Source organism: Lepidochelys kempii, chromosome 9, assembly GCF_965140285.1.
Source record: "Lepidochelys kempii isolate rLepKem1 chromosome 9, rLepKem1.hap1, whole genome shotgun sequence".
NCBI classification, from domain to species: Eukaryota; Metazoa; Chordata; order Testudines; family Cheloniidae; genus Lepidochelys; species Lepidochelys kempii.
The window spans coordinates 7914759-8023879 of NC_136388.1; the positions used below are offsets into that span (position 1 = coordinate 7914759).

The window sequence follows — 109121 nt, forward strand, 5'->3', positions numbered from 1 at the left end:
GGACACCTCTCTCCCAGCGCTCCTACGCGACCACACTCACACTTCAAAGCGCTGCGGCGGGAGCGTTCCCGTGACAGTGTTTTGGCATTTCCAGTGTAGCCATGCCCTTAAGTAAGCAGCCTACAAGCATTTAATAAAGTCTGAACACTAAACACATTCTTAAATCTTTTTTTAACCATGGTAACACACAGACGAGCCAGACTGGTTTCCAGCTATGCATTTGTCAATGTTCAGTGGGGCCCAGGGCCTGTGCAAGGATATTTTGCGCCCTAGATGAAACTTCCATGTTTAGAATCATAGAATCTCAGGGTTGGAAGGGACCTCAGGAGGTCATCTAGTCCTACCCCCTGCTCAAAGCAGGACCAATCCCTGATTTTTGCCCCAGATCCCTAAATAGCCCCCTCAAGGACTGAACTCACAACCCTGGGTTTAGCAGGCCAATGCTCAAACCACTGAGCTATCCCTCCAGAATATCCAATTATTGTTAATAATACAAATTATAAAATTAGAATGACAGGTTTCAGAGTAGCAGCCGTGTTAGTCTGTATTTGCAAAAAGAAAAGGAGTACGAGTGGCACCTTAGAGACTAACAAATTTATTTGAGCATAAGCTCACAAAAGCTTCTGCTCAAATAAATTTGTTAGTCTCTAAGGTGCCACTCGTACTCCTTTTCTTTTTGAAAATTAGAATGGCGGATACGCCGTCATACAACAACTGACAATATCAGTATGACAAATTTCAACAACCTACACACGTATATTCGCACATGATAAACATATACACTCAAATACTTAACATACGCACACACCTGACGCAGAGTTTTAGCGAAATGATGCAGCAGCGAGTGCCAGAGACTGAGATCTGAAACAACTCAACAAAAATAATTAGCCTCTGTCGACAATCTCCGAAACCTAGTCAACTTAGCACTATAACCGGCCTGTCAGGACGGGTGACGGCCACGCGCGATGAAAAGGACGACACCTTGGCCGCTTTGTACCGTCGTGAAGCAGCACGCTTGTGCCCGCCACGCAGAGCTGGCGTAGGCTATAGCTGTAACGTGCGAGAGAACAACCTCTCTCTTTTCTTTATTCATTCGTTTTCCATCAATAGTGTAAAAAAAAAATTGGGGGGCACCGCTTTTTGGCACCCCCAAATCTCAGCACCCTAGGCGGCCGCCTAGTTCACCTAGAGGTTACACCAGCCCGGCTAGCACCTGGTCTGCCAGCATCACAGGGGAGCTGGTGGGTGTAGACGGAGGCTGTAGGGCAGCTAGGGCTGGGGGAAGCTGTGTATATTCAGGTAGGGGCTGTGCTGGACCCTTGTGGCGGGGGGTGGGGGGGAAGCTGGTGGGTGTAGGAGGGGGCTGTAGGGAAGCTGGAGCTGTATGTTCAAGGGAGCTCTGTGTGTTGGGGGGCTGTAGGGATGTGGGGGACTCTGTGCTGCAGGACTGCAAGGAAGCTGGGTCTGGGGGGCTCTGTTCTGGGGGGAAGTAGGGAAGCTGGAGGCTCTGCATGCTGCAGGGAAGCCAGGACTGGGGGCGGGGGGCTCTGTGTGCTGCGGGGCTGTAGGGAAGCTGGGATGGGGGGCGCTCTGTGTGCTCAGGGGGCTGTAAGGAAGTAGGGCTGGAGGGCTATGTATTGTGGGGCTGTAGGGAAGCAGGGGGGACTCTGTACTCAGGGAGGGTTGTAAGGAAGTGGGGCTGGGGGCTGTGTGTTGGGGGACTGTAGGGAAATGGGCTGGGGGGGCCTCTGAATATTGGGGGGCTGTAGGGAAGTGGGGTTGGGGACTCTGTATATTGGGAGGCTGGGGGATCTATGTGCTTGGGGGCTATAGGGAAGCGGGGGGCTCTATGCACTCAGGGGGCTGTAGGGAAGCAGGGGGAGCTCTATGTGATGGGGGGACTGTGTGCTCGGGGGCTGTAGGGAGGTTGGGGAACTCTGTGAGCTCAGGGGGCTGTAGAGAAGTGGGGGTGAACTCTGTGATGTGGGGGCTCTGTGTGCTCGGGGCTGTAAGGAGGTTTGGGGGACTCTGTGCACTCGGAGGGCTGTAGGAAAGGGGGGGCTCTGTGTGGTGGGGGCTGTAGGGAGGTTGGGGGGCTCCATGCCCTCAGGGGCCTATAGGGAAGCTGGGGGAGCTCTGTGTGCTCGGGAGACTGAAGGGAAGCTGGGGGGGGCTCAGTGCACTCACAGGGCTGTAGGGAAGTGGGGGGGCTCTGTGGTTTCAGGGGGCTGCAGGGATGTGGGGGGGCTGTGCTCTCAGGGAGCTGTAGGGAAGCGGGGTGGGGGCTCTGTGCTCTGGGGGGCTGCAGGGAAGCGGGAGGGCTGTAGGGATGCGGGGCTCTGTGCTCTCAGGGGGCTGTAGGGAAGCGGGGTGGGGGGCTCTGTGCTCTTGGGGGGGCTGCAGGGAAGCAGGGGCTCTGATTTTGGGGGGCTGTAGGGAAGCGGGGGGGCTGTGGTTGCGGGGTGGGGCGCTCTGTGGTTTCAGGGGGCTGTAGGGAAGCGGGGTGGGGGGCTCTGTTGTTTCGGGGGGCTGTAGGGAAGCAGGGGCTCTGTGGTTTCAGGGGCTGTAGGGATGCGGGGGGGCTGTGGTTGCGGGGTGGGGCGCTCTGTGGTTTCGGGGGGCTGTAGGGAAGCGGGGCAGGGGGCTCTGTGGTTTTGGGGTGCTGTAGGGAAGCAGGGTGGGGGGCTCTGTGGTTTCAGGGGGCTGTAGGGAAGCAGGGGCGCTGTAGGGAAGCGGGGGCGCTGTGGTTTCAGGGGGCTGTAGGGAAGCGGGGGGGCTGTGGTTGCGGGGTGGGGCGCTCTGTGGTTTCGGGGGGCTGTAGGGAAGCGGGGTGGGGGGCTCTGTTGTTTCGGGGGGCTGTAGGGAAGCAGGGGCTCTGTGGTTTCAGGGGCTGTAGGGATGCGGGGGCTTTGTGCTCTCGGGTGACTGTAGGGAAGCGGGGCAGGGGGCTCTGTGGTTTTGGGGTGCTGTAGGGAAGCAGGGTGGGGGGCTCTGTGGTTTCAGGGCGCTGTAGGGAAGCAGGGGCGCTGTAGGGAAGCAGGGGCGCTGTGGTTTCAGGGGGCTGTAGGGAAACAAGGTGGGGGGCTCTGGTATCGGGGGGCTGTAGGGAAGCAGGGTGGGGGGCTCTGTGGTTTCGGGGAGATGTAGGGAAGCGGGGTGGGGGGCTCTGTGGTTTCAGGGGGCTGTAGAGAAGCAGGGGCTCTGTGGTTTTGGGGGGCTGTAGGGAAGCGGGGTGGGGGGCTCTGTGGTTTTGGGGGGCTGTAGGGAAGCAGGGGGGCTGTGGTTTTGGGGGGCTGTAGGGAAGTGGGGGCTCTGGTTTTGGGGGGCTCTAGGGAAGCGGGGGGCTCTGTGGTTTTGGGGGGCTGTAGGGAAGCAGGGGGCTCTGTGGTTTTGGGGGGCTGTAGGGAAGCGGGGGGCTGTGGTTTCGGGGGGCTGTAGGGAAGCAGGGGCTCTGGTTTCGGGGGGCTGTAGGGAAGCAGGGGCTCTGTGGTTTTGGGGGGCTGTAGGGAAGCGGGGGGCTCTGTGGTTTTGGGGGGCTGTAGGGAAGCGGGGTGGGGGCTCTGTGGTTTCAGGGGGCTGTAGGGAAGCAGGGGGGCTGTAGGGAAGCAGGGGGCTCTGTGGTTTCAGGGGGCTGTAGGGAAGCGGGGGGCTCTGTGGTTTCGGGGGCCTGTAGGGAAGCGGGGTGGGGGGCTCTGTGGTTTCGGGGGGGCTGTAGGGAAGCAGGGGCTCTGTGGTTTTGGGGGGCTGTAGGGAAGCAGGGGGGCTGTAGGGAAGCAGGGGGCTCTGTGGTTTCGGGGGCTGTAGGGAAGCAGGGGCTCTGTGGTTTCGGGGGGCTGTAGGGAAGCGGGGTGGGGGGCTCTATTGTTTCTGGGGGCTGTAGGGAAGCGGGGGGCTCTGGTTTTGGGGGGCTGTAGGGAAACGGGGGGCTCTGTGGTTTCAGGGGGGCTGTAGGGAAGCGGGGGCTCTGTGGTTTCGGGGGGGCTGTAGGGAAGCAGGAGCTCTGTGGTTTTAGGGGGCTGTAGGGAAGCGGGGGGCTCTGTGGTTTCAGGGGGGCTGTAGGGAAGTGGGGGGCTCTGTGGTTTTGGGGGGCTGTAGGGAAGCGGGGGGCTCCGTGGTTTGGGGGGGCTGTAGGGAAGCGGGGTGGCTGGCTCTGTGGTTTCGGGGTGCTGTAGGGAAGCGGGGGGCTCTGTGGTTTCAGGGGGCTGTAGGGAAGCGGGGTGGGGGGCTCTGTGGTTTCGGGGGGCTGTAGGGAAGCAGGGGCTCTGTGGTTTCAGGGGGCTGTAGGGAAGCAGGGGGCTCTGTGGTTTCGGGGGGGCTGTAGGGAAGCGGGGTGGGGGGCTCTGTGGTTTCAGGGGGCTGTAGGGAAGCGGGGTGGGGGGCTCTGTGGTTTCAGGGGGCTGTAGGGAAGCGGGGGGCTCAGTGGTTTTGGGGGGGCTGTAGGGAAGCAGGGGCTCTGTGGTTTCAGGGGGGGCTGTAGGGAAGCGGGGGGCTCTGTGGTTTCGGGGGGGCTGTAGGGAAGCGGGGGCTCTGTGGTTTCGGGGGGCTGTAGGGAAGCGGGGGGCTCTGTGGTTTCGGGGGGCTGTAGGGAAGCGGGGGGCTCTGTGGTTTCGGGGGGCTGTAGGGAAGCAGGGGCTCTGTGGTTTCAGGGGGGGGGCTGTAGGGAAGCGGGGGGCTCTGTGGTTTCAGGGGGCTGTAGGGAAGCGGGGTGGGGGGCTCTGTGGTTTCGGGGGGGCTGTAGGGAAGCGGGGTGGGGGGCTCTGTGGTTTCAGGGGGGCTGTAGGGAAGCGGGGGGCTCTGTGGTTTCAGGGGGCTGTAGGGAAGCGGGGTGGGGGGCTCTGTGGTTTCGGGGGGGGCTGTAGGGAAGCGGGGGGCTCTGTGGTTTCGGGGGGGCTGTAGGGAAGCGGGGTGGGGGGCTCTGTGGTTTCGGGGGGGGCTGTAGGGAAGCGGGGGGCTCTGTGGTTTCGGGGGGCTGTAGGGAAGCAGGGGCTCTGTGGTTTCGGGGGGCTGTAGGGAAGCGGGGTGGGGGGCTCTGTGGTTTCAGGGGGCTCTGTGGTTTCGGGGGGGGCTGTAGGGAAGCGGGGGGGCTGTAGGGAAGCGGGGGGCTCTGTGGTTTCGGGGGGGCTGTAGGGAAGCGGGGTGGGGGGCTCTGTGGTTTCAGGGGGGGCTGTAGGGAAGCGGGGTGGGGGGCTCTGTGGTTTCGGGGGGGGCTGTAGGGAAGCGGGGTGGGGGGCTCTGTGGTTTCGGGGGGGCTGTAGGGAAGCGGGGTGGGGGCTCTGTGGTTTCAGGGGGGCTGTAGGGAAGCGGGGTGGGGGGCTCTGTGGTTTCGGGGGGGGCTGTAGGGAAGCGGGGGGCTCTGTGGTTTCGGGGGGGGCTGTAGGGAAACGGGGGGCTCTGTGGTTTCGGGGGGGCTGTAGGGAAGCGGGGTGGGGGGCTCTGTGGTTTCGGGGGGGGCTGTAGGGAAGCGGGGGGCTCTGTGGTTTCGGGGGGCTGTAGGGAAGCGGGGGGCTCTGTGGTTTCGGGGGGCTGTAGGGAAGCGGGGTGGGGGGCTCTGTGGTTTCGGGGGGGGCTGTAGGGAAGCGGGGGGCTCTGTGGTTTCGGGGGGCTGTAGGGAAGCGGGGTGGGGGGCTCTGTGGTTTCGGGGGGGCTGTAGGGAAGCGGGGGGCTCTGTGGTTTCGGGGGGCTGTAGGGAAGCGGGGTGGGGGGCTCTGTGGTTTCGGGGGGCTGTAGGGAAGCGGGGTGGGGGGCTCTGTGGTTTCGGGGGGGGCTGTAGGGAAGCGGGGGGCTCTGTGGTTTCGGGGGGCTGTAGGGAAGCGGGGTGGGGGGCTCTGTGGTTTTGGGGGGGCTGTAGGGAAGCGGGGGGCTCTGTGGTTTCGGGGGGCTGTAGGGAAGCGGGGTGGGGGGCTCTGTGGTTTCGGGGGGGGCTGTAGGGAAGCGGGGGGCTCTGTGGTTTCGGGGGGGCTGTAGGGAAGCGGGGTGGGGGGCTCTGTGGTTTCGGGGGGGGCTGTAGGGAAGCGGGGGGCTCTGTGGTTTCGGGGGGCTGTAGGGAAGCGGGGCGGGGGGCTCTGTGGTTTCGGGGGGCTGTAGGGAAGCGGGGGGCTCTGTGGTTTCGGGGGGCTGTAGGGAAGCGGGGTGGGGGGCTCTGTGGTTTCGGGGGGGCTGTAGGGAAGCGGGGGGCTCTGTGGTTTCGGGGGGCTGTAGGGAAGCGGGGTGGGGGGCTCTGTGGTTTCGGGGGGCTGTAGGGAAGCGGGGGGCTCTGTGGTTTCGGGGGGCTGTAGGGAAGCGGGGTGGGGGACTCTGTGGTTTCGGGGGGGGCTGTAGGGAAGCGGGGGGCTCTGTGGTTTCGGGGGGCTGTAGGGAAGCGGGGTGGGGGGCTCTGTGGTTTCGGGGGGGCTGTAGGGAAGCGGGGGGCTCTGTGGTTTCGGGGGGCTGTAGGGAAGCGGGGTGGGGGGCTCTGTGGTTTCGGGGGGGGCTGTAGGGAAACGGGGCGGGGGGCTCTGTGGTTTCGGGGGGGGCTGTAGGGAAGCGGGGCGGGGGGCTCTGTGGTTTCGGGGGGGGCTGTAGGGAAACGGGGGGCTCTGTGGTTTCGGGGGGGCTGTAGGGAAGCGGGGGGCTCTGTGGTTTCGGGGGGGCTGTAGGGAAGCGGGGTGGGGGGCTCTGTGGTTTCGGGGGGGCTGTAGGGAAGCGGGGTGGGGGGCTCTGTGGTTTCGGGGGGCTGTAGGGAAGCGGGGTGGGGGGCTCTGTGGTTTCGGGGGGGGCTGTAGGGAAGCGGGGGCTCTGTGCGGTCAGGGAGGCTGGGAGCGGGGCTCGTTGCTGAGGGGAAGCCGCCGCGCGCGGGGCCGGGCGGGCCGCCCGGGGAGCGGGAGCGGGGCGAGGCCGGGCCGCGCTCTCGCTGCCCAGTGAAGCCCCTGGGACTGGGGGCCGCGGGGGCGGAGCCGGAGCCGGAGCCGCCGGAGTTTGCGCTGTAGCCGGGCGGCGCTGGGACCCGGAGAACAAGGGCGAGGGGGACCCACCCCGCGAGAGGCCGGGCCGGGCCGGGACGCTGTGCTCGGGGGGCTCCGCGCCGGGGCCGAGGGGCGCCGGGCCGGGGGGCGCTCGGGGCCCGGGGGGCTGCGGGCCTGGTCGGGGCCCGGGCGGGGGGCGCCATGGCGGCCGCCGAGACGAAGATCATCTACCACCTGGACGAGCAGGAGACGCCCTACCTGGTGAAGCTGCCGATCCCGGCCGAGCGGGTCACCCTGGGCGACTTCAAGGGCCTCCTCAACCGGCCCAACTACAAGTTCTACTTCAAGTCTATGGACGATGACTTCGGGTGAGTGGTGGGGGGGGCACCCCCGGACTGTGCTGGGGGGCACCCCCCAATCCTGGCCCCGGGCTGTGCTGGGGGGCTCTCTGGGGGGCACCCCCCAATCCTGGCCCCGGGCTGTGCTGGGGGGCTCTCTGGGGGGCACCCCCCAATTCTGGCTCCCGGGGTGTGCTGGGGGGGCACCCCTCCATCCCAGGGCTCCTAGCACCCTCAAATGTCCATGGCTGGGTTAGAAGGTTGGGGGATTTGTACCTTCTTCCCCAAATCCTCTCTCATTTTGGGGCTCCGTAATCTAGTTTTTCTGACACCCCCCCCACAAAAATCTGCATCTCTTCAAGGAGCCACCAACCATGCAGGCACACGCTTAATTTTCCTGTGGAGCCCCTGATCCTTTCCTCTCCCTGGGATATTCACATCCCTTCACCCCATTCTGTCATCTACCTGCGTCCCACTCTTTTCCAGTCTCTGGTGAAGATCCCATTTCTGGCTGAGGAGCTCTGCTCCTCCTCTCTTGCAGAGCACCTGCTTGGGAAGGGGTTGCAGAGCCCGTCTTGCTTGGTTTTTCCCCCCCTCACAGGATTCACAGTTTACACTAGAACTTGTGAGGGGGCGACTGGGGGTTGCAAGTGGCCTATAGTTTCACACTCCTCCTAGCTCCTTTCTACTACAGCCAAAGACTGCCTCAGGCTGTGACCTTGTTCAGTCTCATAAATTAAACAGGGCTGGGCCTGGTTACTGCTTGGATGAGAGTCTTTCAGATAATTCTGAGTGCTGCAGAAAGCTGTGTGTGGGAGTCATTAGGGGGTACTTTCTCTGCTGAGTCCGTTTTGACCCAAATGCCCCAGTCTGGTGTTAGGTCTGGAGATGACCGCTTTTCGTTTAGACTTAGAACCAATGTTGAGCCTATTCATGGTCCTGAAATGAGTTGGTATTACCTTTTGTCCAAATTCCAGTTGAGTTAAGTACATCTTCCTGCCCTACCTTCTCTCTGGAATTTCAGTTGTTTGCACTACATATTCTGTGCCTAAATTGTTGTATCCCGTTGTTGGGTACTGCCAAACTGCTGCTGCCTTCCCTTCAGAGGAGGCTGCATTTCAGTGGTGGGTGAAATGAATTCTCTATGCATATTGAAAAGGAGTACTTGTGGCACCTTAGAGACTAACCAATTTATTTGAGCATAAGCTTTCGTGAGCTACAGCTCACTTCGCTGTAGCTCACGAAAGCTTATGCTCAAATACATTGGTTAGTCTCTAAGGTGCCACAAGTACTCCTTTTCTTTTTGCGAATACAGACTAACACGGCTGTTACTCTGAAACCTGTCTCTATGCATATTGTTTGTAAATAAATGCTTTGGGATCCTTTGAAATATTGATCTCAAAATGAATTGGAACTCTTGACTGCACCACTGCCATAGAGGTGGAAAAGTGTCTGTCTGCATTTGTCAACCAAGAGTAGTAATACATCGCAATGTCTCAAGTTGTGGCCAGGGGGTCTGGTGGAAGCTGCAGGGACCTGTGTTAGGCCTGGTCTTATTTCATAGCTTCACTAATGATCCAGAAGAGGAGGCGTATGGCAGATCAGTGAAATTTGCAGATGAACCAAAACAGGGAGGAGCTGCAGATACCAGTGAGGACAGAGAAATGATACAGAGAGACCCAGTGAGACTAGAAATGGGCTGCAAATAATAAAACAAGGATCATCTTGGACAAATGCAGCTCATTCAATGGGGGAAGGGAATAACCCTAAACCTGGATCCTCTTTGGGTGGAAGAAATCTGCAGTGTGGGAGTGGATGAGAGAGACTGAGGGGGTGGGCAGCAAATCAGACAGGAGTCTGCAGTGTGATATGGGATAAAACGCTGGTCAGTGTGGTTTTGTTTTGGTGCCACGTACTTCTATGCTGCTGAATAAATCATCTAATTGAGGCTGCAGACACAGAGGCCTCAAGTTCTGGAGCAGGGAGGGGAGAGTCTCTCTCTGCCTGACTCTGGGGAGAACCCATCTGGAATGCTGCGTTTAGTTCTGGGTACCTGCTCGTTCAGGGAAGTGTAAGGAGAACGATCTGAGGGTTGGAGGGAGACAGTAAGACTGATCCAGCTGTGGAATTGTTCCCAAGGAAGGGGCGGGGACCCTGTCACATGAGATGTTTTGGTAACTTCTAAATAGTATACAGGAGGGAATAACTTTCAACTGGCCCACGGGGAGGTGGGCTGGCAGGTACCTACTCGGGTCTTGTATCTCCATCTTAGTAAGATGCATGGGGAGGAGAGATCGTAATGATTTGTAGAAGGGCATGGACACTTGCAGTGCCATGTGAATGACTGAAAAGAATTGCTGTGTGATTGAGATAGAAAGGGGTGGTATTCATGTGCACTTATTACTCTTTGCCAGACAATCTGCCCCTTTTCCCCAGGTTGCCCCTTCCCCCAGCACCTGCAAGAAGGAACATGGCTTGTGTGGAGTGAGTCTCCTAAGCCAGCCTGGTTCTGACAGTGGGAGAACTTCTAGAAACTACTTCTTTATGAGGCAGAGGGAATGTTGGAGCCTGAAGGTTCAGTGGCAGCTGGTAAAACAGAAAGGAGAAGCCTCCAGCTGGGATGGGCCTTGGCCCTGGTTCTAAGGAGACAAAACTCCTAGGGAATGAGGGTGAGTTCTCTGCAAGCTGTCTGCCAGGGATGGATGCATTTCACTCTCCCCAGAGTTAGCCAGATTTACCTGCTAATACAGGCCTAACAATTTCCCCTTTCCTCCTCTGCCCTTAGCCCAGGCCTGGTCAATTCCGTCTTTTCCACCTTTCTCCAGGCAGGACAGCTCTGGCATGGCGTTCCCTTGGGAGCTCCGTTCAGCTCTCCACATCCCAAAGCAGCAGTGCAGCCACTGGCTTAGGCCATGTCTTCTCTGTGAGCACTAGGGCAGCACAGCTATGGCACTTTAGTGTGTTAGGGTAGACACTTGCTACGGCGCTGAAGGCGCTTTTCCGTCACTGTAGATAATCCACCTTTCTGAGCAACAGTAGGTGGGTTGATAGAAGAATTCTTCCATTGATCTGGTCATGTCTACCCTGCGGGTTAGGTCAGCACAGCTACAGTGCTCCAGGGTGTGAACTTTTAGCTATGCCAGCCTAACATTTAACTGTAGACCATGCCTTAGCGTGTGGGATTTTCCTTTCTTTTATTTATCTTGGTAACATCTGTTTGCTCTGAGTATCAGGATTGCAGGGAGGCTGATTCAGAGTTTTCATCTCCTTGGAAATGTGAACCAAGATTCTCCTTACTGAGTGCGGAGTTGCAGGGCTGATCAGCAGTTAATGCTAGCCAAAGTGCAGGGTACCCAGCCTTGGAATAAGCGAATCCCAGAACGGTATCTTCTGTGGGAAAAGAAAGAAAGAAACCCAAGAATAATTAATCTTGCAAATTTGGAAGAGGGGAGGGTTAAACAGAGAGGTTGCAAGGTTTCCTGAGCTAGTCCTCATGGGGAAATGTGTTTATTACCCACCCACGAAGCAGGAGTCTGTTGCTGGACTGAGATGCGACAGCTACAAATGGCAGTAAAGTCCCCTTGGGTAAGTCACTTAATCTTTCCGTGCCTCAGTTCCTCATCTGTAAACCAGCCATTATAATACTGCCTCCCATCCTTTGTTTGTCTTGTCTCTTGAGATTGTAAGATCCTCAGGGCAGGGACTCTTACGTGTGTGTGTTTGTGTGTGTGTGTGCAGTGCTTCACCCAACGGGCCCCGATCTCAGTTGATACAGTAATTTAAAAAAAAAAACCCTCTAAAAAATCAGGGTACCCGTGCAAGGACATCACAAACACCACACCTCCTGAAGCCCCATTGTAGCTTGCATGGTTATTCAGTAAGGGTATGGATCTCAGTAATGTGTGAAAAGGCTCCCCCAAGTTGTCATAGTGAAATGGTGTCTTGCTTTGTGCATCACAAATGCAGGTTTCAGAGTAACAGCCGTGTTAGTCTGTATTCGCAAAAAGAAAAGGAGTACTTGTGGCACCTTAGAGACTAACCAATTTATTTGAGCATGAGCTTTCGTGAGCTACAGCTCACTTCATCGGATGCAGGTCTTCTCTGCAGTCTGTGCTATGATACAGTTGCAAGGGTTAAACTAAAGGTGTGATTTTTAAGCCAGTTTAAATTAACCTGGTGCAACTCTGCTTGTGGCTGTTCTCTCAAATCAATTTAAACCAGGTTTTTATTGGTTTAGATTTTACCTGTAACCAATATAACCAGTTTTAAACCAATAGAAGCATGTCCATGTAGTCCTTGCTCTGGTTTAATTTAAGTGGTCTTTTAAACTCATGCAATTTCTGTGTGTGGGTAAACTGTTAGCAACTGGCTCAAGGGTTTCCCTCTTCTCTCCTCTCCCTAAATCCTTAGCTGCCTGAAAGTTTTAATTTTCCCCCTTAGTCTGCTTCTTTTTCTCATAACTCCTCTTGTGCTTAAGGAAGTGGTTGGTCTGAGCGATTGGTTGTTTTGCTTGTCTCCATTGTGCCTTGCCAACTCTTCTGTTCCATTCCATTGCAGTCTCTGGACCTCTGTGATCTCCCCTTTTTTGGCAGTGATAAGACAAACTAGCCCCCATGCCCTTTTGTGCTGCATCAGTGAAGGGACACAAGTGATTTGGAGTGGGATGATGGGGTGCTTCTGCTGCTTCTCCCATTGATTTTTGCTTCTCCCACTTGTATTCAGGAGTTGATTCCAACTTTAACCTTTGAACAGTACCGAGTGATTTCCAGGTCTCAGCTGGCAAGCGAAAATTGGTATCCAACTAATCACCAGCCTGATAACTAATCCAGGCCTGTTTAATTATCACTCTGCTTTCCAAAGATGGGTTCAAGGCTGAGATTAGGAGAACTTTCTGGAGACCGAACAAAGCAGGCCCTGCTGGAATTCCCAGCTTGTGGGTCGGACGCTGTTGGTATTTGGCGACCTCATCTCGCGCACATGTGCATGGGGAAATGTGTTGATGTTTGCTGAGAGGCTGGCTGATTTATTTTTATTGTGGGATCTTTCTGAAGTCAGTGCCAGGAGCCTCTGTCTTCCTGGTTGAGAGTGTTTGGAGACAAGGAATGGATCCTAAACTTAATAAGCAGTGTCAATCCCTAAGAAGTGGTGAGCTGCCTCACAGTGTGCCAGCACTTTGGAGCCTGAGATGATATTTTCTTGTATGCGTAACTTTCTTGTTTGCAGAAGGCTCTTGGCTTTGCCCTGTTCCTGGTGTTAGGTGCTGCTGTCACTCAGACTGGATTGCATGCAGGGAGAGGGTGAGAGAGAATCTGTTGACAATGTAAGTGAGCTTACAAGGCTTGGAAACCTTGTGTGATTTGTTTGCTTACTTATTTCCCTTGTGGTAAGTGGCAATGCCTGTCCTGCACTTCTCCTCCTCCTCCAGCTAGTGACCCACTAACTGTGTCCTTACTCATACTGAGGGGTAGGGTGTATGCTGTCCCTATGGTGTTCAGGGGCTGAGCACAAATCCGTTGCTGAGTCTTTCCTAAGCAGTTAAATTCTAATTGAGGAGAAGAGTTGCTTGTTCCCTGGATGTCCCCCAATCCGCTGCTGCAAAGACAGGAAGGGCTGAGGGGACAAGACAAACGGTTTGGTTGAATTGTAGACGCCTGCAGTGTTGGGTGCTCTGTGTAGCTCTGTTTAGGACAATTCGTCTGACTCAACCTAGAAATCCTTGTGAAAAAGCACCTGGCTCCTAGGACAGAATTGATGTGGTTGGCCGATGCCTAGCATATTGACTGGCCCTCCCCCAACCAGGTTATTCCTTCTCAAGCTGACCAGAAAGCTTGAGGTCCTTGGAGGGCAGTGTTCAGCTCTGAGACATGTTCACAGTACGCTCGTCTATTGCAGTCTCTCCTACTTAGCTGTGAGGGTACAGAGGTCTCCCTGCTGATCAGGTGGGATGGAGTTGCCTGAGTCGGGGCGAATGGTTATTTGCAATGTTTCTTGGGTGTCTGAATGCTGGGCTCTGCACCCACTGACCGGCTGCACTTCCTGCCTTGTAGGCTGCTGAGCACATGGCTAGGGACTGCCAGCCTCTCCCTGCTCTTCTGGCAAGTTTCCACACCATTCTCCCCAGTGTGGTGTGGCACATAGACACTGGAGTTGATCCTAGTCGTGGCTATTGCAGGAGCCTGTTCCTAAGTTGTGGGGAGGAGGCAGAGCAAGAGCACCAGGGCTGGGGTGTCACAGATATGTGTGGGGAGGGTTAGCTGCTCTACTCACTCCAGGATGGCATTGCATGTGCCTACATTGCTGCACCTTCCTGCTCAAACCCAGCTATTAGACTCTGTCGGTGTCCAGCCCTGTCTGTGTTGTGGTTGGCACCATCTTACCGTCCACCATGTTTGATGGCACTCGTACCCGGGCTTCTTTGCCATGGAGAGGTGTTCTGTAAGACAAGCTAGCCAAATTGGGCCCTGTCTACAGTACACAAATAACAAACCTTCACAACCCTTACTGAACTTGGTTGCAGCTAACAATGAATTGAAAAGCTGAACACGGACTTCTTGACACAATTCTGATTTTTGAAAAAGTCTGGAAGGTTTTGTTTTTGTTCTGGTGTGGAACGTAAACCAGTTTTGGGACTTCAAAATTTGTCGTGAAACGGAATTGCTGTCCTCTAGCCATCTCTAGGTGCCTCTGAGCTGAGTTCCAGCATGTTTGATCTGGCATTTTGTCTGTGATCATGGCCAAACATAGCCTTGTTCTCTGCCTGAGCTGCCTGCTCTTGGTTGTTAATGTCACGGTTTCAAGCATGGTTCTCAGCCCATCTGCTGAAATGTATTCCACTGGATTTAACCCTTGTATAAACATGGCCCTTCATCCTTGTTTCCCTGAGTTGCTGTATGCTGTCCATCACAAGGTCCTATTTGGTTATGATGTGGCGAAATGGGAATTTTCTGTAAATTTTTGTGAAACCTATGTGTGCCTCAGTTTCTCCTGTATTTCACATGCCTACCCAGTAGTGGAGGAAAAAGGACTGTTTTCTCTCAGACAGGCTGAGAGAGAGACATGGGTATGAAACGTCTTCTGTATTTTCCACAGTATGCATCCGATGAAGTGAGCTGTAGCTCACGAAAGCTTATGCTTAAATAAATTGGTTAGTCTCTAAGGTGCCACAAGTCCTCCTTTTCTTTTTGTGAATACAGACTAACATGGCTGTTACTCTGAAATGGGTATGAATGTCATTTGTCTGAGCCTGAATGGGTCCTTAAAAGGACTGACTGAGGCTGACCCCATCTGAGTGGAAAATCTGAGAAGACCATGGCAAATCCATTCACCAGGACATTGACACCTGGCAACTGATGCCCAGAGGGAGAGGGGTTTCCCCACCGCTCAGCAGGGAAACTGAGCAAAATCCCCCAGCTCGAGAACAAAGAACTGAGAAGGAGTGAGGTGGAGGGATCGGAGTTGGCTGTTGGAAAGAGTCGGGCCTCTCACCTGGGAACTGCTCCTGGAGGTCAGAGTGAGTGAGAGAGAGAGAGAGAGACAGAGCCTGAACATGGAGTTCATTACAGCTTGGCTGGGCTCTGGGCTAACCAGAATGGGCTTGGACTATGCTTTTACCTTCAGTTCTCTGAGCTCATCTAAGGACTTCCCAGGCTGCGACCAACTGACTGATAAACCTGACGGTTTTTGACACTGAGCGTCACTGCAAATACTAGTGCGTTAATCCCTACAGGGTGGACAAGTCTCTACCAGGGTCTGTCTCAGCTGGACTCTCTGGACGGAGCTCACAGTGTGAAGCAGGAGGGCTGGAGCCCCAGACGTTCAGTCTAGGAGGTGGTGAGGCCTCATGGCCCACCCTGAAGGAAGAGAGATACCCCTTGGGAGTCTGGCACATCGAAGGGATTCCTCCCAGAGACTGTTCCAAAGCTGAGGGCATAGCACCAATCCTATGGATCTGTGACATATGGTTCTGCCAGAAAGGGTGTTTTTTTGTACTCAGTATTAAATTGGCTTCAGTCGCTGACTCTCTTTTCTGAGCTCAGTGGTCTGCCACTGGCTTTCAGTGACAGCAGGCTCTAGTGCTTTGAGTGAAGGAAAGAGGCCTCATGCACATAGCAGCCTGCCAGGGAACATGTGAGACTTTGGTCGGGGGGTATCTCTGGCTTCTGTGGTCAGGACAGTGAGTGCCCTCCCCCAGTGCTCACTGGAAGAATATGATACTGTTGGTTTTCTGGTTTACTTTTGCCTCTTGTCCTATTAGTGAGCTAATGATGACAGTATGGCAGCCATTGTTCGGTCTCCTGGTTTCCATTTAAAATAAATGTTTGAGAGTCTTGTTCTGAACTTGGCAGAGCTCCATTCCGCACAGGGCCCTTCGCTCCCTTTGTAGCCTGGCTGCCTTTCAGCCATGTGTCTGGGTGGTGCTGCTTGGGGGCAATGTTAGTGTCCCCTTTGCCGGGAGCAGTAAGGGGGTGGGATTGCCAGGGAATTAGTGTTGTTGGCTGGCTTGGAGTTGGTGATGCAGATGGTGGTAGCTCGTGCCCCTTGTGCTCATGGCTCAGGATGCTGAGCCCCTGCCAGTCGCTCTCCTCAAGCTTAGCTCCCATGTACATGACTTGTTTGCCCTTGGATTCCCCACCTACTCTCATCTCATTGGGCAGCTCTGTGATTCGTCTCCATTGCAGTGTCCAGTCCAGTGACTGTTGTCGTATATTGTTGTAATAGCTGTATTGTTGTCCTGTTGCAGTCCACTGCCCAGAGGACTGGCTAATCTCTGTCTCCGATGAGGGCTTCTCCTGAACTAGGCAATCGCTGAACTGGTGCCATGCGCTCCCTCGGCAGAGACTCGGGCATGGCTGTGCAAACACTAAGAAACAAGCTTCTGCTCAGTCTTGTGGATCCCCAGGAGGCTGACAGGACCAAATGTGTTTGAGCTGCAGCATTCTGGCCCAGAGACCTCTTGAGCTATGGAAGCTGATGTGCAGAGCTTGGCTTGATATTGCTCAGCCAGGAGGGAAGGGGAGTGCGAAAAGGAATCTCGGTGTGGGTCCCTCAGCAGCTCTTTCTTCACAGTCGTGCTTGGTTTCCATCTTCCTCACAGAAACCAGCCCCTTTTTCTAGGCAGTCAGGCCATACGCCTTTCTCTTTAGCTATGCAGAGCACATTGTTAAAGTTCCTTGTGTCCTTTCTGAGGCTTCTATGATGTAGGTTAGCGGAAGCCACCTGTGTAGCTGTTGGGGGCGGTGTAGGGTGACCAGATGTCCCGATTTTATAGGGACAGTCCCGATTTTTGGGTCTTTTTCTTTATATAGGCTCCTGTTACCCCACACCCCCATCCCAATTTTTCACACTTTCTGTCTGGTGTGGTGGGAAAAGGCTATGCAGACTTCCCACTGCAGCTGATGGGATGTTTCAGTTTATGCAGCTCCTGGAATGAGAGAATCGGTTTGATTCTGCTGATCCGTCACCTCCCCTGCCCGTGAGCTAGCCTTGGCTGCGTCCCATATAAACATCCCAGAGAACACAGCAGTGTCCTGGGCCAGGGCATTGCTTTTACCTGACTCTTTGTGAAAGCCCCTGCAGGGCAGCTGGGCGTGGGTGAGTTTGGTTTGTAGAATGCTGTGCAATCTGCTGATGTGGACATTGCCTGTGTGTTACCCAGTCCTCTGTGCATGCTGGATGCTGTTTGGGTTGCGTGGAGGCTTATCAGATAGGGTGACAGCCAGAACCCTGTTTGGTGTTTCCGATTGATTCCCTCCTCTTTCCCCTCCCACCCTCTTGTTTGTTAGCTGGAGGCTGCTGCCATGACCTTTGCTACCTGGCTGGTGGTTTTCTGGAGTGTTTGTAGTGGGGTGGTTCTGTCTGCAACATCATGTGATCCCAGCCCTCATGGCTGCTTGTTCAGATGGAGCATGTGAACCCCATCATTTCATTCGGGAGTGGGAGGTGTTAGACAAGACTTTGTTGGAAGCTACTGTCCGTAGTACAGTTTTCAGATCAATTCTCCCCGACACATTTTTGAGGCACTTGGAGCAGATCTGATTTTTGGGAGGTTGGGTCAATCTCTCAGCTATTTTGGCTCCATAGCAAAACCTTCCACTCCCTCTGACCACGTCTACAAGAGAGGTCCCAGTCATTATTCTTGTTTATAGAGTGCGCCAGGGTGCTCTGTACTGTGTGCGCCATCCCTGCCTCAAAGGACTCTCAGGCTAAGCAGACGAGCTTTTGTGACTCGCAGATGAGACATATTGGCATCTTCCTGAGCTTCCTTTCTGCTGCTCTGAGGCTCTTGGTCTGGCTTTTCTCTCTCTCCAGCCTTGTGCTGTTGGGACTGTGATAATTACAATGGGCCAGCACAGTTAAGAGCTAAGTTGCTCTGGTAGCTTTGGCAGGCACAGAGTTGGAGCCGGGCTCTTCTCCCCTGGGCTCACAGTTGTACAGGCAGTATTGTTTGGAGTTGGAACAATTATGATTTTATATCAGTTACTTTCTAGATTGGGGGGAAAAAATTCCCTAGAACTGCCCCATCGTGGCTCAAGTCTCCAGGGCAGTGGGAGCAGCATTCAGTCAGTGTGTCATACCGGCTGGGCTTTGAGTTGGTTGTCCCCACTCTGCTCTGCCTGCCTTGCTGGCCAAGATGTAAGTAAAACTACAATGAATTCCCGTAATAATGACTGAACTGGCAGGAAAGAATCAGGCTTGTTGGCCTTGGCATTACAGGCTCCGAACTGCACTTAAGCTTTAAATCCCTGGGAGGGAACAGGCTTCCTCATGCCCCCCAGGGTAGGGACATAGGCTTCCCCATAGAGAGCAGCTGCTAGGAGAGAACTAGCAGCAGCCCTGTCTGGGAAAGTCTTTCCTCTCAGCTGACTTCTGGATCTGCCCTTGCAGTGCTGAGAAGAGCATCTGCTGAATGACCTCCCTCTTTGTTGCCAGCTGTCTCAGTGACTCATGCGGAGTGCTGGGTGTGAATGAGACAGGCTGTGTTTGGGTTTCTCTGTTCTCTGATGCCCAGCAGCTGCTGCCATACACACTAGTCTACCTCAGAGATGAGTCTAAGGGCCAGTCAAACAGGATTGCATTCTGGGAGCTGTGTCACAGGCTTGGATTACAATGGAGAGGACGTTTGTGCTGAAAGTGTAGGCCTAAGAGTCAGGTGCCCTGGATTTTGTTCTTAGCATTGCCACCAATTTACTGACTTTGGCCAAGACACTTCCCTTTTGTGTGCCTTAGAGTCCCCCTCTGTATCATTGGGGTAATACTGACCTACTTTATTGGGCTAGAGATTAGTGTTTGGAACGTGCTTTAAGATCCTTGGCTGGGATGTGCTGAGAAAGGGCCAGGTCTTATTCTAGCCTCATGGGGTGAATTCCAGAGGGATTTATTGTACAGACAGGGTTCCTCCTGAGTTGTTAGTAATGTGGGTGTCCTAAGAACTTTGCTAGGATTTCTGATGGAATTCTTTCCTAAACTGGCCCCTTGTGATGTGTCAGCTGTAAATCCAACCCTTTCCGGCTCTGTAGTGAGTACCAGGGTCTGAAGAGAGAGCACAGAGGCTAGCAGTGAAAAAGGCCTGTGGATGTGTGCTCATCTAGGCCTTGTCTTCTCTAGGGGAAAAAATGTTTTATTTTTACCATTAGTGTTTATCTCTGCCTGTTAACGTGTGTTAAAAGTACAACTGCCTTATCCATAACTTTACCACGTTAATTACCATCAGTGCTTAATTTGTAATGAAAGAGGTGCCGGGTCTCAAGCAGTATTTTTACTTTCATAACTAATGTGGCAAGCATCGGTGCCGGGGCTATGAACTGCCAAACCTAGAGGTGCCTCAGCCCCGGCACAAATTAAGCACTGGTTACTATCTGTTGGCAAAACAAACTTTTTTCTTAGTTTGGATGCACCCCCAGTCTGGCTTGCAGATACTGGGGCAGTTTTATTCTCTAATGCACTTTTTCTAGTGTTTTGCCCCAGTTTAGTTTTAAATGTCTGAAGCAGTTGGATTCCCACCTCTTTTCTAGGAAAATGATTTCCCTGGCAGGTTTCTCTCCTGGCAGAGTTCTCGCTGATAGCTTATGTTATTCCTTTTCTTAATAATATTCTCTTTCTCCTACCTACACTCCACTGTCTTCCCCTGAATAGCTTTTCATTTCTAGGTTTCAGAGGAACAGCCGTGTTAGTCTGTATTCGCAAAAAGAAAAGGAGTACTTGTGGCACCTTAGAGACTAACCAATTTATTTGAGCATGAGCTTTCGTGAGCTACAGCTCACTTCATCAGATGTTTACCGTGGAAACTGCAGCAGACTTTATATACACACAGAAATCATGTATTGTTTCATGATTTCTGTGTGTATATAAAGTCTGCTGCAGTTTCCACGGTAAACATCTGATGAAGTGAGCTGTAGCTCACGAAAGCTCATGCTCAAATAAATTGGTTAGTCTCTAAGGTGCCACAAGTACTCCTTTTCTTTTTTCATTTCTAGGAGGCTAGTAGCAAGTCACTGTACCTGTGACTCAAGAGTCCTGTGGGTAATCTATACGTGGGCAAACCAAACTGTTCACTGTTGGAGATTTTTATGCTGTTTGGGAGGAGAGCATCATGTACCTAATGTACAATGAACCCTGCAGGGCAGCTTCTGGTCTACCCTTTTGTGTTCATTGCAGTGTCTGAGTCATTAAATAGCTGGGGGTAATGTGCAAAATATTGCACTAAGTGTGACTTTGGTACTTGATGTGATCACCAGTTTGTTGGCAAAGCTTTGAGAGTGCAGAGAAGTTCATTAGGGTGCTAGTCATTGTGGTAGCTGACTCATCCGTGTGTTACTTAGACCTTCCTAATGCAACCTCTCTATTCCCACAAGTGAAATCAGACTAGGCCAGGAGATGCCTTCATTGTAGTATGGTAGAGGGACTTGCATTATAGATACATTTTCAGAAACGTACAACTTTCTCCCCAAAGGGCCCTCTTGGATAAGATTTCTCATGTTAACTGGAGCCAAAAGGTGGATTATTTTGGTATGCTGATAGGATTTTGTTTGTCTGGACCTTCTCTCCCACCTCCCCCTCCCCCAAGAATCATGGTGTGTTTGTCACCCAATTCAGCTGCCTTTTTATGCACGTATATCTTTAATCTGGGCCCTTTTGAATCTTCTAGTCCCCCCAGCTGACACAACCCTCCATGTGGCCAATGCCTTGGGCTGTGCTAAGTATGGGGAAATTGCCTGCTGCTTGTGTGCTCTTCCTGAGATGTGGAGTTCATATGCACCTGAGTTGAGATGTGCACAGTAGTCACATGCCTGTGTTTCTATGTGATCCTGTCTGGATCTCCCAGTCTTTCAAATGCGTTGTCATAAAGCGCTCCCCGTGACTTAACTGCGGGGCAAGGAGAGACATTCCATGCAAATGCTGTATTATTGCTTCAATACGGCTAAGAGTGAGGGAAGTGGAAGTCCTGGGTCACATAACAACTCTGCCCATCCTGCAAATACACTGGGGCAGGAAGTGGATCTGTTGCTGAGCATAATTATCAGCAATGGGCCACTCTGAAGTGGTGGTGGAAAAGGTTTAACTAACTGCTAGTGTAACCACTTTTCAACACTGCAACAGAACTCAGTATTCTGTTGTTTATTCACATAATAGCTGCAGCTTGGGCAGAAGCAAGGCAAGTCCTACCACCTTTCACTGTGTCTTTTCCCTGCTCTGGAGAGACCGCTACAGGATTGGGGCCTGGCAACCTAGATTTGCTGAGACCGCCAAGAAGAGGACCAATTTGTGCCAGTTGTGACAGTGATCCAAGAGAAGCAAGGGAGCCAAAGCAGAATGACTTTAATTTTGAGGGGTTTCAGAGTAACAGCTGTGTTAGTCTGTATTCGCAAAAAGAAAAGGAGTACTTGTGGCACCTTAGAGACTAACCAATTTATTTGAGCATGAGCTTTCGTGAGCTACAGCTAGCTCACGAAAGCTCATGCTCAAATAAATTGGTTAGTCTCTAAGGTGCCACAAGTACTCCTTTTCTTTTTAATTTTGAGAACAGCCTGGGAAGGGCTGGGGCTGCTGGGACTTTCCCTGTCCTGCACATTTGGCTAAGCTGCTGCTTGGAGCAGTATGCCATTCCTTGAGGGAGTGCTTGACTTGACTGGTCAGTGTTAGTTTTGTTCTGTAACTTGCTCGCTCCCTGGGTCTCTGTTCAGTCCCAGCACATCCTCTTTCTTACTAGGTGGAATCAGAGCATCTATCTTTCTTTTCTTGTTCTTCCAGTTGCCAAAACCAGTGTCCCCTTCCCTTCTGTTTCGCTTCCCTGGACCCCCAGGTCTGGTGTTTGCATGGCGCTGGGGGTAGTGCAGAAGGCAGGACTAAACCAAGAGACTTTGGCCTGGTTTACACTAAGGGGTTAGGTTGAATTTAGCCACGTTAGGTTGATTTAAAAATGACTAGGTCCATGCAACCAACCCCGTTCCGTCGACCTAAAGGGCTATTAAAATCAACTTCTGCACTCCTCCCAACGAGGGGAGTAGTGCTAAAATCGATCTTGCTGTGTCGAATTTGGGATAGTGTGGACACAAATCGATGGTATTGGCCTCCGAGAGCTATCCCAGAGTGCTCCATTGTGACTGCTCTGGACAGCACTTTGAACTCCGATGCATTAGCCAGGTACACAGGAAAAGCCCCGGGAACTTTTGAATTTCATTTCCTGTTTGGAAGTCGTGGCGAACTCAGCAGCACAGGTGACCATATAGTCCCCCCAGAATCGTAGAGCGTAGAATGTTCCTACGCTCCCCGTATCATCTCCGTCCCTGAGGTTACCATAGATTAGAAGGCAAAAAAAACGCACTCGCGATGACATGTTTTCCGAGATCATGCAGTCCTCCCGCACTGATAGGGCACAGCTTAATGTATGGAGGCATTCAGTGGCAGAGACCAGGAAAGAATTAAGTGAGCACGAAGAGCAGAGGCAGAACGTGATGCTGAGGCTAATGGGGGAGCAAACGGACATGATGAAGTGTCTGTTGGAGCTGCAGGAAAGTCAACAAGACCACAGACCCCCTCTGCATTCACTGTATAACCGCCTGCCCTCCTCCCCGTGTTCCATAGCCTCCTCACCCAGATGCCCAAGAATGCGGGTAGGGGGAGGCTCCGGGCACCCAGCCACTCCACTCCAGAGGATGGCCAAAGCAACAGAAGGCTGACATTCAAACAGTTTGCTTATTGTAGCCACACTAAAAATCAATGTGGCTTTGTCCTTCCTCCTCCCCTTCCCCACCCGGGCTACCTTGTCCGTTATCTTATTTTTGTTTTTAATTAATAAAGAAAGAATGCATGGTTTCAAAACAATAATTACTTTATTTTGAAGCGGGGAGGATGGTTGGCTTACAGGGAATTAAAATCAATAAAGGGGGGTGGGTTTGCATCAAGGAGAAACATACACAACTGTCACACCGAAGCCTGGCCAGTCATGAAACTGGTTTTCAAAGCCCCTCTGATGCGCAGCACACCTTGCTGTGCTCCTCTAATCGCCTGGTGTCTGGCTGCTCAAAATTGGACTCCAGGCGATTTGCCTCAATCTCCCACCTTGCCATAAACGTCTCCCCATTACTCTTACAGATATTATGGAGCACACAGCAAGCAGCAATAACAATAGGAATCTTGGTTGCGCTGAGCTCTGACCTAGTCAGCAGACAGCGCCAGCGAGCTTTTAAACGTCCAAAGGCACATTCTACCACCATTCTGCACTTGCTCAGCCTATAGTTGAACTGCTCCTTACTATTGTCCAGGCTTCATGAGCCATGGGAGCAAGGGGTAGGCTGGGGTGGGTGCGACCTCATGGTGCTGCCAGCTGGGAGAGCAGCCTGAGGCAGAAGCCTCCAGCTCGCATGATATTCCAGGCAGGACTGAATCTCCGTGAGACGAAACTTAAAGAAGAGACTAACTTGGAGTCTCTGGGTCCCATTTGGTGCTCCAAGAGGAGGATAGCCATGTCTGTCCAGGCGCCCCTGATCAACCTCACCAAGGTCTGCCAGGAGCACCCAGGAGACGCATGATGGCTATCAGTCCTACTTCACCATCTGCTGCGAAGGCAAGGAGCTGCTGCCATGTAGCAATGCAGTACTGCGTCTGCCAGCAGCACCCAGGAGACATACAGTGACGGTGAGCTGAGCAATCTCCATGCTTGCTGTGGTGTGGCGTCTGCATGGGTAACCCAGGAAAAAAGGCACGAAATGATTGTCTGCCGTTGCTTTCACGGAGGGAGGGGGGGCCTGACTACATGTACCCCAAATCACCCACGACAATGTTTTTGCCCCATCAGGCATTGGGAACTTAACCCAGAATTCCAGTGGGCAGCGGGGACTGTGGGATAGCTACCCACGGTGCACAGCTCTGTAAGTCGATGCTAGCCACGGTAGTGAGGACACACTCTGCCGACTTAATATGCTTGCTGTGGACATACGCAATCGACTGTATAAAATCGGTTTCTAAAAATCGACTTTTATAAATCGACCTAATTTTGTAGTGTAGACATACCCTTTGATTTGCCTGGAAAATAATCTTTGTTATGGTGGCCCTGCTGAGAGTCCATGCTTGTCCTACAGTAGGTGCATTGCTCTAGTGCTGGGTCCTGCCTCTGGGGAAGAGCCTGAGAAATGGCTGGATTTAGTATAAAATGCTCTTAAGATCTGTCCCATTCAGAATTCATTCTGTGAATTTCTTTCAACTTCCTCTGAAATGACTGTACTGGCCACTGTTGGAGTCAGGAGACTAGGCTAGCTGGTCCAGTGGTCTGGTCTGGTCTGGTCTGGTCTGGTCTGGTCTGGTCTGTCGGTTCCTATTGTCCATGCCTCCTCCTCCCCCAGTAGACAGGTGTATTTCTGTAACTGTCTCCTTGCAGGCTGATCATTCCAGCCACATTGTTTTTGGTGCTTTTCTTTGAATTCTTCCCAGTTTGCTGACATTTGTCTGGTGGGCACTCTATACAGTACTATGTGTGTGATTTCTTCCTTCCCTGCTTGGCTGTGGTGCAGAGGAGTTGTCCAGTGATTGCTCCTGCTGTGGTTGGAAATAGTTCTCAAGCTGGCTCTCGCTCTCCTCCCCTGCATCTGGGAGGAGAGCGAGAGCCAGCAGGGGAATTGGTGCAACTGCTCGCCCTCCCTTCCACCAAAAGATATGCTGGGATGTAGAGTCCCGGATCCGTGACTATCCAGTTGTTTCTTAAGCCATCATCCGCAGCTGCCCTGGCCCGACTTTTGGAAAGGGGCATATCCACTTTTTTGTGGTTCCGTCTGTCATTGTCTGGGGCTGTTGCTTTGTCATACTATAAAAGGAGGTGATTTGGTGCTTGTTATTTCTCCCCTGTTGGCTTTGTAGAGGCTGTCTGTGTAGGCACAGAGTGCCCTGGTCAGGAGAGAAGTTGCTGTTGATAGTCCCACAGGCCATCTGGAGACTTTGTGAGCCTGTGGAGAAAAGGACTCAGGATTCTGCCGCTCCCCACAGCTGCCCCTCTCTGTCCTTACAGGGCATTTCATTGTAAATGGGAGCAGGGTGTAGAAGGAACATAGTTGCTTATCTGAAGTCATGTGTTTGGGAAAGAGCCTGTGTGAAATTTACGTTTGCTAGGGCTGAGAAACATGACTTTGTCCTTTAGATGCTGCTTCAAAGGAAATAGCCATCAAGGCCCAAGAATGGAGCTTTGTAGTTGCTCCCACATAAGGAAGCAGCACTGGCTTCTGCTCACTGTGGGAAGCGGAGGTGCCCCATCAGTGGGTGCACTGCCTGCCATTGTCCAGCCCAGCATCCCATATGGAGTCATCCTCATGCTGGCCTCAGAGGTGTATGAGTAGAACTCTCAACCTCACCCACTGCCCTTGCTTTACAAGCCCCTCTGGGCAGCTGCACTGTGGGAGGCCGTAGGTGCTGAGACTACTGGAACCTTCTGGCCTAGAGTCTGATTAGCAAGGTTGTGCCTTCTCCTTCATCCCGAATGTCTCATGTTTGGGCTTCCCCCTCCCCGCCCTTCCCAGTACTCTTGCACTGTTGGATGGGGCAGTGTGAGGGTAGTATGTGATGGTTGGCGACAGTTTTCCCTCTAATTTTTCCCACACATATGCGGAAAGAATTTTGTTATGTGCACTGATATGGAGATGATGTGTCACACATCACCTCCGTATTGGTGCACATACGCAAAATTCATGTGGCAGGGGTGGGGCCGAGGGGTTCAGAATGTGGGAGAGGGCTCAGGGTTGGGGCAGAGGGTTGGGGTATGGAGGGTGAGGGCTCTGGCTACGGGTGCCAGCTCTGGGGAGGGGCTGGGGATGGGAGGCTTTGGGTGCAGGCTGCCCCGGGGCTACAGCAGGGTGACACCTCTCCCTGGGCTGGACTGGGTTGGGGCCGGGGGAGGGGTGCCTGTCCCCTTGCCGTGGCGGGTCCGGGGCTGGGTTGGGGCTGGGAGAGGGGTGCCTCTCCTAGGCCCAGCCCAGCCCCGGATCTGCCGTAGTTGGGGAAGAGGCGCCCCTCCCCCTCCTCTGGCCACAACCTAGCCCCGGCCCAGACCTGCTGTGGCCAGGGGAGAGGTGCTTATCCCGGGGCCCCAGCCCCGGAGCTGCCATGGTGGAGAGAGGCGCTTCTCCCTGCTGCAGCCCTGAGCGCCTGTGCGGTGCTTAATAGGCTGCCGCGCAGCTGTGAAGCTTAGGTGGAACTTTGGTCGGTGACATGAGGCCAGGGTGCACTCAGAGGCCATTTTGTTGCCTCCTCCCCCTCCCTGGGCAGATCTGTTGTTAAACACATACCGATTGTTCACGGGGTGGGGGGGAATAAATCCAGTGAATAGTCACTGTCCTCCCAACAAATGTGTGCCCAGGACTCATACGTGATTTGGAGGTGTCTGCCTGGTTTTGTGCCTGACCAGTTCTGCTCTGCAAGGAGGCTGCACTGCTGACTGGTCCAGGAATATGGTCTGAGAACAAAGGGGCTGTGCTGGGATGGGCCTGTTGTGCGGAGAGGCCAGGAGGAGGGGCTGCTGGTGAGCGAATTGTTTTGTGGTGACTCCCTTGTTCCCCAGGTGTGGAGGTTGAGTTGCTCAGATCCCCTCTTCTCCCTTTTTGCCTCTCTTTGCTCTCCCGCTGAGTTGATGCTTTTCCAGGAATGAGCTGTTCTGCTAACCCAGCACATTCCACAACATCAGCATTTTTTTGGCAGGAGCTTTGCCTGCTGTTAAGAAAGAGCTGGAGCTGGCTGGGCTTCTCTCCTCCAAAGGCCAAGGAAGGAGGGCCTCCTCCTGCCTGCTACATTGCACACACAGGGGCTCATTGATCTTCTCATCCCTGCCTGCCACACTACATGTACTGGCAGTGGTGTGGGTCAACTCCTTTGTTGCAGTATTCCTCCATATCCCTGGAGAGCTCTTTGCACCTCCTTGCTTTGATGTTTCCCTTGCTTCTCGCTTTAACCCCTGTAAGGTCCCAGCCCCTGCAGGTAAAACAGAGAGCGTGTTACGTTCTCAGGCAGCCTGGAAAACAGTAACATATTGCAAAAAGAAAAGGAGGACTTGTGGCACCTTAGAGACTAACCAATTTATTTGAGCATAAGCTTTCGTGCAGCTCAGATAAATTGGTTAGTCTCTGAGATGCCACAAGTACTCCTTTTCTTTTTGCGAATACAGACTAACATGGCTGTTACTCTGAAGTAAGATATTGGAAGAACTGCAGAGATTCCATAGAGAGCTCATTAACGAGCTACTAAATAAGAATGTGAAGTACACCGGATTTGTTGTAAGCACTGGGTTAGCTACTGCCATTGGCCCCGTAGATCTTTCCTTCCATCTAACTGGCTAGTCCCTGCTTTTTCCTCAGCATTCCAATGGGAGCTGAGCTCTGTTCTGCTTGACATCATCAAGCTGGCAATTCCTGTTGGATAGTTAGTTGGTACGTTGGTGAGTTTCTTCTCTCTTCTGTCAGCAAGCGTTGCAAGGGGAGTTGACATCCAGGTACTACAGTGATGGGTGCTGTATCGTGTGCTTAATCCCTATGTTCGTATCTTTGACATTGCTGTGGCGTCTCCCAGCTGCTTGGATCCAACTGGAGCTGAGCAGCACGGTAGGCTAGGCTCTGTTGTTTTTGTTGGCCACCCCTCACCATTCAGATGAACCTTAAAAGCCACCTTCGGATTGTGTTTAGCCCACCCTAATATATATCCATCTTCTTTCAGTTGCAGCTTCTCTGAGCCAGTTTTCCCTCAGCAGGAGCCCAGCTTTCAGTCCTGGGTATGTTGTTATGTCTGCTGGCTTGTCCAAGGTTTCCTGAATTTGTCTGTAGGGAGTTTTTTACCCAGAGGCCCTTCATTCATTCCCCCAGTGTGGTCCCTTTAGGCTTATCTGCTACCTTTGTGGTTGACCTTGTAGACTAGCTCATTCTGCCCCAATGAGTTGAAGCTGCTTGGATTACAGGAGTGGGGAGATGGGCTTATTTTTAGTTGGGGTGTTTCCTTTTGCCCTAGCCAGAGGTCATGAAAGTGGCTTTGAACCTTCAGAGACCTGGAGAATGGCTCCTTTGATGGCTTCTTTAAACATTGTTGTGGGGGTGGATGCCAGAGGTGTCTGCTGGGCAGGGCAAAATTAATTAATGTGGAAATGCCTCTGTGTCTCCTGCAGTTTTTCCCCCAGCTTCCTGTGTCTGTCCAGACTGACAGGTCTGTGGAGCTTGTGCAGGGTGGGTCCTACAGCCAGATGGTTACTCTGCAGCTCGCAGAGATCCAGGTGGGAGAGGCCACTGTGGGTCTTTGGCTTAATTTGATTTCTGGGCCTCGTGCGTAGTTTAGTTAAATCTTGGTGCTAGACAGGCCTCTGAGGTCAGTTTGCTTATTTCCAAATCCTGTTCCTTCTGCATCTCTGGGCTGGATCAACACTCAGTCCTGGGTGGGGTGGCATGGAAGGGGGTGCCCTCTTCACTGAGCACAAATCCAGCAGGAGCTGAGTGTGTCTGCCACCTCCAGCTCTGGGACATAGGGCCTGAGCTGGTTTCTTTTCCAATCATTGAAAGGGCTATTCTAATGCTTGAGTGTCTGTCTAGGGCAGAGAAATCATAACAGGAACCATCTTCTTATTGTGTGTACGGTGCCTAGTTCGGTGGGGCCCCGATCCCTAACTGGGACCTGTACACTATATTGTAGTATAATAATAGGTGCCTTGACAAGGCCTCATGACTGCAGTGATGTGAAGCAGGCCAAAGGAGCTCTTTAGGAGCTGGGAACTATAAAGAACTTGCCCAACAGTGACAAAGGAACAGTGAGTGACCAAGGTTTCATTGAAGTCAGAGTGCTCAGCCCTTGGGCTGGGGAGAATTTCACGCCCCCTTTGCCTGTTCTCAGTTTGAAGGAGTCATGGCCCTGAGTAGCCCTGCTGAAAAAAATCCTGCATGACTGATTCCTTAGATTCCAAGGTCACAAGGGACCATTGTGACCATCTAGTGTTATCACCTGTATAAAACAGGTCATAGAAGTTCCCCACAGTAATTCCTTTTTAATACAGTATATCTGAGGGAGCGTGGGAGGGAAGTTGTTACAGTTGGGTATGCGCATGTTCAGTCTTTTGCTCCTTCACTGGCTCCATTACTTCCCTTAGCAATAGGAGCACCAGGGGGTAAGACTGGTTTTGAGAGACTGTTGAGTTGGCAGGCCAAAAATGGCAGAGCTTGGTGATGTGCTTTAGTTCCTGGGTGTGGCTTTCCCTGCTGCCTCTGTGAGCAAGCAGTGAAACAAAACTTGAAGACTCCTTGTAAAGTTCATTTTATGACTTATGCAGGAGAACAGATGACAGGTGCTTGCTATGGCACTGTGTTATTGTAGGGTCCCAGTTTCGCAGATCAGTTGCTTTACAATCCCTGCTTCCCAAAAACCTTAAACGAAGGCAACTGTGTGATGAAGTTCTCAGCAGCACATTGGGACCAGATGATGGAGACACTTGAGGACAGTTGGGGTACAGTATATTGCCTTCTGAGAGGGAAGGCTCAAGGGAGCTGGTGTGCAGTTGAGTCTGTAAGCTCCTTGTGCTACGAAATTGGAATGCCGAGGAAGGTATTGCTCGTGGGGGCTTGGGAAAGGAGTTTGAAGGGACGCGACAGTCTCATCTTGTGCTCCTAGAGCCCTTCTCACCCCAGCATGCCTTACAGACTTCGTGCATGTGCATCTCCCAGCCATAAAACGTAGTTCAGTTGGAGGTTGCCTCAGTTACTTCAGTGGAAGTGTAATGTAAGGTTGCGCTCAACATTGAGTTCTAGCCTTTCTGAGAAAATGCCACTGTTCTGTGATGGGTTTTTCCTTAAAATAAATTAAGCTTTTTGCTTATGAATTTCCTTAAATTGAAAAAAAACCCTCTGTTCTGAAGTTTTTCCTGATCTTCAGCCTGCAACTGCCATTGCTGAATTGAATCTCCTAGCTCACTGCTTTACTCTGAGGCATTCCTTTCCATCCTTGGTATAATACATGCCTCAGATGCTTTGTGATCACATTATTGCCCCCTCTTCCATTCTCAACCTCTTCCCCACCCCTCAAACTATGCGGATTTGGGTTTTCTGATCTCTTCTCCATAAGTAAGTTCCCGGGTGCTCTTGATAATTTCAGTGGCTTTTCTCTGTACTTCCTTCCGTTTGTCATTATCTTTCTGTTAATGAGGCTTCAGAAGTGAACACGATTCTGGATGCGGTCATCCCAAAGATGCTCTGGAGGGAGTCTATCCCCTTTGTGCCCAAGAATATCGCTGCATACGCAGCTCAAAACTGCATATCCAGAGATAGCTACTCTCACCCCCAGGCTTCTCGAATGTTTCCATGTTTCTACTTCTGGGTTTCTCCTTCCCACTGAATCTCTCTCTCTCTCTTTTGCCAGATGCATTAGCTTTCCTGCGCATCCCTGGTAGCCAGTGGGCCCTGTCTAGGAGAGCCCTGGGCTGGAGTGATTCCCATAGCTCCCCCATAGCCAGCACTGCTGTGTCAGCAGGAGGCACTGCAGGGAAATGGGAGAGGCTAAGACTCCAGCAGCTGCATTTGAGGCTACCTGGTAGTGGCTCTGGAGCCCAGGGGCTCCATCGGGGACACAGGCCAGCAGTCTCCAAGTACTTGTTTGATTTCAGCTGCCTCCTCTCCCCCTGCCCCATTCCTGTTACCTTCCCCTCACCCCCATCCATCCTGCTGTAATATATGAAATCCCCTGTGCTTGTGAGCCTGGGATTGGGTCTCTCCGGAGGACACTCTGCACTCCTCTCATCCATGTGGAGTGATGGGACCAAGATGAATCCCAGCCTCCCTGCCCCAAAGCTACTAGCCTGCAGGAAATTCCCTGCTTGGTCACCTCTGCCGGTGGAGGGGCTGGCAGCCTGGAGGGTGGTGTTGGGGAGGAGCAGTTGGCTCTGCTGGAGGGAGAAGGCTGCAGGAGGGTAGGGGTCTGATGAGGGCCTGAGCTGGCTTCCTCGCCTCCCTCTCTATTCACAGGCTGCCTCTGCCCCTCCCCCACCGGCATGGGAGCAGATGTGCTGCTTGTGTCAGCGTCTCAGCAGACAACTGTTTCACGGATACCCAGCAAGCCCAACCCTAGCTCCTGCGGCCCTCCCCCAGCCTGGCTCCGTGTACAATCCGCCTCCATGTCACTGGGGGATGGAGCCTGAATCATCCGCCCACTCACCCTGCCTCCCCCAGACCCATCCTCCTTCCCGCAGGTCCCTTTGTTGGAAAATGCCCCACAGAGGAGTGGGGCAGTGTGAGGAACGCTGCCCAGGGGCCAGGCCCTGTGTGCTGTTTGCGTGTGGCGTGCTGCTCTGCCCACGGCTGCTGCGCGCCGAGTGCCATGGGTCGGGCTGAGGCAATGTGTGCAGTTTGTGCGTGGCAGATTGCTGCAGAAGGCAATGCAATGTGCTGTCGTATATACGGCCCATGGAAGGCCACATGCAGTCAGGGGAGGGGCATCTTTATTGAGGCCCAGGGTATCTTCAGTCCTCTCACACCTGGGGCTGTGCTGCCATGTACTGACCACATACCACGTAGGTCGCTCTTCGGGGATGATATGAAGGGATGATGGGCTGTGAAGAATACAGATCCTGTCTGGAGCAGTTTCCCAGCCCTGTTGACTGCTGGGCTCGGTAATCTCTGTGGGTCGCAGAGCCATTGCAGTCTGCTCTGTGGCATGTGGCCTGTGCCACGCTCGATTGGGCAGGGTTAGGGCTGCCCACTAATAGCTAGGAGTTCTCATTGGATGGGAGAGGATATCGTTTCTCAGCATGCACCAGAGCTACCCAAACCTAGTGGGTCTGTTAAACCCTTGTAGTGTGAGGCCAGCCTGCCTTGTGCACAGCAAACCAGGGGTAGTTCTCCTGGGATCAGCCTTGGCCTGGCAGCCTGCTGGGCTCCACAGGGCTGCCATGGCTGCCATTAGGTAGAAGGGTCCTTAGAGAGCCAAGAGTGAAAAACCCCTTTCAGTCTCATCCGGTGCTTTGGGAACCCTGGGGTATGACCCCCCCAGCTGAGGCTTCTTCCCCAGGAGGTATGTGGCCCTGTTCTTCTCCATGGCTTCCTCCAGGGTTGTCCTGTGCAACCTATTGAGAACAGATGTGGCATTACGCACAGCTATCATGGGAGGCTGCCCAGCTCAGGTGTGACTGACCTGGGGTAGAGTGAGGTGTAGCAGGGAGGAGGACCTTAGCTCAGGATTGGGAGGCATCAGCAGATCTATAGAGTGGAGAGCCTAGGACTAGAATAGCATGGAGAGCTGTGCAGACAGGATTGACAGGCGTCGACAGAACTGGGCTGGGGCCGGGGAGGGAGGGAGATGGTCTTGTTCAGTTTCTGACGAGCTCATTGCTATCAAGCTTTCCTCTGGGGATTCTAAATATGTATTTCATTGCACGCTGGAATCCTGGTGGTAAATACATGATAAATAATGCAATGTGCATGCTAGGAGCAGGTTATGGAGGAAAGTTAGAGGGGTAGATTGGGAGGAGCTTGTCCATGTACTATGGGGAAGAAATCTGCTCCCAGCACCAGTGTGAATCCTGAAAGGCCTGTTCCCTTCCAGGAGCAACTGTGTTCCTTCTGTTTCTCTGTGGGGACATGGGGAGCAGATCCCTGGTGGGACAAGCCATTTGAAATTGTGGGGTCTCCCCTATCACCACTCCCTGCCCCCCAAAGCCAGCACACTTTGTGGGGCTATTCAGTCCCTTCCTGGCTGTTGGTCACTTTGTCCCTGCCGTGGGTAGCACTGCCCCCTTTCTTGCACTTGGGGCTCTGTGCTGCTAAGGAAGCTGCAGACAGTACTGGAAACTGGCTCTGCCTGGAGCTCTCTCTAGGAACTGGATGGAGTCCAGGCTGCCTATGTCAGTCTGAGTGGATGTTAGTGCTGCCAGGCAAGGAGGGAGTGTTGGGGGAGCCTTCCAGCAAGTGAGACGGACTGGCTTGGGTGGTGAAAGAGACTGGTGTCTCCTCAGCAATGTGCCAGCATTTGACACTTGCTCTATGGAGCAGAGCCACGCTGATAGCGTCAGTGGAAGACTTCACAGACTACAGGAAGGAACATTAGACTGGCAGAGTTTTAATCCTGGATTTGCTGCTGCCTTGCTGTGACCTTGGGCTGGCTACACCTTAGAGGAGGAAGGATTAATCTGCTCTAAATTGATAAGTGTTCTTGCTCTCCTGGTCTGTGGATGTATCTTTCCTTGTACCCAAGGGATATTGCCTTCTGGGCAGTTGTGGGATTGAGATGCTGCATCTCTTCTCTTCCTCCCACCCCACCCCACCCTCGTCCCAGTCCCTTAGGAACCACTGTTTCTCTGCCTTGGGAAGAGTTCATAACAATTGTGTGTTGACAGCCAGTGGTGATCTTGAAATCCATTTGGTTTCATTTGGTGACTCCCTTAATGGGAGCGTGTGGCACTGAATGGAGCAGCTCATATTGCTGCCAGGGTGGGGCAAAGCCTGTTCCCCGGATTTTGGCACATAGCATTGTCCATTTGCCTTTGATGCTTTAAGCGTGTAAATGCAGTTTGCTGCCCTAATTTCAGCAGCTATCTGAGCACCTATGCTCCCATGTCCCAGCGTGCTCTGCCTTGATCTAAGTGGCCAGGTTGCATTGCATGCTGGGCTGATGGGTCACAGTCCAGGGAAGACAGCTGCATCCAGTTTTATTTTCTGTAAGTTAGGGGGAAGCCCTTAGATATCTAGGATTGGGCTTATGTGGCCCTTGTTTTGTGCCTTCCTGCTTCGCTGTAATAGTTTACTTCCAGAGTGGAGTGATTTAAATCACCAATCTGAGCCATGATGTAAATAACCAAGCTGGAAACCCTGACTCACATTTAATCCTGTTTTGCATTTGCACTTTTTAGTTCTTTTACTAAAGAAAGGTTCTTTCTCATTGGTTGGTAGCTATTAAAACATGTTGCTTTGCAATGAAATATACCCTTTTAACTAAATTATATAGATGTATAATATCTACGCACACGTGCCCACATGCATTTATTTAAGCAATTATATAACTTAATATTCAGAATCTAAATTTTTATATTTTTTCTGATGTTAGAAAATGGTAAATGATACATTTCTTATTTACTAGATTAACTTTTTGTATGTGATTTTGTGTCAAGCTACATTTGGATGGAGATTGGAATGCAATTAAAAATGCTCAAAACCAGCATTTTAAAATTGTTTTTATTAGCTGAATAAAATCACCTTAAATGTGCTGGATATATAAAGAAAAAAAGTAAGGTTGTCAAAACGTGTTTTGCATTTAAAACTGATTTGTTAAATGAAGGCAATATTAACTGTAGTTAACAAAGTGGCAGATGGTTTCTGGTCACTGTAAGCCACACTTTCAAAGGTGTTTGCAGATAGGTGCTGTTTTATTTAATCTAAATTAATATATGGGCCAGAGGTGTTGTCATAACCAGTCACTGTCCAACAATAAACAGTGTTAACCAAGGTCTGGGGTTTGATATACAGAGACCTCAGCCTCAGAGACGATGGCGAACACACCAGTACAGCTTCTTTTAACCTTTTATTAAAGAAATGGAAAAGAAGGGAAAGCAGTTAAAGCATCTGAAATGTAAAGTATTAAGTAAGGCTTTCATTGTAATAACATTTCCTGCTCCCTTTCCCTTCAGTGGGATTTTGAAATCAATGAGAGTTGAATCACTGGGAATTAGGCACCTACCCTGCTTAGGTGCTTTTGAAAATCCACCTAGGTACCCCTCTGCATATTTAGGTCACAAATTACCTTTGTAACTCTGCCCTCGTGTCCCTCAGGATTTTAGTCATAGAGTGGAAGAGGAAAACAAGCTTTCCTGCTTTTTCAACTCCTAATCAGTTTGTCAACTTTGATGAAGCAAATATGCCCCACACCCGCTAGCTAAACTGAAATGAACAATAATGGCATTTCTGCACAACAGAAGTGGGAAGTACTTACATTTGGAAAAATGAAGATAGCCGCATCGGCTCCATTGCAAATACTGTAAATGATACAGATACTTAATGCATGGCATGTACATGGCGTGTACATTGTGACGTCTTTAAAAAGCTTGATTGGACCTCAGAAGATAAAGATGTTTTCCTCTGAGTCTGTATCTAATTCAAAACCCAGCACCCTTTACCTCTTTAGAAATTGAGGAGGGCTTCTTGCAGCATATTATATTTTAATGATTTCCATTGATCCTGGTGGTGTTAGGCCTTCACATAGCTGATCATAATTTCAAATTTAATTTTAAAAAGGTTTTTTTTTAAGTGCATTTAATTTAAATGTTAAAAAAATCCAATTTTCATATGATTTTACGTAGCGATTTTTATGCGCCCTGGTTACTTCCCTCCATTGGTTTCTCTCCAGGCATCCCCCTACTTGGCTTCTCTGGGCTCGGTTGAGATAGCTGAGCAGCGTAGGGTACTGAGCAGCTGGAGTCCATACTGCCGCCAGTGCTTTCCTCACCCCATCAACCCTGCGACTGGCCATTTCTCTGAACTTGCAGTGGGGCCTTCTGCTGCCAGCGCCAAGGGGATCAGAAACGACACTGCAGCCCAGCGTGGGTGCCTCTGTGAACAGCAGGAGTTCCTTGTCCCTTCTCATCTCCTCCTGCCCCATGACCAAACTGATGTCTGATCTGATGGCTCAACCCAGAGGTTGCCTTCTGTGACCCTTAGCCATAGGATTTGAGCCTTATTGCTAACCTGTCCCATCTCTTTTGTCTACAGGGTCGTGAAGGAAGAAATCTCGGATGATAATGCCAAGCTTCCCTGTTTCAATGGCCGGGTGGTATCCTGGGTAAGCAGGCCTCTTGGCCGGATGTCTGTCTGTCTCTACATCAGACTACGCAACCAGCTGTGAAAATCACCATTCCCATGGTACATTGCCAGGTAGAGCAGTGGGACAGCTGTGCTTTGTACTGAAGAGGGACTAACTGTAGTAGGAGCTGAAGCCATGCTGAGCTCCTGAGTGTCTGGGCTGAGGGTACCACTTCCCATCCTAGTCCTGAACCCTAGAGCAAGTCTGTCCTGGGTCCCCCACACCCGCTAGGAAACAGTCCTGGAGATATAATAGTTAAGAACGTGTATCAAGACTTTTTGTAACTGCTTCCTAGTGTAGCTGCTGCTTGGAGTGCTGCTCTTGGCCTGCCTAGGGTAACCAGTGTGCCCTGACAGCGTGGTCAGCTTTCCAAGTTCAGATGACTGTAGCAAAGGGTTTTAAGTGCTGGAGAAGAAGACTGGATTTGACTGTTGTGAAGCCTGAAGGTACTGTCTGGGCAGCCACAGGCAAGCTTCTCCCTCCATCCCACACCAGGCACATGCTCTCCCCCTTGCCCTGGAGGGGACCCCATTTTGGGACACGAAGGCAGTTCAGTCTCCATGGCCCACTGAGCCCTTGCCCTCTCTGCTGAGGCTACAGATGATGCTAGTTGGGATGTGGGCATCTGCCTACTAGGAACTAAACTGAAATCCAACAGCTCATTTCCCAGGGGCCACTGAACGGTCCCCAAATGGAAGCCACCATCAGGCACTGGCGACCTAGGCCGGATGAGAGCCGATGCCTCCCAGTGCAGATAAATTACACACAGTCCCTGCCTCAAGGAGCTTACCATCTACTGTCAGACAAGGGGTAACAAAACGGCAGTGGTGATGGTAGGACAGTTGGGGAAGAAGGATGGGGAGCAGTAAGGTTTGGGAAATATGAGACCAGCCGGCTGGGTGTCCAGGGCATGCTACACGCATTATCCCTGCTATGAGTGTGTCTGAAAAAGGCACCCATGTCACTGGGGTTGAATCCTTTGTTTGTGAGTGCAGGGAATGGGGGCCTCTCTGCCGGCTCAGACACAAACAGTTGGCCTTTTTTTAGTTGTTGCCGAACAGTTTGCAATTCTCCCTCTAGTGGCTTGCTGGGCGCCTGCACTGCGCAGAGCGTGTCCAATTCCCATCCCTCTCCAGTATTTATTGCAGCTGCATCTATCTGCTCTGCTCTTCCCCTTCCCAGTTGCCTTTGTTCTTATGTGCTCGGTCAGTGGAGCCCGCAGGCTACGAGCCCTCTGCTCCCCAACTCCGTTTCTTTGCCATACTTCTAAATGCGGTTTGTATGCATGCACAGCAGCTGGCTTCCCCTCTTGCATCCTGATGGATTCAGGGCCTGTGGCTGAGCAGAGTCATGTCATATGGGTATAACACAGTTTGGTCCGATCTACCTATACAGAACCAGTCTGTGTTCTTGGTACCCCAGGCAGGTTAGCAACTGATACTGCTATAGATGGGGCCTGAGTTAATTGGACTCCGTGTGGGGCTGTCAGACATCTGGAGTTAGCAGTGGCTTTCAGCCCTTGTGCGTCCTGGGCAGTAGCACTTGGCTCCCTCTGGGCGCAGCTGACATTCCGACTTCCTCCTTCCCCCCCAAGATTCCCCATCGGTTGGTGGCTTTGGAAGCTGTGTGGTCTGTTCTGCTGCTGCCAGACAGGCTGGAGTGAGGCTATTTCAGGAATCTAGTGCTAATTTTAGCAGGGGGGATTGAGTCTGAAGCCTTCACAGCAGCTAAAGAGGCAGGGAAACTGCATGAGTGTTACTAAGCAGTGACAGACCCTTGCCCAACAGGGGAGGGGGAGTTCCAGCCTGGTGCTGTTAGATTACTGCCTGGATCCAGCCCCCTGTCTATCTGTAGTTATTTCTCTGTCCCCATTCCCACAGTGTCTAAATGGAGAGGGCCATGGGTGCACTTTTCAGAACCTGTCCTCTGACGCTTCTCTTGTGCTGGCAATTTAATCCTGAGCTCACCACACAACATAATCAATCCCGCTTTCCTGGGCCTCCCAGCCTCTCACCCCACCTTCTTTTGCAACAAGGTTTCTGCTTGCCTGGGGGCTCATTGGAGCCAGGACTTTGTTCACTTCTCTGAATATCTGCAGTGCCCTCTGCTGACAGAAAGCAGAGCTGCAGTTGGATTTTCCCAGCTGCATCAGGGAAGAGAGGTTATGATGCTATTGGAGACAGCAAAGTCCAGTTAGTGGCCAGCCAAGTCCCTCCTCTTCCACCCCTGGTGATCTTTCCAGCACTGCAGTGGACTATTCCCTGTTTGTCCTATGATCAGGCCCTGTCCCCTCCCATGGCTAGTGATAGGTAGAAGAACTGGGGCCCAGGTGGTCCAAGCAAGTAAGATCAGGGGCTGCCCTTGCTAGGCCTAGTACCTCTCGCCTCCAGCTCTCTTGTCGTTCTTGCTCAACCTGTCTCCAGACTCGCACCAGCTCCTGTTCTAAGACCGGTTTCAGAGTAACAGCCGCGTTAGTCTGTATTCGCAAAAAGAAAAGGAGTACTTGTGGCACCTTAGAGACTAACCAATTTATTTGAGCATGAGCTTTCGTGAGCTACAGCTCACTTCATCGGATGCATACTGTGGAAACTGCAGAAGACATTATATACACAGAGACCATGAAACAATGCCTCCTCCCACCCCACTCTCCTGCTGGTAATAGCTTATCTAAAGTGATCATCAAGTTGGGCCATTTCCAGCACAAATCCAGGTTTTCTCACCCCCCGCCCCCCCCCCAACTCACTCTCCTGCTGGTAATAGCCCATCCAAAGTGACCACTCTCTTTAAAATGTGTATGATAATCAAGGTGGGCCATTTCCAGCACAAATCCAGGTTTTCTCACCCCCCCCCCAAAAAAAACCAAAAAAAAAACCACACACACAAACTCACTGTCCTGCTGGTAATAGCTTATCCAAAGTGACCACTCTCCTCACAATGTGTATGATAATCAAGGTGAGCCATTTCCAGCACAAATACGGGTTTTCTCACCCCTCCACCCCCTTTTTTCAAAAAAACACACACACAAAAACTCACTCTCCTGCTGGTAATAGCTTATCCAAAGCGACCATTCTCCCTACAATGTGCATGATAATCAAGGTGGGCCATTTCCAGCACAAATCCAGGTTTTTTCACACCCCCCTCCACACACACACACAAACTTACTCTCCTGCTGGCAATAGCTCATCCAAACTGACCACTCTCCTTACAATGTGCATGATAATCAAGGTGGGCCATTTCCAGCATAAATCCAAGTTTAACCAGAACGTCCGGGGTAGGGGGGGACGGGACCAGCACTGCACTGGGCCAAGACCAAGGGACAGTGTCCGAATCCCCTCCTTGGGCCTGGAAAGAACTCGCTGCCGATCTCCTTGCTCTCCAGTGCAGGGAACATGCCATGTAGGAAACATATTTGGGTCAGCCAAGCCCAGCAATGAAAGGGGAAACAATGGAAAGGTATTTATTTATTGTTTGTATTACTGTAGTGCCTAGGATCCTTGGTCATGGACCAGGGTGCTAGGTGCTGTACAAACACAGAACAGACAGTCCCTCCCCTGAAGATCGTGCAGTCTAAACAGAGCAGACAGAGGAAGGGGTAGAACACACAATCAGAGTGAACAGTATGATGGCAGCAAACGGCATGTTAGTTCTATGATTTGATTTTTCTTTTCTTGGTTGGTTTAGTTTGGGGGGATCAGTTAAAGGGAAGAGAGAGGGGACGTTGAAGGGATGGAGAAGGAGAGAGACAGAGAAGGGGACAAGAGGGTAGGAGGAGTGATGCTGAGGTGAAGACTGAGGAAGGGGGAAGGTTGGAGGAAATAGCCAGTCAGCACAGGGCAGAGAAAGTCCAGTGAAAACTGTAGACAGTTCTCCAAGGAACCAATGGTCCCTGCTTTGGCTGCTTGTGCGGTCCCTGCTTTGGCTGCTTGTGTCCCTCCCGTCTGGCTCCTCTTTGTAGCTTTATCCCTAGCGCACGTGGCCTTGGTTTCTCTGTCTCAAAGGCTATTGATCAGCCCTCATAGGAAAGTGACTTCTGATCACCACTGTCCTAGGCTGCATTTGATTGGGTGACCTAGGTCCCCACCTCTCCTACAGACAAAGTTTGGGAATCATGCTTAAATGTAGTGCCAGCTAAACCACTTTCAAACACAGCTTGGCAGCAGTGTGGAGGGATATATCCAGTTAGAAACTGCCTCAGCTGGAGCCATCTTCAAACAGCTCCATAAAGTGTCTGGAGCATTCTGTCCTTTTCCCAACCCTCCTGAGTCAGCCAGTTCTCCCTGCCTGGGGATAAGCTGGCATTGGTGCCATGGTGGTGATAGGCACTGTACCCCATTCTTTGAGCCCGGGCTCAGGCGGTGGGTGGTTGTTTAAAACAGTACCCAGAGGTCCCAGTTCAGATTAGGGCCTCACGGTGCTTGGTGCTGTCCCAAACCATATACAGTCTAGGTTACTTCATGACCAGAATAACACAGTGTTTTGCAGCGCACAAAACCCTGATGCTTAGTTTCTGCTCTGAGCAAGGCACTGAGCCCCTCACAAGGCAGCATACAGGCCGTGCTCACGCCCTCTGGTGTGACTGAGGTTGTGGGTTTGCAGAGAACTTGGAACGGTCAGGATGGAAAGCACATTGGGGTCTGCCCCAGGGTTGGGCACAGCCCAGACCGCCTCCTCCACCAGCTCCTAGGGGCTGGAGATATGGAAGCCCCAGTTGGTCCTAGGGCCAGTGCGGTTGTAAATGTACCTCATGCTGAGGCTCCCACTCTGTTCCTGAGCCGCTTCGTTCCCTTTCTCTCCTCTCTTCAGCTGGTGTCTGCAGAGGGGTCGCACTCAGATGGGGGGTCTGTCTGTGCCGATAACCAGCCGGAGCTGCCGCCCTCAATGGAGCGTACTGGGGGCATTGGGGACTCCAGGCCTCCCTCCTTCCAGTAAGTCACGTGGAGACTCATCTCAGTGGGCTTCCCGAGGACAGGCTGTCAAGTGAGCTCTGAGCTGGGAGTGGCCACGTGATCCCATTGGTCACAAACCAAGATGGGGAGAGTGATGGAAGGGCAGGGGCTAACCAGCATGGTAGGGATGCAAGCTGGCAAAAGTGGGGCTGGGAATGGAGTGCTAGGACAGGGTTCCTTGGGTGGTGAGCTGGGAATGGAGTAACGAGCACTGGGACTGGAGTTCTTTGATTGTTTGACAAGCAGGGCATGCTGCAAGCAGCAAGAGGACCCACACCACCTGCTGCTGTTGCTTTGGTCTCCCGTTGCGCATCACACATGACAGGTTTCCATCTCCCTTTTCTTTTAAAAATGGTACCAGCATATTTCACTGAGGGCTTGGCAGGGAGTGGCGAAACTGCTCCCTGAACCGCTTTGCCTCCCAGCTCCATCCCAGTGTGGGTCTCAGATTGCACCCCCACTCCCCAGTCCTGTGCTGGGGCTGTGTGCACCCCAAGCCCCACATGTCCCAATCCCGCACTAGAAAGAGGGGGGTGGAAGCTGTCATCCAGTGGCTCCAGTATGCCCCTCAAAAGTGAGGGGTAACAGGAAATACGACTTGAGAAGTGCAACGTAACTGGCGTATGTCAGAGCAGGGAATGCCAGGAGGAGAGGGGGGGTCCCTTCATGTCTTTGGGGAACCACTGAGTTCTCTGTTGGACGTGTCACCCCTCTGCAGCCCCAACACCGGGGGGAGTCGGGAGAACCTGGATAACGAGACGGAGACCGATTCAGTGGTTTCATCGCAGCGGGAGAGACCTCGCCGGAAAGACGGGCCTGAGCATGGTAAGCCCCGATGACCTGACTGGAGCCTCTGAGGGGCATAGCTGGGGCGCAGGGAGGGTGCTGCTCTAGGCACGAAGAGCTGTGTCCACAGTGCCCTGCGGAGCTTGTGCGCTGACTCCTGCTGGGCAATCAGGCAGCAGTGCGGGTAAATCCCCCAGCATGAGCAGGAGGATCCCAAGGGTGCGATAGCCTCGTACCACTACCTCGTAGCTGGCTCCCGGATCCTAGTGTACCCATGTGTCACCTCAAAGTGTTGGACATGAGTCTCTGGGGGGCAGGAGGGGCAGAACACCCATTGCCTCTAGATACCAAGGGGGCCGGGACTGTGTCCCACTGGGCAAGGCACCTCTCCGCTGTTTCCCAGCACCTACAGGCAGGACGTGTGTCTACAGGGGACAGCGCTGCAGAAGGTCCAGGGCCCAAAGGCATCCGGGTTGGGCTCTAACCCCTCCCAGTGAAAGGCTGAGATGGAGGAGAGAATGGTTCCCAGCCTGGGCTGGCATGGCACTGCACTCTCACTGCCCGCGATCTGGCACTTCTCACCCAGAGGGACCATCTCCAAGTAACCTTCCCTACTCTGTAGGGATCGTTGTGGCTTCTACCCTTGCTCCCAGTGGCTCACCTTCCCCTTCTCCATTATCTAAAGAAGCAGGGAAGTTGTAACCCTGAAGGGGAATGGTCAAAGTGTGGAGGGCAGCACAGTGCCCCCTCATGCCAAGATGGGATGTTTGATGGGCAGATTCCTCCTCTCGGAATTCCTTTTGAGCCCCAAGATTCCCCCCTGTGAAGTGCTGAGCCCATTGGGTGCTCCTGCAGGAGGCCGGGACGCGGCTCTGCTGCAGCGGGATCTCCCAGCAGTGCTGACCCCACTCTCTCCCCAGCACCCAGAGTGAATGGGACGGCAAAAGGAGACCGGCGCCGAGACCTAGGTGGGTACGAGAGCTCTTCCACTCTCATGAGCAGCGAATTGGAGACCACCAGCTTCTTCGACTCAGATGAGGATGACTCCACTAGCAGGTAGGAGAGCGTGAGGCCTGGGAGAACAGGGGCACCTCTTTCACTCTTAGTGCCAAGGAGATGCCAAATCAGGACACCTCAGCCCCATCCTTCAGGGCTCTTCCCTCAGCTAGTGGCCTCAATCCCGACCAGCAGCCCCCTCTGCTATTACAGTCTTCTGCTCCCCTCACTGCTTTGTTGCTGCCCCCAATCCTGGCCCGCAGCGTTCTCTCACCCTGCTCCTCCTTTGTGGCCGTCTTGCTGGCAGACCTGTCTTCTCTTGCCCCCTGCGGGCAGTGGAGCTGACTGTCTCCTTTGCCGGCAGGTTTAGCAGCTCGACAGAGCAGAGCAGCGCCTCCCGCCTGATGAGAAGGCACAAGCGACGCCGGCGGAAACAGAAGGCCCCACGCATAGAGCGGGTACATCTCTTGGGAGGGCAATTGCAAAGCTGGGGCTGGACTTTCTGGTGCCTGTGGCATACCCCTCCCCACTCCCATGTGGGGGCTAGGCTTCACCCTGGCCCCCAGGAACTCAGCTGGTGGAATCTCCAGTCCCTACAAACTGCGCCCAGGTGCTGAGAATCTGCTGGTGAAAGTACCACAAACCCTTCTGGGTCAGTGCTGCTGTTAGGACCAAAGGCCTTTCTTGTCCCAGTCACAGTGGGAATGTGTGGGGTGCAGCCACCAGTCCCGTTTGTGGAGCTTCCTGCATTGATCGGGGTGGGGTCAGAGGTGGGAGCATGGGGACAGCACTACGGGGAATAGAAGGGGCAGTGGGGAGCATAGAAACAGTATACGGAGGGCAGTGGAGAGCAGCGAGAACTGGCAGGGGCTGTGCTTGGACCAGGGAGCAGGGGGACATCTCATTGCGCCTCATTGTGTTGCAGTCATCGTCCTTCAGCAGCATCACGGACTCAACTATGTCTCTGAACATCATCACAGTCACTCTAAACATGGGTGAGTGAGAGACTCTGTCTTTCTGTTTGGGCCCGAGGTCCTCCCGAGCTCCAGGAGTGAGATCAGGAGGTGCAGTGGGGAAGCAGGGAGATGGAGGAGTGGGGAGGTAATGAAGGGAGAGGGTCCCTTGGGGAAACTGACTGGTCCTGAAGCATTAATCCCCTTAAAGATTTCCAGTTTGCAAGAATGTGGTTGGGATCAGGGTGGTGGGGGGAGTGGTTTTTGGTCCTGGGATTTGGTCCAGGATGAGTGTCAGCCTCTTCTCTACCCAACCTGAGCTCAGCTCCGTCTGTGTCCCATGTGCGAGGTTACCCCACTGTTGCTTCCCAGCTGCTTCCTGTCTGGGAGCCTCAGAGGCCAAGATGCACATGGGGAGGGCAAGGGGAGAACAAAAAACTCTCTGTGGAGCCCAAAATGTGTCTGTGTCAAGGTGGGCAGTGTCTTTCCAGTGCTTGGCACACAGGGCCAGGTGCAGGAGGATGCAAGGCAGGAGCACGGCAGGGTAGCGGTTAACTCTGCTGTCATCCCCATGCTCCAGTTCTCAGGGGGAAGGAAGTGGGGAGCAGGCAGAGCATTGGGAGGCTGAGGAGATCAAGGCTGAGCTGGGTAGAGTTGGGAAGGGAGGAAGGAGCCAGGAAGCCACTTGATGGGGTGGGGGAGGGTGGTTGTGTGGCTGGGACTACTGGAGGGGGATTGCCCAGGTGTGGGGCTCTAGGGCCAGTGCAGTGAGGCTTTGCTGTCCCATCCTGCTCTCACTGTGCTCGTTCTCCACCCATCCCTGCAGAGAAGTACAACTTCTTGGGCATCTCCATCGTGGGACAGAGCAACGAGCGCGGGGACGGTGGCATCTATATCGGCTCCATCATGAAGGGGGGTGCAGTAGCAGCCGATGGCAGGATCGAGCCGGGAGACATGCTCTTGCAGGTACTGCACGCCTCGCAGCCAGGGCTGGGGCGGTGAGGGGCGAGGGGCAGACTGGAGCCCCTGCTCACCAACTGATGGGCCAAGTCACAGAAGCTCCTCTCAGAAGGAGCCCAGCCTACAGCCGTTTCTCTGGAATTCAGCCTCTCTTTGTCTTGTTTGCAGGTGAACGATATCAATTTTGAGAACATGAGCAACGATGATGCTGTGCGCGTGCTGAGGGAGATCGTGCACAAGCCGGGGTAGGTGCTTTCCCCCACGTCACCCACCAACTCTCCCGTTTGGGGCAGGTTGCCCCCAAACCTGCATCTCCTGCTAGGCTATAGTCCCCTTTGCTCTGGCTCATCAGGCACTGGTGATGCAGCCAGCCCTTGTGTCTAAGAGCAGCAACCCCTGCTGTTCTCAGCAGCCAGACCCCCACCCCTCTTATGCTGGGTCTGGGGAGGCGGCCCAAGGCCCTCAAACGCTCTCTCCTTATTAATATCGCTCTGATTCCTGGGTGTCATATGAATGACCTTGAAAGAGCCCAAAGCAAGAATTGGAGCTGGGAATGTCTCCATGGTCAGGTCATGAACCAAGTGTCCCAGCACTGGTCCCCTGCCCCGAGCCCCTCCTTTCTACCTAGGCTGGGTTTGCTGAATGCCCCTGCAGTTCCCACTGGCCTCCTTGTTACCGGCTGTGCCACCTGGGTGGGGGTGATCCCCAGCTGAGGGATCTGTGCTGGCAGTGTGCCAGCAGGCCTGGACCTAAACTGCCTCCAAGAGAGCAGGTCGTAGCCACTGAGGGCCAGCACCTTGATGAGAGCAGCCTGGTTGTGTTGCATGCTGGCCTGTCCGCAGGTTGCAAAAACGGTTGTGTTTCTGCTGCAGGCCAATCACCCTGACTGTGGCCAAGTGCTGGGACCCCAGCCCCAGGGGCTGCTTCTCGCTACCCCGGAGTAAGTGGATTGCTGACTCGCCCTTAACGCTGGTGCCCAGCCCCTGTGAGAGCCTCGTTGCCAGCACCTGCTTGTTTGCTTTAGTTCCTGTCTGTTTGCTGTGAAACTGAGTGTGGAGTCATTGAGGGTTGCACCCCCTCTCCCTCTGCTGTGGCCTCAGGTGCCCGGTGCAGTGCAGACCTTTGAGGACTGCAGTCTCCCTCTCCTTGTGTCACACAGCTAGGAGAGCTGAAGTCCCCCAGTGCCCACCCTCCTCCCCCACATCATGCCTGGGACATACCCACCTAACCAGGGTGGGGAGGTCACCTGCTTGGAGCTCCAGAGGAAGGAGAAACACCCCCAAGATTGCAGCCACTGAGCCATAGGGGGACTCTCTCCCTCTGTGCCCCTCTTGCTGACCCTCCCTCTCTTCTTTCTCTCCCAGTTGCTCCCCAGCGGATCTGGGCTGGGCCAGACTCTCCATGCTCCGATCCGGGTGAGTCCCGGCTGATGCTGGGGAAGGAAGGGGCTGCCCTGGGCGCCCCCTAGAGGTGGGTTTCATGAGGGAATGATTCTCAGACAGCATCTGACCCTCTCTGCGTTCACTCTAGGTGAGCCCATCCGACCAATCGACCCGGCAGCCTGGGTTTCCCACACGGCAGCGATGACTGGCACCTACCCGGCGTACGGTATGAGCCCATCCATGAGCACAATCACTTCCACCAGCTCTTCCATCACCAGCTCCATCCCAGAGACCGAACGTAAGTCCCTGTGCCTGTGTGCTCCCCCCATTGCACGGCTTCCAGTCACCTGTGCTGTGCCTGCCGGCACCCAAGCCTGATGGGAGCAATACATCTGCATGGGCAGAAACCAGAGGTCTGGGGTGGGGCTAGGGAAGGGGGATCCAGGGACCATGGGGAACTCCCTACCAGCAGGAGTGGGGACTGGAGGAACAGGCTCTCCCTCCAGGCAAAGACTAAGAGAGCCTGGCTGGGGTGGGAAGAATTCTGCAGGCAGGCACCTGGGGTGGTGCTGGGGAAGGCTAAGAAAAGTCCTTTTGTCCAAAAGCCCAAGACAAGTACAAGCTTTGGGTAGGCAAATTCACATCATTTTTCCTGCTCTCCAGACAAGGACAACAGGAGAGGCTGAGTGACATAGAAACACAGGGTTGGAAGGAACTTTGAGGGGTCATTCCCCCCACACTGAGGCAGGACCAAGTAAACCTAGACCGTCCCTGACGGGTGGTTGTCCAGCCTAGTCTTAAAAATCTCCAATGACAGGGATTCCAAAACCTCCCTTGGCAGCTTGTTCTAGTGCGTAACTGTTCAGATAGTTAGAAAGGCGATGGGAGGAGGCAGGAGGAAACTATGCTAGTGGGAAGGGAGGTGATGTCAGTCACGCAAGGAATGCCTAGGGGAAAGTGAGCGGGGCCAGGAAGAAATGCCCTGCTGGGCGTCCCTGAGGCTGCACCTCTGCTTGAATTAGTGCACTGATCAGAGGCCTGTGGTGGCTGGGAGGGAGAGAGCTTGGGCTGGGCCTTTCAGCTATGGGCAGGTAATTCAAAGGTAGCTGTAACAGGGAGGTCTGCCCTGTAAGGGCTGGGGGCCTGGAACCAGCCAACCCTGTTCTGAGGTGGAGCCCCATTAGGCCTTATCCTGTTCTGGGTAGTTTGAAACGGGTAAGGTGATTGCCTGATGGGCACCTGATTCCTATAAAGGCTGAAAGAGCTGAATTGAGAGAGGGGAGCTATAGGAAGCAGGCTGGCTCCTGTGGTAGGCCCTGGAGCAGATGCTCAGGCAGATGGCCTCCAGGAGGGCTAGAGGAGAGCTGCCAGGAGCAGAGGCCCTGGCAAGGAAACCGCTCAGTTAGGGGAATTGTTTAGTTGTATTTTGGGGGGTGGCTGAAGATTGTTGGTGCCAGTGGTAAACGGTGCTGTGAGGACAGAGCCGGGGCATGGCACTGGTTCTTTCCTGAGCTAGTGAGACTGGCCTTTCTGGCAAAGCTGGAAGGTACCAGTTTAATTTCCCAGCTGAACCAGCACCTGGCACAAAGCAGCTTTTAGAGCCTTGCAAACTTAGCAGCAGGTGCTGCTGGCTGGAGGCAGTTTTTAGTTGGGTTTTGCAAGGAAAGAAAGCCGAGAAGACCCACAGGTGCTGCAGTGTGTTGGCCAGTTGCTCGGTGTTATGGGGTGTGCCTGCGATGTACTGTTCCCTGGCCCATCCCCTTGTGTGTGACACCTCCATGTGGCTCCGTGGCCTCTTCCGTCCCCTCTCATCTCTGCCTTCCTTCCCTTCGTCTGCCTCGCAGGCCTCGATGACTTTCACCTGTCCATCCACAGCGACATGGCCACCATCGTCAAAGCCATGGCCTCCCCTGAGTCAGGTCTGGAGGTGCGCGACCGCATGTGGCTGAAGATCACTATCCCCAATGCCTTCATTGGTAAGAGGCAGCCACTTCCTCCTCTGGGACTCGGGGAGGGGTAGACGCATGGGTAGACAGGCGCCTTCCCTGTGTGAGGGGATCCTGTTTGGGGACCTATGCCAAGGGAACATCCTTCACCATTATGTCCTATTGGCTCGTCCTGTTGGTTGTGCTAGGAAAACAAATAGAAATCTTGGCCTTGTGCTGCCCCTGGGAGTGTCTCTGCACCTCTCTCACCCGTGGACCACTCCCATCCCTCACCCCTGGAACAAATTCAGGCCCCTCTTGTCTGCCCCCAGAGCCAGTCCTTCCGGTCCTTGCTGCGTTTAACCGTGCTCTGTGGTTAATCTCATGGCAGGTTCAGATGTGGTAGATTGGCTTTATCACCACGTGGAAGGTTTTACAGACCGGCGAGAATCCCGCAAGTATGCCAGCAACCTGCTGAAGGCCGGCTACATCCGACACACTGTGAACAAGATCACCTTCTCAGAACAGTGCTACTATATCTTCGGAGACCTCTGCGGCAGTACGGCCCCCTGCTCTAGTGCTGTTGAGGAAGTGGGGGGTGGTGAGGGTGCTGAAAGAAGACGCTCTGCTCTGCCCTGACAACTCTCTGAGGACAGTCTTGAAGTGGTTTGCCACCTCTAGACTGCCAGCCTGACCCCTTCTGTGCTGCTCTCCGGTTCTCAGTGTATTACTGTGCAGCTGATGTCACCATCTTCTGCTGCACGATCCTTTCTCCTGGCTGGACAGGGAGCAGTAAAACGGCACCTTTCTTTGATCCTGGGCTAAACCTAAACCCCTGGGTGGGGCTGGCTTCCCTCTGTGCTATCAGAGTCTGCATTGTCCTTAAAGGAGTGGGCAGGGAGCTGAGACCTAAGGACACCTGGCTCACCTGAGAGGGATGAGAAGGGAAGGGAGACAGACAGACAGACCTAAGGGTGTCTGGCCAGCTCTGATGTTGTCCTCTCTCTTCTGAGCTGGTTAATGACTATTTAGCAGATCATTGATCCTCTTTGACCAAGTGGGGAACAGTAACCCCCAACATAGCCTGGGCTGGTGTCTGGCAAGGAGGTGTCCATAGCTGCCCATGAAATCTTCTGCCCCTCTTGCAGGCACCCCATGATTACCTGTCAGCAGGGATGGGGGTGAGGTTGTCCCACTGTACATGGCTGTTTTTATTCCGGGACTAACCTGGATTTTCTATTTGCTTCTCTCCAGACATGGCTAACCTGTCCCTGCATGATCATGACGGATCCAGCGGAGCCTCAGATCAGGATACGTTGGCTCCGCTCCCCCACCCAGGAGCTGCGCCGTGGCCCATGGCTTTCCCATATCAATACCCACCACCTCATCCATACAACCCGCACCCAGGATTCCCTGATCCAGTCTACAGCTATGGTGGGGGCAGTGCAGGCAGCCAGCACAGTGAAGGTAAATGAATGAAAGGAACTGAAATGTGCCATCAGGGTACTTTCCTTAACACCTTTGGAGAGCAAGACAAGATCTGGGTCATCTCCTGGAATGAGGAATATGTCTCCCTCTCTGTCTCTCTCATGCACACACACAGCACAGTTGGGCAGGTGCACTGCAGAGCTGCTTTGAAGCATCAGGTATGGGCCATTGCCACGGGCTAGATCCTGGGCGTGATGGAACCAGTGTATGATACCTCCTGTCACAGAGCTGCTGTTGGGTTAGAGGGCAGAGTTTGAAAGGAGGCCAGATTTGCTGCGGTGGTGCCCTGTCCTGGGGCTGAGAGCTATCATTGGTCAGGTTTATTATGGTAGTGCCTGAGGCCTACCCAAGACTGGGGCTAGGCCTGTCCAAATACAGAGTAGCAGAGAATCCTGGCCCTGACGATCTTACAATCGAAATAGACCAGACAGACACAAGGTGGAGGAAGGGGTGGAACACACAAGCAGAGTGAACAGTGTGATGGCAGCAAATGGCATGTTACTTCTGTGATTCTTTAAATTTTTAGTCTTTATTTGGTGCAGGGGGTTAGTTCAGAGGGTATCAGCAACATGGAAAGAAAACAGAAGGGAGAGGGGGCATGGAAGAGAAGAGGGGCTGGGGGACAGCAAGGGGAGAAGAGGGTGAGGGGGCATATGTGGACCGAAGCTGAGGGGGAGAGACTGGGAGGGAGAGAGTTGGAGCGAACCCGTCAATCAGCACAGGGCAGGGAAAGTCCAGTCCAAACTGTAGACAGATCTCGCGATGACCAAAGATCCCTACTTTGACTGCTTCTGCCCTTCCTGGCTGGGGTCTGGCTGGTTCCTCTCTGCAGTTTTTCCCAAGGCCATGTATTGTGGCCTTGGCTTAGGGGAGGCTCCTTTTATTCCGGTCTCTCCCTTCCCCTGCTGTGCTGGCTGGGGTTGCGTGTTGGGGGTGCGCTGTCGGGGCCATTCCCTAACCTTGCCTTGGGCTTCTTGCAGGGAGTCGGAGCAGCGGTTCAAACCGCAGTGGCAGCGAGAGGAGAAAGGAGAGAGACCCGAAGGCCGGCGAGTCCAAGTCGGGTGGCAGTGGCAGTGAGTCGGACCACACCACGCGGAGCAGTCTGCGGCGGGAGCGGGCAGCCAGCGAGCGCTCGGTGCCAGCCAGCCAGCGCAGCCAGCACTCCCTGACTCACAGCGTCCGCAGCCACCACAGCCAGCCGTCTTATGGGCCGCCCGGCCTGCCGCCCCTCTACAGCCCGCCCATGCTGCTGATGCCTCCGCCGCCTTCGGCCATGGGGCCCCCAGGGGCCCCGCCGGGCCGCGACCTGGCCTCTGTGCCCCCTGAACTGACGGCCAGTAGACAGTCGTTCCGAATGGCAATGGGCAATCCCAGTGAGTTCTTTGTGGATGTAATGTGAAGCACCTGTCCCCCTGTTTGTCTGCTGCCCTCATCGGTTTGTCTTCTAGGAAAAGCCCTGGCTTCACTTTGTTTGTTTTTTTTTTTTTTTTGTCTTGATAACTAAAAAAGGGAAAAATAAACTGAACTAAACCTTGAGTTTAATCCCTAGTCCCGTGGCATGGAGGCGGGGGCCAGCAGGCCTTGCTGAGCCCTGCCAGCCCCGCCCGGCCCGGCCCAGCCCACCTCCGGACTCATGTGTGCAGAGGCAAGTTGCTGCTGCTTGTGCAAGCCCCTAACCCCCCATCTCTAACCCCATTAACCTGCATCCGTCCTGGAGCCTGTGCTGCTCGCCCGTGTGTAGCTGCCGCTGCCCCCTTACTCCTTCCGCCCTAAATGTCTCCTCTTTCTTTTCATCCTTTTGTGTTTCTTCTGTCAAGCAGCAAAGAATTACGGGGTGTTTGACTTCCTCTGAGCTTGCCGCCCGCAGGGGTGAGAGCTGGAGCATGGCATAGCAGCTTGGCCCAACAGAGGAGGACATGAAGCCCCAAGGGTGCTGGGCACGTACGGTGCTGAAGATGGCTTCTTTCCCACTAGCTGAAGACGCCCCCCCCCCCGTCCTCTCCACAGCCCTGAGAGGGGAGCAGGGCCCAGCTCCAGCCTTTTGTGTGTTCAGATCAATAAATGTAGCCACTGAATGTGCCAGGGCTTCAATGCCTCTGGGGAGTGGAGAAGATGAGGCCCCATCTGGGAGGGTACCATTCCCTGTTCCCCCATCCCACCACATGCTCAGGCTTGGGCCAGGGTCTGTTACTCTCTGTACAGTATTAAAGCCAGTGTACCCCTGTGGCAAGGCCCCACTTGGGTTCGGAGGCAGTACACTAATGAGGCTCTATTCCTGACTGAGTGCTGTTGGGTCAGTAACTCCCATAGGAGGTACAGGCCAGCGTCAGGAGGCCGAAATACCGGTCATCCATTACTCAATGCTTGTGGCCATGAGCTGCGTGGTGTGGATTTGGCTGAATGTGAGGGTTCCGTTTGCGCCCGCTGCGCTGCAAGGGTGGATGTCTGGCTCTGAAAATGTGCCTTTAGTCTAGGCAGCCTCTCCCACCCCCTGCATGACAATGGGCCTGACTCCCCATTCCTTGGCCACAGAGCATGCTCCGTCCAGGCCTGCTGTGTGTAGGTGGGGGCTTCAGCTACTGGCTGTACTCTCCTACACTGGTGCTTAGCAGCAGGCTCCGGGTGCGGAAGCTATTAGGCCTAATCAGAGCAAGAGGAGGGGGTAAGAAGCTGAGAAAGGGGCAGCTGTGGGGTTCTCCTGCATTTGCTGCCTCCCTCTGTTGTCCTAGAGGGGTGCGTTGTGCTGCCTTTTTGTCCTCATCCTCTCCATGGACAGGGGAGGGGTGGGGCAGGACCAGGCTCTAAGGAGACTGGAGAGTGACAGCCTTGGGCCTGCTGTGGCAGTCCCTGCTTGAGATGCTGCCCCCTTCTGTGTCGTGGCACTGCAGCCCTTGCCTGTGGCATGTATGCAGGGCCTGGGCCCTGTCCCTCTGGAGGACTGCAGTCAGTTTAGCTATTAGAGAAAAGTTCCCTTTTTCTCCCTCGGCCTCCTGGAGCCACTCGGAGCCCTACTCCTTCTGCCTGATGCTGGTGTGACAGAGAGGTTATCTTGGGTAACTGGCTAGTGCACGAGACAGTACATGGTACGCTAAGCTCCACTGCAGCCAAGGGTGGGCTTTGCCACAGTCTTTCCCTTTCCTCCCTGGGTCCTCTCGCTTCCGTTCAACAGCTTCCTCTGCAACAGTGTAAACTCCTTGGAGTTGTGGTTTTTATTATTCTTAGCAGGTGAAATATATCGTACGCCTGGCACCAGCTCATCTACTGCCCCCTATTCTGCCCTGTCTGCCATCCCAGCACCAGCTATCCTGCCCTATGTGCCATTCTCCTGCCCCTCTAGCGCAGCACCAGCTGTTCTACAGTCCTCTATTCTCCTAGCTCCCTACCATGCGACCAGTGCATCTACTGTGCATAATCCTTCATATCTACCCTGGTGCCAGCCTAATATCCACTATCCTGCCCCGTGTGCCATCCTGCCAGCTCATGCTGCCACCTACCATCCTCCCTGCCTTCCAGCCAACTCATCATCCTGGCATTGGCCTGGCTTCGCCCCCTGGCTGCTGGGTTTTATAAAAACAAAACCAATCTCCTTGTTTTTATTTATAAACATAGTTTTATTGGAATCCTGGCTCCTGTTGTTTTTATTCCTCTTCTGTCCTTCTGCGTCTTGGGCTGATGCGGCTGGCTGGCCCACAGCAGGCTTCCCTCGCTGCTGAGGCCTAGAATGCTTGATCCTATTCATTTCCCGATGAGCTCTTCCCAGATGTTTCCGGCTCTGGCACGTGAACAGTCAGTGTCTGTCCTATGTGGCTGCTCCTCCAACAGAAAGAGACTCTCATACTCTCTGAGGCCCAACCTGCAGGGGTGCGGTATATTTTCAAATGTGTGTCCTGATGAAGGTCATTAGGGAAAAGAAGCCATGACATCGCTCTGAACTAAAACCTAAACTGGAGTGCTTGATCTATTCTTTTTTTTCTTATGCCTGTCTTAAATAGAGGGAAGCTAATGCAACTCTGGTAGAATTGAATGGGATGGGTGAATAAGCCTGCCCCCACCCCCACCCCACTATGCTGTGTATGCATGGGAATAAATGGGTTTCAGTAGCAACCCCCACCTCTCAAAATATGTACGCGGGTCAGTATACAGCAGGCTCTACATTACAAGCTTCTGCTGGCATAGCTGTTGGGCCGGCAGGGTGAGGGGCGTGCAAAAAGCTCCTAGTTCAGATGCGGTTCTACCGGCCAAACTCTGCTTTTGGGGGGATGGCTTATTTGGCTCAGAGTGGGGACAAAATAAGCTATCCTGCCAAAAGTGCAGTTTTGCTAGTATAAACTGTGCCTGTTTCTATGCTAGGAGCACCTTGATGATGATATTATAGGTATAGCTGTACCTGTAAAGCCTTCCAAGTGCAGACTGGGCCTCTTAACACCTCCCACCTCTCTCTTCCACGTGACTGCAGTTCTGCTGGCTCCAGCTAAACTTGGTTTCCTGCCTTTGATACCGCTGTCTTCTATGTGTCCTGTGGCAAATACAGCAGGCGGGAGCTGAACTGGTCCCTTTGGACATTTTAGGGCTTTTTCCAAGCTCTGGATTGGACAAATGAGGCAGAAGGGTGACAAAGAAGTGAGGAGAGTTGCAAACTCTTGCAATAGCTGGTGGTTAAACTTGAAGCCCCAGCTTCTGGAGACAAGTGACCACGGGAGAATCTTAGCTTTATTTTTTTAAAGCCCTTGGGGGTGTGAACCAAACCCTAAAAGTGGGCCCAGGACATTAAAGTCTCAAAAGCCAGAAGGCAATTAAAAAGAACCTCTTTAACCTCACAATTTTTAAGATAAGCTCACTATTTGATTAGTGAATGGGGGAGGGGTTGAGGTGATGGGGAAGGTGAATTATGGGGTGAATCATTTTGCCAATCTGTGCCTTAGTTTCCTAATGTGAAGAAAGAATGCTGGTGTGGCTCCCAGCCGTCAGGCAAGTGCCAGCAGGGCTTTGGCTGGGAGGGATTCTATGAGCTTGGGAGTGGCATTAAAGTGTCTGAGCCGATGGGGTTCCCCACCCCAACCCTTGGAGACAGTCACAGATGCCATGTGGCCCCTGTTGCCCCATCCCACCGCTCACTGGGGGCTGGAGCTGCTTGGTGCCATGTTCACTGTGGCCCGCAGGCTCTGACATGGGCTCTGGGAATAAGGGGGTGCTTCCTATCCCGCCCTGACAGAGCCTCGTGGCTGCAGCCCCACCCTCACCATCTGGATTTGAGGGACATTTCTTTTCCCTAACCGCGGGCTCGAACTCATTCCGCTGGCGCTGTCCATGTTCAGGGACTACAAGCCCCAGCATGCAACGCCCCCTCCTGGAGGTCCACGGTCTCCATCGCAGCAGTCTGGCCGGAGAGACTACAAATCCCAGTATGCAGTGCGAGTGGCCTCTGACGCTGTTCGGATCAAGGTGTCGCGGTGCATTCTGGGACATGAAGTTTTCGCCTCCCCGATCTGCACGCTTCTCCCTTCCCGCCCCCGCGCCCTCCTGGAGGCGCATGCGTAGAGGCTGCTGGGCGGGGGTTGGGCATGCGCAGAGGCGGCGGCTCTGCAGTAATGGGGGGGGCGCTTTAGGGCGGGGGAGTAGCCGCCATTTTGGGGACTGGGCGGAGGGAGGGCGCGAGAGCGAGCTGAGGCAGCACTGGCAGGTGAGGCCGGGCAGCGGCTGCTGGGGCGCGGCGGGGCCCTCCCTTGCCCCGGGCTGCCCTGGGCGGGTGTCTCATCTAAGGGGCCCTGTGGGCTGGGACAGGGGGCGATCTCCCGTCCCGTCCCGTCCGGGCGGGGTGGGCTCCCCTCTCCGGAGCCCTCGGGGCGTGGGTCACAGCCTGCCCTGCCTGGAAGCGAGGTGCTGCCCTGGGGGCCGGCTCAGCGAGCTCCCCCCTTCTCGGGTGTCCTGTGGCGGGCGCCGGCTTGGCATGGGCTGGGCTCGGTCCCTACAGCTCCCCCCCCGATAACTGGGAGGGGGGCACCATGGGGGGAGAGAGTGGGGGGAATAGACCCCGTTCCTATCTGGGGTGGAGGGAATACCCTGTATTTTTCCGGGGGACGACGACATAGACCCTATGCCTGGGAGGGTGGGTACGAGGGAGGACTTGTATTCTGGTCGGGGGGAATAGACCCTGTATCTCCGCAGGCGTGTGCAAGGCGATGTATGGGCGGGGGGAAATAGACTCGGTATTTGGGAAGGGGGTGTGAGGGAGAGACCCTGTATCTGGGTTTCTTGTTTCATCATTTTTCCTAACCCACTGCTTTAGAGCAGGAAGTCTGATGGCTCCTTGCTTGGCTCACCCCTGACCTGGGAGAAGCTGTGAGGAAAAGAATCTTTCAATCCTTGGCTTGGGGCGGGTGGGAGTTTGGCTTGTAGCTACAAATGCCTTGTGCTTGGACTAACAAATGTTGCGCTAACCAGTACTTGGTGGGAGACTCAAACAAGTACTGCAGGAACTGGTGTGGGTGGCTCTTCTCCTATGTCAGCGTACAACCCATTGCTCTGCTCTGATACTGAGTATGGTAAGAGGCATTATGCTCAAGGGAAGGCTACAACCAAGGTCCTGTGGTTACTGTAATCTTCTGACCCTTTGCTGTGCTTTGCAGGCCACTTTTCCTTTTGTAATTGGGCTATTATCTTGTGCATCCTGTGTAAATTCTAGTCTGGCTCCCTAAAAATCTCCTGCAGTTCCTGTTGGATAGAATTGTTTCTTTCTTGTGTAGGGAGAGTTGCTGGGCAGCTGTTAAACAGCTGTGGTGCTCCCCCTCAGAACTGCATAGTGGTGAGTCAAAGATATTGAGAGCTAAATGCTAATATCTGTAGTCTGTTCTCCAGAATGCACATAGACTCTGCTCTCACCTAGTGATGAGGATATTTGACACCCCTCTTCAAATGCTAAAGCACTGTTTCTGTGGGTTTCAGAAAAAGAAAAGGAGTACTTGTGGCACCTTAGAGACTAACCAATTTATTTGAGCATGAGCTTTCGTGAGCTACAGCTCACTTCATCGGATGCATGCCGTGGAAACTGCAGCAACTGTGGGGTACCAGTTGGCTGTTGGTGATCCATTGGAAACACCTGTCATGGCAAGAAAACTGTTATGAGTCATCTTGGCATCAGTTATGCAGCTGAAGGTCCTTGAGTGAAATGGGAATTAAATCAGGATATGTAGAGCTTTCTTGAAGGTGGTGTGGTGTAATCTAACATGACTGGTTAAAGTGAGCAAAGGCCTCATAGGCGGATCAGGAGTATCCCTTCTCCAAAATTATCTGCATTATTGGTGTAAGCATGAATTAGTTGGCTCATGGATTGCAGCTTCTTTCTGTAAAGCCTACTGGGCTGAGGCATTATGTAGCTCTGGTAACTGTAAAGTGTTGTTCTGAGGTTGAAAATGGGGCCCTTTTCACACAGCTCGTCCACTGCATTCCCATTTCCTTTCTCTGGGCTTTTGAATTCTGTACAATTGCAGGAAACCCAGTGTCTGTTTATCAGGCAAGGTAGTTGGCTTCTCTCCCCACTTGGAAGCTAATCTTCTCTGATCTCTTTCCTATTTTAAGCTGTAGGCTTTTTGATCACCGCTCTTATCTCCTCTGCACCATAGACTGCTGTCAAACTTTACCCTTCGGCTGCCCAAAATCAGAACTTGGAACCTTTCCAAGTAGGGAAACCTGAATGCTTTGTGCATTCCAAAAGCCTGGGATATTAGGGGCCCTTCTTATTGAGTGCACATTCTGTGTAGTTACAGGCTGTGTTTACACTGAAGACTCTGTTGGCATAGCTATGCTGGCATAGGCCCCTAATGTAGCCCCCACCAGTAGAAGTTTTTTTTGCTTGTGTAGGAATGCCACCTCCCCAAATGACATTAGCTATGCCATCAGAAAGAAGCACTCTTCTGTTAGCCTAGATGCATCTACTCTGGGGGGTTTGTTGGCATAGCTGTATTGATGGGGTGGGTGGATTTTGCACACTCTTGACTGATATAACTGTGCCGATATAAGTTTAAAATGTAGACTAAGCCACGGCCTCTTGTTAGAGAAGGTTTACTTGGGCTCCTTAAGAAGTAGAGCTGATGCCATTCTGATCAATTAGCAGGAGCAACATTACTTGTCCCTGCAAGCTTTGTTAGCAGTCTGGTCTCTCATCTGGTGTGATGCTACCAAACTGCCCTTTCTCTAATTTTTTGTGTATGTTGCTTTGGTAGAAGGCAGCATTGCTTCTCTTGTGTTGTAAGGGTTCCATCACTGGTAACTAGTACCTCAGTGTTGTCATTTTTTGGAGCCACAGTTTGTCAAAGTTTCCTTTCAGGGTGGTTGGGGAGATCTCCGTTGAAAAAGATCAGGAAACCTCTCTGCCCAGGGATGCCCAGAATGGCACATTTAGAATTTCTCTGTTATAAAAGATAATGGACCCCTGGGGTTATGGATGGCTTGCAGCATGAGTTGTTGAGAAGTAAATGACTGGAAATGTGGTGAGTTGGTGTTGGAATGAAAAAACATCTCTTCTCTCTTAGACTAAGGATGAACAAAGAATAGTTCAGGGTGCTAAATGCATCAGAAAGACTTGTACTGTACAGCCTGCAGCTTCCTTTCTCTTTAATACAGACAGGTGAGCAACAGAGACTATAGGTCCCAGCAAGCAGCATTTCATCTTGATCCCAGCAGGAGAGCAATTAATCTAAACGCATGCTGGGACCCAGGACTCAAAATATGCTTGTTCACTTAGCAATAGGACACTTTCCCTGGTGAGTCGGGGGGCCAAAACCATCAGTTTTCTGAAGTCTAAGCTTTCACTTAAACCCTAAAACTAATTTTCTAGCTTTTAATCTTCCAAGGGGGATGGAATCTAACTCATTTTCATGAGATGTTAGTACCTCTTTCTGCTTCTCAGAGCTTTGTCAAGCAACAGCAGTGAGAAATGAAAGACTTGACTGTTACTGAGAACCCTAAAAGCAGCAGTGAAACTCAACTGTTCACTTAACACTGGTGGTTGGAAAACTTATGAGCAGCAGTGGAGGGAGAAAACATCAAAATTGGAGGCTAAAGAGGGGTAGGATATTGAGAATCTATTTTCCCACATCTCCAGGCAGCAGTCTAGAACAGAGAGAAGCAGAAAGCTCTTTATCCCTGGAAATAGTGCTTCAAATGGACATCCTCTGTCCACAGGCTGATTATATGAAACATGGCACCCTCAAGTGAGAGAGAAATCCCAGTACTCTTTCCCTCCTGCCTGCTCTGAGGACTTATTGGGCTGGACTTAAAACCAGGGTATTGTCCCTGAAACTCCAGTGGTGGTCACCTTTGACCTGAAACTGTTGTCAGTAGCTACTGGTGTGGTGCTCTGCTCTTGTTTGATAAGCTGCGTGCGTGTTCCCTCTGTGTGCTGCCCCAGCTCTGTGCAGACAGCTAACACAGCAGACCCCAAGAGAACCCGCAAAAACCACAGACTCTAGTAAGGTATGAAGGAACCCGAGCCAGGTTTATTGTCGAACGAAGCACAGTAATAGTTTTCCCTGTAGACTCTACAGGGCATACTACGAATTTGTGCTCCCTGGCAATGGACACAGCTCAGTCAGTGGTGGGACACTCCACTGCCCCCTAGACTGGACAAAGATGTGCGCTCCCGGACCTACTTTTATACAGTTGCAGGACAGATTACTCATCGTAGTTCAAACGAATCTATCCATGTTGTCCTTTTGACCCTGTCTTTAAGATGCACCTGCCTGTTTCTTGTTATGTCTGTGGAGTGTTCTGATGCTGTCTTGGCCCAAGTTCCTCTCATTAGCACTTGTGTGTGTGCATGTGCTTCTAACAACCTTTTCTTGCCAACTTCTGTGAGTGGGACCTGCCTCTGGCTCACAGCCCAGCTTTGCATAACACTGCCTGGAAGTACTTTGGTTCAGGCTTCAGGCCTCAGACTGGGCCTCTGATACAAGAGTTTGTTTCAGGGCCTCTTCTTACTACAGAAACTATCTCTTGCTGGGTTTAGGCATCCGTATTTGTAAGGGCAGCTGCTGTCTGTTCCCTCACCATAAACCAAGTGCAGCTCATGAACTGCTTAGAGGGCCACATTAGGTACTTGCCAGGAAAGTTTGGGGGCTCGAGTATTAGTTTGTCAGCTGCTTTATGGCCTGTAGGGTGGCATTGTCTGATCTGATAATACCAACTCTAACCAGAAAGTAATTGGCTTACTAAGCAACCTCATTTTGCTTAACTCAAATCTGTGAATTAATCCTCTTCCTCTTTCAGCCACTGTCACACTTGTACTGGGCTTCAAGAGCAATCTGCTTTACCATGTAATGCTTTATGCGATTCTGAATTCCTGCATCAGTGGCAGTTGGGGGTTGCTTGTGACTCATTCCTGTAGATATATTGCTACTCAGAGGGAACGTTTTTCCTGGATTCTTCCTAGCGCTGTCCTCCTCTAGATGTTGCTGGGTCTTGGTCTGCTTAGTCAGATAAAGCTTATTAATATTCAGGAACCTCACTCATTACTTGAAAATCACAGCTCAAACCAATTTAGTAGGCTACTAAATATACACAAAATGGTTTGGGCAGTGAACAGCAGACCAGATTAGGTGATGGCTGGTGAAAAGCAGTGCTGTGTAAGTATCATGCATACCGAGGAAATAGTTACTCTTCATCTTTCATGCATTTTCATCCATGTGCAGTTTGTGCTGGGGAAGGGTACTGGCTTGGGAGCCATGGAGACTGAGCTCCTCTTAGCTGGAGTAGGTACAGCCAGGGTAAGGGCAGTGCAAGCTTTTCCAATACCATGGGCTCCCATCAGAGTGCCGCATTCCTCATCCAGCCAAACTTCTTATTGGCTACTAGGAACTGGACTGAAACTACCAACTTGTTTTACAAAGGGGCTATTGCACATCACTGGAGTGACTTGGTGGGTATTGCATTCATCTACCAAGTCTTGACCTTTTCCTTTCTGGCAGCTGTTGGGTAAGGCAGCCGGATAAACTATGCTTCAAATGCTGCTCTGATCACCTACAACAGTGGTTTTCAAACTTCTAGCATATCCCTTTCCAAATAATGTAATTTACTGCAAACCCCTATCTGAGATACGGTCATAATATACCTATGATTAGATTTCCAAGTCTTACTCAATAAAATGTGGTATTTGCCATTGCAGGATTTTTCTCTCATACCACCGATGTAGAGCTCATGTACCCCTACAGGTACGCACACCCTCGTTTGAAAAGCGCTGACCTACATCAGACAAGAGCCCATTTGCTTTGACAAACTGCTGCTACCTGCTATCCTTCTCCTTTGGTGGAGGGACATCTTAATAGTAAGGACTAGCACGTGTGTCCATGGCTGGAAGCCCATAATGTCTTCCTTAAAGATAGGTGGTAGCATGACTGGAAATATGCAAAGACTTCAACCTTTCTCTGCTAATGCTGCGCTAATAGCAGTACTTTGGGGTTTCTGGTTATGCTGGGTGGTGATAGCTGTATCTTTGTTATGGTGATGAGAACCATATAGGATCTGAATAGAATAGAATTCCTGTCCTGCTTACAGACTTGCTTTAAGACTACAATTTCAAAGGTGTAGTGAGGGTGCAGCACAGAGAAGCTTGGCTATCCTGTACGTCAGTTTTTCATGGCAGGAGGCTAGGCTCAGAATTTTAGCAGAGATGTTTTACACAGCTTCCCTGAGGAGAGGAGCTCTCTGAAGTCAGCCAGTGAGAATACAAGTTAGCCCATTAGCTTTATGACAGAAATGTGTATTGGCATGTGCTTGCTTTAGGAAAGTCCATGGTAGTTTCCATAATACTAGGATATGATAACAGCCTTAATGACACCTGTGTGTTTTTTTTTCTCCTAGAAAGAGGAGAAACACATCTTCTGGCAAGTTTTGAACTTGTAGCTTCTGCAGATATGTTTCCTCTTACTCAGGTGATGGCAAGAAACTGCTGAGATTAGGGTTTAGAGGGGTGGTTCCCAACCTATGTACCATTGTGGGCTGCATATGCAGCTATCTGGGTTAGGCTGCATCCACACAATACTATCTGTATGGCCCTGAGGATGTCTAATGGGTTGCAGCTGTGTGCTGATTAGGCTGCCAAGCAGCCTGTGGGTTGAGAACCACTGGTTTAGAGCCTGGAATTGAGTGTGAGTTGAAAGCTGCTAGTTTCTTCCTAGAGAAATGGAGGGAATTAGTGTAATGAATGGTGGTGTCTTCATTTTCAGTCTGCTATAAGAGGGGTGAGTGTGTGGTGGGGTGCCCTCAGGATGGGGAAGTTGGGGGGGAGGAGTAGGGTATGAAGCCGCAAGTGGGTTGCAGGGAGTTAGGAGTGCCTGTCAGCACCACATTTTCCCTCCCTGATCCCTTTGGCCTGGCCTGGCTGGCTGGTGGTGTGGAAAGGACACTCTCAGACCTGTCTCAGGCTGCTGATTGTGGGCTAGAGGGGGATGTGTTTCACGGTGGGTGGGTGGGGGTGGAGGGGAATAGGACAAATGGTGATCTGTAGCCTTGGGAAGGGTAGGGACCCCCATGTGAGTTGGAAATCTGGCGGTCTTAGCCCTTCTCCTTCCTCCATGTGTTAGCTGGGGTACTAATGCCTCAGTGAGGGGACGTGAACACCTACTGAGACAAGTAAAGCAGTTCACACCTCTGAGCTATTGTTGGTCTGTAGTCTTCTCCATTGGGTGTTGTGGTCAGACATCTCAATGAAGTGAAGGGGATCATTTCACACCTCTCTGATCCACCTTTGCTGCAGATGTTTGTGTAGAGCCTTTCCCCAATATATTAGGCTCAGATCTGGGGAAGAAGCAGGCTGTGCTGGGAAAGTAGAGATGGATGATAAGATTGTGAAGGGGCTAAAACACACCAGTACTGTCTTTGGCAGGGGTAATGGGCAAGAAGGAGCCAGGAGAAGTGGGAGGAGGCAGGGGAGCATAGGATATACTGAGATCACTTTTCAAAAACAAGGACATTTAAACGCAGAGTTAAGTTTGCCCAGTGGGGCCTTGTGCCCTTCCAGACCATGGAAGGTGGCTAAACTGAAAAGCTAAAACAGTAATACAAAGCTGAGGTACACCCCCTCCCTCCCCCACTGGAGCTGGCAATGATCACTAGGAAAATTTCAGTAAGAGTGTTGCAATAGTTAATAAATCACCAAAGTAAGTGGTGGATTTTCCCCCCTCCTGATGGCATCAAATCTAGAATGAATGCTTTACTGGAAGTTAATTTGAGACTGACTAAAGCATTAGGCTTAATACAGATTAATTTCCTGTTTAACACAGACAAGAGAATTTAAATCTAGTCTAATGGGCCTTTCTGGACTTAACAATCTATAAGTAGATATGATGGACTAAACATTCCATTGTGTTCCCCACCTTTGAATTCCAGCACTTTTCTGGATCCATTCAGCTGTGTTCACTGTTGGGTGTAGTTGTATTGGATTGTAGAGGGATTAGTTGGAGTATCTCTGCCAAGTAACTTGCTGTTAACTGTAAGGGATGGTAAGTCTCTAGCCATGTGTTGGGTCTGAAGATTTGAGAAGGATCTAGTTCCTGTTGAGCACTGCTATACAGAAACTGACATGTGACTGACCCTCAAAACTCATGTGATTTAACAGAGTAAGGCTATATTTACGCTGTGAACGCTATTGTGGCAGTGATGCAGTTATGCTGTTACAGTGCTCATAGCATAAGTGCTTCCCACATCAACAGAAGCAGTTCTTCTGTTGATGTAGGTAATCCACCTCTCTGAGCATCGGTGGATAGGTTGATGGAAGAATTCTTCTATCATCCTAGCCATGTCTAAATCGGGGGTCAGATAGGCTTGACTATGGGGCTTGAGTGAGTGTGTGTGTGAGTGAATTTTTTCACGCCTCTGAGTGACCTAGCTAGGTCAATCTAAATTTCAGGTATAGACCCAGGCTTAAGTATTCCTTCAGACCGAGCCTATTGTCACAGTACCTGTTGGAGACTAGAATAAACACATCTGTACTGTAGCGGGGCGGTGGGGGGAGGCGAGGATTGTAACATCTTTACAGAACATGCAGCTCTAGGTTCAGGCTTGTCACACACAACAGTGGTAACTGCATTCACAGTAGCAGACTGGAACTGCTTTTTCACAGCTCTTTTTCTTCAGGTTCAAGATCTCCTTAATCTGCTTCTGATGGAGCATAAAGCCTAGCTAGCCTTTGCTTCAAGTTTCTTCAGGATAAATAACTTGTATTGTAGGTTGTTAAAGCTCAAGAGCTGAGCCATTAATCTTGTACCTCTCTTGGGTGCTAAATCTGAGGAAGTATAGGGCCTGCATAGGCCAAGCTACCTTGAAAAGCCTGAAAGTGTAAAGAGAAGAACAGAACATTAGTTGCTCAAGGCTGATTGTTTCCCAGTAACAGGATTGCTCATTCTGACTGAGTCATTCTGCTTTGTGCATAGCAGCTTGCTTTAACTCCATTTTGGATTTTTATTATGGGGGCCTCCTGATTCCAACAGCTATGAGTCACAAAATATAGCAATGTTTCAGTTATCTAAACTGTTGCCTGTGTTTTTTAACCACTACATGCTGTTTGTGCTTTACAGCCCACTTATTTACTTATGACAAAAGGCATGAAAGCTTTTAAGCTCTTTTGTGCAGACACATCCCATGGTTCTAAGCAGGATTGTCCAGTAGTTAAGGCACTGACCTTTGACACAGGAGATCTGGGTTCATTTCCCTGCTATGCCACAGACTTCCTGAACTTGAGCAAGCCACAGTAGTCTTTCTTGGTTCCTCTTCTGTAATATGGAAATAATGCTTCCCTACCTTGCAGGGATGTTGTGAGGTTAAATACACTAAAGATTGCATGGCACTCTGACCTAGTAGTAATGGGGCTATATAGGGATCATAGATAGGAAAACTAAGATCTATAATCCACCAAACAGCTTTGTGTGGTGTTTGGATAACATGGTGGCAGAACTGCCTAAATACTGTCTGTGCTACAGCCTTCACCATTTCTGCCACCAGTAGAGCTGCACTGGTGTTGGATTATGGGTCCTAGTTTCTCTAGTGTAGTGAAGGCTGTTGACGTTTTGACTAAGATGACAAGCTAATAAGTATCTAGGTTTCTTACTAACCAAATGGAGTGTTTCACTGTACAAAGACAAGTGAGAACCTAAGGCCATCAATGTGAATATTTCAGACAAATGAAGGTGTTGGTCAGAAAACTACATGAATGGCTGTTGGTTAGACTTCAGCAGTCTTCTGGGAGGGTGTGATTTGCGTTTCATATCAAGAACCCTTGTATTGTGTGATGTTTGTTATGTTTAACACCCTACTGAATTCAAGGCCTTGAAAAACACGTCATGGACTGTGGAATCTGGTCCTTTGTGTGCTTCTACCCTAACCCTATACTATACAGATTTCACATGGGAGACCAGTGTTTCTCAAACTTTGGGTCCTGACCCAAAAGGGGATTGCGGGGTGGGTGAGTGGTCATAAGTTTTTTTGGGAGGGGGGGATCACAGTATTGCCACCCTTACTTCTGCTTTGCCTTCAGAGCTGGGTGGCCGAAGGGCTGCAGCTGCTGACCGAGGGCCCAGCTCTGAAGGAGCAGCACAGAAGTAAGGATGGCAAAACCATGCCATCCTTCCTTCTGCGCCGCTGCTGGCAGCGGCTCTGCCTTCAGAACTGAGCTCCCAGCTGCCACTCTCTGGCTGCCCAGCTCTGAAGACAGCACCGCTGCCAGCAGCAGTGCAGAAGTAAGGGTTGCAGTACCACAACCTCCCTACAATAACCTTGAGACCTCCCCACAACTCCTTTTTTGAGTCAGGACCCCTACAATTACAACACCGTGAAATTTCAGATTTAAATATCTGAAATCATTAAATTTACAATTTTTAAAATCCAGTGAGCATGAGATTGACCAAAGTGGACCCTGAATTTGGTAGGGCCCTAGCTACATTGTGTCTGGTCCTGATGCTCATCAAAACAGGTGTTTTTCCTTTGGCAAGCTAAAAATCGTCTAATCTTAAATCATATTGAATTCCTGAAAGGGAGATTATTTTTAAGGCTGGGATGTTCTTTCTAGGAAACTTGTTGAAGGCAGGATGAGGAGAGACTTCTGACATGAGCTGTGGAGAGAGCTGTTTGTTTTATGTGATCTACCTTCATGCAAATTACATAAGCATCTAGGAATGTCTCTGTAGTCCACTGAATCAGTGTTTTTAATATGATGGAGAAACTTTGCTTTGTCTGCTCTACGTTCAAAGTCTCTACTGTAAAACACAACATACTCTTGTCTTGATTGCATATTAAGTAACAGTAAAAGTACATGAAGTGGATAACAAGCAGCACTAGCCAAATTAATAGCAATTGGACTAATCTTGCCAGCATGTTGCAAAAGGTTTATCCTAGTGTATTCAAACACCTGACTTCGTGTTCTGAAGTTGTGCAGTTGAGCCACAAGTATGAATAACAGTGAACATAAACTTTGTAACTTGACCATGGCTATCCAGCAGTACTAATGTAGAAGTATCCCAATGCTAACTAAAAATGTTAATCTTCTGAACAGCATAGTTCAGTGGTTTTCAAACTGCAGGTCTCAGCACCACTGACCAGGCCACTAAAAGTCCTGTTGACGGTGCTGCCTGGCTAAGGCAGGCTAGTTCCTACCTGTTCTGACACTGTGCTGTGCCCCAGAAGCGGCCAGCAGCAGGCCCAGCTACTAGGCAGGGGGCCACAGGGCTCTACACATTGCCCCCACCCTGAGCACCAGCTTTGCACTTCCGTTGGTCAGGAACTGGCCAATGGGAGTTGGGGGGGGGTGTGCCTGTGGGCAAGAGACATATGGAGCTGCTTGTGAACCTCGGCCTAGGAGCTGGACCTGCTGCTGGCTGCTTCCAGGGCACAGTGTGGTCTGCGGTGCCAGGACAGGCAGGAAGCATGCCTTAGCATCCCTGCTGTGCTGCTGACCAGGAGCCACCTGAGGTAAAGCCCGCACCCCAATCCCCTGACCAAGCCCTGAGCTCTGTCCCAAACCCAGAGCCCCTTACTGCACTCCAAACCCCCCCTTGCCTGCACCCTATTCCCCTTCCCAGCTGTGAGACACACCCACCCTCCCTCTTCCCCCCCCCCCCCCCCCCCAGCCCCTCATCCCCAGCTCCATTGGGTCACGGGCATCAACAATTTTCTTCAACTGGGTCGCCAGAAAAAAGGTTTGAAAACCACTGGTATAATTTATAGGCTCTACATCCCAGTAGGCAGGGTGCTGTTACCTTGCTAAAGATATCAGGCCTATGGATACTGTGACTTCCAAAGGCTGTATTTCAAAGCATGTTACATGTAGCCTACTGATGGTACTGTAGCTGCCCATTGAGACGGTAATGGGCAGAATAGGTATTCTGTTAATAGCCAAATTAGAGAGATCATGAGCTAGTGGACATGGCACAGGAATTGTAAGCATCCTGTCTTTTCTGACTTAATGTGGCCTTGAGTCACTCATCCTGATTTCGGATCATACCACCTTGCTGCTTGGCAGCTGAAGCTTGTTTGTACATACTTTGAATATGTGATGTACTAAGTATTATCACTGCATCACTATCAGAACTCTGCTAGCTTATAAAGGCATGGGTTTAAAAACAAGTAACTTCCATACCAGATCAGACTAACCCACTAAGTCCAAAAACCTCTGTCACTTGATGCTTCAGGATATGTAACTAACTCAAGTAGAAAAGTATATAAGAATAGTATGTCCACAGGGAAAATGTCTTAATAGCGAATGCCTTTGAGCATGATGTTTTACATTTTATTCCAAGTCATAATGTCTTTTACCCCATAAGAATACCTAATCTTTCTAGAAATCTGCCCAACTTTTCTCCTGCTTGCGACCGTGTAGCAGTTAGTTCCCTAGGCTAAAACTGCATTGAGTAAATGTTTCCTCTTTTTTAAAATGTGTTGGCTTTTTGAATTTGAATATTACTTTGAGCATAGATAATACATGACTCAGTACCATTTGCTATCTTATATGTTCTTCCACTTTTGGCTTGATTTTTATTTATTTATTTATTTATTTATTTTTTAAAATCTCTCTCCGTGGAAGTCTTGTCATGCTTCCAGTTGTACTTGTCATCTCTAGACCCCTCTGTTCCTGATCCCCTTGAGGTAAGCAGGGGACAAAATAGTTCAGCTTCTTTTCTTGGTGTGTTCTAGGAACACCACGTACATATAGTTCAGTATCTCCTTCCATTTGTTGCTTCTTGCTATCCTTTTCTTATTTGGGATGGGTGGGAAGAACAGCATGTGGCCATTGGTTAACCAAGTGTAGAGCTGTGAAATACTTGCATATTGACATTCTTGTGACTGCTTGTGAGGGTCCTGTCTGCTATCATCTTTGCTGTACGACTCTCTGGACTAAGCCCCAAGAGCAGCTGTTAGAATAGATACTATGACTTGAAGGAGCTAATTGAGTGAAGAGGGCAAACAATTGCATTGCAGAAACTGGATCTGTATTAAAGCAGCTGTCTGTCATAGATAAAAGCTGTCTTCAGTCTGGCAACCTCTTAGTGGCTGTGAGGCCAGTAAGCACACATGAGGATTCACTGGCAAATAGCTGATCTTGGCTGTTCTGTGGAGGGAAAAACCTTTGATCACTTTTCTCAGAGAACAAATAGTTTGGAAACTTGAAGTGTCATGAACAAGTGCAGAGTAGAATCTAGGGTCATCAAAGTTACGTAACTCTCTCCTTGCTGAACTTCCATTCTCTGCACTATTGTACTTTGAGTGCAAAGTGGAGGCTTTGAAAAGGATGAAGAAGGCCATGGCTTGCAGCTAGACATCTTTTTAACTTATTGTGTCATTAGTGTAGGTGGTAAAACTCTGCAGTATGTAAGTTTGGCTTTGTAGGCACTTACAATACAGAAGCGCAGTTCTACACCACTTCTAGTTTTCCTGATGGCATCAAATCTGTCTGGGATCTTAGATTGCATTGTTTCTGGTGTGTGGTGATGGAGAAGCATGTAGTTTCTTGTGAGGTGCTGTAGAGTAGCTCTTTTTGTTAGAGATCAATGTAGTGGGTAAAAGCTGATGACATTTGTAATTAGCATCTGGGTTTCCAGTGGTAGTCTTAAGTCTAGCCGATACTAGAAAGAGTTTACCCATAGATGCAGTTTATAGCAGCAAAAGTGCTTTTGCCAGTATATCATCTTTATACCTGTTTCTGAGCAAATAAGCTAGGCCAGCAAACACTCTTACTCCAGTATAATTGCCTCTACACAGAGGTTTTTGGCCGTATAAAAAGTTGCATTCCTCTTCAATATACGTTTTGGTGGTATAGTATCTGTATAGACCTAGTGTTAATCCAGTCTTGGCTTAGTGGTATCCAAGATGCCATGACTTGGAGCAGTCATGGAATAAGAGGGAAGGTCTTCTCGTAGATCAGTAACTCGTTAAAAGTCTAGAAGCAAAGAGTAGGAATAAATGGTCGGTTTTCACAATGGAGAGAGGTAAATAGCTGAGACCCCTAGGGATCTGTACTGGGACTAGTGCTATTCAACATGTTTATAAATGATCTGGAAAAAGAGGTAAACAATGAAGTGGCAAAATTTGCAGATAACTATTCTGAGTGATTTAGTATTAAGTCCAAAGCAGAGTGCGAAGAGTTACAAAGGGATCTCACAAAACTGGGTTACTGGGCAATAAAATAGCAAATTAATGCACATGGGAAAAAATAGTCCCAACTATCCTTACAAAATGATGGGGGTCTAAATTAGCTGTTACCACTGAAGATTGAGATCTTGGACTCATTGCAGATAGTTCTCTGAAAACATCCACTCAATCTACAGCAGCTGTCAAAAAAGCTAACTGTTAGGAACCATTCGGAAAGGGATATATAAAAAGACCGTAAATATCATAATGCCACATTATAAATCTGTGGTACACCCACATCTCAAATACTGTGTGCAGTCTTGGTTGACCGTCTCAAAAAATATATTAGAATTGGAAAAGGTACAGAGAAGAGCAACAAAAATGATTAGGGATATGGAACAGCTTCCATATGATATGTTAAAAAGACTGGGGCTGTTCAACTTGGAAAAGAGATGACTATGGGGAGGGACATGATAAAGATCTCTAAAATAATGAATGGTGTGGAGAAAGTGAATAAGAGGATTATTTATCCTTTCATGTAACACAAGAACAAATTAAATTGATAGACAGCAGGTTTAATACAAATAAAAGGAAGTACTTCACACAATGCAAAGTCAACCTGTGGAATTCATTGCGGGGGGATGCTGTGAAAGCCAAAACTGTAACGGGGTTCAGAAAAGAACTAAAGTTCATGAAGGATAGCCATTGATGGACCTATTAGTCAAAATGGTCAGGATGTAACCTCATGTTCTGGGTGTCCCTGAGCCTCTTACTGCCAGATGTTGGGACTGGATGGCTGGGGATGGATCACTGGATAATTGCCCTGCTCTGTTCCTTCTCTTTGAAGTGTCTGGCATTGACCACTGTTGGAAGACAGGATACTGGACTAGATTGGGCATACTGGGTTAGATCAATGGTGTTTCTTATGAAGCTTTAGTAATGTTGTCTTTGCATTTTCGGACACTTCATTAGGTTGTGAATTGGTTTACTAATGTGATTGAAGAGCCATAGGTATGGGTCATTGGATTTCTGTACCTATTCAGTGTACTTAGTCAACATACTATTATAACGCTCAGAATGCACTTTAGGTTTTGTCCAGACATAGGAAAACAGACCATTCCTTATAAAACAGCACAGTGTAATGCAGTACTTATACTGCTGTGTGGCAGTGGGCTTTTCTGCAGTAAACCATTACAAGTCAATTCAGAGTCACATTTTCCTTATCTGTGGACTCTGCCTGAAATGAGAGAGATCTGAGTCAAGATGAACAAACTCTAATAAAATAATTGCTTTGAGACTCCATGAATACAATGAAATACTTTTCCTCTCTAGAAATACTAGATATTATATTGGGCTCAGCACTTGCCTGTAGCTTCAGGCAGGCATGGGCCCTGAATTCTGCTGAAGTGGAGGGATATGAGTATCTCTACTGGGAGGTGTCTAAGGGCTTGTCTACACTGGCACTTTGCAGCGCTCAGGGATGTTTTTCACATCCCTGAGCGAGAAAGTTACAGCGCTGTAAAGTGCCAGTGTAGACAGTGAACCAGCTCTGGGAGCTACTCCCCTTTTTACACTGCTGGGGAGCTCTCTCCCAGTGCTGGAGCCGCGACTACACAGCTACGGCAGCGCTTTAACGTTGGTAGTGAACACATACCCTTAGTGTAACTGCTATTAAGCTAAATTCCTGTGCTGACTTAAACTTTTAAAAATAAAAAATAAAAAAATCAGTAGTACATTGTAACATTGATTTGACATGTAACTGTATCCCAAAACAGTCACAGTGGGCATACAGCCTCTGGCAGTTCCGGAAGTTGGGACTCTTGGCACCTTTGATGGTATAGGAGCTGGGTTTTGTTTGTGGCATCTAGGAGGCTGTTGATCTTAGTTCAAGAATTAAAGCCAATCAGTATAGATGTATAGAAAACATATCTTGCTGAAATAACTTCATCTTTTCTTATAAAACTAATAGTGTGATGTAATACTTAGAATTCTATAAGGTGCTTTAACTTGGTACCACACATTTTGATTTTAAAAAAACAACCACCCTAGAATATAAAATTAACATGACAGATTAAATGTCATAAAAGCTGGATCATAGAGCTCAAAATATAACTGTGAAGAGGGAATCATCAAGTAGGTGGTTGGTTTGTATTTTTATTGGGGTGGGCCCTTTAGGGATCGGGTTTTGGTCTTGTACTATTTAATGTTTTTACCAATGACCTGGAAGAAAACACACAAATATCACTGATAAAGGTGACAGAATGATACAGTAATACACAGTGATCTGGATCACTTTGTAAGCAGTATGCAAACAATGTATTTTAACAGGCTAAACATAAATCTTTAGGAATAAAGAATGTAGGCCATACTTACAGGATGGGGACTCTATCCTGGCAAACAGTGACTGTGGGGGAGAAAACTTGGCTGTGGTGGATGAACAGCTAACCACGAGCTACAAAAGGGCTCATGCAATCCTCCCCTGCATAAATGGGAATCAAGTAGGAGTAGATTTTTACCTAAGTATTTGGTACTGGTGTGACAGCTGCTGGAATATTGTGTCTAATATTCAATTCTGGTGTCAACAATGCAAGAAGGATGTTGATAAATTGGAGAGGTGTCCGCGAAGAACCATGAGAATAATTCAAGGATTAGAAAACATGATTTATAGTGATTGAGCTCCTTGAATCTATTTATCTTAACAAAGAAGGTTAAGGGGTGACTTTGATCAGTCAAGTACTTACATGGGGAACAAATATTTTCAGCATAGCAGGGAAAGATACAACACGATCCACTGGCTGGAAATCAATGCTAGGCAAATTTAGACTCCAAGGTATAAATTTTTAACAGTCAGAGTAATTAATCACTGGAACAACTTACAAGGATCGTGTTGGATTCTCCATCAATGCAATTTTTAAAACAAGACTGGATTTTATTTTATTTTATTTTTATTTTTTTAAGAGATGCTTTTGGGTGGGAAATTTTATGGCCTGTTTACACAGGAAGTCAAACCAGATGATCACAGTGGTCCCTTCTGGACTCGGAATCTATGAATTACTAAGTTGAGGTGGGGGGGAGGGAATTTCTAACTCTCCCTTTAAGAAGGTGCAGAAATCACTCTAAATTTGAGTGAAAAGGAGGGGGTGTGGCACTCCTCTTCATTCCAGCAACCATGGTTAGCAATTTGCTACCTTGCTATGCCTTATAACTAGCTTGCTCTGGCTAAATTGATCAGCAGTAAATTAGCCAGTGTTGGTCAAGGTTTCATCAGACTTCAGAATAAATATTCTTTCATTACACTTAAGGGTAAACACCTAGTTGAGACAAATGCTGCAATATATCCTTCTCAGGCCTACACATGTCTACACTACACTATCTCAGCACTGCTACCCTGCTGCAGCCGCTGTAGTGTAGACGCTTCGTACATCAATGGAAGGGATTTTTCCATTGATATAGTTAATCCATTTGTGAGGTGGTAGCTAGGTCTACAGAAGTCTTCTATTGACCTAGCCACACCTACAGTTAGGTTGACCTAATTACAGCACTCAGGGAACAATGTTTCACAGCCCTGAATGACCTCTCTAGAGTGTTCTAATTTAAGTGTAGATCAGGTCTGAGTTATTGTTTCAGGCTGTGGCTGTTTCTGCAAATGGACAGATACTGCTGCCTTACACTTGGTGGTCACACTTCTGAGGTTCCTTTGAAACCCTTGGGCAACACTTTCTTATTTAAAAAGAACAGCTTAAATTGTCAACTCAAGCTATTTAGCTTGAATACCCACAGTTTATGCAGTTACTACATCTGGAGCTTCAAGCATAATATGATTGTAAGAGGCAAAATCCTCAGAGCTTCACCAAAATTTCATGCAATACCAAGTAGTATCATAAAGCTCCTTGCTGCTGATGTGAACCGTACAGGTCATTCTGTGCCATTAATACCTTAACTAGGAAGTTCATCTCTTAGGCTTAGCTTACTCAAGTTACAAAATGTGCACCCATAAGTAAACTTCAGAATGAATAAACTCTATAGTTGGCTATCACTGCACTGGGGGTCAGGGAGAAGTTCTGCTTGGGGTAAAAATCATGAGTAAGTAAAGTAGTCTGGAAGTTCCCAGATAAAACACATTTTTTTAACCACCTCAAACTTTTTAGATCTCAGGATGTAAGAATCCTGTCCCAATGCCCTTTTGAACTTTGTAGAACAGCAGTTCAAGATTGCTTATTGCCGTGGCACTGCCAGCAAGGGCATACGCACAGGTCCAGAGTGACTGAGCCACAAAGCTTGTGGTTTCAGGGTGACAGATCAGTGTTCGCTTTCCTGAATAATTGGGGCTTCGCTTATAGCCTGGTAAACTGACAAGTTGAGAAGCCACATCAGTGCTTGTGTAAAGTTTCCACCTGGCTCTAATTGGTAGAATCTTGAAGGTGATAGTGTATTCAAGCCTATAACCTCATGTAGGGATTTAGAACCTTAATACAAACCTGTCAGAACTCTCATTCTCACCTTTTACAGTGATTCTGACTCTACATACATGGGTCATTTGTGCTAATCTCCTAGCTGATAGAATTTAGTGCTGTGAAAAGTCTAATGCTGTACAATTACACCACTTATTGCCATACAAAAAGCCTAATGCTCCCTCTGTCTTCTCAGGTCTTATGCAATATGGAAAGAGAAGACTAAGGTTCCATCATGATCGGAGGCTTGTTCATTTATAATCACAAAGGAGAGGTTCTAATCTCTCGAGTCTACCGTGATGACATCGGGTAAGTAACTTGACTCCAACTTAAAGCTTCTGCACCCTAGTCCCACTCACTGTGCAGACAACATTCCATAGCTGCTTCCTCTGCATTAGCTGTGTATGCATGTGAGACTAGTTCATAACTACGTTAACTTAACTAGCAGGATTTTTTGACGTACTCTAGATCTGTTTCTGAATATTGGTGTCCTTCAGGTGATGGTAAAAAGTGCCCTGCTAGTTAGGCTGGGCTTCTCAGCTAAAAACCTCTGTAAGGAGATGCTTCCTAACTTACAGTGAAGCTGGTAGATTTGCAGTTAAAGCAGGAGTGGTAAAATGGCATTTGAGTGTATACCACATACCAGGCCTAGGGGACACATGCTAGTCTTCCCCATGAGCATGGGGAGAAAGAGGGTATGTTTCCATACTTGGATATGGCCGCATTGCCCACAAAGCCATTGGGCAAAGTTTGCCTAGGTTCCAGGAGCTGAAGGTTACATCTGACTTGTATAAAAGAGGTAGTCTACAGCCGTGGTTCTCAACCAGGGATACGCATACCCCTGGGGGTACGCAGAGGTCTTCCAGGAGTACATCAACTCATCTAGATATTTACCTAGTTTTACAACAGGCTGCATAAAAAGCATTAGTGAAGTCAGTACAAACAAAAATTTCATGCAGACAAAATGAGAAAGTAAGCAATTTTTCAGTAAGTGTGCTGTGACACTTTTTATATTTTTGTCTGATTTTGTAAGCAAATAGTCTAAGTGAGGTGAAACCTGGGGCACTCGAGACAAATCAGACTCCTGAAAGGGGTACATAAGTCGGGTAAGATTGAGAACCACTGGTCTACAGAGCCCAGCATGCAATTCATTCTTACTGCTTGGATCAAGCCTCTGATATCCACTAGGGGCTGCCTAAATTCAGCTGCCATTGTCTTTATGGTAGCCAGAATAGATTTAAAACTTACTTTACCTGCAGGAGGAATAGCTCAGTGGTTTGAGCATTGGCCTGCTAAACCCAGGGTTGTGAGTTCAATCCCTGAGGGGGCCATTTAGGGATCTGGGGCAAAAATTGGGGTTTGGTCCTGCTTTTGAGCAGGGCGTGGGACTAGACGACCTCCTGAGGTCCCTTCCAATCCCTGATGATGGGTCACTGACCTCTGTATTTATCAAGTCAAGAATCCAAAGATCTAGCCGTGCTTAACAGGAATAATGTGTATGCTAGTGCCTCCTAAGATGGAAACCAGACAGAAGCATCCCAGTGAAGTTAGCAGTCCAACTCTCAAGTGCAGCTTTTTCCTTTTAAAAAAAAAAAGTTATGCAAGGCCCTTTTTGTATAGTGAAATTCTTGCCTCTAGTGGATTCTAGCTAATGTCCAGTATCAACAGATTGGAATCACATAATCAAATCAAAAAGAAAAGGAGGACTTGTGGCACCTTAGAGACTAACCAGTTTATTTGAGCATAAGCTTTCATGAGCTACAGCTCACTTCATCGGATGCGTACAGCCCTCTGAACCTTGTGTGATCTGCTGGGTATTGACACGCACGCCTACACTAATGCAGAATGTGTAATGGAGAAACAAGTATGCAAATATCAACATGTAAAGTCTCACAAGAATTCAGTTAAGGGTATGAATTCTGCAACCTTGTAGAGCTAAAAGTTGATTCTAATGCCTCTCAAAATGGCACCACTTAAGGATGCTTTATCTGAATAGCATCCATTGAAACACTGGCCAGCAAAAGGCTGTAGCTGGGCCAAATAATTTGCAATTCCCCTTGTTTTGCACCGCCAGCATGTCCGTATTTCAGAGCCTAACGTGCAGTGAGGCATCTGACCTTTTTTGCATGGAAAGTCACCCTTGTGACTGGAAAAAGCTCCTGGCAGAACAGAAGGTAGCAGTACTGGAGCCTTGGCCTTTGCTCTCAGTCCTGTACTTCATTCAGCAGTTTGCACCTTCTTTGGGCTCAGGACCCATTTGTAAACCTTGATGGCCTGTCATGACCTAGTAAATGGCTTTAGTGTGCAAAAAAAACCCAAAAAACTGGCTTAAATGTTACCCATGATATATATTAATAAGTACACACAGTGTATTTATTTAGCATTGTAACAGCAGCTCCAGTAGCTCCTGTCCCCACTCTGGGCGTTGTGATCTCTGGGGTTGCAGCACTGCTCAGGTTTGCCTGGTACCCTGCACTGGCTGGGCTAAACTTGTGAGTGGCGTTGTGATCTGGTACTTGGGGTTGGAGAACCACTTAGTCATATTTGGCTCTTAGCTCTCATGGAGGAGCTGGGCCAAACCTGAACAGCACCCCATGCACCCGGTTGCAACTCCTGGAACAAGGAGTGGAGCCCAGCCAGCTCTGTGGGACCAGAGCTGCCACTGAAGGATAAGCACAGGGTGGGCTCACTCTGCAGCTCTCTGCTTGTCCCTTTGACGCATTCATCATGACCCCTGGGTTGAGAAACATGACCTATGCCTTGCTAAGCAAATTGACTAGCCAGCCTGGGCCCATTTAACCTCATTTTACTGAAGGGGAACTCCTACCTCTGCATGGCTGTGGAGATCAGAATACTGTATCTGGATTTTGCTTTCAGTAACTTTCCTCCTCTTAGAAATAAGGGAATTGAGGCCCATGTTAAATGACTTGTCTGGAAGGAACTATAAAAGTAGGTCTCTAAAATTACTACAGCTGCTTGGTGAGGATACATGGTTGGTGAGGAGATTATAAAGTGGGTTGGCCTGGCCTGGGCCTGTACATATGCTCAAACTCCTAATGTGGCTGAGTGAAGTGGGTACTTATGCCTTCAGCACCCCTTTCCAAGGACAGAGCATAAACTTTGGTGAAAGAAGCTTTCTGGAGTGAAGCGTTTCTCACAATTTGCAGCTCTGCAAAACTGCTTCACTTTCACTTCTCTTGTAGCCTCTAAAACTGGTAAAGATCAATTAATCTTCCGGCAGGAACTTCACCTGGCTCTTAAAGTGCCCAAAGAATTATTGGGGGTTTCTTCTGTCAGTGTGGTGGAACCTGGTACAGAGTTGGCTAATGGCCCACACATGCTGTTTTTATAAATAGCTGTAACTTGGTAGGGAGTGTCCTGTGCATGCTAAAAACTTGTGATGGAAGTGAGCAATTAAATTAGGGTTTTCTGCTGTACTGAGCAAGTGTAGTGAGCAAGGAGAGCTTGATGCTAATGTCCAAACCAGGAAATAGCAAAGCCATGTCTGCTTCAAGCTGTTGCTGGCCCGTCTCTGCCCTTTAGCACATCATTAGAGTCCAAAGAGAATGGAATACTATCCAGCTTCTAAGTATTCAAAAGGAAATAAAAAATACTGTTGTCCAGTGTCCTAAGTGGAATCTGGGTATGAAATGCTCCAGGCTTGTTGCTAAAACATTGCTGGATCAACTCAGTATCCTAAATGGCTGTATTGTGACTCCTGGAGCCTGTGGGCTCTTGTTTCCAAACTATCTTAGCTGAACAGTGATGTAAATGCAAAAGTCAACATGAATGTCATGCACAGAGGGGAGGTATGCATGCCACAAACAATCACTGCTGATGCCCTTGTTGGTTGGTAGCTCATGACCTGAATTTCGTCTTTCGGTGCCAGAGTTGAGACCCACTGACCGGATGCCCGTTTGGAGGGAGAGGAGTGAGACTGGATGGGGGTGGGATTGGGAAGACTTGCGCTGCTGCTTATGCTTTATGTGAACTCTGAGAAATTAAGGCTTCTGACTCCTTGGCTCTTGTTTGGCCCCTTCACTCCTGCCAAACTCTGTGGAAACTTGAAACCTACACACTGGGGGAGAAACTCAAAGCCATGGGTCTACAGTAGCTAGAACTCTTTCCCCTTGTGCATATGTAAAATCTTAAACTGCATATGGTAACTTGGTGTCCAGTGAGCAGAGTAGCAGTTAAGTAACCATTGCTTTGAATTTCCTGGCACTTCTGTATAGCACTCAAACTTGAGATTTGTTTGCTTGCAACTTCTCTCTAAAAGAATGGCTTGAAATAAATGCATGTAGAGCATCTGCCAGTGCCATTTAACTAGATGCATGCATAAATGGTCTTGTTACCTTTCTTAAACTCCATATTGAAACAAAAGCACAGTGCATTTAATTCGAGATTACATGGAAGGGTTCACTGTAACCTTCAAGTGCAGTTTTTATTTGTATGGTTAACTCCTGAAGTAATCCTATCTGCATTTAAACATGCAGATCTCCATATAGCCACCTGGTAGGAATGTGCCATTAAATGACAAATTGCATGTATCCTCTAATTCTTGAGCATTTGATTTCAAACCAGACTCTCTTAATATTGATCTTGTGCTTTGATTATCACACACTCGGTCTTAGTTGTGCCAAGATGATGATGGTAAAGTGCAGCATCTGAATCTTCTGGAAGTGCCATCTCTCCTTCGTGCTCTGATTGTGCCTGCCTTTCTATAATTCCCTACGGTTGGACCAAGCCTCAGATGCTTCAGTCAAAACAGCCTTTTAGGAGAGAATGGTGCCTCAGTCCGATCAGTAATATCATGCCTGATGTCTGCTGGTAGGAGAAATCTAAACTCTAAGCAGGCTTCTCCATTAGATGCAGCCTCACACTTTGAGGCTTCTTCATTCTTGGTGTCTGCTATTTTATTTGTAATAAACTGCACATAAGAGTGCAAATTGGGTAATACTGATAGCAACTTGGGTATGGCTCTTGACTAAACGCCCAATTAGAGCTGCAACTAAACAGCACAGAAATCTGTTGGCACAGACGGCTGCTGAGTGACCACTGCATGTTAAGTTTCTGTCTGCAATTGCTTCACTGCTGTCACAGCTTCTGACTTTCCATGAAGTACCTCCTTCGCCTCTTGTGCCTGGAAATGGGGAGGGGGTGCTATTTGGTCTCTCCTTATCTCTTTGGATTCATTGTGCCTTGTGTGTGTTTCTAACCCTTTCTCTTGTTGCTGTCACTCCTCCTTCCTTCGCTGGCGCCATTTCTGTCCATCCCATCTCATTGGCTGCTGTAGCAATAGGTAAGAGACGCGTGGCAGGCCATGACTGGCCCAACAAAGTGGGGAATTGATGTGCTAAAAGTTTCATTCATTTGAGGCTTCCTCTCTCTTGGCCAGTCCATGACTCTTGGGGCTAGTATTAGTGTTAGTGGGGGGAAGATTTAGCTCAGTCCTGGAGCATTATCATTCATTGCAGGGTTTATTGGGTAACACTTAAGTATTACTGAGGAACTTAAACTCTTCGGGATGAGAGGTAATTTTTATTAACTTGTCTCCCTCTTGAAGACAGAAACTAAACTAGTTTTCTTCAAGGTTCTTGGGTAGTAACAATGTATGTTATCAAGTGTAAGTGACAAAGATTGAAGGGGCTGGAACTTAACCCATTTTGAGGATGAGTATTTACTATCCAACTCACTAATATTAACTATACCCAGTATCTTGACTACCAAAATGCAAAGGCATCAGAATTGCAGTAGGCAGTTCAATACCTAACAGCCTATTAGAAATAGCGTTTATCTTCTAGATCAGCAGTTCTCAAACTTTACCAATCTGAGGACCCACACTTTGATTTAAAATTTTTCCTGGACCCCCAAGCCTCCTGCTTCACTCCACCCCTCTTTCCCACCTCTTTCCTTCTCCTTCCTCCCAGCGCCTCCTGCATGCTGTTGAACTTGGAAGGAGGGGGAGGAGTTGATCAGCGGGGCCAGTGGCTCTGGACATGACTTGTGGACCCCCTGGAGTACCTTCATGGACCCCCGGGGTCTACAAACCAGTTTGAGAAACCCTGTTCTATATCATAGGGTCAGTCCCAGAGCAGAGGTATTGAAGGACTATTGTATGGCTCCTAGCTCATTCCTTGGTGTACAGACACTAGTTCTCAGGCTTGCATCAAGAAAAGAGTGTAAAAAGCCTCCTGACTCCCTGGATTCCTAGTCTTAATGGACTTTCAGCTTAATTATGGGAGTACAGTCTGGTAACTATGCAGTGGCCAGGATGCCAAAACCTTCCTGCTACATAATGCAGAAGGTTGAAGAGCTAGCCTCTGGAGTTTGTTCTAGGTTTAAATTCCACATCTCTCAAAAGTAAAGGCATTTGTACAGTAAGGACTTGGTCTAGTGCACATAAATTGTCAACTGTGTAGTGGGTTTTAAGACAAAGGACCAGAATGGTAGTGCATCATGTTGAGATTAAGGCAGAGCTACATAGGGAAGCTTGCACAGTACCTGCCTGCACTACGCAACTACACTAGTGCATTTCCATTAGCTTGTTGCACCACTGGAATTCTAAAAACTATCAGTCAAACCACTCTGCTGTTCTATAGTTGAAGTATAAGGACTAGCAGTGTAGACTGGAAACAAGTAAAATATGCTCTAAATTCTACATTTCACTTACTGGTTTGAGCTTCCTCATTTATGCTTGCTGTGTTCAGAGATTAAGCACATCTGGGAACAATCCCATTCCTGACACGGCCTGCCTCCGTATATCAGGCAAGTGAATCTAGTAGGATTTGATGGATTTTCACAATGGCATGTGATATGACAGCAGTTCCTTTCATGCAGAAGGGGTTGCAATCAACCTAAACATCAAGCAAGTTGTGGGGGGCAGCAGGTGTAGAAGCCAGGCTGCTGTGAAGCTTTAAGGAGTGGAGAATAGGAAGTAACAGGCTGTATATTTAGTCAGAATTGGGTTTCTCTCTACCTAGGCCACAGCCTGCTATGCCTTTTGGCCTCTGACAGTGCTAGCCAATGAGGGAGCACTAGCAAGGTGAATTGAGAGGAAGCCTCTTATTAGGCCAGTTGAGAAACTTCCATCTGGAGGCAGATAAGAATTGGTGTTGAGCTGTAGTCCAAAGCTTCTTAGAGGTGCAGTAGGTTCTCTTTCCTCATCCCCCTCACATAGTATATTGCAGGATTTAACATGTTAACTCTGTTCCTGAACTCTGTTAGACCCCATTAGCTATAATGTCCCAAACACCCTTCCTGATAAGGGCCAGGCAAATGTAGCTGTAGCTTAACAAATGTAGTCCTTAAGCAGCTTGGCTACAGTTTCTGACCAATCTGCAGAGTGCATGTGGAGTTTAATTCTGTTTTTCCGCCTCTTGTGACAACCCTCTAGGCGGAATGCAGTGGATGCCTTCCGTGTCAATGTCATCCACGCACGGCAGCAGGTGCGTTCGCCTGTCACCAACATTGCCCGCACCAGTTTCTTCCATGTCAAGCGTTCCAACATCTGGCTGGCTGCAGTCACCAAGCAGAATGTCAATGCTGCCATGGTCTTTGAATTCCTCTACAAGATGTGCGACGTGATGACTGCCTATTTCGGGAAGATCAGCGAGGAAAACATCAAGAACAATTTTGTGCTGATCTATGAGCTGCTAGATGGTGAGTTACCAGTTAGTTGCCAGGATCCAGTCAGCCATAGCTTACCCCCATCCCAGCGTTGGCTCTGAGTAGCTTCGTGTAGTTTGTATGGGGCAGGGCCATATAGCTTCTAGCTCTGCTTTAAAGTTCCCCTGCATTCTGCCTTCCGGTGTTATCAAGTGTAGGATGATGGAGCTTCCCCATTCTCAAACGCTTAAGCTTGTTAGCTGCTTCTCACTTCAGTAGTGAGATTACCTGTGCTATGGTGGTGATGAGGATGGCATAAACATGTTGAGAAAGTGAAGCAAATCACTGCTTCAGCAACCATCATTGAATCTAATCAAGCTGGCATCCATGCCATGTGCTATTCCTGTCCATGCCATGTGCCCTGTTCCTTACTTGGTGTTCGAGCAAGTCTGGGGAGCTAACACCTCAGCCCTCTCTTCCCACTGAGGTGAGAGTGCAGTTCAGAGCTGCTTCCAATGGCATATTATTGTAGTCTCTTCTATCTGGATGCTCACTGAAACTTTTTTGATGCTCAGTGTATTTTTAAAAAAAATACAAAACTGCTTGGGTCTGTGGAGGCTAAAGGTCTGCACTTGGGCTGATTCTGGGTCCTCATCTTGCCTAATGCCAATACAAATAAAATTATTTCTAATGCCATGACTCTAGATAGCCAGTGTCAGCTGTTTCCTAAAACTGAGCTCCATCTTCCTCCAGACTTGAAATCAAAAGAATAAAACAAGTGTGGGTGTACTAGGATTCAGAGCCTGTCCAAAGGTCACAGTTAGTGCTTGATAAACTCTCTACAGGTTCCTCTTGATGGGGGTGGAGGAGAAGCTGCAGAGCTGTAATTTATTCATTTCTCTTACATGGCAGGCTCTGCCTTTGGTGCTCAAAGCCTGCTCTCTCCTAGCAGAGTGGTAACAGTTCCTGCATGTGCAGTGTCATGCTATATTCACATTACAGGTTTGCCATCCCCGCTGGATTTTGTGTAGGTGGCCCGCTCTCCCCTGGAGGGGCAAAGTGCACTTCTTTCTCTGTAGCTAACAGCTGTTTCTCTCCCCTGCTGGCTCACCCTGCGGTGTCACTACTCTGCTGTTATTTTTTTAGGTTTTGATTTTTATTACATCTTCATGCGAAAATCAAAACCTAAAGAAAATGCTGCAAAGATAGATTATTCTGCTGTTGGATAGACCCTCTTCACTGTCCCTTGGATGTCTCTGGATAGACCCTCTTCAGTGTCCCCTGGATGTCTGTCTTGTCTTGCTAGTATTTAGACCCTGAAGTACAGCGCCGTGAGACCTAGTGAGCTCCTCACTTCCAGATGGACAAACCCTCCCTTGCCCCCAAACTGGCTTGAAAATTCAATTTCCCCCAGACAGTCGCTGCCGTTAGTCCAGCAGGGCTGTGTCTGCTGCAGAGGAGCATTCTGATGCAAGTCTTGGGCTGGTCGTGTCTGCCCTGCTTCAGAGGCTCCAGGCTCTGTGGAGCGGGGTGGGCATCCATGCCCCAGTCCTTTCTCCCTCTAGGAATGTTTACCCGTGGGGACTGCTTGCGTTGGAAGTGACTTACACCCTGCAGCTCTCTTGTCTTGTGAGTTCTTTGAGCTGATTATTCTTTACCCTTCTGTAGAAATCCTGGACTTTGGCTATCCTCAGAACTCTGAGACAGGGGCTCTGAAAACCTTCATCACTCAACAAGGCATCAAGAGCCAGGTAATGAAAGGGATTTGGGATATAGTAGCACTGTCCTGTCCCTGTTCTATCTTGGTATAAAAATCTGTTCAAGGAAGTGTAGGGGTCTCAGCCTCTTGGGGGAGGGATCTATCTAAAGTACACAAACTTTGACCATGGGATCTGAGCTGGTCATGGTATAGGAAGCTGGATAGATTGAGCATAGCGGAGAACCTGAGCAGTGTTTCACTCTGTGCTTACGATGTACTTGCTCCATCTCCTTGTTTCTCTCCCACAAGGGTGGGGACTGAGCTGGGGCAGCTCTTATCACTCCTTTACTTGCAAATGTTCAATAGTTTGATTTCATTGAACTGACTGACAATGAGGCTGACAGGTGGAGATAAACATCCTAAGTCCTAGTAAGTCCTAGTCATAGCCCAATTAGGGAGAGAACTTGTTCATATCCCTCTGCTAGAGCAGGATGGCTCCGACTCCTGCTCCAATCTACTCTCCAGTTCTCAGTGTCTCAAGCCATGGGGCTCTCACCTTCACCTGGGTGACCTTTTTTGCAACCTGATGAGTCTTGCTGTTAATCTCCCTTATTCTTAGTTACATGGCCTTGCCCTCACAGATTTAGATGCTGCTTTGTTTAGCTTTTGTACAATGGTAGCACCTAAAAAGTCCCAAATGAAGCGTGCTAGGTAGTGTACAGACACCAGGCAGTGTCTGCCCCAAAGAGCTTAAATCTAGATAGGAAAGAAAAAGTGTGAACACTTGATAGAAGATCCTCCATGTGCCTGAAAAGGAGGGCTGGGTGTTAAAGGAGGGAAGCTTAATCCCCATGAAGGAGGGTGTATTCCCTTGCCGTTCAGTGCTTTTTGGACTGTACAGCCTGAAGTAGAACTAAGAATTGGGCTTGTTTGAACTCATTGGGAAGGCATTGCTTGTGAGATCTTACTGATGCACTCAACTCCACAGAGATGGTCATGAAATCCACCTGCTATGGAGTAGGAGTTGGCCATGAGGCAGAAGGGCCAAGTGGGGTGAGAATTCTGCAGTTGCAGTTCACGTTGGACCCTGTGGAATTGCTGGAGGCACAGCAGTCATTCAGCTTCGGTTCCGAATGGCCATGCCCATAGCAGGCCAACTATACACTCCATCCAGTTTTGGCAAAAGCCATGCAATTCAGAGTGGAGAATATCACTTCTCCTCACCTGCTCTGCATAGGCAGAGTTGGAAGAAGGGAAGGGACTCAAGTCCTAAACCTGCATTAGTGAGCAGTCTGAATCTTGTTAATCTGAGTTTATCCAGGGCTGCAGTCCAACTACCTTCATCTGCACTAACTTTCCCAGTAACTGCTTTTTTTAAACCAGAAATCCCAGCAGTGGCCTCGCCCTTGGCCAGCCCAGAGCCCCACTCACATTCCGTCTTGCACAAACTGCTGACTTGTACTCCAGCAGGAAGTGTCAGGCCAGATGTGAAGTCTCTGGAAAGGCTGCTCTTCCAGGCTTCCTCACTCCCTCCTGATCACTCCAGCCTGCTGCAATCTGACATGCCAGGCAGTCAGTGCCCAATCTGGCTGAGTCAGCTCCAGTGCCTAGGAAGACTTAAAACTAACCATCTCCGTCACTTCCTTCCTTGATATTTTTTTTTTTTAAACACTGCTCTTCATTCTGTTTTTAGCAAATCTTCATGCTGGTAGGCAATAAGCTGCCACATACAGCTCAGGCTCCATCACCATCATACATAGCTCATTCCACAGCTGGCCAAAGAGCCAGATGTGCTGTTATCCCTGTAAGAGTAGTTTTAGACTACAGGTCCTAGCAATGGTCCATCTTGAACCAAATAATTCTGCTTTGCATGCTGGGATTCTGTCAATGGGCTTCACCCACCTATTAAAAACAAGAGCAGATTTGGTCTGCAGCTGGCCTTGTACCTACAAGGCCCTCAGATTGTTCTGCTTGAGAGTCCTACCATATTTCCAGGACTTCATCGTGCACTCTGCATCTCTATCGAAGAACGCAAATTTTGCTTGGAATCCAGACTTCTGTGTCCAAGGACTTTAACTGCTTGTAACCGTTGAGACTAAACCTGCAAAAGCACGTACATGGGGCAACGCTAGGTGGCTTGCCTGCCCTGTTTGTGACACAGACATTTTTAGGCCTCAATCCAGCTGTAGTATGTAAAAGGCTACTCTACACAAAGCATCCTTCAGTTCCAAATAGTCTGACTTATGACACTTTCCAAATAGGTTTGAACTCTGCTTCCTTTGACCAGGGTGCCCTATGCGGCCTGAGCACCTCCTCTTCTTCCCCCACCAGCCCCACAGAGGATCTCGGCTGCGCTCAAGGCCTGCGGGGCTGGGGAGGCAGGAGCTGTGGGAGGCTGCTTTGGGGGAGGAGGCTTGGGTGTCATCCCCCCTGCTTCCCCTCCTCCTCCTCCCCCCCCCCTCCCAGCACTCACCAGTGGCAGGAAGTGGAGTGATCTGGCCCCAGCCCACTCTGCTTCTCCCCAGCCTTGTTGCTCAGGGGCGGGGGAAGGACCACCCACTGCAGTGACTGGGAGGTGGCGGAGTGGGCTGGGGCTGGGTTGCTCTGCTTCCCGTCACTGCTGGTGAGTGTGGGGTCACTGGGGGAAGAGGTGGAATAGGGGTGGGCAGAGGGAAAAAGGCAGGGCGGAGGGAGTTGTCCCAGGTCCCACACCCCGCTAGGAATGTCCTTTCCCCTTGCAGTGGGCACAGCCCGCCTGGGGCTGGCCGGGGGATAGGGCTGGCCACCGGAGCTGGTGCTGCCTCAGACATCATGAATTTTGGGGCAATTTGGTGCCCCAAATTTCATGGTGCCCTACACAGCTGTGTATTCTGCCTATGCCTAGAAATGGCCCTGCCTTTGACACATTGACCCCTTACCACATCCATAGGAAGGTCTTGTACTGTCCAAAATGCACATTGCCTTCTTGGAAGGGCTGGTAACAACTGGACACAAATGTATCCTGGAAATGGTGGTTCTGACCAGCTATTGCTTTATAGCTTCTCAAAGCAGTTCCCAGAGGGTGCTGGAAAGGGTGTCATGTCTCTCTGAAGCTCATGACAGACATTAGTGTGTCCCTTCCGGTCAATATTGTGTACCCACATAAGGGGTAGTCTGTCTTCTAGGGATACCCGGCACTAGAACAGGGTACAGATTGCATCGATCTCCCTTGGAAGAAGCTTGCTCTGTAGCTTGGCTCATCCTCCCTTTCATGAAAAACTAAACGCTCAGCTTTTGAAATCTTTACATAATGGCCCTGCTTCTGGGCAGAAAAAGGGAGGCCAGTTTGCCATCTCTACACCCCCTATTATAAATAGGAACTAATTCTAGGAAAAAATCACACACCACATTCCAAAAAGTGTGCCCTATTTGAACTTTCTACTGCAATTCCAATCCATCAGCATCTCCCTTACTTCTCACTTATTAGCAAAGTTCTGGACTTTCTGCAGCTATAGGAATTCTATAGCTACAAAATGTCTGGTAATCCCCACTCTGAATTGGAAGTCTCTCTGCATTCCAGGGCGCGTGCTGATTAGCACTCCACATGCGTCCCCCAGGAGATGACATGCTGGGCCTGTCTCAGTAGCTGTGTGTTCAAAACAGAATCCTGCAACACCATAATATTCCAAGGATTTAGTGAATACAGTAGCTGTGGGGCTGCCTCAGCAGAGCCAAATACCCTTGAACAGTTGAGGTCGACCACCTCTCCAGCTCCATTCAGTAGAAGTGGTTAGACTTGCCCCATCTGGCTGCTGGACAAAAACAGCCCAACAGAGTGGCTTGAGCAGGAACTCGCCGCAAAGCAACATTCATCCAGTTGAGCAGTGGGCTGAGCTAGAGCCATACGCCCCACTGGCTTTCCCATGTGTGACAGCATTCTGCAAAGTGGCTCTGACTACCCAATCAACCATGACTTGCATCTGATAACCAGTAAATGTTCCACTGGCTGTCTGTGTGGCAGAAACTGGAGCCCCGGGATTCATGTCTGCTCAAGCCTCCCCATTCCTACCACTAGGCCTAAAATTGAAGCAATAGTTTGGCAAAAATATTCAAAGGATTGAAGGATACACATATAAGGAGGTGGTCAGTGGGGTGGGTGAGCGACCGTGGGGTACCCTGCAGGGTATTCGGCAAAGTGCTGTATGGACAGTGTCCTGCAGATCCTGAGCTAGTATCTTGTTTAAGGAAGGCAATAGTCTAATGGCAGCATGAGCACAAAACTGGAGATATTTGTAACCTCGTTAACGAGGAGCCTGGCATAGAACCAAATTCCCTGCTGTTCATGTGTTTGGTTTACAATACTGAGTTCACACACTACCCCCTTGTGGCTACCGCCATAGGGATGTGAGACAAAAGGCTGATGTTGCCCAAAACATAGCCATTTTCCTGTAAGGATTAAAATGGGGCCTAATGGTGAAAATGAAACCTAATGTCTGCATCCACTGCTATGAGACTGTCTTACAGAGTACCCTCCTGCTTCACTCTAAAATCCCCTTTGCGGCTGTGCTGGGGCATGGCAAGTGCCAATGACTTAGACTGAGGGGAGTGCAGAGTCTAGACCCAGTGCAAGGGTGTGTCTTGCTGTGCAAGGCCTGGTGCTCACCCAAGTGAGTGTTCTCCACTCTGCCTGCACTGCTGAGCAGATTTCAGGCTCCTGCCTTGTCCCTGTTCAGTGGTGCCTTGACGGGTCATGTCTGGAAGTAGCTCCTTCAGTGCTGGAGTGCTCCATAGCCTGAGCTTACAGGAAAGCCTTCAACTTGTTTGTGCTTATTAGTTGCCCAGACAGTGACAAACTAACCTACTGTGTTCCCCTCCTGAGGTAGCTCTGAACCTAACCTGCCTCTTTCCTCTTCCTTCCCTTTCCTGCTACTGACCTGCTTGCCTGTTAACTCTGTGTGCACAACACTTGCTGCTATACATCTGCTTCCTCTCGCTCTGCGTCTGACTGGACCTGCCTATAGCACCAGGTAGGCGAACCTGCTGTACGGCCCAGCAAATGCATAATGATGTTAGTAGTGCAGATGAGTTAGTGGGATTAGATCCCAGAGCAGCATTTGTTATACTGACCCGATGTATGTGTAACTTGACATGGAATGGCTGTCCCCAACTTGAATATATTTGGGTGTCTCTTGCCAGTCATTGGAAACTGGTCTGATCCTGGCCTGAGTAAAATACAGTACAAAGCTTGTCAAACTCATGTCTTGTTACATTTGTCTGGTGGCATTATTCTTGGCTAGCCCAGGGTTTGCTGTCAGCCATCATGGCTTGGTAAAGCCTGAACTGCAGTCTAGGTCTAATTTCCCTGTAATTAACCCTTGGTCTAACTATGCGCTACCTGACCTAATGGAAAGAGACCTATCCTTGCTTCCTTATGATGGCAGAGACTAGAGCCAGATGAGTGAGAATAATCAGTCCCTTCCCAGAACAAGGGAACTCTTCATATGGACACTGCACACTAACTTGGCTATTGATACCCAATGGGGTATCATGATGGCACCCTAGATCAAGGCAACAGATGTAGTCTCATGGCCGATTGTGTCTTGCACTGCAAGCAACTTGCTATATATTCAGCTGTAAACTACTATTAATGCTTAATGTTGGGTTTCCAAAGAATTATCATCTTCCCTCTTATTCAGACTAAAGAAGAACAATCGCAGATTACCAGTCAGGTGACTGGTCAGATTGGCTGGAGACGTGAAGGGATCAAGTACCGTCGGAATGAGCTTTTCCTGGATGTGCTGGAGAGTGTGAATCTGTTAATGTCACCACAGGGTACGTGGAAGAGAAGCAGGCTTTTGTCACAGTGGATAGGCCTGGAATCGGCAATCTCCCCAGGGGGCAGGAGTGGAGACTCTGTAGGTAGCAACCTAACCGCCTGGTGCTGCTTCAGTGTGTGTTCTTCTCCACCCAGGTCAGGTTCTCAGTGCCCACGTCTCTGGCAGGGTGGTGATGAAGAGCTATCTGAGTGGAATGCCAGAGTGCAAGTTTGGCATGAATGACAAGATCGTCATTGAGAAACAGGGCAAAGGGACTGCGGATGAAACAGGGAAAAGGTAAGAATGTTAGGGCAGGATTCCTTAGCCAGGGACTTAGCAGTTTTTGATCTGGTAGACAGAGGTGATGTGAGATCGTCCTCATCTCCTTGAGAACTGGATCATTAGATGTCTTTGAATATATTGTATTGACGCTTTTTGCTCTGAAGGTTAAAAGGGGAAAGCTGGCCTGAACGCATCAGCATAGATAATTTTGCTGGCTTGAGAATAATCTGGTTCCAGGAACCAGGGCTGATGTGAACAAGGAGACAACCTGGTGCTAGTTGCACAGAAGCTTTGGTGCCATTAGTCTACACAAGACCATGAGATCAGAATGAGAGTAGCTGGGATCCTGTAGGTCCAGTCATGGCTGTGTCCTACTTGGCTGCAGAGGGAACCAACTACTCTAGTGGCTTTTCGCTCCGACATGCCACTGTGGAGTCGGAGGTCTGTGGGAGGCTTTGATTCCTCCACTTCCTCCCTACAGTTGTTGCCTGCAGGGATCCCCTGGGGAGCTGCTTCCTTCCAGAGTACAGGTTTCAGAGTAACAGCTGTGTTAGTCTGTATTTGCAAAAAGAAAAGGAGAACTTGTGGCACCTTAGAGACTAACCAATTTATTTGAGCATGAGCTTTCGTGAGCTACAGCTCACTTCATCGGATGCATACTGTGGAAAGTGTAGAAGATCTTTTTATACACACACACACACACACACACACACACACACACACACACACAGAAAAAATACCTCCTCCCACCCCACTCTCCTGCTGGTAATAGCTTATCTAAAGTGATCACTCTCCTTACAATGTGTATGATAATCAGGGTGGGCCATTTCCAGCACAAATCCAGGGTTTAACCAGAACGTCTTGGGGGGGGGGGGGGGGGTGGTAGGAAAAAACAAGGGGAAATAGGTTACCTTGCAGAATGACTTAGCCACTCCCAGTCTCTATTCAAGCCTAAGTTAATTGTATCCAATTTGCAAATGAATTCCAATTCAACAGTTTCTCGCTGGAGTCTGGATTTGAAGTTTTTTTTGTTGTAATATCGCGACTTTCATGTCTGTAATCGCGTGACCAGAGAGATTGAAGAGTTCTCCGACTGGTTTATGAATGTTACAATTCTTGACGTCTGATTTGCATCCATTTATTCTTTTACATAGAGACTGTCCAGTTTGACCAATGTACATGGCAGAGGGGCATTGCTGGCACATGATGGCATATATCACATTGGTGGATGTGCAGGTGAACGAGCCTCTGATAGTGTGGCTGATGTTATTAGGCCCTGTGATGGTGTCCCCTGAATACATATGTGGGCACAGTCGGCAACGGGCTTTGTTGCAAGGATAGGTTCCTGGGTTAGTGGTTCTGTTGTGTGGTGTGTGGTCGCTGGTGAGTATTTGCTTCAGGTTGGGAGGCTGTCTGTAGGCAAGGATTGGCCTGTCTCCCAAGATCTGTGAGAGTGTTGGGTCGTCCTTCAGGATAGGTTGTAGATCCTTAATAATGCGTTGGAGGGGTTTTAGTTGGGGTCTGAAGGTGACGGCTAGTGGCGTTGTGTTATTTTCTTTGTTAGGCCTGTCCTGTAGTAGGTGACTTCTGGGAACTCTTCTGGCTCTATCAATCTGTTTCTTCACTTCCGCAGGTGGGTACTGTAGTTGTAAGAATGCTTGATAGAGATCTTGTAGGTATTTGTCTCTGTCTGAGGGGTTGGAGCAAATGCGGTTGAATCGCAGAGCTTGGCTGTAGACAATGGATCGTGTGGTGTGGTCAGGCTGAAAGCTGGAGGCATGTAGGTAGGAATAGCGGTCAGTAGGTTTTCGGTATAGGGTGGTGGTTATGTGACCATCGTTTATTAGCACTGTAGTGTCCAGGAAGTGGATCTCTTGTGTGGACTGGACCACGCTGAGGTTGATGGTGGGATGGAAATTGTTGAAATCATAGTGGAATTCCTCAAGGGCTTCTTTTCCATGGGTCCAGATGATGAAGATGTCATCAATATAGCGCAAGTAGAGTAGGGGCGTTAGGGGACGAGAGCTGAGGAAGCGTTGTTCTAAGTCAGCCGTAAAAATGTTGGCATACTGTGGGGCCATGCGGGTGGGTACATACATGCACGTTGTACGGAGAGTGATCACTTTAGATAAGCTATTACCAGCAGGAGAGTGGGGTGGGAGGAGGTATTTTTTCATGCTTTCTGTGTATAAAAAGATCTTCTACACTTTCCACAGTATGCCTCCGATGAAGTGAGCTGTAGCTCACGAAAGCTTATGCTCAAATAAATTGGTTAGTCTCTAAGGTGCCACAAGTCCTCCTGTTCTTCTTCCAGAGTACTTAATTGTTCAAGCAGCCTGTTCTGGCCAATGCTACATGATCACTAGCACTATATCCTCATGTAGCATGAAGGAGGGAGCACAGGCTAATCTCCTGTTCCATGACTAATGTTGAGGCCAGATCACTGACCTTTGAGCCCTGCTTAGAATGGCCAGTTAGATGACAACTTCCTGTTAATCACTTGGTGGTAAACCTGTCTCTGGGCAGTGTTGAGCAAAGAGCAGGTGATGCTGGAGCTGAAGGCTCCTCCCCCACCCACCCTTGTGGGCTTAGTTCTTGGTGCCAGGTGCTCAGTCAGTTCCCTTGCTCTCATGCTGTAGAGAGAGGCTTGTGCTCTCTCCAGCTTCCCTGCTTGGGATTAGAGTGCTAACTCAGGCGGGGGCTGCCGACAGCACTGAGCAGCTCTGGCCTCCCACTAACCATTTGTTACATTTTCTCTTGTTTTCTGCTGACCCCAGTGAATTGGGAAGGTAGATAATCTGCTTTTGCTGTGTGCGCACACTCTGCTCCCTATCCCTGTCTCTTGCTTTGCGTGACTTGTGCATGTGACTCAAACTTCAGACACTTCTCCTGACAGTTCCTGTGACTGAGCTGCTACCTGCTTACCCTTCAGAACAAGCCAAGGATGAGCACTTCACTGTCCCCTTTAATCCCATCTGTCCGTAGCTGTGTTGTAGATGTGACCCTTGGCAAGGAGCTACTGCTCTGGAAAATCCTCTAGCTCAGCAGTTCTCAACCAGGGGTCTAGGGCCCTCTGGGGGGCCACAAGCAGGTTTCAGATGGTCTGCCAAGCAGGGCCAGCATTAGACTCGCTGGGGCCTACGGCGGAAAGCTGAAGTCCCACCGTATGGGGCAGAAGGCTGGGGCCCTGAGCCCCACCACCCAGGCCTGAAGCCAAAGCCTGAGCAATGTAGCTTCATGGAGGCCCCCTGTGGCATGGGGCCCCAGGCAATTGCTCTGCTTGTTACCCCCTAACACTGGCCCTGGATTTCATATGCTGAAAAACATTTGTTGTGGCACAGGTGGGCCGTGGAGTCTTTGTAGCCTGTTGGTGGGGCCTTAAAAAGAGAGAGGTTGAGAGCCCCTGCTCTATCTAGTAAAGTTCTCTGCATTGGCTGGTAAGTCTCCAGCGCTAGTAGCCAATAGCAGCCATCTCTCTCCAAAGCTCCTTTATTGGCCAGAAGTGTTAAGTGGGGAGACAGGATGGGAGTTTTCAAAGCAGGTTTGGCAGTTGTAACGCTGCCTCTCCAAGGTAGGGAAGCAGGAAGGGAAACTCACCATCTTGGTGATCCAAAAACTGAGCTGTCTCTGGCCACAGCAGCAGTGAGCAGGAGCACTGAATTCTGGTACTGAAGTGCCCAGCAGTGGTAACTGTCTTGAGTTCCAGTGTATGGAGGTTTAAGGCACAAGCAGCTCCGCTTTCGTGTAGAAGCTAAAGTTAGGCAATCCTGAAGTCCCAGCCTCTCCATAATTCTCTGATAGGTAGGACTTTTCAGTTCTGCAAAAGTATTGATTATTGTAATTGGCTAGTCCAGCGATAAAGGCCTTCCATAGATACACAGGAAGGAACCAGGACCTAAAGGTTTCTCTTTCCCTTGGCAAAATAGAAGGGCCTTAGGCTTCTCTGAAGAGGAAGCAGTAGGCAGATCCCACTGAAGAGTGGCCCGTGTCAAGGCTGCAATACAAAGGCTGTGTATAGTAGACACTGACCAGTCAGACTGGAGTCTGCCCTTGTAGCCTCCACCACTGGCTGCTTTAGGATACAGATTATTGCATAAATGAGAAGCAAACTGCCTCCCAGGCTGCCTGTTCTTACACAGCTCCCCCATTAGCCATGAAGGCCTCCCAGCCGCCAGACTCCTGCACTCTGGCATCCTTTCCCTGTCACTTTTGGTGTCTTTGTCCCTTTCACGCATCCCCTCAAAGCTTTTGAGGCAAAGTGTCTCTTGTGTCCTCCGAGGCAGAAATGAGGATTTTCAGAGTGTGTGGAACCCAGTTGCTATCCCAGGCACTCTGGTCATTCCAGGAGCAGCATCTATCCAGCTTCTACAGGTACAATGCCAGAAACTCAATATCTGAACTTAAGACCTATGGCAGGGAAGCATTGTCCTTCACAAGCCAAACTTGTTGTGCTGGCTGGCTCAGTGAGGAAGGGTTGTGGCCCTGGAATGAACCACTGTTAGGTGCATGGAAACATGGCTGGTGACTAGAAAACTTCACAAGGTGGAAATTTGAGAAGAAAGGGACACCCCAGAAGGTCAGAGTGGAATAGCGCTGTGTGCAGGAAAATGCTTCCTTTCCCCTCAGACTTCACTGCAGGGACACGCCTCCTTGGGTGAGGTTGGCTGAGTTTCCCATGGCCCAGTGAAGTGATGTTAGTTGGGCAGACTCCAGCATTGTTGTCCAGCTCACATCATGGGGGGCACCCAGCCGAGGCCTGGGTTCAGGTTTCTCACTTAGGAAAGTGTCCTGAAGGTCTGATATGACTTCAGTGGTTCACTGAGACAAGGAAAGTGTGTGTCTGAGCTGGCAGGTCTGTCTCCCCTGAATCTCTCCTCCCTCCCTGCCTCCCTCACTTCGTGGATACACATGATGGCAAAGTGCTCACATAGAATACTCGCTATGAAATGCAACGTGGGCAGACCTCACGTGCCCCACGACATTCTAGGTGGCCACAAATTGCACTTTAACTTTCTGTCTTGTGCTATAGCGGCAAACAGTCAATCGCCATTGACGACTGCACTTTCCACCAGTGTGTGCGGCTCAGCAAGTTCGACTCGGAGAGGAGCATCAGCTTCATCCCACCTGATGGAGAATTTGAGCTAATGAGGTATGGCCACTGGGAATGCAGGGCTACTGCATCGGTCTCCCTTGCTGCTGCAGGAGTCTCCCTCTGTGCTGCTAGCTTCCAGCTGGCCTCAAGTTCCTTGAGCACTAGTGCATCCTACCCGTCTGGTCCCTCCTTCTCTCCTAGGGGGTTTCACAGGTCTATATGCTAACAAGCTGAGCCTTGCACCTTCTCAGAGGACAATGATCTGCTCAGCTCCTTGTTTTACAGAGGGCACACAGGTTAAGGGCCGAAGCCCAGGGTCATCTCAGCCATTCCCGAAGCAGTGCATACAGATCCCCTAATCTGTAGGGTGCAGCCCTGTTTCCTAGCACTTATAGCAACCTGTATGTGACTGGCTCAGGAGCCAGGAACAGATTCCAAGAATCCAGACTCCTAGTCCTGTATCTTAACCATTGGCCTCTACTTCCCCATCCTGCTTGTGGGGCAGCTCACTTTAAATGGTGTCTCCAGCTAGTGCTCTTAATAAATTGTGGAGCCATCCAGCAGTCTGAGCTTACCTCTAGTACATGGCTGGCCTCCCCATTTTTGGGAGAGCTGCTGCTATTTGAGGCCATAAGGGCCTTCTCCTTTGCAGAGTTTATTGATATATTCGTCCTATCCCTGCAGATACCGAACCACCAAGGACATCATCCTGCCCTTCCGTGTCATTCCCCTGGTGCGGGAGGTGGGCCGCACCAAGCTGGAAGTAAAAGTGGTGATCAAATCCAATTTCAAACCCTCCCTGCTGGCCCAGAAGATAGAGGTAGGACAAAGCCCCATGCAGTTTTGTGCTTTGGAGAGAAGCAGGGGGCTTAGCTGGGACCCCAGTATCCTCTGTGCAAGACTAGAAAGGCTCAGTGTTGGTGCTGCTATTCAGGGAGATAAAGGGCTACGAAGTCAGCTGTGTGCAATCTGCCTGAAAAGTTGCACCTCAGAATTGGGACCGTTCCCTAGGTGCAGGACTGGGCTCACTTTGTGCTCTTCCAGGCACCTGCCCAGCAGCTGTTCGCTGAGCATTCCAGCCACTGTTAATGCTTGTACCCTTCTCACTCACCTGATGCAGTGAGCTATGAGCAGCCCCATTGCTCACTGCAGCCAGAGGTAACCAGGCCAAGTACAGATGTGCAGCAGCAGAGCCTGCTGCCAGGGGGAGCATAATACTGCAGTGCAGAACTCCTGTCTACCTTATCCAGGTGTTCATGGTGTAGATTAATGTAAACCTCTTGGGCTCGCATGCAAACCCGTTCCCCTCATGCATACATCTCTGCAGTGGGGTTTACCCTTCCTGAGGAGGGCTGCTTGTAATACTTGCTGGAAGGCATACTCATGCTTCCCCCCCCTCCAATGCTTCCTCAAGCAGATCTGCCTGCCTGAATTAAAGGGAAAAGGCTTTATCTTGCCCTTCAGTTGGCTCCTTCAGCACCAGCTGGCAGTTTTGGCTCTCAGGGGTTTAAAGCGCTCTCTCCAAGCCCTTGGGTTTCTTTCCCTCTGGGTAGAGTCTCATGCTATAATTCCTGGAGCAGTATCTAGTGTTTCTGCAGTAGCAGCTAGCTTGTGAGCCCTGGAATGGATGGGATAGGGTCAGGGAATACAGGACAAGCTGCCCAGTCATGGCTGTTCTTGAGTTAAGATGAAGCTGCCCACAGACTCTCAACCCCAGCCAGAGTTCTTCCTGCCTCTGCTCACTGACTGTCTTCCAGGTCCGAATCCCAACTCCCCTCAATACCAGTGGAGTGCAAGTCATCTGTATGAAAGGGAAGGCAAAGTACAAGGCCAGCGAGAACGCTATTGTGTGGAAGTAAGTGAGCATGGCAGCTTGGACGCTGCTTGCATTGGGGGAACCACGCTTCCATGCAAATCAGGAGTAACTCCACAACTCTGCTGGGTACTTGGGGCCAGCAGCACCCTGTCTGCATTAGGCCAGACCTCTTTCCCAGAGAAGAGGTGGAATAGCTGGAATCTGAGTCTGACATCTCTGGTCTTTTCTTTTCTAGGATTAAGCGTATGGCTGGAATGAAGGAGTCCCAGATCAGTGCAGAGATTGAACTGCTGCCCACCAATGACAAGAAGAAATGGGCTCGGCCGCCAATCTCCATGAACTTTGAGGTAGGATGACTGCATCCCTCCTCCTCAGATGCAAATCTAGCCTTGTGGGCACTTGGCTGCTGCCACCTGTCCTGCTGGGAGGAACCTCTGCTATGGAAGCGCTCTCCTGCTCAGGCTTGTAGGAGGCCGCTTTGGGAGCCATGGGAGGAGGTCCACAGTTTGTGTTCCTAACTGCAGTTAGGAACACAGTTCCCTGTGTGGCTGTAGCACTCCCTGTGTTTGTGCCTTCAAAGTCACTAGAAATGCCTTCCCTGTTCCTTCCCCCAGGGACCCTCTGGCTTTTGCCATGCCTGGTTTGGAGGAAGATCAGCCCTAGGATTAGGAGTTCTGTGCCAGGCTCATAGCATTGCATCCCATGATCAGGATCCACAGTGCCTGCAGTGTTCTCAGATGCTCTGCTCATACGCTTTCCATTGGTTGTTCCCTCTCTGAACAGGTCCCATTCGCACCCTCTGGGCTGAAGGTGCGTTATCTGAAAGTCTTTGAGCCAAAGCTGAACTACAGTGACCATGATGTGATCAAATGGGTGAGGTACATTGGCAGGAGTGGAATCTATGAGACCAGGTGCTAGCCCCAAGAGGCTGGCGGGTTCCCTCTCTTCCCCAGCCACCCTCCCAGTCTCCTTGGTCTTCAAGTACACTTAAAGAGAGCATCTGTCTGGCACCCTCTGCACACGGACTGGAAGTTAGACCCCTGTGGCTCACCTCGGGAATGGACTCTCTCCTGTCTATGATCTCCGTTACCACCAGAGTGGCAGCTGAAGTTCAGAACCTGACCATGCACAGGAGGAGCATAGCTAGCCTCCTGCTTCCTGTCCCAAGGTGGGGAGGGACTAGTCTAACCACCATCCTCCTAGGATCGTTCTAGGGAACATCCACCATTAAACTCTTCTGTTGGTGTCTCGCTACTCGCATCATATCCTAGTATTTTTGAAGTTCTTGTGCATATGTACTCGTAGAGTAGACCTGAAAACCGTAGACTGGACAAATCTGAGTTGACGCTGACCTGGCTCCTGTACTAGTTATTGCTGTCGTGGTAGACATTGCTGTGCAGTCTGAGGCGCCTAGGTGTGGTGAGCGCGCCAAGCCTCCCCACCTCCCTTTTTTCCCTTGCAAAGTCTTCAGTATCGTGTCCTGCCATGGGAAGGTTTGTGACCAAAAAGGATGAGGGTTTAAGACGCTCTCGCTGGTGTGTATGTGGGTGGCACAGCATTTCACAGCCCATATCAGGTCCTTGGCGCACTTACCCCCACCTGGTGCTGGCTTGAGCCAGAGTCTGCCCTCAGTGGATTGGAAACTCCTCTTCCATCCCAGCGGGTGTGGGCGCAGGTCATCCTTACTCTACCCAGGATGTGAACTACAGGATCCGTCCTTGGCAATCTGAAACATGATGGCCAGTAAGAGCCCCCTGCCCCAGCCCACCCTCCCCACACTTCTACCAAATGCTTCTGGGTCTATAGAAATGCTGCTGCTACCCACAGTCCTCTGCTTCGAATAGTGTGGTCTCCATTTTGTACACGTTGTGATTTGTCCAGTTCTAAACCTAATAAAGTACGTAGAACAGAGGAGGCTGTGAGAGCTGTTGTTACGGGGGCCCTGAAGGATCCGAGCTGGGACACAGGCTTTGACCTGTAAATACTGCCATGTTGCTGGAAATGTCAGGGCTCCCAATAGCTTGAGAGTTTGCCCGGGTGGGACAGGTGAAGAGGGCCAGTGAAGCTCTTGCTTGCCAGTAATGGCAGCACCACTCACCTGGCCACTCACTCCCTGGACTCTCGGGTTGTGACAGAGCTCCCCTGCAGCAGACACCCTCATTTTGCAGGAGCCAGCAGTGCTGCTAACTTCTCAAATGACTCTGCAGAGCAGCATGTGGCAACACCCTGTAGCCCAGTAGTAAATGGGCAGAACCCCTAAATTGATGGGGGTCATTGATCTGGCAGCTTTAGTGGCAACTTTCTTTCAGGCAGAGACCTTTCGCTGACTGGACTTCTGGTAGCTGCAAGTGCTTGAGGCCCATGGAGCCTGTCAAGCTACACCTACCTTCAATGAGAGCCCCTGGAGTCTGCTGCAAGTTCACCTAGACTTAAGAAAAGACTCCGCCTGGCTGAATGACATACAAATGGCCAGCACTGTAGTCCTGTGCTCGTTACTTTGCTATAAAGCAGTGTTTTTTGTGGGGGTGGGTGAGAGAGAAAGTAAAGATCCTTTACTGTGGTCTTGGCCCAGCACACAGCTCACGAGGCAGATCCAGGTCTGTCGTCTTCTGGCCAGGAGTGAGTGACCGAGCCACTCTGCAGCCTGCAGCAGAGCAGAGTGGAAGGCTTGGGTCGGGTGGAAGGGGAACCTAGCAGTCCGATTCAGGGGGTGGGTGCATTGGGCTAACATTGGTTTCTCAGCCCACTGAGATGAATGGGGTAGCCCATCCCCCTGCACTCCCATGCACTCAGGCTGGCACCTCTGCTTTGTTACCCTTAATTACTGTTACCTCTGAGCCACAAAGGCTAACTCTCAAAGTGGGAACAGAGGCTTTTGGAGCCCATCTCTGCAGCAGTGGAGTGAGATACAAAGTCAGAACATCGAGCCTTCCTTGTAGCCTAATGCTGAAGGGCTTGCACCTGGAGTTGCCAGTCGGTCCTTGTCTGATAATGCAAGTCTGTCTCTGGACCCCACATCAGGAACTTCCAGTTCCTTTGGAGCATAGGCAGTGGCTCCCTAAAGCCATAATGTCAGTGTGCAGGAACGCTGTCTTGCATGGTAATGTCTGACCATAGTGAAGTGCTAGTTTCATAGGCACTACCCTGTTTCCAGCTCCCCTTGTTTAGGGGAAGAGCATTACGCAGCAGCCTGTCCTATGATCCCTACTACAAAAACAAGGCCCCATTGAGCCTGGCTGGATGCTGTCTCAGGCTCTGGACATGGAGCCCATCCCCCTACTTTTTAGGATGGTGTACGTACTCCTCCCCCTCAGCACCCCTACTGGGCCATCACTGTCTCCAGCTGGCAGATTGAGGCCATGAGACCCTGGGGCTGAAGTGCTCAGAATAGCAGGCTCAGCCACCTCTCCTCTGGTGGGCTGTGGAGGGTGTTCTTGGGCAAACTACTGTTACCAGCATCATCTTCCCCCAAAGGCCATCAGAGATGTCTGGGCCGGCGATAGCATACAGTGACCACAACTATATGAGGAAGAAGAGTTGGTATGTACGATGGGGGTGGATGAACAGCCTAGGATTTCCTGCTCTAGGAGCTTCTGCTTCCAGATTTGGTCTGCTGCAGCATGGGCTGGGGCCACCCTTTCATCTGACAAGGAGCAGCACTAGCTTGGTGCTAAGAGCTCTCTGTTTCTAGTACTGGTTCTGACCAGGACTTGTAGTAAAATCTCCCTGCCTGCCAAGGGTTTGCTCCCCTTGGTACATGGCTCTAGAAATACTGAACATGTAATGAGAAGGGCTTCTGTCTCGTCTCTAGGTGCATGGAAGAGCCCTGACCTTCACTCGAACAAATCCTCTGCATCCTCTCCTAGCACCAAGGTTTCTAGTTTAAACTAGAGCACACACTTGTCATCCAGGTCACTTGGCCTTGTGCTTGTTCCTTAAACATATGTCGATACTGCCCCCCACCCCCAAAAAAGACATACCCAGCAAAACTGGGCCTTGTGATATGGGGCTAAATATCAATGTTGCTGTTTCCACTTAAGCTGGAGCCCAAGCTGAGCCCTGGTGAGGGAGAAAGGTCTCAGAGCCTGGCTTCCAGCCTGAGCTGGAACATCTACACTGCAAACGAAACAGACACCTCGCTACAGGGCTGAAAACAGCAGTGTAGGCAAACCCTTCCTGCTGAGCTGAGTCCAGTTGCAGGCTCTGTGATGTTCTTGTGTGAAACTGGTGCCATTGGCTGGGCCTGAGCGGTGCACTGTGAATTGATTTTGTGTTTGTGTTTGCAGCTCAAATCCTCCCTGGTACTGAGAGTTGATTCTGCTGTAGTGACTTAGACGGCTTTTTATTCCACTAGCGTGCACCAACCCTGAGCAGAGAGTGGGGTGCTAGGCTCTGTACATAGCAGTAGCCCCATCCCAAAACTCCCCATGTACAGACAACAAGACACAGCCGGTGCTTAAAGCAACTGAATCCTAGAAATGTCAGTCTGTAAGAGACCTTGAAGTAGTCAAGTCCAGCCCTCTGTGGTAAAAGCAGTCCCAAGTAAACCTAGACCATATACAATCTGTGATCTACCGTAACCCCCAGATCCTTTTTAGCAGTACCATTGCCTAGTTGTTTGTTCCCCATTTTGTGTTGTGCATTTGATTTCTCCTCCCCTCATTTCTTAAGTGTAGTACCGTGTATTTCTTTACTGAATTTCATCTGGTTGATGGGGAAGGTGCAGGGGCTGAGGTGAAAAGTGAGCCACTCATGATTGGCAAAGGCAGCAGTGCCAAACAACTGGCCTTCCCGCAGCATGAGGGGGTCTTAAGGAGGTGTAGTTATGGTCATGGACACAGATTCCACCTCATTCTTCTGAACTGGGCCCATTCACTTGGGCACTGGTCCTAATGAACTACAGGTTCTCCTGAGGGCATTCTGCGCACAATATTTTAAAATTCTGCATATTTTATTTGTCAAATAAATGTGACTCCAGCATGGCAGTGGGGAGCACAGGCCCCTGGTTGCACAGAGGTGGGAGATCACTGTGCAGCTGTCCCCCATGGCCCCCAGGACATAAACTCAGTGATGAGGCTGCACCCAGCCTTGACACAGAGCAAGGAATGTGCCTGCCCCAGAAACACCCTAGGGTCCTGCCCCTCCATACTAGGTGTGGGCAGGAAGACTCAGCAGGGCAGTATCTAAGTGTGGGGGGGATCCAGGTGTGGGTTGAGAGGGTTCTGTGTGGGGCAATCTGGTTGCAGGCAGCTCACTGGACATCTGGATGTGCAGGGGCTTGTTGGGGCGGGGGGAGGTTCTGGGTGCAACAGTAATGGGACTCTGCACGGGGTCCAGGTGAAGGTGGGGAGGGCATCTGGGGGGGCTTAGTGGGAGGTCCAGAAGCTGGGGGAATGAGGCTCAGTGGGGTGGGGATCCAGGTGCAGCTGGTTGGGGCTTGGTGGGGTGGGGATCCCGGTGTTGGTGGCTCATTGGGGTGCTCCAGGTGCAGGGGAAGTGGGGCTCATTAAGGGGGATTCTGAGGCAGGGGGGAGGCTCAGCAGGAGGGCTAGATGCATGGGGATTAGGAAGATGGGGGTACAGCTCCCTGTACAGGGATCCCTCCCTGTGCAGCTGAGGAGTGATGGGCACAGGAAGTGGGGGAATGGGGAGTTTGCAGGGCTTCCTGCAGCCGGCAGGAAAAATTGGGGGGTGGGTCTGAGCCAGCCCTAGATGCCATGTAGGGGAAGAGGAAGTCCTGTGTTCCCCAACTGGGACTTGCAGCTGGGCCTGGCGCAGGATAGGAGTCACCAGCCAAGTCTTCCTCAGTGCTGCCTCCTGCCCCACAGTGCTTTACCTCTCTGTTGGCTGCCCCCGGCACCTGAAACATACTGCTAGTGGTCTCTGTGAGCCAGGAGTTCCCTTCTGGTCCGAATTACCATTGAGCCTAAAGGGCATCCGCTGGGCTGTGTCAAGGAGCCCAGGACAGAATGGGGGCATTGGCAGAATAATGAGCGGGGGGTGGGGAGATGCTGGGCTGCAGTGGTTGGCAAGGATTGGTGGGGGGTTGCAAGTAACTAAGAAATGGGGGATGCTCAGGCTGAAAGGGACAGAATTGGAGAAATGGGGGGGAGGTCGTGGCGTATCAGCCGGTGTGACAATCCGGCTGTCGGTGCTGTTCAGCCTCTTGGTTTGGGCCGGGCCGGGGAAGGGGTCTGCATCTGGCTGTGAAGCTGGAATGGCTGAAGTGGGGCTTTGCTTTGTTTCCGTGCCTTGTGGACAGATGGATCCAATCTAGCAGAGCTGGGCCCACCTGCGCTGTGGCTTGGGGGCACCTCGCAGACGTGTGCTCTCACAGCAGAGGGCCCGCATGCGGGTGGCTGTCGGTGGGATTGGCCACAGTAGGGATAGGGGGACACTTTGTGCTGAGCCCTGTCACTTGGGGAAGGGGAGAGCTGAACCCAGCCATGGGCACGGGTCTCCATATGCCTGTTCAGCCACGCCGAAAGGGGGGGGGGGGGCGCCAGGGCTGCTCTCCTGATCCTGCTGCTGACTGTTTTCCAGACTTTGCAAGGAGCTGGCTGGAATCACTGGGTAAGTGGAGAACTTCTGCCACTGGGACTCTGAACTCCGGGGCTTTGTGTAGCTGATCCCCTCGCTTGGGAGGGGGAGAGCGGGTCTGTAGCGTATGGGGGTGCAGGAGAAGGAACAGAAGTCAGATTTCAGAGTAGCAGCCGTGTTAGTCTGTATTCGCAAAAAGAAAAGGAGGACTTGTGGCACCTTAGAAAATTGGTTAGTCTCTAAGGCGCCACAAGTCCTCCTTTTCTTTTTGAGAAGTCAGGGAGGCAATGTTTGGGGTTAGCAGGGGGTCAGGGGCATCCTGCTGGGAACCCAGGGAGTTAGGATTTCTTACCTAGAGTGTTGCAGACTGAGGCTGCGAGAACCAGACACAGAGCTGCCTCTGTCTCCCCCAGTTGAAATCATGGGGTGTGGGAGGGGGGGGCTCTCTGGCCAGTGAAAGGGGCCTCTGGCTTCCCAGCCCATTTCCTGCTGAGCCCCTCACCTCTCCCCACTTCCTCAGCCGCAGCATTGGCCAGAGCTGGGAAAAGAACCCAAAATACACCACAGAAGTTTTCTTCACAAGGCAGAGCCCGCAGCCCAGCACCTGCCCTGGGTCCAGGGCTGGGGGTGAAGAGGGGATCTCAGCTTTCCGAGCCAGATTTCAATGGGCCCTGGGCTGGGGGAAGGGCAGGTGCGGAGTGAAATCAGCACCAACCCAGGGGGAAGAGGGGACCCTCACTCTGCCCCCTCGGTGCTTGAACGAACCATGGGGGTGGAGCATTAACTCCTAGTGCTGCTCCGTTTGCCCAATGCTCCAGGAGCCCGAATGCTGCCCCTCGGGCGGGGGTAAAACGGAGCAGATCACAGCTGATAGCTTTCATAGGGGGTTGGCTAGGCTGGGGTCACTGGCCCCAGTGCACGCTGGGACCTGTAGTTTCCCCTGGAGCAGCCCAGCAGAACGCCTTGGTCTGAGTTTGGTTGCCACCCCCCCTCCCCTTTCTCTTTGCTAACCTGCAGCTGCCATTGGCTGGTAGATACCGCCCAATGCAATGCCCCAGAGGGAAGTGTTTCCCAAGGGCTGCCCATGGGATCTCGTGGTGACCGCTGTGGCCCATGCTGGGCCGCTGAGACACGCTGCAGGAGGGAGCGACAGCCCCCCGAGAGTCAGATCCCAGTTTCACCGTCGCACAAGATCGTCGCATGGGCAGGAGGAGGTGCTATGCCATCAACCCGCTTGGTTACAAGTGGGACCATGTTAACCTGACCTATAAGTGAGTGTACCGGGGAGGACAGGGGTGCGTCAGCCTGATCTGCAGCCCCCCCAGCCATTCCCATATGGAGCACCCTCCACAGAGCTCAGCTGAGCCCCCTCCAGCCTGGCCCACAGCCCCCATCCCTTGCAGTTAGCCCAGTTCTTGGCTGTCCCTGTTCACCCTGTTTGGCTTTGAGAGGCCTCAGAAGGTGGCTCCACAGCTGAGCCTGCCCCTGGCTCCCACCGCCTCTGCACCATTGCATGTCTCTGGAGAGCAGCGACTCCCTGACACCAGCCTTTGCTAGCAGGAGCTAATTGCTTCCTTCAGGACGATAATAGCCCCGTGGCTGCCAGGAGCCCAGAGGTCTCTGTTGGATGCTCCCACTGCACAGGAAATGGGGCCCTGACTCTGCTCCGAACCTGCTCCCGCTGGGCTATGCGTGGCAGGGAGCAGGGGCTGCCTCATTGAGCCCACCCGGGAGCTCAACCAACCCAAATAATCTCCCACCACTCCTGCAGCTGGGCTCTATGACCTTATGGGGATGTCCCTGCCATGTAAGCACCCAGGGTACAGAAGGAACAGGACCCTGGCACCCCGCTGCTCCACTTGCCCTAATACAGTCTCTTTCCATGCTGTGCAGACAGGCCCCTTCCACATAGCTAGATGCACTGGGGAAGGGGCAGGGTGGGAAGCTGGCCTCAACTCAAGAAGTAGTTTGTGGTATGAAGGAGTTTGAGACTTGTTAGTGTAGCCAGCGCCCCCTGTCGGGAGAGGCTGGGTCTGGTTCAGCTGGGACCCTACACACACAGACAGCACTCCTGCCCCACCCTGCACAGTGCCCCCTGCTGGGAGAGGCTGGGTCTGGCTCAGCTAGGAGCTTCCCTCCCCCCCCCATAGCCAGCGCTCCTGCCCTGCTCCCTACAGTGCCCACTGGTGGGAGAGGCTAGGTCTGGAGTAGCTGAGGGGACTCCCACCCCTTCCCTACAGGAGCCCTGGCTACAGTAGTAGAGGCTGGAGGAGCAGCTGGGGCCCATGGGTCACCCTCCCCTCCTCCTGCTGCAGGATTGTGCAGTTCCCCAGCACGCTGAACAAGGGTGACACAGAGAGAGCCATTGCTGCTGCCTTCCGCATGTGGAGTGAAGTCTCGCCCCTCGGCTTCCGGCGCCTGCCCCCTGCCCAGCCGGCTGACATCACCATAGGTAGAAATGAGGGGCTGGGGATGGGGCTAGGGGTGCCATTGGCAGGGCACCCTGTGTCTCTCACTGGTGCTCTCCCTGCCTCTTCTGAGCTCCCTTCTGCCTTCCTCCTGTTTGTGCAGATGGCTCTGGGGTTGCCTCTGGGAGTTGCAGACCCAAGCTGCAGGGGAGCCATCTGAAGGGCTTTGAGACCATGTGCCACCCCTGTTCACTCCTTCCCTGCTGCCAGACCCTGCCCCAGCAGAGCATACAAGCCCCCAGGCCCTCCCCTGCACACACCTGGAACCGAAGAGGGGCTGTCACAGGCAGACTTAGCAGATCCAACCACACCTCCTGCTCTCCAGCAGGTTCCAGAGCTGGGATTCCTGCTCCAAGCCACCAGCAGACTCACTGCCTCACCTTTGTTACCTTTTCCCTGGGATTCACATGGCCCTCTGCTTCCAGGACGTCTTTCTGGTTGTTGTTGGGCAGGCTTCTACACCTTTAACCACACTGACTGCTGGTTTTCCCCCGGCACCCCTGCTTTGATGGACTGAACGGAGAGCTGGCCCACGCCTTCCTGCCGCCCCGCGGCGAGATCCATTTTGACAACCATGAGTTCTGGATCCTGGGCCGCTCGCACTTCAGCTGGAAACAAGGTAGGAGGGAGCATGCGGCGGCTAGAGGCCTGCCAGGGTTGGCAGGGCAGGCGCCTCTGCTGTCCTGAGATCCCTCACGAACAGCCTTGGGTTGTTTAGCGCCTCTGTGAGGTTCATTATCCCCTTCACCAAAGCACCAGCTCCACCCTGCGCTGCACGGCTAGGCCAGATTTCCTAATCCCCAGCTCTTTCTCCAGGGAGACTCTCACCCCGACACCATCAACCCCCAGTCTGGTCACTCCTCTCCTCCTCCATCAGCCCTTTCCCGGGGGAGCCAATTAATGCTTAAGTGATGAGAATGGTCGGCTACCATTTGTCACAGCCAGCAGGGCCGGCTCCAGGCACCAGCTTTCCAAGCAGGTGCTTGGGGCAGCAGTCAGAACGGGCCAGCAGTCCATGTCCCATGGCAGCAATTCGGCGGCAGCTCCGCCCCCTTCCCACCACGGCAGCTTTTGTGCGGCAGCCCTGCTGCTCTTCCGGGGGCGGCAGCAATTTGGCGGCGACTGCTTGGGGGCCTCAAAATTGGTAGAGCTGCCCCTGACAGCCAGGCTCAGCCTGCCCCCACCCCCAAGGATCAGGGCATTATGCTACCCTCCCTCTGCCCCCCAGCAGGAGCCCACCCACTACAGCTCCCTGTGCCACAGCAGAGCCTTGGGGCGGGGAAGAGTGGCGAGTGCTGTCTGCACAGACTACAGCCAGCATGGGGCGCCTTGTTCTGCTAATCCTATAGAGCCGGATGCCTTCCCAACTCTGCCCAGGGCCGTAGGGCATGCCCCGGCTAGGCCAGCCCAGGAGGAAGAGATTCTGTTTGCGACTAGCTCATGGCAGCTCCCCTGGGCTCCTCGCAGCTCCGCTTAGGGGGAGATGACTTGCAGCCAAGGCCAGCTCGGAGCAGCTCCAGCCTATGATTCTCCCAAGGGTCCCGGTTCAAGTCCCAGCTGCATGAGCTTGTGCCCTGGGGTGGCTTCTTCCCGGGCCCCCAGTAGAGATCGCGGCTGGGAATTGCTCACCCCCCACGAGGCCCCTCTGCTGTGGGGATCTGCTGTCTCCCCTTCCCCATGGGTTTGCCAGGTGCCTTGGGTTGAGGTGCCGTCCATCTACAGATGACACAGGGGCCTTGCCTCTCTCATCGCCCCAGAAAGCTGCAGTGTCTCTTTGGGCCCAGCTGAGCTGGCGAAGAGCGAGCTGGCGGCAGCTCAGTCAATGAAGGAGCATGGAAGGAATGGCAGGAGGAGCCTTCTCTGTGGCGGTGGCCTCCGGCCAGTGGGGCTGCACTCTTGGGGGGCCTGTGGATGCCTCACTGTTCCTTGAGTCCTGGCAAGGGGACGTACATGGCTCTGCACCTGCTTTTGGCACCCAGGTGCCATTTCCTCCTGGATGGTGGGTGCTTTCCTACAACCCTATCCTCCGTCAGCTCAGAGTGCGCTGTGCGTTGGGAGTGCGCAGCTTGGTTCTTGCAGGCAACAGCTGAAGGGACACCGCTGCTGTTGCCCATGACGTCCAACTCTGCCTCTTCTTCCATGCCCCTGCAGCTGATCTCTTCTCCCTGGCAGGGTGTTCTCCGTGGGGAACTCCCCCCCCTTTGGAGCTTTCTGCTCCTCTATTTGGGCTTGTGTGCCAGGCTCCCAGATCCTGCCAGGCTGCAAGGTGAGGGCCCAAATTCAAACCCCACTGCAGGAGCCCCTTGTGCTGCTGCGTGGGGCGGGAATTCCCCATCAAAGCCAATATTCCCTGATGTTGGGTTGGGTTAGGACAGGGGCTGTGTGCAGGGGTGGTGGGGAGCTGCAGCGGTGGCTCTTCAAGGATGCTTGTACTTGGCTAGAAGAGAGAAGCCAGGCTGGGCTTGCTCAGGGGGCTGGTCCAAGAGCCCTCTCCCTGTACCAAGGTGGCTGGGAGCTGCCAGGGTTGGCTCTGCAGCATGTGTGTGTGGTCCTGCTCCCTGGGGGCACTCTGTGCTTGCAGGGGTCTGGCTGAATGACCTGGTCCAGGTGGCAGCTCATGAGATCGGCCATGCCCTGGGCCTGTGGCATTCGCGGGACGTCCGTGCGCTCATGCACCCAAACGCTACCTACAGCAGGACGTGGCGCATCGGCCACGATGACGTTTGGGCCGTTCAGCGACTGTACGGTAAGGGGGTGCCAGAAAGTGCCAGCCCTGATGTGTGGCCAGCACTCATGTGTGCCCAGCACCTAGTTGCCATCTGGCCCCAGAAGAGGGGACAGTCCCCTTGAGGGCCCCTTTGGCTGAATCATCGTCCTGCACCGAGACAGAGTCCTGCATCGGTCCAGCTGCATCCAGCCAGGAGCCCAGAACGCACAGAACCCACAGGTCGACCAGCCCTGCCCAGGCCCCTGCAAAGCAAATGCCACCTAGCACCTCCCATGCCCCTCAATCCCCATCCAGCCTCTGCAGTATGAGGAGAGGTCTGGGGGAGCTGCAAGGGCCCTCAGCTGTAGACGTCACTGTTCTTTGTCTCTCTCTTTCAGAGCCCCTTGCTGTCTCCTCCTCCCCCTCTGTGCGTCCCTCCTCCTCCCCCCCCCCCCCCACATTCACACCAAGTACATCTCCGAAGGCAGAGTCATAACCTTCCGCTGTGGGCTGAACTCCTCCAGGCCACACCTGCAAGTCAGGTGAGTCACTACCCCCTGCAACTGGGGGGCCCTTCTTGGGTTCAGAGCATTGATGTGTCCAGGGTCACAGACAATTCACTCTCCCCACAGTAGCCACTAGACCTGCCCCAGGTCTCTCTACTCTAGCCCCATAGGGCTGATCTCTGCAGTAACTTCCTTGTCCGGAAGCTTGATGTCTTCTGTGGGCGAAGGTCTTTCCCAGTGCAGCTCGCTCTCCTGGAGCTGGTATCTGGGCAGATGCTACCAGCTGTGGAGGGCAGGAAGGAGGGAGGCTACTGCTTTGGAAAGGCAGAGCAGATGGGGTTCAATGGCTACTGAGCATTGAACACCCCTCTAATAAGGAGCAATCATGGTTCCTGATTCTGACCATGCCTGAATGAAACAAACTTCTCCACTGTGTTCTGTGTATAAAGTCCCTGTCTAAGAGGCACAGCGGAGAGATGGAGGGAAGGGAGAAATGGCCTGATCTCTGCTGTAGCTGGGAGCGCTCTGGGCAGAGTGAAGGAGGCTGTTAACAAACCAGGAGCTGCAGGAAAGGCATTAACATTTGCAGGGTCACACTGAGTGATGGGCCAGAGGTGGCTGGTGCTAGTTGAGAGCAGCTGCCTTGGACTTACTGTACTGCCCCCCTTTCTCTTGCAGCTGGTACAAGATGGGGAGCTCCTTTCAGATTCTGTTCCCAGCTTCAAGCTGCTGCCGTGCCAGGAGCTGCGCGTTCGTGCCACTAAGTTCAGCGAAGGGCAGTACACGTGCTTGATCCGCCACGCCAGTCGGATCCTCCGGGCCCATTCTTGGCAGATAAAGCTCAAGGCCAGGAGTCCTTCCTCTCACAAGCAACCAGGGCTCTGAAGGGACATACAGGGAAATGCATGTGCCTGATTCATAGGGTGAGGGATGCATGCACAATTGTAAACATGTGTCTCGGGGCCCTAGGGCCCTGAGGGGGAACAGTATCAGCCCTGTTCTTCACAGCAGTCTCATTGCTTGGGTCTCTCATCACTCAGCATCCTGCCCCATCTCCTCTGGTTCCTCCTCGTTCTAGGCACTTAAACCAGGGCTGGCCAAATAGCAGCGAGTTCAGTGCTAGAACTCTGCTCCTTTCATTGGCCTACTCCCAGTGCTGGTAGAAGCTGCTCTGCTCACTATTCCTGAGCCAGGGCAGTGATCTCCTGCTGGGAGGAAGTGAGGGTGAGATTGCTATGGCCTGCTTCCCAAGGCCCTCTGCTTGCTTTCATTCCCTACCCCCCCCAGTTAGCTGATATCTGTGAGCATGTCTCTTCCCCTTTCCATGCACCTCAAGCCTGTGCTTATATCTGGATCCACCCTGCTGTAGCCCTGTCAAACCAGGAGCTGAATTAAAACCTAGGTAAGAATCCCAGCTGCCTTCTTCTGCCCGTCTTCTTTTGGCTCAGTGGCCCTTTACAAGTAGTGATTTGTCATTTTCCACGTCCACAGCCTGGCCTAGTGCAGCTGTTAGCTCTGTACCCCAGCCTTTAAGGGTGTGGATGTTCGTTTTC

General features: G+C 51.0%; 2 protein-coding genes across 9 annotated transcripts; both read left to right on the forward strand.

Moving 5' to 3' along the window:
- Nucleotides 1-7097: 7097 nt before the first annotated feature.
- Nucleotides 7098-52616, forward strand: DVL3 (dishevelled segment polarity protein 3). 4 transcript variants are annotated; one of them, XM_073359179.1, is made up of 17 exons: nt 7098-7309; nt 35470-35539; nt 40364-40485; nt 41225-41331; nt 42213-42348; nt 42653-42746; nt 43214-43283; nt 44068-44207; nt 44370-44446; nt 45074-45141; nt 45566-45616; nt 45732-45881; nt 47428-47559; nt 47900-48067; nt 48763-48975; nt 49977-50369; nt 50817-52616. In XM_073359179.1, exons 1-17 carry the CDS (start codon nt 7143-7145, stop codon nt 50846-50848), a joined length of 2190 nt encoding a protein of 729 aa, XP_073215280.1. In that variant the 5' UTR covers nt 7098-7142; the 3' UTR covers nt 50849-52616. The 4 variants fall into 4 exon arrangements, with proteins under 4 accessions (XP_073215280.1, XP_073215283.1, XP_073215284.1 ...); XM_073359182.1 differs by having other exon boundaries at nt 45732-45809; XM_073359183.2 differs by lacking the exon at nt 50817-52616 and having other exon boundaries at nt 45732-45809; nt 49977-50810.
- Nucleotides 52617-54589: 1973 nt separating this feature from the next.
- Nucleotides 54590-97259, forward strand: AP2M1 (adaptor related protein complex 2 subunit mu 1). Of its 5 annotated transcripts, XM_073359185.2 has the most exons (12): nt 54626-54676; nt 60155-60200; nt 73252-73364; nt 80452-80717; nt 82332-82414; nt 88038-88173; nt 88313-88454; nt 93469-93588; nt 94216-94351; nt 95289-95386; nt 95583-95694; nt 96131-97259. In XM_073359185.2, the coding sequence occupies exons 3-12, from the start codon at nt 73291-73293 to the stop codon at nt 96263-96265; spliced, it is 1302 nt and encodes a 433-aa protein (XP_073215286.1). In that variant the 5' UTR covers nt 54626-54676; nt 60155-60200; nt 73252-73290; the 3' UTR covers nt 96266-97259. The 5 variants fall into 5 exon arrangements, with proteins under 5 accessions (XP_073215285.1, XP_073215286.1, XP_073215288.1 ...); XM_073359184.1 differs by lacking the exon at nt 60155-60200 and having other exon boundaries at nt 54590-54676; XM_073359187.1 differs by lacking the exons at nt 54626-54676; nt 60155-60200 and adding an exon at nt 54771-54873.
- Nucleotides 97260-109121: the final 11862 nt, after the last annotated feature.

Bases quoted from the DNA above. Each gene is read 5' to 3' on its own strand.
- DVL3 (XM_073359179.1), top strand. From the start codon at position 7,143: ATGGCGGCCGCCGAGACGAAGATCATCTACCACCTGGACGAGCAGGAG. The intron at 7,310-35,469 runs GTGAGTGGTGGG...TTTTGTCTACAG, and splicing joins TCTATGGACGATGACTTCGG to GGTCGTGAAGGAAGAAATCT. The intron at 40,486-41,224 runs GTAAGTCACGTG...ACCCCTCTGCAG, and splicing joins TCCAGGCCTCCCTCCTTCCA to CCCCAACACCGGGGGGAGTC.
- AP2M1 (XM_073359184.1), top strand. From the start codon at position 73,291: ATGATCGGAGGCTTGTTCATTTATAATCACAAAGGAGAGGTTCTAATC. The intron at 82,415-88,037 runs GTAATGAAAGGG...CCTCTTATTCAG, and splicing joins AACAAGGCATCAAGAGCCAG to ACTAAAGAAGAACAATCGCA. The intron at 93,589-94,215 runs GTATGGCCACTG...CTATCCCTGCAG, and splicing joins GGAGAATTTGAGCTAATGAG to ATACCGAACCACCAAGGACA.